General features: G+C 37.2%; 3 protein-coding genes across 7 annotated transcripts; all 3 read left to right on the top strand.

The window, feature by feature from the left end:
• Positions 1 to 1,706: 1,706 nt before the first annotated feature.
• LOC311096738 (galanin receptor 2a) lies at positions 1,707 to 3,455 on the top strand. Its single transcript, XM_084136064.1, has one exon. The coding sequence runs from the start codon at positions 1,722 to 1,724 to the stop codon at positions 3,012 to 3,014; it is 1,293 nt and encodes a 430-aa protein (XP_083992190.1). The 5' UTR covers positions 1,707 to 1,721; the 3' UTR covers positions 3,015 to 3,455.
• Positions 3,456 to 19,367: 15,912 nt separating this feature from the next.
• Positions 19,368 to 40,005, top strand: adam8b (ADAM metallopeptidase domain 8b). 2 transcript variants are annotated; one of them, XM_084135695.1, is made up of 23 exons: positions 19,368 to 19,511; positions 19,904 to 19,986; positions 20,133 to 20,239; positions 20,387 to 20,465; positions 20,893 to 20,969; positions 21,117 to 21,300; positions 21,388 to 21,450; positions 21,856 to 21,927; positions 22,521 to 22,690; positions 23,137 to 23,218; positions 23,355 to 23,488; positions 26,337 to 26,514; positions 26,667 to 26,756; positions 29,414 to 29,609; positions 30,876 to 30,978; positions 31,105 to 31,273; positions 31,366 to 31,446; positions 31,552 to 31,636; positions 31,752 to 31,863; positions 33,032 to 33,200; positions 33,931 to 33,966; positions 39,162 to 39,236; positions 39,617 to 40,005. In XM_084135695.1, the coding sequence occupies exons 1-23, from the start codon at positions 19,430 to 19,432 to the stop codon at positions 39,671 to 39,673; spliced, it is 2,484 nt and encodes an 827-aa protein (XP_083991821.1). In that variant the 5' UTR covers positions 19,368 to 19,429; the 3' UTR covers positions 39,674 to 40,005. The 2 variants fall into 2 exon arrangements, with proteins under 2 accessions (XP_083991821.1, XP_083991820.1); XM_084135694.1 differs by having other exon boundaries at positions 19,445 to 19,511; positions 19,916 to 19,986.
• A 3,334-nt stretch (positions 40,006 to 43,339) lies between these two features.
• On the top strand, positions 43,340 to 101,483 carry exoc6 (exocyst complex component 6). Of its 4 annotated transcripts, none has more exons than XM_084135958.1 (23): positions 43,340 to 43,525; positions 61,551 to 61,722; positions 63,788 to 63,835; positions 63,966 to 64,056; positions 64,520 to 64,565; positions 66,476 to 66,680; positions 67,628 to 67,768; positions 69,647 to 69,715; positions 72,041 to 72,124; positions 72,206 to 72,252; positions 72,359 to 72,479; positions 76,336 to 76,407; positions 76,557 to 76,654; positions 76,754 to 76,859; positions 77,018 to 77,127; positions 82,364 to 82,475; positions 82,559 to 82,693; positions 84,277 to 84,456; positions 85,074 to 85,103; positions 88,743 to 88,884; positions 91,937 to 92,010; positions 96,832 to 96,944; positions 99,971 to 101,483. In XM_084135958.1, the coding sequence occupies exons 1-23, from the start codon at positions 43,395 to 43,397 to the stop codon at positions 100,101 to 100,103; spliced, it is 2,460 nt and encodes an 819-aa protein (XP_083992084.1). In that variant the 5' UTR covers positions 43,340 to 43,394; the 3' UTR covers positions 100,104 to 101,483. The 4 variants fall into 4 exon arrangements, with proteins under 4 accessions (XP_083992084.1, XP_083992085.1, XP_083992086.1 ...); XM_084135960.1 differs by lacking the exon at positions 43,340 to 43,525 and adding an exon at positions 44,748 to 44,893; XM_084135959.1 differs by lacking the exon at positions 85,074 to 85,103.
• Positions 101,484 to 101,699: the final 216 nt, after the last annotated feature.

Consider the following 101,699-nt stretch of genomic DNA (forward strand, 5'->3'; position numbering starts at 1 on the left):
CATCAGTTAAATATGAAATTTGCATAATAATTAACATTTAACATGTCATTTAGGCAGTGGAAAGGAGAGATAAAAACATTATTTATGAAGGATGACACTTTAGCAGATAGCAAAAGATCATCACTGTCACCATTAAATGCAGTGAGTTTATTGAGTGGAGGACAAACTATACCACTGCAGTGCATTTAGCTCGGGCATTGCTTTATTATGCAGGGAAAGTAATAAAAGTGTGGGCGAAATCAATTTGTTCCATCATGTGTGATGTGATGGAAATCGTAAGATGAATCTGTTTGCCAGACAGTGACGCTCAAATCACATCATGTGCCTTCCCACCTTACTCAAGAAATGGTCTTTTAGTGTCTGATATAATGAACAAATCATTATTAGTTCTCAAATTAGTCATGTTGTAGGCTGAAGCTGACATGTCAGTGATGTGAATAAGTGAATAAAAACACTTTGACAGCAGGCCTGTTATGTAAGTCTGTTCATCACTGCTGCTTCGTAGATTGGAACACAATGTGTTAGTTTTGAGGTGTGTGAAGAAATAATGCTTTTTTGTTCATAAATATTAACATAGCAAAGGCAATTAAGGCAAATGTTCATTCATTTTATCATCCATTCAAAGTATCATATATAAAATGTAATAAGAGGCATAAAAACACAATAACAAATTTCTTTGAGAAAACATGTAAGGTGGCCTCGAGTGGCTTATTGCTTTTATAAATGGTGGCAACAGCAATAAGATAAGACACAAATGTTGAAAAGATAATTACATTAATTCATAATGAACGATTCTTCTGCCAAGTGAAATAGCTCATTAGCCTCTACATGTGGCTGTATATAGCAACAGCTTCGAACATGACTAATGCAATCAGATATTATAGACGGAAATAATAATTTTATAACGTTTTAACATTATAAATGTGCTGCAACTATCGTACCTGCAAAATCACTGTAAAAAAGTGACAAGCATTTGATTGAACTGATATATAATAAATAGAACTGTAAAGTAAATATAGTAAATAGAAATAGAACTGCTTTCAGTGAGTGAATCTGAAAACATTTCAGTCAGGATTGGTATGATGTCTGGAATATGTGTTCATGACTGAAAATACATCTTCATGATCTTGTTTATCATACATCTCTACATTTGGTTAGTAACTGTCAGATGTGAGAAAGAGAAAGCGAGAGAGATTTTTTGTGTGTGTTCCCATAATTCTTCCTGTATGGCGGCTATTTGCCTTTAAATGTGTGAAACAGCATCACACATAAAAACGTTTCATTTATTATTTATTAGCTAAATAAGGGCTTTTCATTTACTTGTATTGTTTTTATGTACTCTTATCCACAAATAATATTTTGGGCATATTTAGAATTATAAAAAACATTTTATTTCATATCTCATTGTATTTAGATAGAGAGACATGACACTGCTGACAGACCCAGTTAGTTGCACTTCTCTAATATTAATATGTAATTTATACTTTAAAATATGAATCTACATATCACATCTAGACAATAGCATGTGGCTTATTTAAGGTATGCATAAGGTAGCTATGGCCTACATTCAGTAGATAGATAGATAGATAGATAGATAGATAGATAGATAGATAGATAGATAGATAGATAGATATTTCCTTTGGTGAATCATTGCTCTTTTATCATATTCCTGAGGGGTGGGGGCGTTATGGAGATCCTCAATAAGCGGATGGTCAGATGAAATGGCACACAGAGGAAACATGAACTCCTCGAGCATTTACAGCACATTCGGACGCTTGTTCCCTAACAACTTTTCTCTTTGGGGGCATCTCCAGAAGAACTGGACTACCCATGATTTGACGCCTTTCTCCATCGACTTTCTGTTTGCGGGACACGAGCCGGACACTATAGTTTTAATGGTGATGTATGTGCTATCATTCGTGACCGGACTGGTGGGGAATATAATGGCTCTGTGGGTCCTGACGCGCCGGAGGAACCGCTTGTCTGGAGCGTCAGCCACCAGGAGACTCCTGGTCAACTTGGCGGTGTGCGACATGATGGTGGTGTGCGTCTGCATGCCGGTTAACTTAGGACTTCAGGTGTACAACGCCTGGGTGTTTGGAGAGTTTCTGTGTCGAGCTGTGCCGTTCGTTCAAGCGGTATCAGTCTCTGCCAGTGTTCTGAGTCTGGCCGCGATCAGTTTGAACAGATACTACAGCGTCCACAGTCCCCTGCACGCCAGATCTTTCTTTACGACCAGCAGAATGATATGCATGATAGCTGTGGTGTGGATCGTATCTTCTGCCCTGTGTTTGCCGTTGTTTTTCATGAACACGACTAAGACGCTTTCCCTACTAGACGGACTGCATACAGTGACTGTGTGCGTGGAGAGCTGGTCTAAAATCAAACTCCGCCAGGGTTACAACTTTTTGCTCTTCTGCGCGTTGTATGGATTCCCGGTGGTCTTTAACCTGGTCATTTGCTTTTTGACCGGTTGGAAATTGAGTAGAGGAGGCACATCATCAATATCAGATCCCAGCCAGCTCGCGCAAACCTCTTCGAGTTCGCGCCTGAAAACGCGCAAGAGGATCGCCAAAATGGTCTTTGCGCTCGTGTTGCTGTTCACTTTCTCCTGGCTGCCGCTTTATGCCGTGGACATCTGGATCGACTCCAACATTCCCAGCTCTCCTGATCGAAACGACGAGATGAGCAACGTTGAACATCATTGGATTCTCCAGAGCAGACCCTTTGCGCAATGGCTGGGTCTCACCAACTCATCCCTCAACCCTCTTTGCTACTGCTTCATCGGAAACTTGTACAGATCGGCCAAAAGGTTCAGAGAGAGCTACAGAGAGAAGATTTCATCGGTCATGAGTTTGACCAATAGGTCTTCAATAAGAAATTCTGCCTCTAAAATCCAGCAGCGCAACTCTGGCTCGTCTGGGAGATTTTCTTCAGAGACAAGGAGCTACACTGTTTTCAGACTGACCAGAAGTAAAAGCGTGTCTGCAACGACTGTGTGTGAGAGTATTTAACTAGCTTACTACAGACAGACTTGAAACAATCATGGAAATGTGAAAAGGGTGACGCTTTATAATAACTTTCATTGATACATCATTAACAAACATCATGCGCATAATAAAGTAGTTCACGTTGGCCTACATTTCAATATGTTTTAAGTTTCTTTGCTTTTCTTACTGTTTGAATAGCGAACAAAAGTCTGATACCTAATGAACATACTATTTATTATTTGCATTATTTAAATACTTTTTCAGCATTACAATTTGAGTAAAAAGTCTAGCTAAAAAAGGAGTAATAACAGTTATTAATCAAAGTTATTATAAAGTGTTACTGTGAATTATAGGCTTTATCTATCTTGGCTGTTTTGTCGTTTTCTTTTGTAATTATTTTGTGTTAAATAAACGAATACCAGATTTGTTCTGAATTTAGTCAATATGGAAAATTGCAAACCCAGAATGTGTGGCTCAAGCAGGATTAATGGTACCGCTGAGGGGCTTTAGCCCTGTCGTGTGGTTGTCTGTTATTCCACCAGCTCCTCCCCACCAGAAATCTAAAGATCACATAAATATTCCTACTGTTATACATTTTGATCACTGCACCACATTTCATCTTTCTGAAGCTCCTATATTTGGTGGGCAGAACAGTTCAACACACTTAAAAATAAAGGTTCTTTACTAGCATCTATTGTAGATCCATGGTGTCATTCCAGTTCACCATTGCGTTTTCCCCAGCTAACAGAGAGCATTCTCATTAGTTTGGCACTTTTTTTCAGTAACATTACTGGAACGTTCGTTCAAAGTTATCTGGTGTTTAATAATGTTCTCAAAACGTTAGCACAAAAATTCATTTTTTCAAAAGTAACATTCCCATAATGTCTGCAGAATGATAAAATGTAATGTTTCCTTAACATTTGTATAATTTTTCCCCCCAAACATTTAGAAAACGTTCAGAGTAATGTTCAAACGTAATGGGAACCTCAGCAAAACTTTCTTAGGACATTTTTTGTTAGCTGGGTTGCAGTTAAAAATGTTCTTTAAAATATTCTAAAATCTAATAAAAAATTATTCTTTTTATAGGAACTGCACTGAAAGGTTATTTGTGGAACCAAAAATGATTCTTCTATGGTATCACTGTGAAAAAACCTTTTGGAACCTTTATCAGTGACAAATTAGAAATCTAAAATGAACCATAATGATGTTGTTTCAGTGTTTGCCATCACATATGCAAAATCTGTCGGAGAGTAATGGATTTAGGTAATTACCCTCTTCTGTGTGACTAATATACAGTTAATGATAATTTGTTGCCACTAAGATGGAGCACAGACAGTGAATAATAACCCAGTAATTTTGACAAACAGATCTCTTTAATTTTCTGTGCAATGGAATTAATTTTGCATTAATCAGGACCAATGGCATTTTAAGATTATCCTCAAGCGCAACAGATTTTCTGTGCATGAAGATGTGATCTTCTGTGCAAGCATGCTGGCTATATTCAGAAATAATTATTAAGACAGCTTTGCATCATTAACTGAACACTGACTGTGCATGATTTGCTTAAATGAATCCAAGCACGATACATCAATAGATCAGAACATATGAGCGCTGATTGTTGTAAATGTGACATAAGCATCACTTTAGGTGTTTTAAATACCTGAATAAGCCTTGTCATTCAACCCATTTTGTTGTTTTCGAGACAAAACTTAGCATTTAATTTTCAATTAAACAGTAAAACGATGGTGTTGCCAGGATAATATTGGGTCTTTTAAGCTTAAAATACACATACATCAATAGGAGAAATATAATAGTCTCTCTCTTGATATCTCTGCCTTGCAAAATAGAAAAATTCAGTTTAAATGTAAAAACATTGCATTTGAATAATGTGTTGTTTCATGATTGATAAAGCAATTGAAATCTTTTCGTTTGAAGCACAGCAAGAAAAAAAAACGATCAGTTTTTGCAAATATATTACAGCTTTTTTCTCTTACACGAGTGCTGAATAGCCCTGAATCATTATCATTATTTACATTTTTCACCGTTTATAGGCGGTGGAAATAGAGGCACTAAGACCTCTACTTTGCTCTAAAAGATCTCAAAAGTGTCCTATGATTACATTGATTTAAACTGAATGTCTAGCACAAATGGGCTCCCATCAGTCATTCAAAATAAACGAGTGCTATAATGGATGTAGTGCCTCAAAGAGCTAGTGCTTTCAACAATCCAGACCTGTTTCAAAGAAAAAGGAACGTAGGTTACTGAAGCTTAATAATTCACACCTCATGAACCTATATAACAAAGCCCGGAAGACAATCGGTCCTCAAAGTAATCTATATGTTAAGTAGCAATCTTACCTTTTCATTTCAGGCACAGTTACTGTAAAAAAAATCGATTGATAAAAATGTGGATTGTGTTTAGGTTAATTAACCGCTTCCTTTAAAACCTACAATTATAGACTATCCTATAGATAGCAGTCACATTTGTATAAAATATCCAAGGAAGAAGAGCTGTAAAGTATTGGAGTAAATGTAATTAGTTACTGAACATAAGTATCTTTTTGGCTAGTTTGAGTATAAAAAATATTAGACACTTTTACTCTTTACTTAACTACATTTTTGAATAACTATATACTCTTTACTCCAATACAATTGTGATGAGTAGGCTAATGTAAGCTAAAAGTAGGCTGTAGGTAAAAGTAGGCTAATTGGTCATTACATTTTGCATGGCATCTAACTTTTTCTGCAGCAGTTTATTTCTGCTAAGAAAGAAGCGATATCGCCATCTACAGGGCATTGAAGGCAGGTACTATATCTTGTGCATTTTTGACCAAACTCACCCAAACTTGTCAACAAGTCTACTTTATATGAATGCAAGTGCATTAGGTAGTTGTGAATCGCAGGTGTTCACATATCTGAGATGAGGACATGGCTGCAGCCGAAACCAGCACATCCAGTGCAAGTAGGCTTTGACTATTTCATTTTACTTAAAGGAACACGCCAACTTTTTAGGACTTTAGCTTATTCACCATATCCCCCAGAGTTAGATAAGTTCATGCATACCCTTTTCATCTCCGAGTGTGCCATAACTCTGTCTGACACACCCATCGCTAGCCTAGCTTAGCACAAATACTGGAGGTAAACGGCTCCAGCTAGCATACTGCTCCCAATAAGAGACAAAATAACGCCAACATTTTCTTATTTGTATAGTCACAGCGTGTACAAATAACAAGGTCACATGAGACACAGCCATCTTCTAACCATATACATACTGGGAACTCTGTTCTCAGAAGGCGAAGCACTGCTACTTGGGCGGTGTGATTTACTCCAACTCTGAGCGAACTCTCTGCTCCTCACGGGGTTTCTCAGGTGCTGCGAGCAAATCACTCCCCCCAAGTAGCAGTGCTTCGCCTTCTGAGAATATAGTTACATGTATACGGTTAGAAGATGGCTGTGTCTCATGTGACCTTGTTATTTGTACACGCTGTGACTATACAAATCACAACATGTAAATAGGAAAATGTTGGTGTTATTTTGTCACTTATTGAGAGCAGTATGCTAGCTGGAGCCATTTACCTCCAGTCTTTGTGCTAAGCTAGGCTAGCGGTGGGTGTGTCAGACAGAGTTACGGCACGCACGGAGATGAAAAGGGTATGTATGGACTTATTTAACTCTGGGGGATACAGTGAATAAGCTAAAGTCCCAAAAAGTCGGCGTGTTCCTTTAAAGCTGCAGTCCGTATGTTTCCTCTTTGTCGCCATCTCTGTTCAAAATCTGCAACTGCAGTTATTCGCAGAATTATCAACTTTACGTGGGTTGTTCCTCGACACGGCACAGCGCGGTTGAATCCAATGTTTTGAGGAGAATGTACGGCTGTCAGTCGCCGCGCCGATGTGGATACTGTCATTCGGAGTCACAGATTCTACTTTTGGGAAATATGACCAACATAAGAATTTTCACCGGAAAATGTCATCTGAACAAGTAAGTTACATCCACTTTTGTTCTGACCAACTAAGGGAAAAACGGATTGCAGTAAATCGCGCTGATTAAATCTAACGATCACTTATCGCTTAATTATATTTTGTTCTTAAATTGTTAATGTTAACAACATCAGCACTGCGTGACTACATTTAATGCCCTTGTTTTCGCATGGGCCCGGCTCTTTTTTTCTGTAGCCACTCCGAAGTCGTTTGCATTTTACAACGGGTGAATCTCCAGTTGTCACTGGTGATTGTCGTTTGAACCTTTCTGGATCCGCCATCAAATTGATAAGTTTAATTATATCAAGTGCTGTGAGAAAAGGCTATAAATCTCCACCTCCAACATCCTCACACGCAACATAGCCTACTAGCCGAGACTCTTCTTTATGTGTACAGATGTGACGTAGTGATGTAATGACGCAAAGACATGCTTGAATTTCCCACAGAAATCCACCAGTCCCACTGGAATTAAAAACATTATTACAAGCTTACCGTTTTGAATTGAGATAAGGCAAGCAGATAGTTTTGTACACTGCCTGGTTATGTACTTGCTCAAAAATTTATTTTGGATAATTTTAACCCAAAAAAGTTACGGACTGCAGCTTTAACATTATTATAATTATTCGTTATATTGACACTTGAAGAGATGTTTTTGATGGATATTGGTTAGCTTTGCCCTTTTTGAGCCCTCGAACTTAACCGAGACTTGAGTGTTTGTTGACCTTTAAAAGGCTGTTGTTTTGACCTTTTTAATTTTAGAAAATAAACATGTGATTGCTCTCCTCACAAATCAACTGTTTCACTTTTCACTGGCATGTCTCTGTGTTCAGGACTAGTGCATCTTTGAGCCTATTCAGGATGAGTAGAATAGGCTACTTAAAGTCCCCATGAAATCAAAAACTGATTTTTTTGGCTTTTAGTATAAATATGTTATAGCTTGCTGTTATCTATAACCTAATGTGCTCCAAAACAATGAAAAAATTCTCATTTAGAAGATATAAACATTCAAAACATACAGTCTCTCACTTCCACCAATATGGATCACTCTGCACTTCAGCTTCTCATTAGATTTTCTGTCCAATCAAATGCTCTTTAGAATCTAAAGAGTCCCGCCCCCTACATTAGACGCTGAAGCTGCAGGTAAAATTGGTCACTTGTTCACACATTTACTGTTTTCTACATGATGAATGCCACATAGTGCACTATATAGGGGGTAGGGAACGATTCAGACAGTGTAAATATGCTTTCCACTGGGGTGAATGAAGTCTGGTTTCACACGAACCGCTGCAATGCCCAAACAGTCTGCTCCGGTCCAGAGACATGATAGCAGACCACATATCGGACCCATTTGACTTCTCCACAGAATGCTATATTTTAAAGGAGGAGGAGAAACGGTTATAGATTAGGAGTGTGCTGTGGCTTTATTGAGCTCAACGGCTCTGGCTGAGCTGTGAAACGAAACGCTATTGGCAATTTTCCTGTTTCAGTGGAAATGACCTCAACACATTGAATAATGCTGCCCGTTCCAAGGCACTTCAGTGGGCCTTTAAGTACTGTTTAATTCTGATATTCTAAGACTTTTACTGAAGTTCTTTTGGCATGAGTCATTTTCGCTGTAAGGTATCTGTAGTTTTTCTTAAGTATGGTTTTCAGGTAGGCTACTCTTTACACTCTTTACAGTCTTTAAATAATCTGAAATGTCCTGCATTATCCTGAGTCTTTTTGTTATTCAGTGCGGTTGTTCTTTACTGCCACATTCTGAGGATGGAAGAGACACTTGTGAGCACACTCAATAAATTATAGTTTGCTTCCTCATCAGACTTTTGCTGCAGTCACACACTCTCTCTCATCTTGACATCTAAAGCTATCCATCTGTGAAACCAGAAATGGGCTTCCTACCTCGTATCTCTTAAGACCGGCTGCTGAGTCTAATTTAATGTGTCAGTCCACACAATGGGTTCTTTTCAAAGGTCCTTTGAAACTACTGACCCTTATTATTTCTTCTGTCATTTAAGAATAATAGCAACTGACCAGCTGAAGGCCAACTTTTATAAATATGTAGTATGTTATTAATATGTAGTACCACAAACCTCTTTTTATAGTGTCTCAGTCCATATTACATACCACTAAGCTAAATTGCAATTATCGTGCAGCCCCAATTATGTATTTTAATTTTATGTTGGATATAATTGATTATAACCCTTTCTTCAACTCATGAACCCCCTGCAGTTCCTTCATGAACCCCAATTTAAGAAATCCTTAATTATAACAACTCTAAAGGAAACACCATTAGGAAAAGATACCTGAGGTCAATAATCAATCAAATGTATTTTTATTTTTTGAAATTTGTCTGACAAAAACAATTTTTGTGAAGAGAAATAAGCAGCCCTTTAACAGCCCAACAACAATGGGCTTTTTACTCTAAATAATATCCTTTCACATATTTAACAATTTCATGAATTGTTGATTTAATGACCTTAAACAAGTCTTGCATCTTCAAATATCCATGAAAATTTCTGGGATTCTCATTAGCTAAAAATCTGCCATTTGTAGCAGATTTTTAGCAAAAAACATGATTAATTGTTAAAATCCCCCTATGGAGAAAATCAAGCTTTTAATGTTGTTTTATGTCTATGTGGTGTTTTTAATATGCTTTAAGACAAACCATGTGCAAATTCAGTCAACACCATTGCTGAGTATTTTCTCTTCAAAAATGCGGTGAACTAAAGACAGTCTCAAAAACACGGTTTGAAATCGCTGGTGTTTCTGACATCACAAACTACCATGTAACCAATCACGTTACCGTGCTGGCGGGCTTTAACAGCGAACTAGCAGGGGAGTCACGAGAAGCCAAGTTATCCCGGTATATTTTTCAGTTGATATAAAAAATTGGGTAGATTTAGCAATATAGCGGGTGTATATTACGATGTTATAACTTACGATGAACTTTGGACCCTATCTTGCACCCAGCGCAATTGACTTTGTACACTGACGCATGTATCATTCCTATTTTGCACCCGCGCACAGAGGACTTTTCCCTCCACAGACGCACGTCGGTAAATTAGGAAATGAACTTGCGCTCCCGGGGGCGGTTCAGCGCAAAGAGGAGGCGTGTTCCGGCGCAAACGTTCCCTGGTGCTATTTTGCAGTTTCAGAAAACAATTCCGCCACTGACCAGGAAAAACCTAGTTTAAAGTCAGTGTCGCGTTGCGCATGTTATTCAGATGCTATTTTAAGGGCGCATGCTTGGCCGTAATCAGTGTAGCGTGTGCACAACGCACATTCACTTTGCTTCTCTCATCTACACACAGACGCAGCAGTTTTCATTTTTAGAAAACCATACATTATTACAAGGAAAAATATTAACACGAGGGAAATCATTGTTGTGTCCATGAAGATGTGAAAAAAATAGGCATAAATCTAGCTTACACATTTACCCAAATTATTATACGCCTGTTTAATGGAATCTAATTTGGGTGGGTTTCTCCCATCCCCATACAATGTCACTTCTCTGTGTTTTACGGCCCTGACGAGAACGTCGGTCTCCTCGGCTGTGAACCGTTCCTGGCGTGCGCCTGGCAAATCCGCGGTTATAATAGCAATCCGCCATGGAACAAGCGCGCCTGCTCTTAAAGGGAATGTGAGATGGCGCTCTGATTGGTTTATTTCATGTTACGCCCAAACCACACCTATGAATAATGAAGCTACTTCAGACCAACCCATTTTAGATTTGCGTCGGGCGCAAGAGTCATTTATCCCGCCAGTATAATAGCAACAGCGCCCAAGACCCGCCCACAAAGTTACTTGCGTTTCGCGCTTGATACTTGCGTTTCAGATCGTTAAAATAGGGCCCTATATGTCTTTCTCCACTGACATTCTGAATTGTTCAGAGCGTTTCTGATGATTGTTAGAAGCCAGCTGTCTGACTCTGAGATGCGAACGGGAACATGGTTTGTGTAACATTAGCAACACATTATTAGCTGTTTGATAACAGTCAAGCAAAAGGCTAATCATATTAATTACCATTATGAGTCTGACGTTGTAAAGCGCGATACTATTGTGCAGCGTTTACCTCAGTAAGTTGGCAGAGTGAATCTGTGACTTGGTGTGAGTGAGTGGAGGCGGGGCTAATTAGAATATTCATGGATCAGCTTATACTAAATGAAGCAAGGGTGTAGATTTACATTCAAGCTATTTTAAGGCATAAAAAAAAATCACAGGAAAAAAATGTTTACATATGTTTGTGATCAAGTATGAGTTTTAAGGGATACAATTATTGACTACATGGGAACTTTAACTTCTTATTTTGCATGCAGTGACTTCATGGATCTAGTTAGTTAATTGTTACAGACAGGTGTTTAGAAAAATGTGGTGGTGGTTTTTGTTTTCAAACAAATGCTTATTTGTTCCAATACCACAGTAATATTCACTAACAGAATGCAAATTGCTCTGTCCCTGAACAAACTTTTCCCAAAGTCACATTTTCTCTATTCTATCATCTATCTTCTCGATCGTTCCAGGATAATTGCATAGCTTTATTACAACAATCACAATTGGAAATGGTATCTAATCATGATAATTAAGAATTTAGTCAAATAAGAGGTGCATAGTTTAATAATTTAACCTGAGAGCTGTAATCAACCATAACAGAGTTGGAATCATTTGCAAAGAGCTGCACAGAAGCAGGAGAATGAGGTTTATGACACAAAGGAGTAGATTAGCATATAAATGTGAATTTAATTGTATAAATCAGGCACACTTACATAATTGCGCATCATTATTTTGTGCAATGTTTATTCAGTTTCAAAGTGATTATTATGCATTTGCCTGCTGAATATTACAAGTTAGATTTATCTTTGACCTGAATACTTCACTTCATTTTATACTTCACAAATTCACAAAGTTTACTGTATATTAGCCAAGAAATTAATTCCCAGAAAGATACTGAGCTCTATTCCCACTGAAACGCTTTTAAGTACAAATGAATGATTCTTTCATCAGTGCAATCATTTCTTCTGCGTACTAATTTTAGGACAGACATGAACAAATAGGATTCTTAATGTGTCAGGTCATTTAGAGAACCAGGACAATAAATGTTCATTGCCTCGTCTCAGAAGAGAGAAGCTGATATGAAAGCATATATATATTTCAAGTCTAAAAATGAATTACTCAGACTCCTCAATGAAGCAGAAAAAGATGAATGTTAAACAGCGCTGCAAATGCTGCAGTCTTGGTCCAGTGTCAGAGACATTTGAATTTGTAAAGTGGTTTCTCTGCAGCATATTGCTTATATTTGGCATTCTGGATTTACAATCAATGCAATAGAGGAGTAAAGATGAGTGGGTTATTGGGGGCACATTTTGGGGGCTTGCAGCTGAAAAAGTCTTAAGATGAAATTTTATGATTATTTTTTTAAACAGAGGGCAAACTTCTTGTTTTAAACTCTCATGAAGCATTTCTTAAGATACAGAAGCAATTTCAGCTGTCAATCTGTTTGCTTCTGCCTGAAAGGTATGCATACGCTTGTGAAAAATACCATACTTTTAAAAATAGTACTTATGGAAGTAACTTTGAAAGACTATACATTCAAACTGAATGTAATGTCCTTGGCCATTTGATTGCATGATTGCCATTAAATGCAAATGTATTGTTTAAATATAGATTCAATTTAGATTTTAGTTCTTTATATGTAATTTATAATCACTTCTATTGTTTTGGAAATATGATTAGTGTACTGCCAACTGACAAACATTTATTTATTTAACTCTACTTTGTAGAATGCAATCTTGTATGTCATGCATTTAAATGTTATTTAATTGCACATTTGTAATAATGAAATTGAAATGTAGTACATTTAAAATATATTAACATTAAATGTAATATCAAATAACATACAGTTACAATTATAATCTTCACATGTTTAGTTTAATAAAAACATCAAAATAAGTGTACTTTAAAGCATGATGAAAGATTATTAAAACATTGGAACTTTTTAACTTGACATTATCACTTTTAAAAGTCCACTTAAGTGTGTTAAACACACAATCAGCGCTTTTACTTTATTTTCTTTATTCAAAATATCTTCCCCTCCCTCATCTCTTCTCCGATTAAGTGATACTGGTGCAAGGGCAGGACAATCTGTCACTCACATCAGATTGACCAATAGCAAACCGCAACGATCCAACGACCCAATCAATTCCCGAAAGACAAAATCTTTTGTCCCGGACAAAAAAATGTTCTTGTCTGTGAAGCCGTTTCCGTTCAAGTATCCATATCACAATAGGGAAAAAAAGATTTCATGCCAACTTTAACATTATATTATCTGCAAGTACAGTCTTCTAAAACTAAACTTTCAAAATTTGAAATAGTAGTCACTTATAGCATAGTAAAGTATAATAGTATAATTGTCACAGTGTCTGGTTTGTGTTCCCTGGGTCACCACTAGATGTCCTCCTTCCCCATGGTGTCTGTCACATTCTGAACTACATTCCCCACAATCCTTATTTCTTCATTGCACTCAGCTGTCCCTTGTCACTAATAATTGCACTCAGCCTATTCCCCATTAGCATTGTCATTTCCCTGTGTATATAACCCTGTCTGTTTTAGTATGTGTCACGGAGTCTTTGTATTTATCACGCCACTTCAGTGTCTGTTGCTTGTCTTGTGTTTGGATTGCTATATTGGTATTTGACCCATGCCTGGACTTGACCACTGTTTTTGGATTTTCCCTTAATAAAATATACTTACTGCAAATTGGATCTTCCCTGCTTCCCGTGTGGGGATCGTGACAGAAATAGTATAATAGTATAGTAAGTATAGTAACCTTGCTATGTGTACTGCAAGACTGAGACTTGTTACAGCACTTATATACCGTTGCCCTCTTGTTGGTCTGATTGCTTCTATTGCTCTCCTCTCCTTATTTGTAAGTCGCTTTGGATAAAAGCGTCTGCTAAATGATTAAATGTAAATGTAGTCAAAAGTAGTCAGATTGAAATTTAAAAGTAATGCTAGCTGGTTACAGCAATTAAGATAGACTTCACTGAAATTTTACCTTAAAATCATGTGATTCCATATATGCGTTTAGAAGAGGCAATGGAAGGCTTCACTTTCTCTGGTTTATTTCCTAAATCCTCAAGGCTGCAGTTTCGAAAGTCTTTGCCCATCTGTGGACAATGTAATGACATTTTAATCCCGCTGTCAGGCACACAGGGCCTTGGCCAAGCTGGGAAAAGACTCCCAAAACTCTAGTCTCCATAACACATGTACATATTACACACTGTAATATATCGCCTCACTGGACTGTTTTTTGGATGTGCAATTGCCACTATCTGAGGAAGGTAAGTGATGTTGATAGGATAATTTATTTTAAACACCTGTAAGGGTTGCCTACCTGGAGTAGTAGATACAAACCCATACTTCTTTGTCAAATTGTTCTCACTTTTAAAATGACTTCAAGTTTTATAATGTTTTACATACATGTAATTGTAAAAAGGTGATTAGATAGGCCTAAGTGTAAAATATTAAAGTCCCCCTAATTTCATCCCTTAAAACTCATCTTTGATTACCAAAATTACATATTTAAACGTTTTTCCTTGAAAAAAAAAAATGTATTCATGCCTTAAAATAGCTTGAATGTAACTACACCCTTGCTTCATTTAATATACGAGGTTCTATTAATATGCAAATTAGCCCCAGCACACATTGACCTGATTGGTTACAAGGTTTTTTGTCACGTCAGAAAAACTTCTTTGGTTCACTGCAGTTTTAAAGAGAAAATACTCAGCAATGGTGTTGACTAGGGCTGGGTATTGACACAAATTTCACAATTCGATTCGATTTCGATTCACAAGCTTACAATTCGATTCGATTTCGATTCGATTCAATATCGATTATTTTGGATATCAGGTACAATACATTGCAAATTTTCTCAAGGAAAACAAATCTCTTAACTATTATTGTAAACTATGGGAGTCAGTTGTAGCCTATAGGCTTCATTAGCCTACTATAATATTGAAGGCAAAAATGAACTGATTTGTATACAAACACTTAAAATACACTTTTATTTATTTTTATAATAATAAAGTTATATATAATATGAAATTATATAAAAATTTAAATGGTGGCAAGAACATAAGAACATTTGAAGAACATAAAAAATTATAATGAATATGTAATATGGTGCATATATTTAACAAAATGCTGCTCTCTAGAGTTAATTTTTCTAGCTGACTAACGTTAACGAGTTTATGGTCACTGGATATTTTTTTCTGAGGTAAATGTGACGTTACATTTGTTTACTAACGTCTTTCCACGGTTGAAACACTGATTGAGCGATTCCATGTGACATGATACGGACTTCGATAAGTTGTACTCTATCTTTTAACACACTTTCAGATGCTCATTCATGTTTATTTCGCGCTGTAACTGATATTATTAAGGCGGAAGAGAAGGAATGTGCGCTCTGCGCTGCTGCTGCTCTAGAGCTGCGCCAGAGCGATCTCACGCCACAGCGACAAAACGGTAATTATGTTTTTGAATTTCGTAAGAACATGGACGTAATTTGAAATCTGAGACTTCGTTTTATATCAATAATAACAAAGCACAAAGATTATTGTGATTTATTGGATGGGATGCGCGCAACAATGTTCCATTCATTCATCAACTGAAAACAGGATGACTAATCGATTCTTGGGATTTAAGAATCGATATCGTTTCGTAAAAATGAGAATCGATTAAAATCGAGAAATCGATATTTTTTACCCAGCCCTAGTTGGACGTATGAATTTGCAGAAGCACTGCAAATTAAAAACACCCATTAATATACCCGTAAACACCCATTATTACCCATTAGTAGGGTAGACTGTGTACAGTTGAGACATAGGTATACAGTTGAGACACCTTAAATAACTTGCGCGCGCAGCATGCACAAGTTGTGATTTTTGCTGTGCACATGCGTATTAGTGTCCTCTTTTATCCTGCAAAATCTGAAGACTTGACGCGTCTCAGATCAGAAGATATCTGCAAAAGTTTTTTTTCTAAGGGAAGGCTTGCATCGTTTTTTGCGCACTCAACTATGAATAACTTATTATCCTTATGTGACTGTTAAACGTAACTGGTACCATTACAAACGTTATTCTGTGCCCTAAAAATTGGCATATTTCATGGTAATGAGTCATGCAAGCTCAATGCAAAATCTAGAGAAATGTGCGAAGTGGCCAGCGGGGGATAGTTGAGACACTAGTGTCTCAACCGCACCCCAATAGAGTTATATTACAAAACACGCTGTTTATTTGTTCAGTGTTATGATAACAGGTTAAACGTCATAATTGGCTAGCATAGGACGCAATTAAAAATACAATTTCATATTTATTATATTTAACTGTATGTTATTAATGAATATATTTTTCTAACATGCATGTTAGAAAGATAACCTAGCAAGTTGTCAAATAGACAAGGTGGTAAAACGGGTACAGTTGATACACCCTTTTAAGATGTGTGGTCACATAATTAATTTAAAGAACATTTAATTTTTAAAGAATTCATTTAATGTGTGTGTGAGTGTGTGTGTGTAAGCTATGCTGTTTATGTAGTGCATGTGGACTTTTTGTTTATGTTTATCTTATTCTTGTGCAGGATGCCCCGCATGAGAGCTAGGACAACAAATAGGGAATGCCAGGATACCATTTAGAGAGGGCCGCAAAAGTTGTAGATGAGGGCATATCAATTAGGAAGGTAGCTGAGAAGTTCAAGATTCCTGTTGCTTCACTGGCCCGATATGTGAAAAAAAAGAAAAGAGCTTCATCTCTTCATTAGTCTTTTTTTATTATATTTGCAATGAACATTTAGTTACATTTCCCTCATTAAAAATGGGTGTCTCAACTGTACCATAGTACTGTCTCAACTGTCCGTACATAGGTACAGTTGAGACAGAGTTGACACAAAAAGCACCTTATTTTTATTCGCTAATTGTGGAAAATGTAAACTACTTATGGGTATTATTGATTGATAATATATTAGTCTACATGCTAATGTAATGTCATGTGGCATTTCATGTGAAAATTCAATTCTTTTCCGTATGTATTTTTGTGTGAAAAATCAAAACTCAAAAAGTGTCTCAACTGTACACAGTCTACCCTACTCATCTTTAATAAAGTGCCCCATTATGCTATTTTAAAGGTTCCTAATTTTGTTTTGGAGGTCTCCTTCTACAGATTTGCATGCATCAAAGGTCAAAAAACACTTTCATTTTCTCATAATGTACATTGCACATCACCACATTTTTCAGTGATTATCAAACGACTTGTCAGTTCGGTCTCTCAATTAATCCCTCCTTTCCGCGATATATACTCTGCACTGATTGGCCAGATGGCCCCATTCAATACAGTCTGAAAATAATATAAAAGAACTTCTAAAACCTTAGTGACAGGATCTGAACCGCAGTGCCAAAGCTCACACAAATATTCCTCAGCTTGGGAAAATGCAGATTACTCACTGTGCTTTCTGAAAGGATAATTTCCATCTGCCGTAATATGATATATTATAATATATCTTTGACATCAGCAGGATTTGTGCATATGATGGACTTCTTCAAAAAGGACAATTTGTCTTTTACAGCTTGTTAAACAGCCTTGTCTCTGATTGCAAAACTTTGTGTGAACTATGATGACACATACATTTAATGAGTCAGTGAACGCCAGCTGCAATTTCATGATAATTATTGCAGTTTGGGAAAGTGGACAAAAATTCAAGCTTCTGGCAAAGAGACTATAGCTAAAAGGGCCATTTAATAAAAACATAAAAAGCATCTATTGACAGCATACTTAAATATTCATAGCTGAAGCAATGTAACATAGGCTACCTTTACATCAATTTCTATTAAAAAAATGCTGGTACAAAATGTACAACTCTTTACACACGGGCGTGACAGCCATTTTTACGCTAATATCTCCCTTGATATTCACTTTTCAAGTAAAGTGCCGCACCAGATTATAAAAACAAACATTTTTATTTTTCCATGACATTTAATTTAGTGGAACCATCTGTTTTGTTGTCGTTTGTCTTGATTTACTGTTGAATGATTCTCTGGCGTGGTGTATGGAGAGCAGGCTAAACAATATTCTTGCTTTTCACATCATTCACAGAGTATGCTTTTTGGCACTGGCCAACCACTGCCTCAAGTTATTATTATTCTAAATTTGGTCATCTTCAGAAGATAAGCATTCAAAGACTAAATGCCAAAATATAAATCTTTCAACAATCAACCAGCAAACAGAAAACAATTTCCTCTGTTTCATATAACAGAGCAATTTCTCAAGAAGAGACCAAATGAAATAAAAAAAGTGTCTAATCTAACAATAAATAAATAGGCCTAAATAAATGTAGTGAATTAGCGTGAGAGGTAAGAGGCTTGTTACTGTATGACTGACGGAGACACCAAAGATAGGCCTATACTTGTGTGATGTGTTGCAGAAATTTGTGTTTGTGATCTGTCCTCTAGTGGTTGTGTTTTGCAAGTGAATTTTTTTTTTTCATCAAGGAATATATATAGGCTTATACATATTTATTTATTCAAGTCACAACATTAAGCCTACATGCATTAATGTGTTTTCAGCCTATTTTGGGGGAGAAACAACATTAATATATTTTGGGTTTATTTGAACCTTATTTTCAGTAAATTCTGGCAATACTGAATATTGAAGGTGACTGTGTCCAGGTCTACATTAATACATAGGCCTATTAATAATATTACGTAGGAATTAAACAATCTCTAAAGGTAATTACATATTAAACATTTGCTATGACATTGTGTTTCCTGTAATATCATGAGTCACTGTCGTTACGGGATATGTTGCGGTTGCGGTCTGCCCCACTGGGTTGTATAAGTTAGAGGAAACACAACAACTGTGCTCGCTAGGAGCGAGGCCCAAATCACCGATTGCTTCATTGAGACGCATTCAAATCTCAGGTCTTGTTTTGCACACTAAAACCTACAATTATTTAATTATTTAATTTTCAAAGATTTTGATGTAAAAAATTAAAGCATTAAACATTAAAATTCACCCCATCGTTCGATATAGGACGATTTAAAAAATATATTTCTTGTAATCACAAACGGTTGTGATTGGTCCATCAAGATCAGCGCCGAGAAAAGTATTAGTTACCACGTGACAACGTTGTCAGGGATCTATTTCAGCAGCAGTATGGACAATATTTTACACCTCCATAATGACACTGAGAAATTGTGCATTGACATAGAATTAAAATAAGCATTTAAATTAGTCAAATTAAAATAATTATTATTTTGATCATTCAAGACGTATATTAGCCCCGCCCCTTTCAAAACTTCTCTGTCGTGCTAATGGCCATTCTACGTATTTATTCTGGTCTGTCCTGATGAAGTAAAAGTGCATCCCACTTGGGCGGATCTAAAGTTTATCTTTTAGCATGTATTTCGCCTGACATGTTCCATTTCCATAACGCGCAGTTAACCATGCAGTGTTTTACCTTCACAGCTCATGTACTTTGCTGTCTTTGTCTTTGGGGTACGTACGCGATATTCTTTTAATTAAGTAGAAATCTGTTTTACTTCTTAATTTATGTAATTATAAAGCATATTTGCGCTGAAAGATTTAACCGGTCGTTTTAGTCTATTTTAATAATTTATTCATGTAAAGGCAATTTACATTCATGCGAATGGGATACTTATAGTAATATAGTGTATAACGTTACATATTGTATAGTGATGGAGGAACTTTTCTGTCCTTTAAGTTGATTTTAAAGAGTTTATTATCTTTATTCTTGTTGTTAGCAACAGCAAGAATTTTTATTAGAAATTCTCAACTTATTATTTTTTTAACGTCATTAATCAAGGATGTTGTTAACTCTTGGACAGTGCATTTGTGAAACATTGAAATATATTTTGATTCTTCATCAGGATGTGTTGCAGAGAGTATCCATACTTTACCTCACGTAGAGCAGTTTGATGTGGTGAGACCTAAAAGACTGAGCCTCAGTAAGGTACATCCGTTTACCACTGGGATTGTACAGCAGTAGCAAGAAATGCCTAATAAAACAACAACAACCTGTTTAGTTCTTAGATTTTTGGAAAAGCAACAGTGGAGTTGTGCTGTTTATGTGTGGATTAACATATCAATCCTATGCAGGTACAGTCTGATAAAAGTCCACAAAGCCATGAAAAGTATCCTGATAGACTTACATATAAATTATTCTTTGGAGGGGAAAATCACATGATTCATTTGGAAAAGAACAGGTGAGTGTTGCATTTGGGTGTCGGCCTGTTATATTTCACTTGACGTTTCGCTTGAAGATGTCTGTACTTTTCATTTTGATGTTTAATAGTATGAAATACATCATTGTACTCTAAAGTCGGCCTAAATAAATGTTTACTGTGGTTTAGGCAACTGATTGGACATAATTATACTGAAATATACTATCAAGATGATGGATTGATTGTGAGCAGCAATCCAAATTTAAAGGTAACTTACTGTAATTATACAATACCAGAACAGAACAGAATACATTTATGCAGTATATACTGTAGTATTTTCTAGATCCTTACTGAAGATAAACTAAACTACTACCTTTACCAACATCTGCACTCAACTCCATTTCCCACATGCTAAAAGAATTGGAATTAATTATGTATAGGATTTTAAACATATTTGAATTTCTAAGATGATGATCAGAAATCACTTGAAGAACTAAACATGCGAGGTCATATTACAGCAATGTAGCAAACTGTTGTTCACATGCTATTTAAAATAGTATATACATTGCATAGTGCGTAGTTCCTGCTAGTATTCCATTATAAACATGTATTAAATCCACATAGGATTGGTTGAAGTGCCCTGATATAAGCTTTAGATATACATATAAATATAACTTTTGTATCATTTGTATCAGGAAAATTGCTATTATCATGGCCATATTCAGGATTTGGAAGATTCCTCAGTCAGTGTGACAATCTGTTCTGGAATCAGGTATCATGCACAACGCCATGCTCCTGTTACATCATGTTCATTACAAGACGCTTTTCATACATTTCCTAATGGATATGCAGTAGTACTACAGTGTAGATGCCATGTTTGTATGCTCTTGAACAGCAGCATTCTGTCCTCTGTCCATAGAGGTTTTGTTAGGGTGAAAAAGCAAGTATACCTGATTGAACCCCTGACCAACCACACTGATGGAGATCATGCGCTCTATAAGCACCAACATCTGAGGTGGAAGAGAAGCTCTTGTGGTGAACCAAACACCGCCATTTATGAGCATGAACCACCAGTGGCTGTCCCCTTAAAGTCCAGCAGACAGGTAATAACATCTAGCTCATTTCTAGCAAATGTTCTGTGTATGAAAGAAATTATATATAGATTCTAAAACATTGATATATCCTCTTAGAAAGTGAAGCGTTTTCACACTCCAAGATTTGTGGAATTGTTTCTTGTGGTCGATAACACTGAGGTAAGAATTTTACCTTAAATTTTTTATTTTTTAAGTATATATCAACCGTTATGAGTTTTTCAATGACTGATGGTGGTGCAAATATCCAGGCAATAAAATCTTGCTGATATTTAAAAAATGCTGAAATGAAATAAACACATTTTTTACAATTTACTCAAAAAAATAAATATAAAAAAAAGGCTGAAAAATGTATAGGCTAATGCCATTCATTTAAAAATGGTCAAATATTGTCTGTTTGATTGGCCTAGATAATATATTAGTGAATCACTAATATTTATGCCTTATAGATTTTGACATATTTCATTCTGAGGCCAGTAGTGCTAGTCACGATACTTCAAGCAAAAGCTGAAAGTAAATTTCCATAAAAAGGCAAACAAATGATTGCTATTTTTTTTACTCTTATAGTACACAACCTATGATTCTAACATGGACATTATCAGAGCCAGGATGCTGGAGGTTGCAAATCACGTTGACAAGGTATATATTCATATATTTTATTCTAATATATATTTAAACCTACAAATATTTACTTTTTTGATTTACAGTATTTCAAAATCAGCTCAAAGTGTTTTTTCAACTTTCTGTATTGTGTAATGCTGCTGTTACAAAGTCACTCCAAAGAGTTATTTATTCTCTATATCAGTAAGCACTGTTTCTGAATTTCCTGAAAAGCCTCAATTGTAATCTTGAGTTTATTTCTGGAAATGTACAAGTCACAATATTCCTTATTTAAATAATTCCCACCCAAGGCATTCGCAAAAAAAGAGCCTGGTTGAGTTTCGTTAGTAGTGTGTTGAAACTCGCTGTTTAGGTAAGGGGCGTGACATTTCCCAAACACACTCAAAGAGCTTGACCAATCACAACACACAGGTTCAGCCATCCAATCAGAGCACATTGAATGAGGGGCTTTACAAAGGAACTAAACAGAGCGTTACTGACAGCCTGGGAAGAGAGGAGCTGCAACAATATGAAAAATAATGTGTTTTTTTTATATTTTGAAAAAGGGCATAATTGGTCCCCTTTAATAAATGTCATAAAGAAATATAATAAGCACTTTATTCTTTTCTCAGTTGTATCGACCCCTTAATATCCGGGTTATGCTAGTGGGACTTGAGGTTTGGACAACACAGGACCAGTTTGTAGTCAGTGTGAGTTCTGATGACACTCTTAGTCGGTTTATTAAGTGGAGAAAGAGCAATCTGCTTAAAAGGGTCAGGCATGACAACGCTCAGTTTGTGACGTGAGTATATGATCTAATTAACCATTTACTCAGCCGGATGACTAAGAACTTCACTACACTATAGCATAGCAGAACCTATAGCGTACTTTAATATAACGCTTACAATAAGGTTTCATTTGTAATCATTAGTTGATGGCATTACATATCATGAATTAGCAATAAACAATCATTTAAAATCATTTATTAATCATACTGTATGTTAATATCAACATTTACAGATACATTTATATAATTATCTAACATTTGTATCTGTTAACATTAGTTAATACAATGTGAACTAACCTGAACAAACAATGAACAATTGTATTATTAACTAATATTATTAACAAAGTGCTGTAAAAAGTATATTGCTTAGCTCATGTTAGCTAATGCATTAACTAATGTTAAGAAACAAGATCATAATGTAAAGTGCTACTGTTTTAGTTGTTGGTTTTCTTTTCTTCCAGTGGAATTGATTTTTTGGGTGACACAGTTGGTCTGGCTAACAAATTTGCAATGTGTGCGGAAAGCTCAGCGGGAGTCAATCAGGTATTCATGATCTGAGTTAGTAATGATTTTCTGGTAGTGAATTACTTCCTATAATTTAACAAAAAAGATTATTTCTTTAAAGACACATTATAATTACATATTATTCCTCAAATGGCTATATGCTGATATTTTTCAGGATCATAATCCAAACTCACTGGGCTTGGCATCTACAATTGCCCATGAGATGGGTCATAACATGGGCATGTCCCACGATGTAGATCACTGCATGTGTGGTTCTTCAGAGTTCTGTATCATGACAGAGCGTGTGGGGTAAGCAGTATGTGTGTAACGTATTTTCAATGTACTGATTATTTTAATTATTTAGAAGTCAGATCTGTTTGTCTAGTAACTGCCTGCCATCTGTATACCTACCAAACACTCACTACATAAGCAACTACTGATCAATGCCTAAGACCAAGAATGCCCTGGCAACCACTTATAACATCTTAGCAACCACATAAAAGCAAACTAGCGACAACCTACAATGCCCAAGCAACCACCCGGCAAACCACTTTATAACACTTTTGAAAAAACGACTTAATATACTAATATATTTAGAATATACTTAAGTGTGAATTAAATGTAATATTTTACAATTTGAAGGTTATTTACAGTTAAATTAAAATCTATTATAGTTTAAATATAAAATGCAATTAGATGAACATAGGAGTGTTTTTTTTTACCCACATTTAAGTAGAACTTAAGTACATCTTTATATATAATTAGGGGCCAAGCATCGAAGGTGCGGAGGCACCTATTGTATCTGTTCCCGTTCTTATTATTCTTCTTCCGCCATGGGAGTCTATGGCAGCCCATAGAACTGATTGCGGAAAAGTTGTAATGGTTTGACATTCTGATAGAGGACAGTCCCAACATTAAATACACCAATTTTGGTGTGTCTAAGTCATTCCCTCTAGCGCCACTACCTGTCCAAAGTTTCACTAATATTTTACTAATAACTTTTGAACCGTAAGGCCAATCAACAAAATTCTTTTTTCCTCTGATTCCTGAGCTCATGACGATTCGATTGCACCCTATGCCGTCATTTTCCGTCATAAAAATATGGCCGCCATTTAGAATTTTCCAAAAAAGCTACTTTTTCTAACTCCTCCTAGTCCGTTGCTCCGATTTTCATGAAAATTGAACCAGATCATCTACAGACGATGCCGACAAAAAGTTATGGAATTCAAGTTGATTCGCTTAACAGTTTTCGAAAAAACCCACAAACAAATTTTACGTAGTGCTTGCGAAAACGGACGTAAGGCTGTATCTCGGCAACGGTTTATCGTATTCAGACCAAACTTGGCACATGTCATCACAAGCATGACCTGAGGCTACATGCTATGTGTCTCGGCACAGCGCCACCTACTGGTCCGGAGATATGAAAAATGGCTATTTTTGCTTTTAACTTCTGAACGGTTTGTCCAAAAATCATAAAATTGGTCTTGTTAGATTCAGGGCAACATGCCGATTCGACTGATATCCAATTTTACCATATCGGCCATTTTGGCTGTGGGCAATTCCACGCAAAAATGTCACATCCATAACGCCAACTAAATACCATTGCATTGTGTTGGTGTTATGGATGTGACAGTTTTGCGCGGAATTGCCCCTGTCGGCCATTTTGAATTATGTGCTAAAATGCTGTATTTTAAGAACGCATGAACGGATTGTTACGAAACTTGGTATGGGTCATCAGCACGATGTCCTAAAGGAGCCTGAGAAGTTTCGAAACAGCGCCACCTAGTGGTGAATTTTTTTTCTTCAAATGCTTATAACTTTGGATGTGGTCGACTTGTTTTCACGAAAGTCATCTCCTTATACTTGTTTTCACGAAAGTAATCTCCTTATACTCCTGAATCCTTGCCGAGTCCAACGATACCAAACATGCTAGGTTTCGCCTTATGGTTTGTGTAGCGTTGTGATTTAGCGCTTAAAAAAATTTGCTGATATCTTTGAAACCGCTAGTCCGATCGAGACGAAACCACCGTCAGAAGTTTGAAAACATAGGTCGATAGCTATATGCCAATGCCCAAATGCGAAAATATTGATAGTAAGGGGTAGTAAAATCCAATCAAAGTCATGTGTCAGTCATTTTTTACGTGTTTTTTCATATAAATGTCTATAACGCCGAAGCGAATTGAGATATTTTCACCAAAATTGGCACAAATATGTATGGGCTCACTCTGAGGACACATAAAAAAAAATGGTGGGACTGAGCCTCTTGGTGGCGCTATAATAGAACAAAACATGAAATTCCCATTGACTTCAATACAGTTTTGTGAAATAAAATGGTATACTTAACAAATACATTGGTGTAATATTACGAAACTCAGAATGTGCCATCAGCACCATCTCCTGAAGGTACCTAAAATATTTCGAGACAGCGCCACATTCCACATTTGTAATGGTGAAGTTTAGAACAGTTAAAGCGCCATATTAACTTTAAATGTAACAGCAAACAACAAATTACTGTTAAATTTATAATCAAGTATTTTATACTGTATGTGCTTTAGTGTGTTAGTCAACGCGTACAAAATAAGTGTACTTTTTTTTCTTTTTCTTGGGAGCTGCTGTAATAAGTGAATTTCCCTGGTGTGGGATTAATAAAGTCTACCTATCCTATCCTTAAAGCATGACAAAAGATTATTATTTAAAACACGATGATTTAAAATGTACTCTAAAGTAACATGTTTAATTTGACAATTACGAAGTGCGCCTTTTAAAAGTGTACTTAAGTGTGTTAAGAAACTTCATGAAAACGTGAAACGTCATGTACTTCCTTTAAATACACTTAACTGGCCTTTTATTTAATTAGTATTCTATTATATGCTAGTAAATAAATAAAAAAACTTTTACACTACAACACCGTACACTACAAGCGCACATTCAGTACAGTTAAGCATACTTTTTACAAGGGTAGTACATGTACAAGTACAAGTGCAAGAAACTCTTTAAACCTTTAAGTTTCACTATGCTGAAAACACAATGTGAGGCTTCTGTTGGAGATGGATCGTAGTAAAAAACAACAATGTATGTGTATGTGGACTGCTCTGCCTTGTAGCAGTTTAAAGTGTGCACTGTTTGAAAATGACATATTCTGAAATTGTCTATCTAGCACGCTGTTCCCGGAGATGTTTAGTGACTGTAGTCTAGAACAGCTGAGTGTGTTTCTAGACAACGCCAACCCCAGCTGCCTGCTGGACATCCCCAGCTCAGACAAACTCTACAGTGGGCCTGTCTGTGGTAATGCTTTCCTGGACCCTGGAGAGGAGTGTGACTGTGGAACAGTGGAGGTATTGCGCACACATCCTGTGTCTGTAGTGACTCAGTCAACCCTGGCCTTGAAATGATCCTTCTTAAATGACATCATTAATGCATTAATGTAGGTTCACGTTTTACCCACATCTGATATCTCATTGATGACTGTGATTTACTGTCTTCTAAGGAATGTGAAAATCCATGCTGTGATCCCAAGACCTGCCGACTCACTGAAGGCTCACATTGTGCTTACGGAGATTGCTGTGAGAATTGCCAGGTAATGTCCATAAGTGACTTTGTGTCTTTAACTTCACTGTAGAGCATTTTGGATAAAATGACTGGGATGAAGTAAGCTTGTGTGAGTAATGGAATAAAATTATTCTGCGCTACTACTAGAAAAGTTCTTCAAGCCATTTTTATTACAAAATATCACTATGAACTTACACTATAGAATGTCTTTATTAAAGGAATTATATGCACCTATGAAATTAGTCATGACTCTGATGAGACTCAAACCCACAACCTTTGAACTGCATCATTCTACACTCTAGAATTCCAATGTGCTATCCACTGAGTCTCAGCAGAACAAAAGCCAGGTTCAAAACTGGCCTTCTTTCCTAGAGTAAACCAAGAGAGAAAAGTATTTGGTAGAGAAGCACTGTTGGGATTTAAACCCAGCATCCATAAATCAGACTTGAGTGCTGTCTTTGACTTGTCATATAGTGTGTGGGAGGCATAATAGAGTTTGCAAATGTCACGCAGGGAGAAGGGGGCAAAATGCATTTACCAAATTGCCAGAAGTTTAACTCCATAACCTTTGAAAAGGGCCTCATTGAACATTCATAGAGCCCACCTAAAATCCCCTTCATAGGTAACACTGAACCTAGAATCTCATGTTTACAAGACACACACTCCAACCAACTGAGCAATGGCACCAACTGTTGCAAAAAAGGGTGATTCAGAAAAGCAAAGATCCAGTAAAGAGGTAAAAGTGTTGTTGAACAGTCGCTAGAGAGCTTAAAAGAGTTTGCAAATGTCAAACAGACTCTTTACTAGATGTACAGTGGTTTGAAAAAGTGTTTGCCCCCTTGGTAAATATGATCAAATATGGCTGTAAAAAATAAATCTGCATTTTTAATCCTTTTGATATTTTATTTAAAAAATGTTTCAATGTTTTCAAAAATCTAACCTTTCATTGAAGTAAAATAATTGAAAGTGGGGGGAAAATCACATTAAGAAATAAATCTTTTTCTCCAAAACACGTTGGGAATAATTGTTTGCCCCCTTTTATTAAATACTTTTTGCAACCTCTTTTTTCCAAGATAACAGCTCTGAGTCTTCTCCTATAATGCCTGATGAGTTTGGAGAACACCTGACAAGAGATCAGAGACCATTCCTCCATACAGAATCTCTCCATCCTGTTCTCCATTATAAGATTTCTAGCACAGGCTGTCAGGTTTAGATTTTTTATAGCCGAAGAGCCCCGGTAACACTGACAGTCCTGGAGACCAAGGCAGAGTCGTGGAGACAAGTGGCTGAGGCGAAGCCAGGCTGCCGGAGGACTGTGGCAGAGCCAGTGCACCTGAGGACTGAGGTGAAGCCAAAAGGAAAGTTGAGCCTGACGGAGCTGAAGGGGTGGAGGGACAAAGCACAGCTGAAGGCTCAAAAGTCCGTGACACAGGCAGAGCGACGAATGATCAAGGTGGAGTCATAGGGATGAGGAAGCCCTGGAGGAGCCGTAGGGACGACGATCCCAAGCGGAGCTGTAGAGGCGAGGAGCAACGGTGGAGCTGACTGGTTGACTGGCAGAGGTGGAGTGAAGGGGATGGAGGTTCTACAGTCGGGTCAACAGTCCAGGGCTGAGCTGGCGAACAACAGTACAAGGCGGATCCACGATGCTCACATCGGGCAAAGTAGGAGGAGACGAAGGGCTGGAGTAAGACAGTGAGGACATGGCTGAAGGACTGGGCAGTGCAGGCAGGGATTTAACAATCTGGACACACACATTTCTCAGGAATGGCATCCTTGGCCAAAGCGGAATGGACAGACTTTTCAGAGACGGCCTTCTTGGCCGATACAATACAGATAGACGTCTCAATGTGGAACAGGCAGACATTTCAGGAATGGCTCTCTTGGCCAACTAGGAACATAATAAAAGAGCTGGATATAATCACATGCAGTGATTGTTTAAAGCAAACAAACTCATAATACACTTCTCAGGAAAACTAGATGCAAAAACACGGGAACAGAACAACCAAACTAATATTGACGAGATCACACAAAGAACAGAAGAAACACACAGCCTAAATAGACAGACAAACCAGTCAATGAAATCCACAGGTGTAACTGATAATCAAACAATGAATAATCACCAAGTTAACCAACTGAAAAGGAAACAGATCTAAACACATAGCAAACCCACCCTAAAAGAAACAAACCCAGAGTATTGATTCTTCGATTGCTGAATTTAATGCAAAATCAAGCAAACTCAAAGCAATATTAGGTAACAAAAATCCATAAATCAGAGTTCAAGCAAATTAATCAATACGTGTAAAGTGTCTTGCAGTAAATTTGGAATACAGCGCATCGGGACATCTGGTTAAATACAAGTATTTTAAAAGGAAAGGCGAATTCTGGCCCACTTGAGTGAGGTACAGGGTAATATTTCATATTTTCGATTATCTTTTATTGTAACTGTTATTGTATTATTCTAATTTGTGCACTTTCAAAATGAGTGAGAGAGACACGGCTGCGCAAGTAATCCAATGCCTTTTTTATGTTTATTGTCAAGCGTGTGGGATGAAATGAAAATTTCCAGAAGTTAATGATATGTGTTGTGTTAACATTAACTCTAGACAATGTGATAGTAGGCTGTGGTTCAAAATTATTGTTACTTACAATTATTGTTATTTCTTTTCTCTCTTTTCATGCTAGATAAAAGATGCTGAAAGCTTGTGTCGAGCAGCTGTAAATGAGTGTGACGTTCCAGAGTATTGCACAGGGCTCTCAGAGCAGTGCCCAGAGAATGATTTTAAGATGAATGGCATACCTTGCAGCTCTGGCCAGGGTTACTGCTACAATGGCCAATGCCCCACTCACCTCCAGCACTGCCAAAAACTTTGGGGAACAAGTAAGCATGAGTCCTAAACTTCTCCAACATCTATGTCATCTTTTAATATACATTCCCTAGCACGGGGTTAGTGAACTAGGGAAATGCTGCTTACAGTTCACAGTAAATGCAGTAAATGCTGCTTCTCACAAACTCATGTGCATTGTGAGTTTAACATGCATTTGTGCACTAGGTTCATTTTATTTACTGTCACATTTGCATAATTGCCAACATTTTTGTGGACAGAAGTTTACAGCATTTCATCAATATTCTGCCAAAATAAAAGCTTGATGATTTGACGTTAAAAGCTCAAGGCTTTGAACTTTTAAAATTGAAGAATTTGAGAAATAAGTATTTGTATTGTAACTTGTAGTGTTTGTTGGTTCTTGTAAAGCGTAAACCCAAGTATGAACAGAAATTTCAAGAAAATGTCACAATTAATTACAAATAAACGGCAAGTAACACATTGAATTAAACATTAAATTTTTAAGGACAAAGACTGAAATAGTATTTTCTTGTAAAATGCACTTCATCAATCTTTATTTTTTTCAGTACTTTAAAGAATAATTTTTAACACTGCAATTATGACATGTGTGATATGATACAAATGTCATGTATGATACGTACTGTATTAAATGTCATATCGCAGCTCAAATCGCAATATATGACAAAATATTTACAATATTAATTTGTGGCCAAGTCGTGCAGCCCTATATATAATAAAAAATAAAAATAATAAAAATAAAAAACACTTGCTAAAAAGATTATATATTTTGTCTCCATGTCATATGACCATTCATCGACATCAGAAAACCGTGAACATGCAAATGTCTTGTTAAATTATTGAAGTAATAAGTTCAAGTAATTTTAATAACCTGCCCTAAAGTAACCTAGGCCTAGTAAGTACTTTGTTCAGAAGCACAATCAGACTTCAAATCTGGGTTGTAGGGTTGGGAGCTTACTAAAGTAAGGAGGAGAGATTCCCTGATATGATTGTAAAGCACTTTGGGTGTACAGTAGTACATATGAAAGCGCTATATAAATGCCTCATTCATTCATTCATTCATTCATTCATTCATTCATTCAAAGTACTGTGCGCTGCACCACTGCCTCTAATTACCATAGCAAAATAAATGCTTTTACAGTCTGAATTGAATGTGACAAAAGAAAGATTGACTATAATAAGCTGATTCTTTTACCAAATCTCCAAAAAGGACCAGTTATTCATTCTTCAAAACGAAAAAAAATTGATATTTGCTTCAATGTTTTGTCTGATTTTTTCACTAGGTTCCAAAGTGGCTTCTGATGCATGCTTTTTTATAAACACACTTGGAAAAAATGATTCTCACTGTGGAAAAAACAAAGATGGCTACAGAGCCTGTACAAAAGAGTATGTGATCTTTTCTAATTTTCTATGTAAAATAGCTCACAAAATGACTTTTACAGCATCAGTATTTGTATCACCCGGTGTAGTCCAAACTGTAGATTGACATGATTTACTTTTTTCCTTATATAGAAGCATGCATTGTGGAAAGATATTTTGTTATGGAGGAAACGAATACCCTGTTACTGGTCAGAAAGCTGTCATAAAAACATTAATGGGCATGTGCAACATAGCTGGGGACCAATCAGAGGAGGACGCCCTCAGCATGGTTCCTACTGGCACAAAATGTAAACATAATAAGGTAAGCTTGTACATTTTTTATTTGAACTATCACAGGTATTTCTGTCTTGTAGGAACAAATTCTATGAAATCACTCGGTTATGTTTCCAACAGGTTTGCTATGATTATATGTGCCAAGACCTGAATGTTTACGGCAGTAATGAACACTGCTCACTGAAATGCAGTGGTAGAGGGGTGAGATCAAATCTCCATTTCATTGAAACCAACAGGAAAATGCCATATTTATAATTCATAATATAAAAAGCCATGCTTAGAGTGTTATTGTCTCTTATTTTACAGATATGTAATCACAAAAATCAATGCCACTGTGAGCCTGGTTGGGCACCTCCTTTCTGTAAAGTCAAATATTCTGAATTGCCACCTGGTAATCAAACTCAAACTCACTCTTTTTTCTGAAAAATTCATACAGTAAGTGCGTTTAAATGACCTGCAGTAATGTACCATTTTTACAAATTTTACTCTTGTTTGCAATTTCTTAGAACAAGGAAAGATCATTGGCATCTCAGTAGCAGTTGCAATCGCTCTGCTTCTACTAGTATGTGGAGTAGTGCTTTATCGTAAAAAAAGAAAAGGGATCATCAGCCACAAAACGTGAGTTGTTTAATTTGACTTCCTTTGCTAAATGTATCATGCTCATGGTCTTGAATGAACCCAAATTAACTTTTTTCCCCAACCATTCGTATTTTTTAGTGGTCATAAAACCGTTCTGCAAAGTGTTTCTTTTTTTTTTTGACCCACTGACATCCATCCAGGGTGTTTCCCTGCCTTTGGCCTAAAACTCTGGGATACGCTCCAGCATCCCCATGACCATGATAAGTCAAGTCACATTTATTTATATAGCGCTTTATACAATACAGAAAAGCAGCTTCAAATTAATAAATAGAACAATAACAGTGTTAATGTTGTACAATTCATTAATTATGAAACAAATTCATTTCACCTGTAAAGCAGCTCTACAGAATAAGATAATAGTGTCATTATTCGACTCATTTTATCGTTTTAATTTAGTTCAGTGACTGCGTTAGTATTGCAAAGTTCATCAATTATGAAACAATTTCAATTCAGCTATAGCAGCTCTAGAGCCCACAATAGTGTCATTATTCATTACTAAGTCAGTTCAATATGTTGGTTCAATAACTGTCAATGTTGCAAAGTTAGTGTTATTATCAAATGAGAACTAAATCTGAACCATACTGAGATTGATAATGTCATTAGTTAAATCAAAAATATTACAGAACATTAATAGTCTTTTAAACCCCAACTGAGCAAGCCAAAGGCGACAGTGACAAGGAGCCAAAAATGCCATCAGGTGACCGTAGTGGAGAAAAAAACCTTGAGAGAAACTAGGCTCAGTCAAGGAGCCATTACTCTTCAAGCCTAAATGACAAGCGGTTTTGATAATAAATGGTTGGATGGATTTTTTTGGACCCTATGGCAGTGGGTATCATTTAGCTGTTTTTCTCTGAATATTTTAGATATCATCAAATGTGTGATAAAGTATTGACTCATCATGATTTTGTTCCTCAAAATGTGTTGAGCCAGAGTTCTCTGACAACTCTGAAAGTAACTGCTGTCCGATAACATGCAAGTTGCTGATTACAAGATTACTGAGTGTATCTTTAAAACATGTTTTGTTAGTGTTACATCCAGCTGATTTCCTGGAAGTGCCTTGGAAATTCATTGGTCAGAATGTGTGGCTAGCTGTGAGTTTATGTAATTATAATCTGTCTGTTTATTGTACGTCTCTGTTTGTTTACAGAAAAGCTCCATCTTCAGGGCAGTTGAGCCTTCTTATTGAGAACAACAGTGCCAAGAAGGACCACCCTCAGATCAGCCAGCCCATATTCATGGGGACCACCGTAACTCAGCCCTGCACCCCTCTAACTGCTAGAGTGGGTCCGGCCCGTCCGGCCCGTCCTGCCCCCCTAGTTAGTACAACCTTCATTATTATGCTGCCCATTCATTATCATCTTAAAGTCAAAAAATCTATTCTCACTGCATGAAATGTAGAAGTTTTTCCCCCATTTAAGACATCTTAATCTAAATAAATCTAAATAAATTTAGAACTAGAGTTAGGAGGTAGGGTCAAATTAGTATTGCTACCATACTTATGGCTATTTGCATAATGTCTTGCATAAAGTGAGCCACATTGCAGCTTATTCTGGTCAGGAACCACCCATCTAGATGAAAATAGACCTTCTTGGCCAACATGTAATGCACCCAGTCACCGTTTTTACATGCCATTTAGGGCTGGGTAAATCTAAAATTATTCATACAAGAATAATAGCCTGCTGAAAAAAACTCTCCCAAAATCAAAAATTGTGTAAATTGTGAATGGACTTGGGATTTCTGTCTGTCCAAAAGTTTTAACTAGTAGGCTACTGATTAAATCTTTAACAAGTTTAATATAAGTTCTGCTCATGGATATCTAGTTAATCACTACTTAATCAAACATAACTCAAGTATTGTTCAAAGATTTGAGTCCACAATTTTTACAGCAATGCTTTCCAGTTTTATACAACAGGCATATGGACAGACTAAAGGGTTACATTTTTGTAGTTTCACATATCATGCCTTTCCGGGACAGGAAAGAGTCAAGCAGTCTTTTTGCTTTTCTCTAGAAAGATAAAAATAAATTTGTTCTCATTCTGTTTGCAGCCTCCAGAAAAACCGCAGCAGACTGCAGTTAAACAGGTAAGATGAACTGTTGATAGCAGAAATTTACCCAAAAATAAAAATCCTGTCAACTGTAAGACTTTCTGTCTTCTGTTGAACATGAAAGGAAATGGAATATTCCCATTTAAATCTACTGTAAAAAAGAAAAAAAAGAATTTACCCAAATTGTATTTTATTATTATAACAATGCATTTTCTTGCACATTTTTTAAATTATTTGAGCATTTTCCTGTTTACAGCATATATTTAGCATATATTTTAAATATAGAAATCTCCAAAATCATCACATGCACTATAAATGTATCATGAAAGTATTACAGTGCAGTTACAGTAGATTAGTACTTATTAAACACATTGTTAACATAGCAACATGTTATTTCCAAACTGTTGTAATCGGGGTGTAAAATACTTGAGTGATTTTACTTCATTACTTAAGTATTATTGCAGGGAATTTGTACTTTACTCAATTAAAATTGAAACTTGCACAATTACTTTTCAGAAGAATAATGGATACTACTTTTTACTCCTTTCATTTAGTCCTTTCATTTAGTCAAGTAAAGACTGTCCATTCAGCCCTGTCTGTAGCTTTGTTTCCATCACCCTGTAATGCGCATTTTGAATGGAAACGCCAAATTTTGGGGGGGAAAATCCCTTAATACGCTCACTTGAGGTGGCTTTTGACTTGAGTTAACGCGGATAATGGGAGATGACTTATTGGCTGTGTCCGCTGTTGGTGTTTTATTGACCACCTGAACAACTTGATGGAAACACACCTAATTTGCATTTGTTTTTGTTTTTTTGCAAACTTTGAAAAGATTCACTTCACGTTTGGATGGAAACCCAGCTAATGTTACACCTGTTTTGGGTTTGAGTTAGTTTTTTTTTGCACTCTTCCCAGTTCAGTTTCCTTTGTCTTTGTTCATCAGTTGCCATGGTTTTTGATTTGCCCTCATGTGTCACACCTGTGTCTAGTTAATTATCTTGTTTAGTCCCTAGTATGTCCCTGTTTATTTATAGCCTTTCGTGTTTTTCCGCTTTTGTCAGATCTCGTCAGTTTTAAGTGGTTGTTCTGTTCATCGTGTTTTGTTTCTTGAGCTCCTAAAAACGGTTAACCTGAATTTGTGTTCAGTAAAGATACTGCTTGCAAATTGACCCAGCTCTTTTATTTTCCACCTTTTTGCAACCCCTTGCTGATAGAAGATCTGACCTAACAAATGGATGTAGTTGCAGTTCAGAGCCTATTCTCAAAGAGGGATCAGTCCCTCAAGGTGTACACACAGAGGTTTCTAGATCTGAGGGTTGTTCCATAAAACAAGATTAGAATACAAGCCAGGCTTATTTTGGTAAGTCAGACTTATTGTCGGTGGATTCTGTTTCATAAAGCAAACTTAAAATAGTTCAAACTCAGTTACCCTGGCAACTTATGCTGGGAAACTAGCCTGGTCCAGGGCAGGCTAACTGTCAGGCTAAGCCTCAGCTGTTACACAGATCCTCTAACACTGACCAATAGGAACACAATGATATTACCACTGACACTCTCTCATACCATTATTGGACTTTATTAACCACTATTAGTCCAAAAATAAATACACAGTATACAGAAAATAAACTTAAATAAGGCTACAATGATAAATTAGACAATATATATATATATATATATATATATATATATATATATATATATATATATATATATATATATATATATATATATACACAATCTAAAAAAAGTTAAAATTAAAAATAAATAATTACAAAACCACAGTATAAATTTTAACTGGTAAGATGAATCTGAGCTTAGTAATTGACAGTATATTAGCCTACATTTGATTTACCCCATTACAATAGTCCCTTTACAGTTATTGCTACAGTTATTACAGTTAATGTCCAAATAACAAATATTTTAGCATATATATATATATATATATATATTATGTACTTTATTGTGGCTTTCAATTCAAACACATTTAACACAATTATACAAATGGACAGTTCCTTTAAAGACATCATATTTTCCCCCAATAAATATTCATTTATTATTTATTTATATATTTATATATTATATATTTTTCTTTTGTGATAATACCCACCAACACATAGCCTAAAAAACACATGATTAGAACAATAACCAAAAAGTACATAGTTAGACACTTTTACATATGATTTAAGGGGGAAAAGACAAAAAACAATAAATAAATATTAATAAAAATGTAACATTCACATATTTATATCAAACTCTTATAATGACACATAATTCCTAATAGTTATTCAAGTAATATTATTTGAATATCAAATATTCAATATTAAATAAGTCAATAAATAAAATAACAAATAACTAGAAATAAAAGGAAGGGAGGGTTATATAAAAATGTAGTTAATGTAGGCTAATATATATTCCTTTATTTTATGGAATATTCTTTGATTTTAGAGTTGCACATATCTTTTCAAAATGTATACATTTGCTCTTAATTTCATGTTATCCTCTCCATAGTGTACTTTAGAAATTACATCTACTCATTTAAAACTGGGGATTCTTGCTTTCTCCAAAAAATTATTGCATTAAAAGCTGTAATTCTCAGCATTCTAAATAAGTATACATCATCTTTATTAAGTAGCATAGGTCATATACCCAAAACTATATTTTGTATCTTTATATATTTAGTTTCTTAAAATAAACTTCCCTGAATTAGGCTACTTCTGTTCACTGAAGTAGCCTACTTCTGTTCGCTAGAAGTTCACTGCAACTTATCCAACATCCTAAAGATAAATTATTATAATTAGAAGATATTTCTAGTGTTATAAAATATCGCGTATTAATTTTCCAAGCAAAATGTATATTTCAGTCAGAATTATTGCGCTCCTATTTGGCGCGCATGCGCGCAGCAGCGCTCGTTCAATATGAAGATTAGCAGCGAAATGGATACATTTGCATGACTTTCTAACATTTACAGATGGAGGATATAACTGTAAAATGTAAGTTTTGCACTGAGGGGGAAAAAACACATGTCACAAACGCATAAAACAGCACAAAATATACGCTGTTTGATGGTGGATCGATTTGATCCACGATCGACCTCTAGGGCTGCTTCAAAAACGCGTGCACACGCAATTATCTAGACTTGATAAACCTGGATCAAATTAGTGAGATTGCGTGAACTTCAATTACCTTTTATGGAACCACTTTAGCCCCAACTTATTTGTTAGGCTCATTCAAGTCCGGTTTTGGAGTTTAATCCCCGCTTTTCTAAGCGTCTTTTATGGAACAACCCTCTGGTCCCCTTTGTGCAGCACAACAACATCAGCCTTTGCGTGTTTTTGGGAGATGGCCATAGAGGGACATTCACCAATTGAGTGGGTGTTAAATCAGTGTGGATTCCCCTACACAGAAGAGAGTGAGGAAGACCCAGCCCCACTTGTGCCCACCGCACACGCCACATCGGCAGTCACGCCCCCAGCGGACCACACAACTGAGACCACTGCAGACTCCGAGCCCGAGCTTGCCATGGATAAGTGAACGTCGCCTTGTGGTGCCATCTCAAAGAGGCACAATCTCTTTCTTGGACCTTTACCTTGACTGTTCCCTGCTGGTAGAATGATCTGCCTAACTCAACCAGAGCTGCTGAGTCCGTAGCCATTTTCAATAAACGGCTGAGGACGCATATTTTTCGGCAACACTTGATCCATTAATACTAACACTTTCTCTTCTATTCTATATCTATTTAATAAAAAATGAAAAAAGTACATGTACTGCGTTAGATTAAACTGGGAAGAGTCATTGCACTTGCATATTGTTGTCCTATTGTTAGTTTAACTGCTTCTATTGTTCTCATTTGTAAGTAGCTTTGGATAAAAGCATCTGCTTAATGAATAAATGTAAGTGTAAATGGATAAAGAGCCGAAACCCCGTGAGGAGGTCAAGTCAGAGCCCACCGTAAACCAAGAGCTTAAAGCCTAGTCTGACAAGGTTTGTGAGCTGTGGTCATTTCCATAAAGGAGCATACTAGAGGCCATGTTCGTCCCAGAGCCCAAGTCGGATATGGAGTCTTGACTAGGTGTTCGAGCCAGTCCCTGTGTCCCTTCCTGTGGGAGTTCTCATTGAATACAAGGGAATGGAATGGAGCCCCGCCCAAAGTATTAAGGACGATGTGGAACTTGAACTCTTAAGAATGAGGAGTGTGAAAGGATTAGCACCAAGTGTGTTTCGTCACCCAGCACAATTCTGTGTTGTTGTGGATTCTCCCACCTCTTCTGCCTGTCCCGTATCAGCCAAGGAGGCAGTTTTTGAACTCACTGCCTGCTCTGTCATGGCCAAGGAGGCCGTCTCGTAACCCTCTGCCTGTGCTATTCAGTTCTTCAGCCCTGTCTCAGCTGGCTTCCTTTAGCCCTTTGACAACTCCTTCACTGGCTCCTATCAGCAGCTTGGATCCACCTTAGGTTTCCTGTTCGCCAGCTCCACCCTGGCGTGTCGTCCCTCTGGCTCCACCTCGAAACTCCAAGCCTGTCACTCCACCTCAGCCCGTCGACCAGTCGGCTCCACCTGGGACCGCTCCTTACGGGCTCCTCGGGGCTTCCTCGTTGCTCCGGCTTTGCCCAGTCGTCACTCTGTCTTTGCCATGAACTTCTGGGCCTTTGTCTACGCCTCAGCCCTTCAGCTCTTCGGTTTCGTCGGGCTCCACCTCAGTCCTCAGTCACACCGACTCTGCCTCAGTCCTCTGGCACCCTGGCTCCACTTCAGCCTCTCGTCACCCCGACTCTGCTTTTGTCTCCAGGTGTCACCCGGTCTCTTCTGCTTTGCCGCTGTATTTATAGCCCTGTGTTTTGTTCAGTCTTTGTCAGATCTTTTTGTTTAATGTGGTTCTTCTGTTCATCGTGTTCTGTTTCTTGAGATCCCGAGAGAAGCGTTATCCTGAGTTTGTGTTCATTAAAGATATTGCTTGCAAATAAATCAAGCTCTTTTATTTTCCACCTTTTTGCAACCCCTTTCCTGCATTCTGACATTGTTCAGACAAACGCATAGTCTTCTCAATTACCACTGAAAAGAATTGACTCCTTCCCCAGTTTGTATAAGCTTGTATTTTCAGTTTGATAATGTGACTTTCATTATCCACCTTATGTAAAATTTCAGTTAGGATATTTGTAACGTGTATAATGTTTGTGTTATACAATAGTTGTTCATACATTTTCTCAGCTCGAAATTCCTCTGTGTAATTGTAGGGAATCAAGCCGACTGCACCTCCTGTTCCACCATTTAAACCATCTTTAGCAACAGGATCCTGGAGAAAAGATCAAGTTAGTTACTTGCATTTACTCTGAAAGTGATTGTATTGTACGCTCAATTTGTCCTGTAATGTTAATATAAGCTACACTAAAAATAAAGGTTCTTTACTGGCATCTATGGTTCCATTAAAGAACCTTTAACACCCTGAATCTTTCCATTCCACAAAAGGTTCTTTGTAGTGGAAAAAGGTTCTTTAGATTATTAAAATGTTCTTCATACTAAGAAAAAAAAAATCTTTTAAGAACTCTTCAATGATAGGTTCTTCGGGGAACCAAAATTGGTTATTCTATGGTATCACTGTGAAAACTCCCTTTTGGGAACTTCATTTTTAAGAGTGTAAAAGAATTCTTGCATTCACCTATTAGTAAACTGTAGACTTTTTACATTGCAGGTCACAGGTGATACAGTGAAGGTTGTGTTGAGACCACCCACTATTCCAAGAAGATGACCAGACGTGAAATCATCATGTGACTCATTTAAACAAATTACAGTCCTTCTTGTTAACTTTTATAGTGTGGGGGTGGCTGAATCACAAAGTGCTTTTTTAAACCATGCTTTAAAAAACACACATACACTGTTGTGCCTTGAGTAAGAGCTGTTTTTTGTCTGTTAAAGTAGTATTTATGATGGTATATTTATGTAATACATCTTAATGTGTGGTTGGAGAAATGATCAACAGGCCAAAATGTTTTATACAGTAATTAATTTAATTGAGCATTTACAGACTGTTTTCACGTGTATGTTTTTAATTCTGAATAAAAGTTATTTAACAAATCCTGATCTGCCTTAAACTCAACTAAAGTATGAAACCAAAACAAGAAATATGTTCTACTGGTTTGGTCACTTGGGAACCTATAAGGTTAATCAGACAAAACTTTGAACTAATATGGTGATCTGTTTCTGGTGTGCCACATGTTATAACTAGAGGCTACATTCCCTCAAGTTTTAATTGATTTTGTAAAAAAAAAAAAAAACTCTTAATATAACGTCTATTTTTTGGCATCTTATATTTTTTCTTAGCAAAATTGCAACCAAAAAAAGCGTAATTATCATTGTTAAAAAGTTAGAAACACACACACAGACACACAATGAGCACCCATAATGCCCTCACAACCTTCTCTACAACTCCTGACCAGCCCAGATAATATTGTATGACTGATCCTGTAATTAGTGCAAAAATGTTTCCCTAACCTTTGAGATATGGGCTGTACACTGAATCACATGTGCCTTTTTGATTCTTTGTGAAGTGTGATTCATTGTGATTCATAGGCGCAGATGTTTAATTTTCCTGTGGGTGAAAATGGAAATACTGTACATCCCGGGCTCCTTTGGAAAGGATAAGTGATACACTTGTCTGTGCTTGTCTTGATGTTGTGCTTAGATGCTTGTTATCTGAGTAAAAGCAAGCATTTTTAAAGTTCATAAAACAGAAGTGTACAATACTTAAAGAAAAACTGGTATTATTTGTGGTTGTAAACTGTGCTGTTATCACAACTCTATCCTCATGTGATGTGATTCAGCTATTCTCTAATGTACATTAACAAAGTCACTTGTATGTCAGCACTCAGCACTGAATTACAATTATCAATACAAACACAGAAGATTTCATTATGACCAGTGACTCAAAAAAAAAAAAGTTATTCTGAACTTCTATTCATCAAAGAATCCTGTAAATGTTTTTTGTAAATTGTGTTTCCACAAAAATATGAAGCAGCAAAACTGTTTTCAACATTTGATAATAATAAGAAATGTTTCTTGAGCAGAAAATCAGCATATTGGAAATATTTCTGAAGGATTATGTGTCACTGAAGACACTGAAGTAATAATGATTTTGCATCACAGGCTGAATCCGAAATCGGCCCCTATACCCTCAAATAGGGCATTATTTGAGGGGACAATTAACCGTAGTGGACATTATCGAGTGCACTCATTCAATCCCACATTGCACCACAATAACGAGTGTACAGCCGATTTACGCTCAACAGCTGTCCGAATTCGCTCACTTGTTTCCAGATCGGATGGAGGACCTGTGCCTAGACACGACCACAACACATGATGTAGTCAGCCGAATCTGGGCCGTATCCAGATCAGATGGACCTGCGCCTAGACACAACCACAACACATGATTTAGTCAGCTGAATCTGGGCCGTATCCAGATCAGATGGGGGACCTGCGCCTAGACACGACCACAACACATCCCTGAAGTGTCAGCAGAGGTTGTGTCAACTAGACTCTCCCCTGTGAAAGCCTCATCGACACGACAGCCATCGGCACTGATCCTCAACAAACCCGTCTCCATACCCGCGTGATGACTCCGATCTTTAACCAGATGGAACTGGATAATATTCGGAATGTTCCTGTAATGCTGCCTGAATCATAATCATAGTCAGAGGAGAACTTGCCCCCCGACTGGTTTTGTCCCAAGGTTTTTTTTTAATCCATTCTGTCATCTGATGGAGTTTTGGCTCCTTGCCACTGTTGCCTTTTTTTCCTTTGGCTTTTGGCTTGCTTAGTTGGGGACATTTAACTTAATATTCAACAATATTATTGATCTGCCTGCATTGACACCTTAATATGAGAACTGAACTGAGCTGGACGATAACATCACGGTTTTCTCCAGAGCAGCTATAAATGAACTAAAATTACAACAAAAATGAACCATCACTGAAATTACTTAAGCTGGACTGTGACGCTATTTTCTTCTAGAAACAAACTTTGTTGCATTATTTTCCTATTATCTATGTAAAGCTGCTTTGAAACAATCTGTATTGTAAAAAGCGCTAAATAAAAATAGGTGTTCTCTGGCAAGTGTTACTCTCCTTCGATCTCTAGTGTCTCCCTCGTGTTCTCCAGCGTCTCCTTGGATCCTTCGCCATGTTGTAGTTGTTATTTAGCATTGGGGTAGGATTAAGGGATGTAGAATATGGCCATGTAGAAGAAGGCATTAATATCTGCTTTATACACAGCCAATATGCTAGTAATATGCAAGCTAATGAGCAAAGTTAATAGTGAGAATTGGTCCCAAAACTAAAGTGTTACCCATTTAAAAATGTTATATATTAAATGTTAAATACTAACCAGAACCAGATAAGCCCATGTTAAGAAACAATGTGCCTATTATTTAGGACAGGGTGACGAACAGATTGCTTTTAGGCAGTGTGACCCTCCCCAGCCCAGTCGCAAACTGACAAGAAAAACAAGAGAAAAAAAAACCAGGTTAATTAGGTGTGTTGCTTTTAAAGAGAAGTTAAAGAAAAGAGCATGGAATTTTTTTTTTTTTTTTTTTTTTTTTTAAAAGGTTCATCTAGTTGTTTCCTGTAAGTTAGGTCACAAGCTTTTCTTGTTGTTGTGAAGCAGTGAGGAAACATTTGTTGAGACATCATCAGCAAACAGAACAGTGTTTTGTAATCTGTGTAATTTGTAAGATGATGTAAAATTAACAACCGTACATTTAATCAAACACTGCTGTAATACCGTAAATTATTCTCTGCTTAGTTCTTTCTTTGTTCACGTTTCAGTTTCAAGAGCAGAATCTGTGCTACTGGTCAAAAGTTTGGAATCATTACGATTTTTAAATGTTTTTTTTTTTTAAAGTCTCTAATGCTCACCAAGGCTGCATTTATTTGATCAAAAATACAATAAAAACAGTAATATTGTGAAATATTATTACAATTTAAAAAATAACAGTTTTCTATGTGAATATATTTTAAATGTTATTTATTCCTCTAATTTGCTGAATAATGCAGTAAAAGAAATGCAGTCTTAGTGAGCATAAGACACTTTTTTTCATAAAAAAAAAAAAATCCAAACTTTTGAATGGTAAAGTAAATATATATAAGACATATGCTGTACGATTTGAGTTTATTCTTACAAATAGTTTTAAATGAACTTGTCATAAACATTTGTACAGCATTTTTACAATATTCCATTCCTTTTCTGTGTCTTTTATGACTTTAAAATAGAGATCCCAGTCCAGCAGTGTGAAAAACTCTTGAAGCACAATTGGGAAATATTTAACAGCACAGCACTTAAGCCTGTTTTGTTGGATTCAAAGTACTAGGGATCACAAGGTCTGTCCCTTTTCCTTAGTTGCAGTTTTCTGCTGACTGTAGTATGTGTATGTCCTGCCGGAGCACGGCTCTCCCTACACAACACACAGACTAACAGACATGTACGGCAGCAGTAGCAGTCTCAAGACTCCCACAAGTCCCCAAGAAGAGGACAAAGGAGAAGGAAAGGTCTATGGGAATGTCTTTGCGGAACTGGAATCAGTAGACCTGCCCCTAGGAACGAGTTTAAGGTAAAGACTGTTTTTTATGGATGCATTGCGTTACCATATGGAACGTTTATGATTTAACATTAATAGTGTTTTTTTATGGATGCATTTTCAAATTGGGGAAACCAAATTGTGAAGGTTTAAAGGGATAGTTCACCCAAAAATGAAAATTAGCCCATGATTTACTCACCCTCAAGCCATCCTAGGTGTATATGAAAAAAAATGTCCAGGCTCTCCCAAGCTTTATAATGGCAGTGAATGGCCATATATTTTTTTTAAGTTCATCAAAGTGCATCCATTCATGATAAAAGTGCTCCACACACTCTGGGGAGTTAATAAAGGCCTTCTGAAGCGAAGCGATGTATTTGTGTAAGAAAAATATCCATATTTAAAACTTTATCGACTAAAATAACTAGCTTCCGGCAGATGGCCGTACGCATCGATTTCCATAAAAAGTAACAAAGTAATGCAGTTAGTTACTTTTTCTAAAGGGAATAACTCTTTAAAAGTCAGTGTGCTGATAAGGGAAATAAACAGAACCATTTGCTAATAGAGTCATAGCACAAAATGTAAAATTATTCAAAGAGGCAATGGTGTTATGACAATTTAGTTGAATAACTGAATAAAGAATAACAGACAAAGCAGAATCCCAGTAAAAGCGATTAATCTGAAAGGTACATTTATTCTACAGACCATTACTCCCGTCTTCAATGTCACATGATCCTTCAGATATCATTCTAATATGCTGATTTGCTGCTCAAGAAATTTCTTTTTATTATCATTGTTGATTTATTTATTTATTTTTTTGCTTCAAATGTTTGGGGGGGTTAGTGTTTTAAATAATGATATTTTCATCAAGCAAGGATGAGGTCTAATTTTATCTTTTCATTTCAAAATATTGTTTTTCCCCCACAAATCTAAAACCATCAATGTTTCCACAAATCCCACATTAACAAATAGACAAAAAAAACATTAGAATTTTGATTTGATACTTTAATGCCATAGAACATTTTCCAGAGACACTACATGCCTACCAATTAACCTCAATCTTTTTGACTAACTAAATCTTACAAAAGTTGTTTTAATATTCAGATGAAATGACAAAATTAATCCATTCATTCATTCCATTGTTGAGATTAGACTTTGTGACATCTACGGTCAAGAGAAAAGATGCACACATTTTTATAAGGTTCCAGCCAGACTGGCGCAGACTGGCTCCCCCTGTCGGCGGACTCGTGTTACTGCATCTCTCTCGGCATTGTCACAAATGAACACTGTGACGATTAGAGCCAACATGGCGGAGAGCGAGAGCTTGGAGACTATCACCGAACATGAACGAATATTACAGGAGATCGAGAGCACGGACACGGCGTGTGTGGGGCCGACGCTACGGTGAGAGATGTGCATCATCTGCTCTTATTTAAGCTTCAGATGGTGATGTGATGTTTTCTCATGTCTAATGGATGGAAAGCAGGCCTTTGTTTGCTAAAGATGCAGCTCAGCAGGACTTTGCCATTGCTGATAAAGCTATAAAATAAAGTGATGACCGATTCGATATGATTTTGTGTTTTTCCACATGAATGATTTGAATGGTCGCTGTATGCTGTCCTGACACTAATTCAAACACACACACGTTCAATGACACAGGCTGTTGACCGCCGTCATTCAGCTAGTAATGAAGATGTTATGTGTGCAATATTTGTCATAATGTGCCATGACATGTCTGTCTGCCTATCTATCTGTCTATCTATCTGTCTGGTGTTGTTGTGATTTAATAATATAAGATGTAAACATCTGAGGTGAAGCAGCACAGGCCCAGTGACGGTCTCACTGCATTATGGATATGATGGAGCTGTTGACAGGTGGAAAGCTCGGAGCAAAATAGCTTTAGTTTTTCCAAATGGACAGCTGTCAGATTAAATACTCCAGTATACACTCTATTTCCTTTTTCCAAACACATTTCAAGTACGGAAGAATGAAAGCTGACGAAATATGGGTGGGTGTGGCGTTAGCAAATGAGTCTGGGTTGAGCTGGATATTAATATTCTGCTCTTAGCTCAGCTGTAACGTTAGCTGGATCATTTCAGTAGAAATCATTATGTCACTCACAATTTGATGATTTCAGCACATTTGGATGTCATCATGACATATTCGGCTTGACTATTTCAGTAGAAATCATGATTTCATGATGATGCTTTTATATTCCAGTAGACATTTGCTACATGCTGCCATGACATCTTTGGTTTCATGATTTCTTATAAAGTATTGATTTCAGAAGCATTCAGCTACATCCCATATCGAGTTAAAATTATTTCTGATAAAATTGATTTTGTTAGCACCCAGATGTATTCTATTATGACGTCTTTGGCTTTATGATTAAAAAAAATTAAATAATAATAATTATGTTGGTAGCATTCAGCTATTTCCCATCATGACATCTTTGGCTTATGATTTCTAAAATAAATAAATAATCATGATTGTGGAAGTGCTTAAATGTATCCTGTCATGACATTTTTGGCTTCATAATTTTTGAAAATATTATGATTTCGGTAGCGCTCAGCTGGATCCCATCATGTCATCTTTGGCTTTATGATTTAAAAAACAACAACAACATGATGTCAGTAGTGCTCAGCTGCGTTTCGTCATGACGTCTTTGGCTTTATGATTTCTTATGAAATCATGATTTCTGTAGTGTTCAGCTGGATTCCATCATGACATAATGCTTTATGAATTCTTAAAAAAAGTATTTCTTTTATCGCTCAGCTGTTACCATTCATGAGATTTTTTGGCTTTATGATTTTTGATAAAATCATGATTTCGGTATAGCACTTCAGTTGCTAAATCATGAATGATGACATCTTTGACTTGATTTTTATTTCATTAGCCTAATATTTGTGATGTTGTGAATCATGATCTTGACATGACTTTTTGTTAATTTTTTTTATTCCAGTGGAGCATGGCTGTATCCCATCATGAGACTGTTAGCTTTAGTCGTTATGATTTTTGTAGCACTCTGCTGCATCTCATTGTGAGGCCTTTGGCTTGATCATTACAGTAGAAATTTTCAGCTGACTGGATGCTCTTATCTGAATATTGTCAGAAAACTCAGTAACCCTTTTGGCCATAACTTAAGCTTCTGGAAGCCATAATTCACTTTGCAATTTGTTGTGGCAACAGAAGGTCTAGATGGCTCATATTACACAGTTGTGACGATAGTGAGAGATTCATTCATTTGAATGTTAACCAAAGCAGCTGTTGAAAAAGGCCTCCAGAATGCAGATCTTCAGGACATGCAAATTTGTCGACATTCCAGCTTGTTTATCATGTCCTGAGGCCACACGTTCTTTACTGACATTCACACTGATCATTACCAGTACGACAGCTGTATTTTCTCATTCCACAGATATTATCAAGTCTTTGAAGGAAAGCTTCACCTGCTGTTAATAATTTCACCTTGCAAGCTCAAAGGTGTGCAGGGAAAGTGCTTTATCGTGATGTGCCTCAGCTTTTCCACTTGGTTGCAATTGTTTGGCAGTCAGTTTGATTAAAAAAAGGGGATTCTGGAGCAACTGATTTTTCCCACTGAATCAGTCATATTAGATTAAAATGAATTCTTCATATTTTTTATTTATTTCATGACTAAAAAGGTCAAATGCCGACCATAACTATCAAGTAAAAAGTTATGTAAAGACATGTCATGTAAGTGATAATGTACATCCGTCCTGATCACCCTGTCAGGGTTTATTCTGAAATAACAACCGACTGGATGTACATTATCCCGCTTATTACACGGCTACTTGCCACATAAGTAAATAAAAACATGTCTCGAGATTTTTTTTTTTTTTTTTCACTGTATGTCATGTTTTTAAATGCAAAAGAAGTACTCTGTGATCGGTGCTTCGGCTCTTTGTGTTAAACTATGCATAAATACATCATGGTGCTGTTATGTTCATAATAATTGTTTGTAAATTATATTTGATTTATGAACATAAGTTTATACGTTATGCACTTTTTTACAGACAGTTATTTCATTGAATAAACAAACAATTCAATGCAGTGCATTGATATTTTGCTCATTGCGCTCTCTTGTGGCCTCAGGAGACAAACCAAAAGCTTTTTTTCCGCAAACTGAAATTATTCCATTTAAATTTGAATATAATCCGAAAAACCTTGACAAACCTTTTTGAATATTTTCAGGTTTGGTTACATTGATGGATGGATAGAAACCTAGGTTTCATTTAAAATATCATAATTTGTGTTTTGAAGATTAATCTGTGGATTTGAAATTTGGATTGACGTGAGGGTGAATAAATGTAGACAGAGTAAAAATATTTGGGTGAACTTTAACCCAAATATTTGTTTGCTGCCATCATCAAGCAGCTTTCTCCATACTTTTCCATTACTTCAGCCATTTAATTTAGAGATTAGCCTATCTATAGAAACCTGTAATAAATGTCACTTGGTATGTGTTTTTATGACCACAACCACATGTGCTGTGTTCTCTGTCAGAAACCTGGGTGTGGTAAACCATCTAGTCTTAAAGCAACACCAAAGATTATTTTGTACCTTAAAATAATGTTTCCAAAATCGTTTCAGTTGTTCATCAACTCGTAACAGGGTGAACGGCACTTCTGCATTCGCTTTGCGACCCTCTATCGCAGGGAACGACAACAAAACTGGCCCGCCAGCAATATTTTCTGGCCCGCCGGATTATTTTGGAAGTCCTAAATGCTGCACAAAACTCTTCCAATACTTGAGAAAAGCCGTAGTCGCGCGGCGATTTCACCGCCGCATACTGTGTGAAACGCACATAGGGAATCATGCGGCACGGGATTACATTTTAAAGTATAACTGTGCGTTCACACCGGACGCGAACAGCGCCTCAAATTCGCGCCTGCCACGTCTAGTTATACGCTTGACCACTTTGTGTGAATTCGCGCGTCAAAAGACGGTAGCGGTCAGAACTCTGGTGTACTTTGGACTGAGCGGGCGGTCTGACTGACAATAGCCCACTCCCGACATCTTTTGACAGCGTATCCGCACTTAATTCTGACCAGAGCTACACTAGCTCTGAGGAGCTGTTTGGTACTGAAACCATTGTCAGTCAACAACATTCTTTTTTTGCAAGGATGTTTGAAATAGTTCGGTAGAAAATAGCCTACTTCATTTGTCAGTAGGGCAATATGATTTTCGTTTATGTTGCTTTGAAATTTGAGTGATAGGCTTTGTCCTATTCAATTTATGTTATTTATATTTCATAAATTTTTCCTGTGGCATTTTTTTTCTCTGCTGACAGTACAATGTTAAAATAGCCTAATATTTATATTGTCACGAACCCAATTTTTGTATAGCATTTATAATTATTATAGGCTACATAATCTCCTCCTTTCCGTTAGAGACATTTGAATGTGAGATTATGGAAACGAGATCTACATTTTGCGGACCCCTCAGGTCGGGAAATAAAGCGGGTGAACACAGAGTGTAGCCTATTTTAAGCGGTTGCTGAATAGAACCTTGTGGGAGCGGGACGGAAAAAAACAGTCCCGCGCAGACCTTCTTAAACCTTAGGTGTGTATGTGTGTGTCCCGAATAAAAAATAATAATAAAAAAAGGAATAAAGTTCAAAAGTCGGACTGTAAGCGAATGAGGCATGATTGCTATTCACACCTTTATTAAAATGGCTATAATCTGTTACCACAATAGTAGGCTACTTGATCTGTTTAAAATGATTTCCTTGATATATCATGCCTAAGGTGTTAAATTCAAAATCAAAATTAAAATTTGTCTAATCCAGTAATTATTTTTTTCTATTTTTGATCTGAGCACAATCAGAAAATCAGAAATTCGTTTTTTTCATTTTAGTTCAGGAAATAAATAATGGAAAAACAAGTCGTTTTTCATCTTTTTATTTTGGGTTTTAATTTGAAAAAAACGATTGAACGAATGATCCGGACCCATTGAACGGACCCATTATATTCCGCAATTATAGGCCTACAGTATAGAGTATTTAATTTGTATCCATAGGCCTACTCTGTGTAGCTGGCCCGCCATCTACTGGTTAAAAAAAATAATTGGCCCGTGGCCAAAGTTACTTGCCGACCCCTGCTCTATCGGCTATAACCGCACTATGCAAGTTTGCCAGATCGGGTAGCGGATCTGTAGTTCGAATGAGACATAAGAAACTACAAATTTGACTTGCTTTACGGCAAGCATTACAATAGCAAAAGCAAGCAATGTCATTATTTTGTTTTTCTTCGTTTCTGATGTCGCAATACATCATACTTTCATAAAATCATGCAACATACTCTACCTTGTCTGTGGACATCGTTATTTCCAAAGCCGGTGCTGGATAAACAAATAGCGTGCATGCGACGGTAGGCTAAATTATTTACGACAGCAGTAATGGACAATTCCGCTTCCAACCTGTAGGGGGACCGAAGAGGGAAAGAGCTTTGATGTTGCTTTAAACGAGAACACTGTTCACGTTTACATGATGTTTCAGAATGATGCTTTTTGCAAGAACCCTGGAATAACCTTATTTCCTAAGCTTATATTGGTAAATGTAAACACAGTGAATGACACTCATTCAAGCTTGTGTTACAATAGGGTTTAGTTTGGTTTCATTAACTACCCTGTGGCAGATGTATAATGTTCTATGTTTTGTGTTTGAGCCGTAAGTGAAGAGGCTTGACTTTTACTCGCTCTGTGTTTGTGTTTCCTTCAGTACCTCCTGGCAGTTGTCCGGAACTTGCTGCTCTTTGGTCTGTTGAATTCAATAACAGGAAGGAGGAAACTCATTGTGACCATGGTCCTGCTAATAGTAGTTCTGTGTGCGTGTGTGCAGATTCGTAGAAAGGATATCCCATTACGGGGTGTAATATGACCTTCTGAAAGGCAGTGGAAGTGGGTACCGATTTTAGAAAGCTTTGCGTGTTTTCAGTAGAAAATCGCCCTCAGCATTTTCCATCTGGGTGGCAGGAAAAGGCAGACAAGGTAACCGCACAGGGGATGCATATAAAAAAAAAAATAGGGCAAACTGTTTTGTAAAGCTGAATACATCTTTACAATACAAGCAGAGTTTTCATTTCAGCGTTTGGGCCAGTAATTCCACCTAGCTAGGGTTGTCAAATGTTTGCTTGCTATGCTGTCGAAATACTTACATTTGATACAGTGGGTACGGAAAGTATTCAGACCCCCTTCAATTTTTCACTCTTTGTTATATTGCAGCCATTTGCTAAAATCATTTAAGTTCATTTTTTTTCCTCATTATTGTACACACAGCACCTCATATTGACAGAAAAACACAGAATTGTTGACACTTTTACACATTTATTAAAAAAGAAAAACTGAAATATCACATGGTCCTAAGTATTCAGACCCTTTGCTGTGACACTCATATATTTAACTCAGGTGCTGTCCATTTCTTCTGATCATCCTTGAGATGGTTCTACACCTTCATTTGAGTCCAGCTGTGTTTGATTATACTGATTGGACTTGATTAGGAAAGCCACACACCCGTCTATATAAGACCTTACAGCTCACAGTGCATGTCAGAGTAAATGAGAATCATGAGGTCAAAGGAACTGCCTGAAGAGCTCAGAGACAGAATTGTGGCAAGGCACAGATCTGGCCAAGGTTACAAAAAAATTTCTGCTGCACTTAAGGTTCCTAAGAGCACAGTGGCCTCCATAATCCTTTAATGGAAGACGTTTGGGACGACCAGAATCCTTCCTAGAGCTGGCCGTCCGGCCAAACTGAGCTATCGGGGGAGAAGAGCCTTGGTGAGAGAGGTAAAGAAGAACCCAAAGATCACTGTGGCTGAGCTCCAGAGATGCAGTCGGGAGATGGGAGAAAGTTGTAGTAAGTCAACCATCACTGCAGCCATCCACCAGTCGGGGCTTTATGGCAGAGTGGCCCGACAGAAGCCTCTCCTCAGTGCAAGACACTTGAAAGCCTGCATGGAGTTTGCTAACAAGACTCCAAGATGGTGATAAATAAGATTCTCTGGTCTGATGAGACCAAGATAGAACTTTTTGGCCTTAATTCTAAGTGGTATGTGTGGAGAAAACCAGGCACTGCTCATCACCTGTCCAATACAGTCTCAACAGTGAAGCATGGTGGTGGCAGCATCATGCTGTGGGGGTGTTTTTCAGCTGCAGGGACAGGACGACTGGTTGCAATCAAGGGAAAGATGAATGCGGCCAAGTACAGGGATATCCTGGACGAAAACCTTCTCCAGAGTGCTCTGGACCTCAGACTGGGCCGAAGGTTCACCTTCCAACAAGACAATGACCCTAAGCACACAGCTAAAATAACGAAGGAGTGGCTTCACAACAACTCCGTGACTGTTCTTGAATGGCCCAGCCAGAGCCCTGACTTAAACCCAATTGACCCTTCGCAAAGACCCGCCCCCCTTAGTTACTGTCGCTATGCCCGACAAGCTACGCTGCTCTCACGCCACACCATGTTCTCACGCAGTGAAAAATACATCGCGGAGCAGAGAGGAGACTGACAACACGCTGACAGACAGGACGGACCAGGTTACTTTTCGGTTACTTTTGATATTAAACATATTAAACAAAGTCTCACCTTTCAAATTTGGTCATTTTTTAAAAGAAATTGAAACGATACATACCGTTTTGTGGCTCTTAAATGTGTCTGACAGATCGCTGTAGAGCATCAGTTAAAGCTGCTCGTGAACCGATCATCTCTTCCTTCTAGTTAATTTATAGCATCAAATAAACATGAATGAACATAAGAAGGAATGTTGTTTTAACCGCGGAAAGGCGTCAGTACAGTTCAGATTCTCCCATGTTAATCTGCTATCTCTCCTGACTGCTTTGTCGGACAAAATGGCGGATGGTGGATTATGATTGGTTAGATCGCCTGTCAATCAAGCTCCCTGCGAAGGGTCAATTGAGCATCTCTGGAGAGACCTGAAAATGGCTGTCCACCAACGTTTACCATCCAACCTGACAGAACTGGAGAGGATCTGCAAGGAGGAATGGCAGAGGATACCCAAATCCAGGTGTGAAAAACTTGTTGCATCTTTCCCAAAAAGACTCATGGCTGTATTAGATCAAAAGGGTGCTTCTACTAAATACTGAGCAAAGGGTCTGAATACTTAGGACCATGTGATATTTCATTTTTCTTTTTTAATAAATGTGCAAAAATGTCAACAATTCTGTGTTTTTCTGTCAATATGGGGTGCTGTGTGTACAATAATGAGGAAAAAAAATGAACTTAAATGATTTTAGCAAATGGCTGCAATATAACAAAGAGTGAAAAATTTAAGGGGGTCTGAATACTTTCCGTACCCACTGTATATGTTGAGCGTGTCGACACAATGGCCAATCAGAGGTGTTTAAGAATCCGTTCAACAGAGCTCAAAAATGCTAGAGGGAAATGCTGGGTTTGTCACGTTTTTTTAAATTTCAGTACTGACTCTACAGTCAGACAACGAATACAGTCAGTCAGGCGATCCACACTCCAATCCAGAAGAAGCGCACACGGTATATAACGCTGTTTGCTAACCGCCACAACAGGAAAAAGAGCAGAAGACAAAGTGATGTGCTGTGTTCGAAATCGCCCCCTATACCCTCATTCACTATTCCCTACCTACATTACTCCACTAATATAGTCCACTTGAAGGAGTGAATGAAAATGAGTGAGTGAATTCGGACACTGAGTGCGCCGGAAGGGCTGTCGCTTTTGCATAGTTTGTGCTTGATGTTTAATAATGAATTGAAACGTAGCAAACTTGCAGCTCCAGTAGTAATGAAAAGATTGATCAATTAAAAAGGAATTTATACCTGTATGATATTACGCTGGACCAGCGCAGTTTGTTTGGTCAGTTTGGAAAATGGATGGATGATTGATTCCGCTGCGGCGCCATATCCTGACGAGACGCGGGAATTCATTCAGCGCTCGACTCTCACAGTTCATTATGGGTATTCTATAGCCGTTGGACGTACATCAGTTGTACAGTTGTTATAGGCTCTTGGCACGATCGCTTCCGCGTTTTGTCTCAGCCCGCCCAGTTACATCGCGTGCAGCGTCGGAAGCCGTTTTTGCATTCGGTGGAGATAATGGTGAATTACACTCGCTGTTTACAAGAACTTCCAGAGGTTAACGTGAATGATGTTAACAATATTGTGAGGCAGTTAGCTGTCACACCTAAGAGTAAGAAAGAGAAGGGCTTTAAATTATATACTTCGAGCTACATCGACAACTTTGAGGGTGAGTAATCTCTCATATCATGCGAAATCTGACTAGCGAATCGGTTTCTAAAATCGCGGTCTCCGTTTCTGAGAAAATTAATAGTTTTGCTGCTAGTACACTTCTCTACTGGAAATACGTCAGCAGCGTTCGTGCATAGAGCGTATTGCGGTGCATTGGGATTGAACGAGTACACTCAGTATCCACTATGGTTTCGGACACCACTACAAATGGCTGTCCCCTCAAATAGTGCCCTATTTAAGGGTATATGGGGTGATTTCGGACACAGCCATGATCTATGCACCAACCCAAAACAAGAGTTCAGATGGCATGCAAGAACTTGCTAGTAGCCTATATGCTGAGTTTCGATTCATTTTTGTGACGTGCTCCACAAACTTAATCGAAAGGAAACCGGAACGGCAGAAAGCGGCATCCTGTTTGTTTTCTTTATTTTTACAAAAGCACAATGTTTTTTTTTTTTTTTTTTTTTTTTTTCAGTTTCGAATGACGACTTAATCTTATCTGTATAACCATAAATGGAGTATTTTAAGTTTTACAATGAGACAAAATCATTTGAGATTGTGCCGATTTGTGTCGTGGAAGTCAGTGATTAAATATGTGATTTTCTCTGCTTGCAGTGCGTCAGTCACGCTTGCCAGGAGAGTGAATGAGAACAAACACACAGCTTTATCGAATCATGTCATCAATTAGTTAATCGAACACGGGTGCGCACCAAAAGTGCTAGTGTGAAAGCACCCTATGTCATTCCCAATACTTCATGGGATTGTTGTTCTTTCCCTCATTAATCCATGAAGTACACAGTCTTTTATCTTTTTTGTCTGTTCCAATTTCAAATACTTTTTGCCTAAAATTAAAGTTTATGTTAAAAGTCACCTCGTATCTGGTTGGTTTGGTTCATGACTTATGACGCTTTAACAAAGACTATTTTTAAATCTCAATGGGAAAAATGAAAGGAAAAAGTTCTTAGTGGACGGGCTCTAATGCACTCCATTGACCAGTTTGAGCTGCATGAGCAGAAGCCGAAACAGTGAATGAACACCCGGTAAACTAAAAGTAGGCCTACTTTACAGAAGGTTCATTGAGAACCAAACACATCTTATATGAGATATATTGGATATATACACAACCTAAACTTAATCTTAAAGAATTCACATTGTTGAATATATTGTTTTCAAAACAAAGATAGTTTTCATATTTTTGTTGGCACATGTAAATGTGTGTTTGTACAGTATATGGAGTACAGCTGACTAAAAATGAATGAATTTGACAACTTAATTTAAAAGGCTAATTTCGTTAAACAACAAACATTGACAAAAACTAGAAATAAACATAATCTGTTTGGTTTAAATTCTTTGCCCCCTTGTGGACCATTGGAAAAAAAATCTGGTGTTCACTCATCATATCCTCTATTCAAATAGAAAATAGATTTATGGAAAAATTTTGTGAACATGAAACTGGTTTCTCATCCCTGCTAGTAGCCACTCAAAACATCCAAGCAATTGCATCACATTGTGGTAAAATTCACTCAGAACTAGCAACATTGTGTAGTTGTGCCATTTTAAAGGGATACTCCACTTTAAAATGAAAATTCTGTCATCATATACTCACCCTCATGCTGTTTCAAAACTGTATGAATTTCTTTCTTCTGCTGAACAGAAAGGAAGATATTTAGAAGAAATGGAAATGGTTAGAAGTCTCATTGACTTCCATAGTAGGAAAAAAATATACTATGGAAGTCAATGAGACCAGAAACTGTCTGGTTACTGATATTCTTCTAAATATTTCTGTTCAGCAGAAGAAATAAATTCATAAAGGATTGAAACAACATGAGGGTGAGTATATGATGACAGAATTTTCATTTTAAAGTGGAGTATCCCTTTAAAGGTTGTTTAAACAGTCCATTCACAGTCTAGACGTTGAGGCTGTGTTGCCAATGGCAACCTGGATTTCATCCGAACCTTCTTCTTGGCATCAGATAGATAGAGCCAGCTGGCGGTTCTACTAGCCGTGAGCCGTCCAATTCTTAGCTAATGTGTTATTATGAATATCTTTATTTTTGTCTGTAGTTTTGGTTGAGATCATTTGATGCAGTTTGTTTCATATGACCCCATGCTAATTGCTGCCACTGTTCAGATGCTTCATTTCCCATGTCATTTCCTCATGAAATAGTTTCAAAGCAAGTTCTACCTCTGACACAAACAAACCTGTGAACAGAGGAAGCACCTGCTTCTACAGGCTGAGACTCACATCAGAGTCATAGAGAGACAAACCATTTACCTTGTCTGAATGGGTCTTTGAACAAATGTTCAGTTTATTATTCTCATCATGATTCATAATGTTTTGTAATGAGTTCCTTTGTATTTTCAGTTACGGCAGTCACCGCTATAAAAGGAAGCAAATGAATAGCAGAACTTTGTTAGCCTCACACCATGTCACCACACTTTGTTCTTCTTATTTATCTTGTATTTTAAAGTGCCCCCATTTAGCTTTTTCGGATATGCCTGCCATGTCATTTGTACTATAGCTCTTTATGAATGTAAAAGGTCTGCAAAGTATAAAAAATCAGAGAACTGCCTAATTCCAGTCTCACTTCCTGCAAAACCTACGTAGGTTTGCAACAAGTTTGCACAATGCCAGCTAGGGCTGCTCGATAATGGGAAATTATTTTTGGTATTAAAATATTGAAATCACAATTATTTAACACGATTATTGGTAGGCTATATGATAGTGCTGCACGATTAATCGTATCGCAATCGCGATGTCAAGCCTACGCGATTATATGACGCAAAATGCTGCGATTTTATATTAAATAAACAAATTGGCGCTGTTAACGCAATTAACGCAGCATCTGTTAATTTTTGGCATCCTTTGGCTAGTATTATATGATCCCGCTCTAATTCATGCAAATGCTTTTAAACCATTCATGCGCGATAAGACAAAAAAGAACGCTCTGTCAGTGAATGTCCTCCTGACACACACACACACACATACACACGACCCACAGATAGACGCGCGCCAGTATCATACAGACAGCGCACCAGTATCAAGTTCTCTTTAGCTGTAGAACGAACAACACACATGTATGCCAAAATGAACGCGCTGCCTGTGAATGTCCTGACTGTGACACACAGAAAGACTCGCGCTAATATCGTGCGTGCGCACAAAACAGCATGCCAGAATACAGTTCTCTTTCGAGCTTGAATGAACAATAACACACACAATTATGCCAAAATGTCTTTTTGTCGAGTATCTTCATAACATAAGAGTAGTCTTATGATGAACGTGAAGAGTTGTGACTCGTGAGAGAATGAGGCGCGTGTGAGATCCGCGTCTCTGACAGCAGCAGCTGTGCCCGGTTGCATAAAGCACCTTAAGTGTAATTTTCCCTTAAGTTCGCCCTTATGTTTCCCTTAAACCTAAGGGTGTTGCAGAAAAAACCCTTAAGTGTTACTTAAGGGTTTCTTTAAGTGAAACGTCATAAACACTTAGAATTTCCCTATGCTGTTTTTTCACTTAAGTAATCCCTTAAAAAGCGTTAAGTGTTGCATAATACAACAGAATGAAATTACATTAACATAACGTTAAAGGGATACTTCAGGATTTAGCATTAAGCTTTGTATTAGTAGAAAACCTGTAGTATTTTCGAATTACCGTGCTTTCCACCCTCATATCCCCCTGAGAGGAGAGATTTATGTATTTTTTGTCTGGAAAAAATCCTCAGATGACACAAAAATCGTCATTTTGCGTCATCGGATGATTTTTTGGCCAAAGGCTAAAGACTACAGCCAGTAGTAGGGGCTGTTCTGCATGTTTTCAACCCGCCCATAGAGGGTGGGATCTAGCCTAACTCACAGAATGTACACATAGTGTCAGCCGTCTTTCTTTGGAAGCTAAGCTAGCAGGCTCTTGTTCTGTGGAGAAAGCTGAGTAGTAGGGGTTACCATCCTCTTTTTCCCGGACATGTCCGGCCGTCGAGATCGTCCAAAATGTCCGGGATTCGGCTTTCTGCAGTCGCCATTAATTGTTTACATGCACACCTTTTGTTTGTCTAACTGAATTCATTCCGATTGGTGAATCTGAATGTAGTGTTTACATGAACGCTAAACAAGTGATCGGTTGATGTGCGTTTTAACATTGCTAAGAAAATTCCCGCTCCTCCGTGAGAGATACGAGACCGGTGGTGCGTCTCACAGGTGTCGCTCATCAATAATCACGACACCGATCTCGTCCTGCTCGCCACAGTAAACATAATAAATGCCGACTGTAGAACGCAAAAGCCGAATCCCGGACATTTTGGGCGATCTCGAAATCCCGGGCAGACTTGTCACGGAGACTCATTAGTAGCCTAGACTTTGTGTTTAACTACTGCGCTCTCTTACCGGTAGGTGTGGCTTGGGAGTGGCTTCCTAGGGCAGTGAAGCAAGTGCATTCTGGGAGTTGTTGTCTTTCATCCACATAAGCCAAAAATACATTTTCTGGCTTTTCTCAGTCTAGAAAGCTCCAAATTTAAAAATAATTTCACATTTCTTCTACATAAATGACCCATTTTAAATACACATTCATCTTTCCAGAGGTGTAGTATCCCTTTAATGACAGAGTGCATCAGGTATTAGGCTGCTGTCACTTTAAGAGCGAATGCACAGATTCAATATAATGTTACACACAACTGTGTACGCTTATTTAAGATATAACCCACAGTGTTATATCTCTACTCGCTTATACAAAGCCCATTTGCTTATCCGCATTCGGCTCCGTCTCAGAGCGTTCACACAGAAAGCCGCCTGGGGAACAGTAGCAGTTTCCATCACAGATTTGTGCTAAACTTTTGCGATATTTTTTAAATGTCGATAAAAAACTATTGTGAAATGAACTATTGCGTTTCCATTAAGCGTTGTTATGCGACTAAAGCATAATTTTATTCTCTCTCGTGATAAGTCATACTAAAAATCATGGCAACGGATGTTAGTAGGTTTAAGTATATCACAGCCACTGCTCTAGCCATTATTTTTAATCGAAGGAGACGTAGGTGTGTTATCCAAGTATTAATGACAAGGAAAGCTTGGGAGCGGCAACGTATGAGGTGTTTCTCCCTCCTATCTGTTCGAGGTCTTGATAAATTGTGGCATTTCTTTGTTTTTTAGAATCCAGTAGAAAGAAAGATCGACTTTTACGTAGGCCAGGTGACCTGTAAATGCGGGGGAATTTTTTTTCTATTGTAGTTTTGCGAAATATTGTTTTTTCGAATTGCCTGGAAAACCACCTCATGTGAGCGTAAAAACTTTTTTGCGATATATATAATAGTTTTTACAAAATTGACGTGTTTCCATTGGGCCTATTTTCAATTCGCAATTTCAATTTGCGCAATTTGAAGGGTAATGGAAAATCAGCTAGTGTCTCTTTTGTGGCTTAATGCGCTTTTAATACCACTGTTTAATATCAAACACGTTCCATAGTTTAGCAGCAGGAGACTGCATTTTACAACACTCACTTATTTGGCTGGGCTTTTAGGGAGGAAAGAAAGGTGTGCTGGACGGAATGTGGCAGTGACACCGTAATCTTAAACATTTGTTCACAAAATGTATTCTTTACCTCCATGAGCTCATTGTTTCTGCCCTTAATTAATACGCTGTTAAATTAATACATTGTTAGCTAACTGTGTGATATATATGTACATTTCTGAAATGTATAACTTGGACACAATCATCTCTGATAACAGATCACTCTAAAATGTAATGTAGACCCATGCACTTTCTGTAAAGTTTCTTTGAAACGATGTGTATTGTGAAAAGCGCTATACAAATAAATGTGAATTGAAAATTTAATTGAATGGGCGTTTGATAAAGACAAGAAAACTAATGTATTTTATTTTATGCACACATGATAGGGATATCATTTTAATTGCTTAATTCAATTATTCATTGAAATTGTCAAAAATTGACCGCAATGAGTTTGTGGTGTATTATATACTTCTCCGAAGTATAAAAACACGTTCCCCTTCTGAATGTTGTTGGGACTGTCATATTGTTGGGTCTATTTAATGCATGGCAGTATATTAATGAATTTTAGTGTTTTAAGGTCATCTTTATTACTTATTACATGTGTACATCACTTCTGTCACTTGTGATGAGTAACAGTGTCATGTTCAGTGCTGGTTTGTTTATGCATCGTTCCCTTGTTGCACACTGGGTGGCGCACTTGGAGAACTATTCATGCATCCACCATCCAGCCCCATCTCTAAAGGCAGCTACATTTTCTCATGTATAAAATATATGTCAAAATAAAAAAAAAACATTTAAATGAATGTGTTATTTTAGGATCATTTAAATACTATTATAGTTTATATGTATGTATATTTAAAATTATTTTTTCATTTTATATTTTGCATTTTTAATTTTAGTTCAAGTTTTAGTAATTTCGTTGTCTTTTTTATTAGTTTTTTTTTAGGTCTATAACTTTTATTGTTTTCGTCTATTTTAGTACATCGAGTTTAACTAAAAGAGAATGAGATGTTGCATTGGCAATTATCTAAAATAAAGTAATTGTTGTTTTATTTTATATAACATTTATTTTATTTCAGGTAACAAATGTTTTTTTTATAGTTTGTGTTGTTGTTTTAGTTAACTGTAATAAACCTGCAGTGTACCAAAGGACTTTGTTAAAATATTGTCTTTAACATATTTAATTAATATCTTATATAGATAGAAGGTCTGATATACATTTATAGAAGAAATCATTTTTTCTCTCTCTCAGATTTTTCATGGATCCTCTAATAATGTGTTACAGCCCCCTTTGGGTTATGAATCATGGTAATACCATGGCATTTTATACCACTTTTGTCACACAATCAATTATATTGTGTGATATAATTATACACGCAAATTATACCACACAATCAATCACTAATGGGTAATAAGTCCCAAAAAAAGAGAGTACATTTTGAATGTGCGTTTTGAACATTCTGTTTTGCTTTGAAACAAATAAAATGGTCTGTTCACTGTCTCACATTAATTGTAAATGAGAATTCATGCAGCACTTGTGCAATGTCAGATCCCTTCACACTTCCCGTCTGTGTCAGGAAGTGAGAAGACCCTGAATCATCTTGGAATATTCTGTTCTTCTTCTTCACTGAGAGAGATGGCTCTCTTGGCCATCTGGAGCAGTGAGGAGGGCAAAACACTCTGTGATCTCACAGCACACTGAAGAAGCGGCCCATCTGTTGGCCTCACTTCGCCAGCTCTCCCTGCTGTACACACACTACCACAGCTACTGATACACACATGCTCTGAGACTGAGAACACCACCTGCAGAGTACTGAAGGAGAAGTGTGTGTTATCTGAAGGGGAAACACAAGATATGGACATCAGCGCCAAGTGTGTTTCTCACCCTTTAATCACATTAAAATAATAGGCGTTTTACATTTTCTGAAATGTTTTCTGAAATGTGTGTTGCCATTATCTTTAAAATCCTCATCAAGCATGGATATTTTTACCGTTTGATTAGGTCTGAGAACTGTGAGTGATTGGTTGTATGATTTTCTTGGTGTCATGTTTTGATGTTATTTTATGTTTCTATGTATTTTAGAGTTATTTACTATTTATGCACAGCACTTTGGTCCATTCAAATGGTTTTGAAAGTGCTTTATAAATAAAAGTTGAGTGCTTCTCCATGAAAAACTGTGAAAGTGTATTAATGTTGATGACACATCTCTCTTCATTCATGTAGAATTCTGGGACACTTCGGTGTATCTTTAATGAAGATTTCTTTGTTGTTTGAAACAGTTTAATGTATTAATTTGATGTTTGTTTTATAGATCCGTTTACGATGATCAGCCCAACGCACACAAGAGGTTTATGGAGAAACTTGATGCCAGAATACGCAACCATGACCGAGAGATTGAGAAAATGTGCAACTTCCATCATCAGGGATTCGTGGACGCCATCACAGAACTGCTGAAAGTCCGAGCGGATGCTGAGAAACTGATGGTAGGTGGAAATCATGATCAAATTTATATCAGGGATTAGAAAATATAAGCTATTCATTATTATTGAGAAATAATACATTTTTCCCTGCTATATATTGTGACAATACCATGGTATTATAATAGTTTCAGATGGTAAAATCATGGTACTGGAAAATATACCATTATACTAAACAGAGCTGGTGATAGCTAGAATAACCACAACTATTTAAACTGATTTTTTCTGATGTTGCTCTGATTTTAAATCCTGTTGAAAAGCTTTTTATTAAGTTCCATAGAATCAGCTCAAAATGCTTTGTTAGTTCTTGTGGCATTTTTTACACACTAAAAATGTTGTAATAAGAAATATATGTAGATAATATTACTTATTATTAATTTGTATTTTTAAAATGGTACAAATACACCACTGTTCAAAAGTTTGGGGTCGGTAAGAATTTTTAAATGTTTTTGAAATAAGTCTCTTATGCTTGACAAGAATGCATTTTCTTTCATGAAAAATACAGTAAAACCTGGAATATTTTGAAATAATACAATTTTAAATAAATGTATTTGAGGATATTTAGTATCATTACTCCAATGTCACATGATCCTTCAGAAATCATTCTAATATGTTAATTCACTGCGATTCTTTGATGAATATAGAGTTCAAAAGAATAGCTTTTATTTGAAATAGAAATCTTTTGTAAAATTATAAATGTCTTTACTGTCACTTTTTGATCAATTTAACGTGTCTTTGCTGAATAAGACTAAAAATATTTTTAAAACGTCTTACTGACCCCAAACTGTTGAACGGTAGTGTACTAAAGAAAATAATAGGCTAAGAAATGAAATATTATTCCTTATGTTCATTTAGTGGAAAAACAATGTAAAAAAAAAAACATAATGATTTTTACTGACGTAAGGCAATTATTTTGCAATATTGTTTGTGCATAATGTTGTTATAAAGTACTTTGGGGTATTTTGCCCATAGAGAGGGGTATTTCATTTCAAATCCATGTTTAGACAGCATTAGCCTTTAAAATGGAGAACATAAATGGAGAACATAAATTCTTCTACAGTAGAGCATACAGTAGACAATTATGTTGCCTTGAAATTGTATTAAGAAAGGTTAAGCACCATTCTCCAGAACAAAGTTTGTTGCACAATTGAATTTTTATATTTATTGTGCTGTTTTTTGTTGGTTTCCACAATCTCCCATTGGATGCAGAGACGCCCATAGTGTCTAGCTTTCATCCACGACGGATCGGTCATTGCGCGTTCATTAGGTTCAGCAGCGCGCTCCAGACCTCGCACTGGAATCGCACGCCAATTCTCTTTAGCTCCCTTTCCACTTCCCAGAGTGAAATATGGTGACCAAACGGCACAGGAGTGGCTCACCAATCCTCGTAATTAGACCCAAATTATATAAAGCATATTCAGATAACAAGAGAGCACATACGGCATCAATGCGGTCGTTGGCCCCCTTTGTTCGCGAATAAAAGAGATTTTAAATAAACTCAAAAAGCGGTTCCTTATTACGATGACCTAATGAGACTTAATATGTGGGAAAGTCTGCGGCCGTGCGGTCCCTGCACCTGGGGCACTATACTGGCGCAGTGGTGTGGAGGTCTTCACATTTGATGTTAATCAGCCACCCAGCGTTTGTGTTCAGCCGAAAAAAAGAAGAAGAAAAAAATGAATGTTTAATTACCAGAAAATGCTATCCGCATTTTGTCCCAGACAATGAATGGCACATAGAGCTCATTGAAGTTACCAACAAGGGACCAATGGTCAATTGGGTCATTGATTTGAATTGTTTGACAGAGCCAGAGGAACAACCAAAGTTCAAAAATCCCAAGTAAAATTGAGAAGTTTGTCACAGAATCTGTTAGAAAGGGCTGTCAGAAGTGATTACCGGCCATAAAAGCTCCCTACCGACCAAAAGTTCAAGTTCCCGCTGCACATTTAATTTGAATTTGCATGGCTTTGTTCTTGACTCCTCATGAAGTATGATCTGATTACAAGGGTGAGCAGTTACAACAGGGAATTGTGGGCTTATTTGTCTAACAAAAGTGATATTATGTTTTAAGGGCCAAGTGAGTGACACCAATCGAAGACTTCAAGACGCCGGACGGGAGGTATGGCACAGTCTGGCTTTGTTAGCATGTCTGCCGTTAGAAAAGAATGTCGATTATCAGACAATAGAGCAGAGAGAACTGTCTCGTTAATTGAGAGGGCTTCACACTCTTTGACCTTCCCTTATGTAAGGTGACGGCCCAAACGGAGGAGGTCATCCGCTGCCGGGTTCAGCAGAGGAACATGGCCACCACGGTGGAAAAACTGCAGCTCTGCATTCCCGGTGAGACGGCTCGTTCGCGTAACCGAAAGGCGTTCGTTAAGATCTCGCCGTATGGCTTGCAAACACTCTAGAGATTTCATCAAAAGACGAGTAAAAACAATCAAGAATGTTCCCAGGTTTCTTATTACAGTAACGAGTCCAGGTCCTCATTAAACAGTGCTCTGTGTTTATGTCTTACTGTCTCTCTGACTTAAAAATTTATAGAATAAACTGTTAGGACCGACAGAAAGAGAATTTGATGCTCTGTTGTTACAGTGGTTTTATCAAACTAACCTGTTGGATGATGCTGTAGATAAATTAAGTTAGGTTGTGGTTTCTTTAGTCCGTGTCTTTCGAAAAGCAATGAAAGAAACTTAGGAAGTGGTTTCAATTCACCGAATGAACAAAATGTTTCAGTTTGATTTCTTCTAATACAGTGTTTTTTTCCCCTCTATATTATCCTCTTTTATTTACATTTCTACAGTCCTGGAAATGTACAGCAAATTGAAGGAGCAGCTTGAATCAAAAAGGTAACATTACTAATTAATTTTTATCTTTATTGCTAATCAGTCATAGTCATTAATGTGATGAAATAGGTTTGAAACTCTTCAAAATGGAGTTCAGCAAAAGGTGCTGAACCTTCAGACAGTGTTTTTCATCCACCTCATGATGTCCAACTAAATATTATATGAGCTTTTAAGTTTGAGGTTTGCAGTTTAAAACTATTATTTGAATGATTTGATGTTCTAGCATTAATATTTATACTATATAATTATACTCATGACCATGTAATATCTGTCATAATAACTGAATGAATGAGCTTGATGAATGTAGTCAAAACTACAATTAGTGTAAAATTTTAGAAAAATACATAATTAGAAAGGGTGAAAGTCATGTGATGGTAGCACCTAAAGCAATGAAATAATATGTGATTTGGCTATTAAAATAACAAAAAAATGATTTCTATAATGAATTGAGCAGACATTTAAACTTCATTCATTGTTTAAAGTGATCTACTTTTCATGTTGTGTATGTAATATAAAAGTTATAATTTTATGTAAAATAGTAATTGATCTAAGATATCTAATAGTTTTCATTTCATAGAACATGATATTTGTGCCTTTGGCTAATAGAAGGAGTGTGTGGAAAGTGCCAGTGTTCTCATGAAAAAAAATAAATCAATTGAACTATTATTATTCTGCTAAGAATGCATTCAAACCCCTTTCATGAAGAAGTGTTCGATCTTTTCTCCTGGAAAGAAGGGATGAATGTAAGGTCACATTGAACTTGAAAATAATGACCCTTTTTGTCCATTAATGTGTACCTAGTCAGTCATAACACATCATGAATAAATAAACTATTCAAACGCAAAGACAATTGACCTTGTGTGTGCCCTTCTTCACAGCACTGTCCTGTACCGGCAGGCCCATGACAGGCATCCTCCAAATTGAGGCAATTAGCGCAATGTTTTTTTCCATTAATCTGTGTCGCCACTGCGCGCTAATGACTAGGCTGGGACATGGTCTAATCAGGCAGGGATTCTTTCGCAGTTCACATGTAACACTCGCTGGGAAGGGCGCCACTTTGGCCTTCCACACGGACGCACGCGCACTTCAGAGCGGTGAGGTCAGGGAGCATTCAGAGGCACTGGCTGTACAAGTTAATAAACGTATTAATACGTTGAATATGGACAGGCATATTCATACATTGTGCAAAACTGTTATATTTGAGTCCATGTTGCATATACTCTGAAAACATAAATAGTTTGGTGTAGATATATTTGGAAAAAGACCTCCTAGATGGAATATTTGGCCTCCACGCTTAATTAATACAAGTAAAAAAGAAAGAAAGAAATGCATGTGGAGAGCACAGGCTAGTAAGAACACAAGCTTTTAATAAACTTCTTTAGCATTTATACACTTTTTTTCTGCAGCTATTTGATGCGATAGCTTCAGTTATTGGTCTAGTCTTCCCAAAGTTTGTTGTGGTAGTGTTGTTGTGCAATGCTGATAAACGCCCACCTGTGATACCCAGACACTTTATATTAATACAGCAAAGTTGCAAAATGGTTTAATAGCCATTAATGGTCTTTAGTTAACTATAAAAACTCTTGACAAATAATATTAAAGATTTTCTGGATTATGGGTGTTTCATCATGATATGATCTGACATCGATTCTCTCTTAGCCAGTGATACAGTATTTACCAATACCTCAAACATTTCAGTTTGATTAGATTCAGGGCCCTATTTTATATTCGTATTTTATATGAAGTTATGTGCTTATTTTACACAACCAGTTATGTGTGTGCAATGTGTATATATATATATATATATATATATATATATATAAATTAGCTGTTATCATATAGAAATATCATTGATTTTAAGGGGTTTTATGGACTAGTAAAGTGGTGACTGACATGACTTTTTTTCATTTCAGATACTACTCTGCATTGAAAACCATGGAGCAGCTAGAAAACATTTATATTCCCAGAGTGAGCAAGTACAGGTTCTGCCAAATTATGGCTGAGACACTTCCTAAACTCCGAGAAGAGATTAAGGACATCTCCATGTCCGACCTGAAAGACTTCTTGGAAAGTATCCGAAAACACTCGGACAAGATTGGTGAAACCGCAATGAGACAGGTGGGATTTTTTAAAAAGTTTTTAAATTTAAAATTTTATTTTATTTGCCTACTTTATAAAAGCCGTACTATGTAACTTTTTCCTCCCAAAATTAACAAAATTTAAATGACGAGTTAATACACCATCAACTTTTCTTCCGAAATGTGACTTGATTTCCCCTGATTCACTATGGTAAGCCTGTTATAAGTGTTTATATTATAGACCTGGCGGAATGCTTTTTGTGCGAAATTGCATACTTGCGTCACTCGTCTGTGCTTGTCTCGTCATATCCGTAAATAGAGAAAAGTTGCTCCGACTACTTTAAAGCGTTTATGGTGTGGGAGTGGCAGAGGTTAGTTGTCACAATGAGTGAGAAAAGTTGACATGGAGCATGCTAAATCTCAAACCTCCGGGGAATCACTTGTTTAAAAAAAGAAGAAGCCAATCGGAGCTTCTGCTTGCAAAAAGAGAACGCGACAGATCATAATAAAGCGTACAAAATAAGTCTGCTTTTTGGTCATGTCCGACAAAAAGGAACAGATTGATCTGGTTCTGACTGAAGTTTTTCAAGGTTATCCTCTGGATCTTTCGGTTCATTTCGAACTGGTTCTCGACTGGTTACCGACTTAAGATTCTTTCAAGAATCTAACGTAACTGTACATCTACATATGTGCGTCTACATATCACGCAAAGTGCATAGGAGATTAGACTTGATTGATTTCAGTAGAGCTTGACTTTAGCATGTTGATTCTGCCTACCTCAGAAACAGCCTGAGCAAAACCGTGATGCTTTAAAATGCTGTCTATGTAGACACCTAACTAGGTTTTGAAAGGTGTACTAAATTTGTCGCACATGTAGCTAATAGAAATCTAAAGTTGTGAGTCGCTAGTTCAATACATATGACGTGACTGGCATTGTAGGCTGTTGAAGTTACTGTTGGTCTTCTCTCCGTCACCCTGTTCTCACAGGCTCAGCAGCACCGTACGTTTAATAGTACGGTGCAGAAGCAGGACACTCTGAGCTGTGCCAAACCTCTGAACGGCCGAGCACCCCTCCATCACAACGGCCTGAGCCCAGAGGCAGCGGAGGAAGAGGAGATGGATGAGGAGGTATGATGTACAGTCACTTTTTGAGGAAGAGTAGCATCATTGTGTCCCAAATGAATGTTCTTTTTTTTAAAGGTCCCGTTCTTCGTGATCCCATGTTTCAAACTTTAGTTAGTGTGTAATGTTGTTGTTAGAGTATAAATAATATCTGTAAAATTATAAAGCTCAAAGTTCAATGCCAAGCGAGATATTTTATTTAACAGAAGTCGCCTACATCGAACGGCCCGTTTGGACTACATCCCTCTACTTCCTTCTTTAATGACGTCACTAGAACAGTTTTTTGACTAACCTCCGCCCACAGGAATGCTCCCTCAACTCTACCGAAATTCGTTTATGTACTTGCGCACTTCTTATAACTTACTGTGTTTACTCAGCTCTTATGGTGATTTTCTGAAGTAAAACTGACGCTTCATCTTTTGTGTGATGTACAATAAACTTTATTAAACTCATCAGTATATGTTTGATCATCATTCGGACCTGGTCCGAAACAGCAGACTTATAGGCTATTAATAAATAATGGATACATACAAGCAGATGACAAATACGTTATAATAACCGTAATTAACCGTACTAAACTATACCGGTTCCATCTCTATACAGCACTCTGACTCTGTAGGCATTATTGTCCGACTCGAAATGAACACCGCTACTGAGAGTTTCTGATCATCATTCCGTGAGATGAAATTGTCCTGAGAGACTGAGCGTGAGCTCATGAAGCTCCGCCCCCTGGGTCGTCCAGCAGCAGCTTATTTGCATTTAAAGGGCACACACTAAAACAGCGCGTTTTTCTGTGCCCCAAAAAATGACAATTTAAACATGCTGTAAAAAATGATCTGTTGGGTATTTTGAGCTGAAACTTCACATACACACTCTGGGGACATCAGAGACTTATTTTACATCTTGTGAAAAGGGGCATAATACGGGACCTTTAAAGCACTATACCTGGCTCTGTTTAATATCTGGCATCAGCATCCAGATTTCAGGGGAAAATGTCCAAATTTCATCACAAAAATGATACACTGCACGGCCAAAAAAGAGAAAATCGCTGTTTGGATTTAAATAGGCAAATGCTTAAGAGTCTATGGTTGGATCATTATTGCAGTGATTATTATGTTTCTAGCATGTTAATTGTTTTGCAACAGTTCTTTTAAACCCTTATTGATGCTTTTCATTTCTTAAACAACCATGTAGGAAGAAACATCATGGCCATATTCCAGGATGGCAATGTCAAGATTCATCATGTTCAAACTGTGAAAGAATGGTTCAGAGGGAGCATGAAAAATCATTTTCACACATGAATTGGCACCTCTGAGTCCAGACCTTAAATTCATTGACAGTCTTTGGGATGTGCTGGATTAGACTTTACAGAGTGCTTGACCCTTGCATTGTCAATACATGATCTTGACTAAAAATTGATGAACCTCTTGATGGAAACAATTGCTGTGATGTTTTTCCATCATGGGGTGCATACATTTTTGGTCAATATGTTGTATTGACAATGCAAGAGTCAATATATATTTGACTCTGCCTACATTTCCTACATGGTTGTTTAAGAAATGAAAAGCTACACATCTTTTTTGGGCCGGACAGTGTATTCGACATAAATAGTCTATGTGCGAGTATCAAAATTTGAATGAAAATATATAATCTTTCACTGGAGACACATTTATTTCAAGTTCGAGGTGTAAACTGCAATCTGTTTCATAAATGAACTGCTATGCCTTTAACAGGACCTGTTATTAAAGGAATATTTTGTTTTTGTATATGTTGTTTGATCAATTTAAGACGTACTTGAAGCTTCATTGTTTAGTGGTATCTATTGCCAGCAAAGCCACTCAGGTCAAGAAATGTTCCTTGAACCTTGTTCGTTTTCTTTTTAAGGTCTTGACGGCGCAGGATCTGGTGGATTTTTCACCAGTCTACCGATGTCTTCACATCTACACTGTTTTGGTAATTCCCAGAGTCTCCTTCACTACAGACACACAGTGCACACAGTGAACAACCAATAAAACAACAGCCCATCTCATAACATGTTATGAAATTTGTTTTATTGAGAAACATTCCTGTTGATCTTTTTCTAATAGGCGCACAGCCTTTGAGTTGACAGTGCGTTTTCACTGAAATGCTTTCTCCCAAGTGGCTCCTCAAACATTAATGGCTTAAATAAGCAAAGGGATTTCCAGAGTTTTGACAGTCATGCCATCAATATTATTTTTGCCTTAAACCAAACGCAAACTATAGAGAGGTGAAATCGAGTTTGTTAGCGCTTGGTGCCATCGCTCATCTGGTCAGAACTAATCCAGAGTCCATCAGCACACCAACAAAAGGGGTCAGACTGCAGCATCTAATGGGATTGACCGGGCAGTAACCCCCTTTTCGCCATAAAAACAAAGCAGTGAAAAAGTTCTTCGCTTTGGCATTCAGATTGTGCACAAACTGTGGTGCATTCACTGGGCGTAGGATGAGTCGAGCGCTTTCCCCTCAATGGTTCAGTTAATGAGAACACGAGCGCTTTTGACCGCTGTGCTACCCGAGAGCTCACAAGCGCTGGCAGGGGCTGAGGGCCACTCTTCAGCCACACAGAGAGAGAAAGGGGGCACAGGTGCTTAACATTCAGAGGGATTGTATGTTTAAACCAACCTATGCTCGTTGGATATATATTTGACTCTGCCTGATAAACCACAAAAACTTAACTATACATACAATTCAATCCAGTTTCCAGATAAAATGACCACTAGAGGCAGCAAAACAACTATTCCTTTTTGCACAAGTGACCTATTGGTAAGCCCCTCCCCTGGAACGCAGATGAGCCAATGGCAGTTGAATATCAGTTGCACGGGGACCGGAAATTGGACATCTTTAGGTTTCAGCACATAGAGAAACATTGGAAGATCCGAAGCTCTCATCGGTTTTATGGTGTTTTTGCAACAAAAATTGTAAAACAATATGCCTGGGGTACTTGCAACACTGATTCCAGGTATCCTGAGAGGATGGGCATGGGTTGTACTGAATCACTGTACTGGGTCCGCGTTCACCAGCGATTTTTAAAAGTGTGATAAGATTTGCACGAACGGACCAATTATCTGCGCAATACGACTGAACCCCGGTTTATTTATAATATCAATGATGTGAGCGCAGTAACCTGGTTCCCTAAGGATTCAATCCCAATCCCAATGAAGATGAAAACGTTTAATTTTCTGGTTGTCATACTCTCATTAAGTTATAATTAAAGTTAGTGAGTCAATGCTAACGTACAAACCTTAATAGCTTACTGTTCTCACGTCATGTACAGTAGGTCAAAAACACCTGATGGCTCAAAAACAGCCATCTGCGACCGTGACATGAGGCTTCTCCCGCTTGCGTTGTGATCTGTAAACGCTCGCTTCCAAATTAATCTTGTTACCTACCATATTTATTTAAAAATATTTTATATATCCCTCCATGGCATATTTAAGTCCCACTTGAATGCTCCTCAAAGAGAGATGGTCCTTCCGTGTCCAAAATTTGGGACAAGGTTTTCACACTGACAGCTGTCATTGTAAGACAGTTAGAAACTCCGTTTGTTTGTCCGAGATAGCAACAGTAACTAAGGGGGGCGGGGCTTACCGATAAATCAATTATGATTACTGGACAAATAATCGATAAATAAAGACTGATTTCAATGCAGTTCCTGTGTAATACTCTGTTATGACCTCAAATAACTTAACCACAGTGCATCATTTGTACATTGATACAGTTTGATATTTGCATCACATAACCAATTCCGTATGTATGGCTTTTCTTGCCCGTTAACTCACTTGCGATGCAGAGCGCTCAGGTACGAGTCCCATGAAACATGAGTCACAACACTCGAGAAAGAGCTCAAAGCATTGTAGAAGCAAGCTAAAGTGGCATGATTGGTTCAGCAAATGTGTTTTCCCCCCTCACGTTTGCTTTTGTTAACACTATCGGTTAGGTTTAGGGTAGGAATTAGCGTACAGGGTATGTTCATTTCAAATATGATAAAGCACAATACATTTTTTTGCACCACTCACTGGACATGATATGTATAACAAACCAATGTTGCCGCAGTCACGTTTTAACTGTTTCTGAGAAAACTGAACACGGTATTTAGCGCCAGTCACTGGACATTTCACTTAGAAAGTGCCGTGAAACGTGCTACAAGTAACGGGTAAAATGCACAATTACATGCCGTGCAAGTGCTCTTGTATAAATGAAGTAGATGGATAATAATTTGTTATTTAAACCCACTCTAATGCCATATTCTTTTTTTAGGGAGACAGAGAAACGTTTGAAAATTACTATAGGAAGCAAAGAAAAAAACAAGCAAGACTAGTACTGCAGCCTCAATCTAACATGGTTAGTATTCTTTGCTCTTTAAACAATCCCGTCAATTTTATTTGTTTTTATATGTTGTAATTGTATGTTTTTCTCCTCCAGCATGAAACAGTGGAGGGCTACAGAAAGTACTTTAATCAGATTGTTGGGTAAGTAAAATCTGGATTTATTTGTTAAGTGCAGGGCAGTGTGTTCATTTTTTATGTACAAAGTTGATTTACACCATGTAATGCCCACTCCCATCATGCTCTGCAGGTTCTTTGTGGTGGAAGATCACATTTTACACGCCACACAAGGTCTGGTGACCAGAGCCTTCACAGATGAGCTGTGGAACATGGCCCTGTCCAAAATCATCGCAGTGCTCCGCACACACTCTGTGAGTCCTGCACACACACTCGTCTTGACTATTGTCACGATACCAACATTTCAGTAGTCGGTACCAATACCAGTAAGTTATTGGTATCAATTTCGGTACCGTAAATCATGCATTATTGTAGCCTTCAAATATCGTTCAACTAAGACATCAAATGAAAAATTAATAAAATGAAAAACAAAGAGAAACACATTACAGGTAACAGAACACATGGCTGGTCTACTGCATTTACACTGCAAGACTTAAAGGGATAGTTCACCCAAAAATGAAAATTCAGTCACCCGTGAGACTTTCGTTCAACTTTAGAACACAAATGAAGATCTTTTTGATGAAATCTGACAGCTTTCTGTCCCTCCATTGACAGTCTGTGCAACTACCACTTTGATGCTTCAAAAAGTTCATAAAGACATTTGAATTTTCTGAAGAGATTGAATTTAGGCTTTTATTCCAAACATTGATCAGCGAACATAAACAGAAGCTCACCCGAAATGGTTTGACACACAAGAACAAACTTCATTAGTTCTTGCAGAAGCTTAAACGTTGTGTGAGTTGATGAATGTTTATATGTGAATAAAAGCCTAAATTCAACCTATTAATCATATAAAGCAATTGATTCTCTTCAGAAAATTTGGACTAATCCGCTCAATTCATATGGATTAGTTTTACGTTCTCTTTATTAATTGTTTTAGATGTCAAAGTAGTTGTTTCGTGGACTGTCAACGGAGGGACAAAAATCTCTCAGATTTCATTAAAATAACTTCATTTGTGTTCAGAAGATGAACAAAAGTCTAATGGGTTTGGAACAACATAAGTGTAAGTAATTGATTAATTAAAATTTTGGGGTAAACTATCCCTTTAAGTATCAACTTGGTACCGAAGTACTGGTACTTCTGACAACACTAGTCTCGAATGAGTCTGAGTATGCGGGGGATGCACTAAGGAGTCTCATGTAAGGATTTGACACCCCCCACCCTCTCTCAATCTCTCTCTTTCTGCCGTACTCTGGCCCGAGTCTCTTTTTTTGTGATTGAAAGTTAGCTAGCAGTGGGAGAGAGCAGGCTTGACCCCTTTGTTCGGGCCACAGGACTCAGGCTGTGAGCTCCAGCCGCAGGGTATTTGCATAATCCCTCACTGATTTACAACTGACTGGCCCTCCAAACACACTCTCAGCCCCAGCAGTTTAGAATATTCACAGTTAATCTGCTGTTATTGTTGCAATCTGTCCTCATTAGGCCCAACTGACCTCTCCATTAGATCAGATTGAATGGATGGCCACTGAAAGGGCTCACCAGGAAATGCTTCCAATTATCATTCCAAATGCCTTGTTTTGAAAATAAACTTCACTGAAAGACACGACTAAAGCCCTCTTAGCTCCTGAGCTGCCTAAAAGAAAAAATAGATCGTTTTTGGAGATGCTTGTACAGTCATTTAAATCTATTAATTCCAAGAATTGATTCCTGCCGTGCAAAATTAAAGCCCCAGAAACCTCTATAAAAATGTTTTAAAGTCATAATTAATGACTGCAAAGGTCTTAGAGTCACTGGTCCAAATGTGTGGGAACCTAGAGTGTGTAACTCACTGGTCAGGCTGCATTTATACAATCAAAAAGGCATTTTCTTTTTTTAAATTACAACAAAATTTGTAAGTTTAGAAAATATGGTTTCATGTTTAAAATGTGTATGTCATGAGGAAATGCCTGAATATGGTTGTTTTCTTGAAGCAACATTGTGTGACAATTGATGAGATATAACTCTCTATAAAAACATTTGCTTGACTTTGTCCATTTCTAAGGTCTTTGTTTAGTTCCTCTTTCAGGGACATATTTGCATGTGTGTGTTTTTGTGTTCATGTTCACATGCTTTGTCAATGAAGTACATCATGTCCTGAAGTGTGGAGTGACGCCGTGTGTTGCAGCTTGACCAGTGCTTATTTAACCGTGTGATTTACGCACTCACTCCCCACGTCTGAGAGGCAGGCCACTGCGCCCTATCTAAATGTTTAACAAGAGAATCACACTAGTGCAAGGGGCTGTAAATCAAACCTGCAGCTCCTGTACAACCACCCTCATTATCAAACCCCACCAACCTGGAAGAGGCTCGTCTGGCTCATGGTTAAAAGCTCTGGAGATCTTTGCGAATGCTGAAGATGCCAGGCGTATGGTGTATCTCATAGCGTTAGGACAAACTCACATCTGCAGTTTACTGTGAATCATTAACTACTTAAAAACACTCATCAGTAATTGATTGTATGGAGGCTTTTTTTCCGCCATGGGATTTAAACTTCTGAGAAGAAATCTCAGAATTGCAACATAAACTTGCAACTGCGAGAAAAAAAGCCAGAACTTTTTTTTTTTTTATGGTGAAAAAAAAAAACTGAGACCTAAACTTAGACTTCTGAGGAAAAAAAGTGAGAATTGCGAAATGTAAACTTAGAATTCCAAGACAAAAAGTAAAAATTGTGAGATGTAAACTTAGAAGTCTGAGGGGGAATAAAAGTGAAAAATTGCAAGTATAAACTCAGAATTCTGAGGGAAATAAAGTAAGAATTGCAAGATGTAAATCAGAATTCCAAGACAAAAAGTGAAAATTGCGAGACCTAAACTCCGAATTCTTAGGGGCAAAAAGCCAAAATTGTGAGATGTAAACTAAGACTTCTGAGGAAAAAAAGTGAGAATTGCCAGATGTAAACTCAAAATTCCAAGACAAAAAGTCAAAATTGTGAGACGTAAACTCAGAATTCCAAGACAAAATTGCGAGACAAACTCAGAAATCTGAGGGAAAAATGTCAGAATTGCAAGATGTAAACATAGAATTCCAAAACAAAAAGTCAGAGATGCAAACTTCAGATTTCTGAGTCAAATGTCACAATTGCTACAAGTAACTTGCAGTTGTAACGTATAAACTTGCAGTTGTGAGAAAAAAAAAGTCTGAATTGTGAGATATAAACTCATATTCATTTTTTATTGTGTGGTGGAATCAAACTTCCATGGACTGAGAACTGCGTTAGATCGCCAAAAACTGGGGCAGCAACACGTTTCTATGGTTATAGCTTGAATAGTTTTTTTTAATGATAATGAAATGTGTTTCATGAGTGTGAACACATGGAAAAATCCAAAAGCAGATTCTCAAGGATTTTTCCAGATCATCTGTGCTGCTGTTTTGGGGAATGGTGCTGCCCGGTGCCGTGTGGTTTCACACAGCAGTGGGTGGGAAGGTCTGTGTGCTCAGACATTCACTAACCCTGTCAGTCATCACTCCCCTGCCTGGGTCAAGTACTGCTCTCTCCTATTTAACCTATCTAACCATGGACAGGCCTCCATCAGCGAGGGGGGGGGAGGGTCGGACGGCCTCATTTAGATGCTAATGTAACCTAAAAACTCATTAAGACACAAGTGTATTTGATCAATAAGTGACTGGCTGTGAGTTACCCATTTAGAGTGAAATGCTGAACCTAAACTAATCTGGTCCACAGAAATGTGGTTCAGTGAGTATTGGTTCCTCTGTGTGACTCAATGGATAACACAAGTTTTTATTGTGCAGTTGCAGTGAATCAAATGAAAGAAATGGCTCATATTTAATCCCAAAATTAAAAAAGAAAGAAAGAAATTTAAGCTTGAATCTAAGACCATTAAGAAATTGGCCTTAAAAAAAGACAATTTTTATGATTAATTGATAATTAATTAAATATATATATATTAGTGCTTTCAACTTGATTAATCGCGATTCTAATGACCTGCACATTTCTTTGAGAGATTCAGCCAGAGATGCTTTATGTTCTAAACATATTTGTGAAGAATGTTAATGTGAAGTTGCACCATTTTGTTGTCATTCCTATCATTATTACTTTTTTAACCCAACAGTCCTACTGCAGTGATCCCGACCTGGTCCTAGAACTGAAGAACCTGATAGTTATATTTGCAGACACTTTACAGGTACATGTATTGGTTAAAGCATATCCATGTTGCTTTCCAATTACATTTAATTTTATTGATATATTAATCTTAAATGTAACTATAAATTCTGGTCAATTTTTTTCTAGATTTGGGCTGCTTACTCATTATTATTATTTTTGCTTTTGTAGGGTTATGGCTTCCCTGTGAACAGACTTTTTGACCTTTTGTTTGAGGTCCGAGATCAGTACAATGAAACATTGCTCAAGAAATGGGCCTTGGTGTTCAGGTGAGCTGAACCGAACTACAACTGCATTGTTTTTGATGTTTTGATGAATCAATGTGGTTGTGTTATGCAATGACATCTGTGTTTCCTGTGCTGAAACAGGGATATTTTTGAGCAGGACAACTACAGTCCCATTCCAGTGGAGAATGAAGAAGAGTATAAGGCTGTGGTCAGTCGCTTCCCCTTCCATGATGCAGAGATAGAAAAGGTATGTCAAACACTCAAAAAGGCCATTTTGGCTAATTAATTTAAGTACTTAGTGCCTTGTTTAGTGTCAGAATAGTCTCAGAATGAATATATTTACCAAAAGTGATGAGTTTTGATTCATAAAAGCACAAATGTTTTTTTTTTTTCTTCATTAAACAGCAACAATTTCCAAAGAAGCTGCCCATGTCCCAGTCAGTGCCTCAAATCTACTCTCAAGTAAAGGAGTTTATTTACGCCAGCTTGAAGTTCTCAGAGTCACTCCATCGCAGGTGAGCAGACTCCACAATCTTCATCAGCAGACATTCAACACTTTTCAGTCTCATTCCATCCCAGCATGCTTGAAATGAAGATACTAATGGAAATTCTGTTGCTCTTGTTAGCTAAACATCCCAATAGAAAACACTTAGCAGCAGAGTTTCAGTCATTCAGTCCTTCACTCATCTCTTGTCAGTATGGGCTTGCAGAGTTGTTATCATGACATGACTGTCTTCATGGGAAGCCCTTATTTACGGGTCTGGACTGTCTTTAAAACCACCACCCTCCCTTCCACCTCCAGCCATCACTTCTGACAATATTTGTTCTCTTTAAGCTCTGTGGCATTCGGCTGGCTGTTGTGAGGGGTCTGTGTTGTGCTTGTCACTGGCACCTCAAATTCTTTCCCAGAGAGTTAGAAGTGCACATAGCCGGTGGATTTTACCTCCCACCATCCCTTCCATGCGAGTAGCCCTGTTGCTCAGCAGCAGAGATTAAAGGAATAGTTCGCTTAAAAATTTAAATATTGTCATTTACTCACCCTCAAATTGTTTCAAACCTGTATTAATTTGTTTCTTCTGCTGAACACAAAGGAAGATATTTTGAAGAATGTTGGTAACCAAACAGTTGATGGACCCCATTGACTTCCATAGTAGGAAAAATAAAAACTATGGAAGTCAATGGGGTCTATCAACTGTTTGGTTACCAACATTCTTCAAAATATCTTCCTTTGTGTTCAGCAGAAGAAAGAAATTCATACAGGTTTGAAACAACTTGAGGGTGAGTAAATGATGACACAATTTTCATTTTGAAGTGAACTATTTCTTTAAGGCCCACTCGCGGCGCAGTTCTTTTCTTTCTTTGCTTAAGGGGTAAAAGGACGTTTGAAATACGTTTGCAGTGGTGTACTGTTAGCGAACATCCCGACTCCGACGTCTTCCCTCTCAATATCAAAATAAACACAACAAAATGACAGTGGTGAGAAAACAGCAGTTCAGAAAGCATCTGATCATATCGACATGGATATGTTTTTACAAGCTCTGCAATTTCGCAATCCAGTCAAGTCACTTTTATTAATGTAGCACTTTATGCAATAGATTGCTTTAAAGCAAGCAGCTTTACGGTATTAAACATGATAAAACTGTCAGTAGCGATGTTTCCATCCAAAGTTGCAAATTTAACTTTAACAAAAACAAAGCACCTTTTCCATCCAGTGAGCCGAAGAGAACAAAATCGTCCCTTCCTGAAAACTGCCGCTAAATATCACTAAGAAAAACAAAGTTGGTGCAGTAGGAGAAGCCATTGTATATAATCATTTCGTATATGTATTAAAATTGCTTGTGTTTCAGAGCACTCAGACGAGAAGTAATGAAGTTATCTTGTTTTCGGGGGCGGATGCTGCTGTTTGGTAACAGTCTTGTAAGACAGTTCTGGAAGTGAGTTATACCGAACTACTTTGACGACAGACTTTGCACAGGCATTTCAGAACAACCAAAAGAGCATTTCAGATTCTGTGCAACGAGATCGCTCCACTGGTTAGTCCAGTTAAGCCGTCACATCGTAAAGTCGCATGACTTTTTTTGATGCGCATCAAGGAATTTATTCGGTAATTGTGTTTCAGTCGTAGTTTATGAGCATGTTTTCTTATCGGATAAAAAGTTTATCTGACTCAACTTGAACGCGTAAGTTTTTTTATGTGCATTTTTAGAATTTATGTGCATTTTGCCATTTCCATCCAGCAGTTTTTTATGCAATATCCCAAAATGCACATACAAATAGGTGGATGGAAACATAGCTAGTGTCTCTTTCAATTAGAATTACAACTTCATTTTATAAAGCAGCTCTCCGGTGTGTTCATGTTTTTACTCTCATCTGACCTCGACGGACTGAACAGAAGAAATTAACCCGAGAAGGTTTTCGCCTGAAGAAAGGCGTGACTCAGAGCCACACCTACCTATTACATAATCGCCACAGACCAATGGTAGTTAGAAAGTGTTTACTTGCTGGAGTAACTTCTGGAATGTGTGCTTTGGCAAGCTGTTCTGTTTCGAACTCCAGAAACAAACTTAGTTTGGCCTGATTTTGTTCATAATTACTTAACACCAGTTTGTTCTTCAATTTCATGCAAAGTACTAAATATTGGGGTCTTTAGTGGTTAACCAGTGCTTCACCATGGCCAATATTTTGACCAATATTTGCACTTGGCATTTCCACAGACTATGAGCCAACGGATGAAACTTCTTTTGCTTTGAGCAGTGAGAAGAGTGTGAGGAGACCCACACGAGGCTGTCAGAACACTTATGGATTGATCTAACACAGTCTTTTTCCCTCCGCTAATCAATGCAAACGACTGCCTATTTCACACTCCTCTCTAATGGTTTCTTTGTTATTTAAGCAAGCGATAATGAGCGACCTCTGCACCTCTTCATGGAGCGTTTGCCACCTGATCACTCCTCCTAATCAACACCTCACACTGAGACACAGTCCCCAACTGTAAAATCAACACCAACCAGCAGTGTCCTGTAAACACTCACACCTTACAAGCGTTCTGGGCAGCAGTAGGGCTAGTTGTGGACCCGGTCAACACTGATGGGTGCAGACAGCAAGCATACTCTTGGTTAAAGAGATTTCTTCTGTAGAACAAAAAAAAAAAGAACAAACCTTATTTGTCAATGCAATGAAAGTGAAAGGGGTCCAATGTTCAAAAATAAATAAAATTTTTGCTTTCCAGTCAAGTCAAGTCAAGTCAAGTCAAGTCAAGTCAAGTCAAGTCAAGTCAAGTCAAGTCAAGTCAAGTCAAGTCAAGTCAAGTCAAGTCAAGTCAAGTTTATTTATATAGCGCTTTTCACAATACAGATTGTATCAAAGCAGCTTCACAGTATTAAATTAAAATAATACATCAATGCTTGTTTCTAGTGGAAAATGTCCACGTTTGGTAATGCTGATCAATAGTATTGTTGATTGATTAATTAAATTAAATATCCCCAACTGAGCAAGCCAAAGGCAACAGTGGCAAGGAACCGAAAAACTCCATCAGGTGACCTAATGGAGAAAAAAAAAAAAAACCTTGGGAGAACCCAGGCTCAGTCGGGGGCCAGTTCTCCTCTGGCGTTTATGAACTAGAGAAGAAAGTAATAGAAGAAAGTAATTTTGGGGAGTAACTGACTCAAAGTAGCCATGCGAATAATTTTTTATTACATTTCTCAGTTGTTTTTAAAACAATATAGCTTTCAGTTAGCAAGATAATTTTTCTGGCAAGTGCAGCACAACAAAACACTACATTGCTACTCAGTTTTTTTATTTTACTCCCTCTTGCAGAAGTACCATTGCAAAGCCATATTCCTTGTCTACTTACCAAATAAATAAATAAATGGACATGAAATGTTGTTTTGAATATAAATGATTTCATTATGTTGGAAGAAAGAGTGTAAGTGTTGTGGTTGATTTAAAAACTAGCACAGTTATGTAGGAAATCAGTGGCCTGCTTTGGATACATTCAATTTATTGTCATTTATACAAAATTATTCGACAACAGAATGCAGCAACTGAACAATCTGAATAATTTATTCTAGAGAGCTGTAATAAATTTAAATAATAGTCATTCTACAATTTATGGTACATTTTCATGTCCATTGATGATAATTTGATAATATTTTTAACAATTGTCTTCATAAAAATCTAATTTATCATTTAAGGGAAAGCATAATATCTCCCACAAATATTAATATCAGTTTGCTTGAAATTGCCTTGATGTACCCTAAATTACAGTTTTTGCAGTGTCTCAAATTTAAAATAGTGAATAAAAAAAGTTAGTCTACATTATCTATATTACATTTATTTCTAAAATCAATTTTTTTTATTAAGTTTAAATTTAACATTAAGAAAATATTTTGCTCATTTTTTTTCAAATTTTTATTGTTGTTTATATGTCTATGCGGTGTTTTTAATATGCTTTAAGAAAAAACCATGTGCAAATTCATAAGTCAAGGGGGTGGAAAGGTGTAGCGCCAAACATTAGTCCCAAACTGATGAGTAATATCTTCTTGCGGTGCGTAGATCCAAAAGGAACTCAAAAATCAGAAAAAAGATCTGCACACGAATATAGGCCAATATTCCCCTGAAGGGGAAGAAAAAGTGGACACTCGACCCATGAGAAGGAAAAGGATGTACAAGACCAAAGTCTAGTGTTTAACTTAGCCACCATCCCTTTAGGCACTGATGAGGAGCAATTGCTGAACAAAGGTCTTATGTATATGTATATATATAGAGAGAGAGAGAAAATTACCCCCATTTATAGAACAAGACATCATTTAAAAAAGTATCCTGTATCCACCTTATTCCTACGCCCCATGACGTTTTGCGCGAATTATGGGTGTAACTTCCGTTAAGCAGCAAACAATCCGTGAAAAGGCTCGCTCTATGAACGCAACAATACTTTTTTTTAAATCTTGGTACAATGATGACATTATTCTACTCCCCCTTAAACCATCGAACATTAAAAGGACATTTAAAAGTGTAAAAGCATTAACAAGGTACTTTCAACAGACCATAAATAACCCCAAAAGCGTGATTCTTTCCAATGAAATAATGGACAGGTTAAACATCTCTTTAGTAATAAATACTGTATTATGTAACATATGTTGCTTACTTAATCAAAAATGTTCATTAACTTCAGCATTGCGTGATACTATTTCAAAGTGATTTTTGTCATTTTGACAGATAATAAATTGTATTTACCTGTGAAAACAAAACTGGAAAGAGACGCAAGGATTTGAGGAGAATAACGAGAGATTCTTTGTGCATTCCAGTGAATTATTAATGGGGGATATATATATTGTATATTAAATCGGGAGAACAGACCACAAATGTGCAGTATGTTGTCCTTTTTCATACTATTACAACGGAATGCAAAGGGAAAAAAGAAAATAATCATGATGAAAAGAATACAGCGACTTGCCAAAGATATTCTTGTTATAACATGTCACGTTAAAATACCAAGTGTTACGTTACTCTGAATAATAAAAGACTGAAAATAAAACATGGAGAATTGACAGCTCATTCAGTCAAACTGACGGATCAGCTTCATTTGTAGAATGGATCAGCTTTATGAATGGAAGTTCCCCAAAACGAAAGTGCCACCCATAATTCAAACCACTGTAGGCTCGTCAGGAATAAGGTGGATGGAAAGCTTGCCAAAACTATGGACTAAGAGTGCAATGATTGAACATATTTCTTGGATAACTTGTGTTTCAGCTCAACCGAGATTGACGACATGCTCCGTAAATCCACCAACCTGCTGCTGACGAGGACGTTGAGCAGCTGCTTACAAAACCTCATCAAAAAGCCGCACATAGGATTAACGGAGGTAGTGTTGATGCAATGGCTTAATCTCTCTGCAAAGCCCAGTTCGAAAATAACATACGCCTTCCTTTCTGTTGTGTTTTGCAGCTAGTTCAAATTATCATCAACACCACCCACTTAGAGCACGCGTGTAAATACCTGGAGGATTTTATCACAAACATCACCAATGTTTCCCCGGAAACAGTTCACACCACAAGACTCTACGGGCTTTCCACCTTCAAGGTAAAGTCATTCACAGACATGTTCTTTAATTACACATTTCACTCACTCGTATTACCGCCATGGGCACACTCTGATCAGAGATCAGCCGTCTGGAGCAGTGCGCTCAAAGTAAAGCTGTCATCGACAGCATGGGACAGGAGCCGCCTCGGGCTTCATGAACTTCATAAAGAGCTTGTTTTGATGCCAGTGTGTTAAATGTATTTAAACGGAGGTGTTATCAGGTGACCTCTTTTTCAGTCATTGAGCACGCAGCAGCATGTTGACATTGCTTAAGTTAATGTGTTGCATAAGTATTCACCCCCCTTTTCCACATCTTTTTGTTGTACATTTTGGAGTTGCATTTGAATTTTTTTTTACCATTAAAGATCCACAAAATGTGTACCATTTGATATGCGTGCAAAATATGTTGGTAACACTTTATTTTGATGGTCCCTTTTGAACATTCTGTTGACTATAAGTAACTTTGTAACTGTCATGTCAACTAACTCTCATTAGAGTGTTAGTAGATTGTCTGCTTAATATCTGCAAAATCTTTATTGTGATGCTCCCCAACAGCCATTCCACTGACTATATGTAACTTTGCATCTACATTTCATCTTATTCTAACCCTAACCCTACCAGTCTACTAATACTCTACTAACACTCCAATGAGAGTTAGTAGACATGTAGGTGCAACGGTACTTATAGTCAACAGAATGTGTTAAAGGGACCATCCAAATAAAGTGAAACCAATATGTTTGATTGTAGCATGACAAATTAAAGGGGTGGTTGATTATGATTTCACTTTTCTAACTTTAGTTAGTGTGTAATGTTGCTGTTTGAGCATAAACAACATCTGCAAAGTTACAACGCTCAAAGTTCAAAGCAAAGGGAGATATTTGCTTTTAAAGAAATTGGTTTTTAAGGACTACAACAAACGGCTGGTAGGGACTACACAAGCTTCTTCCCAGGTTAGTGACATCACAAACCCTAAAATTTACATAAACCCCACCCCCGAAGCACGATTTATAGATGATCAAGACAGAATAAGCTAATCAATGACTAGAAGATAACTACACGTAAGCTACATAAATTCATCAACTAACCATTCAGAAATGTTGTCTACATGTTGTCACTTCTTAAGTCTCTCCATCTTTGTCTGACTCCGGTTTGAACATAAAAAGCTAAAAGTTTTTGAGATTTTCAGTGCATGTCTGTGTGAGGTAATCAAAGCTGCTAAGAAGGAGCTGTTGTAGCTCCACCCTCTGTGCTGGGAGCAGCAGCTCATTTGCATTTAAAGGGACAGACACATAAATGGTGCATTTTTGCTCACCCTCAAAAAGTGACAATTTTAACATGCTATATAAAAATATCTGGGGGGTATTTTGAGCTAAAACTTCACATACACACTCTGGGGACATCAAAGAGTTATTTTACATCTTGTGAAAAGGGCATTATACCACCCCTTTAAACAAAAAAGCAGACATGTATTGGTTGCAAAATGAATCTTTCAATACTGTTTAAAAGCATTCCAGAATTCAATTGGTTGTGCCAGTGTTTGTTCACATCTGGATGAAGTTAAATGCATGGTTTCTTATTTTTAGGACGCCAGACACGCAGCTGAAGGAGAGATATACACTAAACTCAATCAGAAGATCGATGAGTTCATTCAGCTTGCTGATTACGAATGGGGCATGTCGGAGTCGGACGGCAGGGCCAGCGGATACCTCATGGACCTCATCAACTTCCTGCGCAGCACCTTCCAGGTCTTCACACACCTTCCGGTGAGTTCCATGTCATCCTATTCACACGCAGTCTCATCATTGTTCTGTGATCATTCTCCACCTGTGGGTTCATGTAATGTGTGTTATTGCATGTGTGGTGTCAAACAATGTTGCATTTTTAGCTTTTTAGATGGTCATAACTGGGCAGATGTTCTAGTAGCCCTCCAGAATGACACATTTTCTAGTTTCCACTGTTTGATTAGGTGTAAATCTTAACATAAGCGCACAGGAATGTCGTGTTTGGTGTTGTAGGTGTCATTACACAAATATAATATTCAAAAAGACATCCATTCCCAAAACCAGTCTAATCTCTGTATATTCCTTCACATAATCAGCACAGATAACTCCCAACTCATCCATTAAAACAGAATGATACAGCTTGCTTGCGTTTCTCTTCAGCTGCACTGTCCTCTTGAACAATTGCTTTAACCTCCAGTTTCAGTTGGTTATGCTTTGGTTTCTCAACAATGTAACATATTTCCTGTAAGTGAATGTATCCTTTGATTTATTTTCTGCCAGGCATGCTTGGTATTTCTGATTTTCCTTTGTCTGTCCATTTATTATCGCTATACTTTCTTTCCCTGTCCGTGTTTTATTTTCTTGGGGTTTCCGCTCAGAATAACAACAATGATCATGCTGCAATGTCGGTAAGTAGACCCTCTTCGAACTGTAGAGGAGGAACAGAAAAATTACAATTATTCAAAAGCACAAAAAATAAAAAGACATTAAAACTGCATGTTCATGTCAGCTCTGTGGACTTGCTGCCAACCTTGTTTTGCTTCCCTTTTCACGTGTAATGCAGAATGTAAACCAGATCATTTGGCATGCTACCCCTGATCTGCTGCCCATGATTGTCTGAAGCTGATACCAGTATCTGCAGAACACACATGACATTCTTACTTGAGATTCACTAGTACCAGTATTTAAAGAGACAGTTCACCCAAAAATTCTGTCACCATTTTCTCAGCCTCATGCTGTTCCAAACCTGACTTGGTGACTTGACTTTCTTTCTTCGGAACGCAAAGGAAAATATTCTGAATAACATTTTTCCCATAAAATGAATGTGAATGGGGTCCCGAACCACACTGTACCTCATTGACTTTCATTGTATGGACAAAAGCACAATTTTCTAAATATCTTCTATTGTGTTTTCGCACTCTATTTTACTTTTGTCTGATCTGTCCCTTTAAGATGATACTCTCAACAATGAGTGTGTCTCAAATCAGAATGCTGCTTTATTAATGCTGCATAATGAAACATTATAACCTACTACACTATCAGGACAGCTGTATGTCATTACCTTTAACAAGTATACTTAGATGTTACATAATCTGTATGTTAGCGCAGCTAACTTAATTCAGTCTAATTCACTAATATAAGCAATCTTAGTATAAATATAGGCCATTAACGATTGCATTTGTGGTTGAAAGAGATATGAGCACAGCATTAAGGGCTTTTAAAACAAGATAGCTGTTCAGCTCATGCTTAAATAAAACCATTCGCCTTTTTCTAACACAATGGCATGCGACAAATTACAAGATGTTTTGTTGATCACTTGGTTTTTATATCTTGTGTTGTGATTGGTCCCAACCACAGTTAAATCTCATTGGTCTAAAGGTCCACTTCACATTCAGTGTTCTAGTATTATTGAGATACGTTTATAGTGTTTTTTATATATATATATAGAAATCATGGTATGGCTTTTAATTATCTATATTAACCCTGCTTCACAAAACTATATTAAACATAAAGTATGTTCTGGCATTATGTCATTCTGGTTAGGACACAATGTTTTTTTGTTTGTCAAAAATGATCTTTTCAAGGGTGAAATGTTATGTTTTATAGGGCCTGCTTTTATAGCCTCGATTTTCATTGTTTATTTAAATCTCTAGAAATAAAGAGGAATGTACATGGATTTTTGAGGCTCAGAGCATTCTGAAGTTTTGAGCTTTTTGTTTTTTAATCATGCATATGTTTGTTAATGGGATTGGTTGTTCAATGTGGTGCTAAATTTTTGTATGTTGCTTTCACACAAAATAATACATATTTAGTCTTGTTTATAGCGAGCTGTGATGTGTCTAATGGATATTAACATGTGATAACATGATATTGACAGGCTTGTTTTTTGTGGAGAGCTTTGTTTGCATTTTTTGCTTTGGGTAGAATAACCAAATGGAATTGTTTATTCATTTCTTTGCTAGTTGTCAGCATGTACTGGTGGAGCAGTTGTTGCATGAGTTTTACGTGTGTTTGAGTGTTTGACGTCTGTTATTGCCGAGTTTGACTGGTCTTTCACCTCTTTCCTCTTTTCAACCCTGCTGATTATGAGCCGCGTCGGCTTGCATGAGCGACTGCTTCAGATATGAGACTTGTTACTGTGTGTTTTTGTGTGCGTTTCTGAATTGAAAATTGAGATTTTCAAGAGTTGGAAGGCCTGCGTCATCTCCATGTTGTGCCATTACGTCCACTGATTTTAGGTTGTTTAAGGATATTATGGTATATATTTGGAAATGAATCAACATACACTTATCGCTATGCTTACTTTCATACATTCACCCAAAAATAGTTCACCTTTTCTGTCAGTATTTACTCACCAAAATGTTGTTCCAAACCCAGATGATTGTCTGTCCTTAGTGGAACACAAAAGGTGAAATTTTTCACAATATCCAGGCCGATCTTTTAAAAATTCAATGAGTTAAGGTTAAAGGGTTAGTTCACCCAAAAATAAAAATTCTGTCAGTAATTACTCACCCTCATTTTGTTCCAACCCCGTAAGACCTTCTTTCATCTTCGGAACACAAATTAAGATATTTTTGATTAAATCTGAGAGCTGGATCACTCCTCCATAGGCTTCTAAGGGATTGAAACTTGCTGGCCCAGAAAAGTTATTAAAGAGATCGTTAATATAGTCCAAGTGACTACAGTGGCTCAATCTTAAGTTTATAAAGCGACGAGAATACTTTTTGTGCGCAAAAAACAAACAAAAATAATGACTTTATTCAACTATTCATTTCCTTCTCTCTGGGCCTCGAGTTTTTTCACGTAGTGTTTTAGTGCAGCGCGTCTGTGTTGTATGTCACACGCATCACACACATGACCAGCGTCGGCCAATAGTGAGCCTACGTGGTGACGTGCAACACAGACGCGCTGCGCTAAAACACTACGTGAAAAAACTCGAGGCCCAGAGAGAAGGAAATGAATAGTGGAATAAAGTTGTTATTTTGGGGGGTTTTTGCGCACAAAAAGTATTCTCGTCGCTTTATAAACTTAAGATTGAGCCACTGGAGTCACTTGGACTATATTAACGATGTCTTTAATGCATTTTCTGGGCCAGCAAGTTATAACATCTTTAGAAGCCTGTGGAGGAGTGATCCAGCTCTCAGATTTAATCAAAAATATCTTAATTTGTGTTCCGAAGATGAACGAAGGTCTTACGGGGTTGGAACAACATGAGGGTGAGTAATTACTGACAGAATTTTCATTTTTGGGTGAACTAACCCTTTAAGGGCTTAAATCTGTTCTTCATACAAAGGTATATTTTGACATAAGACTTGGAACTTACAATATGAATCATATGGACAACTTTTATGTTCTTTTTTGTCTTTTTAGATCTTGACAGACCCATTCCCCATTCACTTTCATTATATGGAAATGAGCAGTCTATATATATACTACAAATCTAGAATAATAATTTATTAATGTTTTTTGTAAGAAGTCTTATGATCAGCAAGGTGGCATTTATTTATCATTAATTTATTTATTTATTAATACAGTTAAAACAGCAATATTGTAAAATATTTTTAACAATTCAAAATGACTATTTTCTATCTGAATTTATTTTAAAATGTAATTTATTCCTGTGATGGCAAAGCTGAATTTTTATTCATGTAATGGCAAAGACTAAACTAAAAAAACTATTCTGAAGCTGATCATTCAAACATTTCTTCTTATTATCAATGTTGAAAAACAGCTGTGCTGCTTAGATGTATTCAAACAGAAAACAGTTATTTGACAACATTACTCTTTTTAGTGTATTTTTGATAAAAATCCAGCCGTGGTCAGCATAAGAGACTATTTTCAAAAACATAAAAAATCTTACCGACCACAAACTTCTGAACAGTGGTCTAAGAAAAAGAAGAATACTTAAGAAAAAGGGTGTCTATTCAGAGACAGTTTCAAGTTCATACTATGAATTCATTAAGACGTTGATCCCAACACTGTTGCCATGTGTAGAAGAGGACACCTGTAGTAACGGTTTGTTGGTGTGTTTGTGTGCGGCTCCTCAGGGTAAGGTGGCGCAGACGGCGTGTATGTCTGCCTGTAAACACCTGGCCACATCGCTGATGCAGATGCTGCTGGATACTGAGCTCAAACAGATCAGCATGGGAGCCATTCAGCAGTTCAACCTGGACGTCATACAGTGTGAACGTGAGTAGTTAATAATTGCATATTTACAATGCCAGCGCCACGTCATTTCAACAGTTAGCCCAATAATGAAGTTATTTACCCTCTTGTCATTCCCAGCCCTTGTACACTATAAAAGAACCATAAAATATCTCCATATTAAATTTTCAGTCGTCTGAAGCCGTTTTGAATATATCTTCCCCTCTACTGTAATTCATTAATTAATTATACAGCCCCCCTACAAAATGTGTCCATTCTGAAATTGAAAGTTTGTGCGTCACCAGAACCCATTTTCAAAGCAGAGTTATGAGTTATTAATGGCTTATACATTAACAGGCAGGCATGTCGGTTTCTTGCTCTGTGAAGCGCAGCATGGCAGTAGATGCACTCATGCAGCAGCTATTATTGATATTATCAGCTGTTCTCAGAAGTAGTTATCTTAGTTATAAACTTTCAAGAGACATTCCTGATTACCCACACTCCATCTGCTCTTAGAAATCCACACCTGTTCTGATACGAACTGATTAGGAACCGTTTAGTGCAACATTAGTCATTTAGTCAACATTCATTCTTTTGCTGCATTTTCATGCAATACCCACCCATATTAGGAATAGTTCACCCAAAAAGAAAAATAATTTACATCTTAATGCTGTTTCAAAGCCATATGACAAAACTGTAGTCTGTGGAACACAAAACGAGATGTTTTCTGAAAGAAATTAATACTTTAAAGTTTAATTCAGCTAGGATGCATTAAATGTTTAAAAAAAAAATAAAAAAATTTTAAGTGACATTTAAGATGTTACATTTCAATACTGATAATAAGAAATTTCTTGTTTTTCAAGAAGTTTCTTGAGCAGCAAATCATATTAGAATGATTTCTGAAGGATCATGTGACACTGAAGACTGGAGTAATGATGCTGAAAATTCAGCTTTGCATCACAGGAATAAATTACATTGTAAAATATTATGTAAAAATATATAATACCTTGCACACCCAAACCTGTAGCGGGTGTGTTGATTAAATGTACAACGTAAACCAAAAAATGTATAAAATCTCGCACACCACTTGAACTTGCTGAATCACTAACACACGACGTTTCGCTACTGTTGATGGAAACCAGTTGATGATTCTGCAAGTTCGAGTGGTGTGCGAGATTTTATACATTTATTGTAAAATGTAATAAAATAGAAAACGTTTATTTTAAATATTGAAAATATTTCTCAATATTTCCGTTTTTTGATCCAGTAAATGCAGCCTTGGTGAGAATAAGACCATAGGCTATTCTGTAACGTAAATTCAGATATATATTACAGATATTTACATTTTTGAATCCATTTTGAGTACACTCAACCACTAGTGGGGTTGACCTTAAAATGACACTGTCCCAAGTCCAAAGTCTCTATGGTATTCTCAATTTTTTTGTGAAATGCAGAACCTGATCTTGTTGAGGTTTCATCTCTTAAATATCTCCCTGGGGAAGCACATAAGCCTTTAGTTCTAAACGGCACAATAGAGATGTCAGAGCAAAGTGTTCATCAATAATGTTAATATGTAGACAGCTCTTTGGTTCTAGCATCGCATCTTCTGCTCTTCGACCATTTAAGGTTTCAGTCACGCTACATCACTGTCAGCTGAAGTGAAAAGGCGGTGTGTGCGTGCTCGTACCTGTGGCCTCGGGTCACAGATGTCTCAGGGTGAAGTAGAGTTTGTGAGGGTTCAACTGCACAGGTACGCCAGGGATCGCCTGACCCTTCTCTAAGGTCTGAATGGTGTTCATCCCATTAGCGGCAATTCATCTTACACTAGTCACAGCACAAGAGTTAAGATGCACCTACAGAAATACTTTTCCCATGTTGTGAGTGTACAGTCTGATTTGTTAGATTTTTTTATTATACTATATAGTGACTCAGTGGATAGTTGACAGGAAAGTAGAGGAACAGAGAGGTGACTTGAGTTTTGAGATATGACCTAAATCAGACTCAAACCTGGGTCCTCTTGAGCATGATTTTGCACAGTTTTGCATCATGTATACTTGGATAGACAGGTGAAGACTGCAGCTCAACTATGCAAAAACTTACTGAAGCTCAAGTGCATATGAACATATAATGATTGACTATTGATTAATCTCAGTGCTCATAATGGGTCTGTTTATATGTTACCATAAAAACCTCTGAGGAAATTATTATTGCTAGATGTGTACCTGTGTCGATCACTGTCTGAACTGTTCATCTCATAATTTGAGTGTTGATCCAGCATCCAGATCCAGAGATTCTTGCAGAAGTTCTCGCCTAATCTGAATAATTGACAGATCTTCAACATAGTTGTGCTAGTTTTGCTCGGTTGTCTTTTTTCTCATATAATCTTAATTACATAAAAAAAACTAGATAGTAAAGCATTTAAACAAACTTTGATGTTGGTTCAAAAAGATAGTTAGTCAGTCAGTTAGTTTTGATCAATTGGTAAACCATATTTGTATATGTAATATTAGTTAGTTCGTTCGTTAGTTAGTTTGTTATCTTTGATCATCTGTTTTTGATCATCCATGGTTTTCCAAAAACAGATTATCAAAGATAACAAACAAACCAACTAACTAACTAATATTGAAGAATTATGGTTTTCCAAAACCAGTTGATCAAATCTAACTGACTGACTAACTATCTTTTTGAACCAACATCAAAGTTTCCATCCATCTGTCCGTCCATCCATCCATCCATCCATGGTTTTCCAAAAATTGATCATCATTCAATCGATCGTCTGGTTTTGGAAAACCTGAAGTCTGTTCAGTTACAAATAGATACAGCAACACAAGTCTAAAAACAAGCTCAGTCTGAAGGTTTTACCTGAGTTTGTTGGATATTTGGATGCTTTACGATGAGTTAATGTTAGAAAATGTAGTCTCACAAATAATAACTAGAAGACGTTTAAATAGTAGATAGCCATATGGTTAACATTTTAGAGAAATAATAATGCTTTGTAAACATTGTTCAAGAGTTTGATTTGCTGTATTTACATGATGCGCTCCAACTGTTTAAATAACCCATATTAATATGAACTATTTTCGTATTCCATTTGCAGTGTTTGCCAGTTCAGAGCCCGTGCCAGGATTCCAGGGCGACACGCTGCAGTTGGCCTTCATTGACCTCCGACAGGTACAGACCTCTCTGCAGACATGACTATTCTTGATCAACAGTCCTTTTGAGTGGAGCTGAGGGGAAGGGTGGAGAATGTACAGCATTAACAGGCACTAATGGATTATCCCAACCTGAACACTCTTACCTTCAGGAGGGGAAATCACTTAGTCGCAGTGGGGTTCATTATGCTTTTTCAACATTTGCTCCTGTTTTTGTGTGCTGCTTGGAGTTTGAACTTTTAATCTGGGCCTGAGGTGCTTAAGGTGTAAACCGAGGTCATGTCAAGGTTTCTTCTACAAAGCTATGTCATAGAAGGAAGCATTATTAGGGTGTGGCTTTACTAATTGGAAAATCCCCTCTGATTTCTAATACCTCTTTTGAGGTTATACGGCTTCTGAAAGCTAAAGGCCAGTGTCTTCAAATCACACGCACAGTAGTCAAGAACATCTTGACCTACTCCATGTAGGACTGGGCGATATGGGCCAAAAATCTTTTCTCTGTATATTTTGGCTGTATGGTGATATACAATATAACTTGGTATTTTTCTATTTGGATTTTATCTTCTGTTAGGGGTGTAACGATATACTCATGTCACGATTCGATACATATCACAATACTGAACTCGCGATACAATGTTATTGTGAGACTCCAAGACATATGGTAAAATGTTAACAAAAAATGTACTGTTGATTTAATGTTAAATTTGGTATTACATTGGGTGTGGAAATGAATAGGCTTGGACTTGGTGCTGGTAACCCAATGCACAGGACAATAGTGACACCAGAATAAAAGAATTCATGATTCTGAAGCTGAAAATACAGAATTATTTCAGACGAATATGCTTGCACTGTCACTGACTGGATATTTTTTAAATAATGTAGGCCACTTTTTACTGGTAACATAAGACATTTGGCATTATCAGGACCCACAAATATTCCCCCATTGCAATATTATACATTATATTGAACATTATATATTGTAGTTTAAAGGTATGGTTCGGAGTAATTTCAACCTAGGGTGCTTTGCACCATGACCCAAACACCCCCCCCCAGAAGCCTTTTTTCCCTTGGTTGAACATTTATTAAAGTTAGAGCTTATTTAGAGATATCAGCCGAATGGCTTAGTGCAGGCGCTAATGGATCCTGTGATGTATCTCGTAAATTACCCCACTAATAATGCCCAGAATGGTACCAAACTTATACAGTAGAACAAATAGGTTCTGTGGGGTAATTTAGTGGGGTAATTTACAAGATACATCATAGGATCCATTAGCGCCTGCACTAAGCCATCCGGCTGATTTCCCTAAATAAGCTCTAACTTTAATAATGTTCAATGTTCAATAATGGGGGTGTTTGGCTCGAGGTCATGGTGCAAAGGACCCTAGGTTGATTTTACTCCGAACCATCCCATTAATGTAGTACTGACTCTGAAACTCTGTAAACTTGAATTTTTTTCTCACAGTATTTTTCATTTTGAGTGAACACACCCAACACAGATTGTCACTATCCACAATATATATTGTTGCATTTTTGTATTGTGATATATTGTGACATGACATATTGTTACACCCTTATCTTCTGTATTTATTTAACAAAATGCATTTCATATCCTGCCCACCATTGTCCTACAAACAATGTGCAAATTGAAGGCTATGAAAACAATCATATTGAATATGATGTTTCATATAACGGTCCGAAAAACAGACCTCCTTTCAGAATGCCCTTCAGTTTCAAACCTCACTGTGACTCACATATACCACCTGTTCATGGGAAATGAAGAAACACGCAGCTCTGGTTTTATCTGCATCCCACGCTCTGGTCGGAGTGGCGTCTTTCAGCGTGTCACGACTGCGGCCACTCGCCAAGACCTCTCGATTGCCATTAGCATGACGCCGCTTTGATCCTCGCCTGGTTTCTTGGAGGATTTGCTGACAGCTTCTCTCAAGTGCACTCAGTGAGCTCTGGCTCCAATTCGGACGGAGCGGAGCTCAAACGGGGTCAGAGATAAGGAGAGCAGAGCGCTGGCGATTTACCTATTCACCCCAACCCCCAGCGTAGATAACCTTCCCATCACACAATATGACGCAGATCTGCCCTAGAGCTCTTATCGCAAGCTGGCGTGGCGTAGCTAACGTTTTTTTTTCCTTTGAGCATGTGCCGACACCGAATAGAGAGGTCACAGTGTCCCTGCCAATCACGCAGCGGCTAATGGAGACTCGTGTTTACTCTGTCATGTTTTAAACATTTCCTTAAGTCCTTGTTGTCTGTAAGGTGATACTGTGCAGGGCTGCAGATGCTTATGCTAATACTGGTAAAAAATTCACTTGTTCACATCACTTAACAGAGACTGAAATGTCTTAAGGCACATTTTTGAACATGCCTAGTGTTCTTCACTTTCACCGGCGTCACGAATAAGTAACTAAAAGTAGCGACGCTGCTCTTTTTTAGTAGTGTAACAATAGAGCAGTTGTTCTATTAGTCCAGCTTTCCCAGTAACTAGGTACTTTTTGCAACAATTGGCAATCAAAACACAACATTGAATCATTACAAAATCGCTGTAATAATAAATGCCCCCTTAATTATCTTCAACTAAAACATCCAGAAGTGAACTTTTCTCACACTCAATGTGAACTGTGTCAGATCATGTTGGGCTTGTGAATCTGTAGCGGTGAGATCATTTGAAGAAATAGACTTTACTGGGATTATAATGGTGCTAAATAAGGACACAGAAGCAATGTATAGAATATTTGATAGAATATTATATTTTGCTTTTGATTCTTTGGTTTTATTTTTTTTATATCCATTTTTAAATCCTAAAGCTTTAAATTCGATTTTGCATCCCAGATTTTGAGTGTGGTCCCGGACTTTGGGATTCCACTGTTTATCGGAAACTCTCAAAAGGCTGAAAAACATCAAGATCTAATTCATAACAGTCCAAGCTCGGTTTGATATCCAGGGAATGCATGAACTCGTATCACGTATACCTTGATTGACGTACAAGTCTCCTTGGACAAAAGCGTCTACAAAAAAGTTTAAGTTCAATTGATTTAGCTATATCACCCAGCCCAGGGTCTGCATATATTGACACTTACTCGCAGATAGTCTTGTTGCCCGTGATGCTCCACAGGGTCTTAGTGTGTTTAGCAGCAATATTGTCACAGCCCAGCAGGAGCAGCAAACAGCACTAAATAACGGTCCGAAAAACAGACCTCCTCAATACGGACCACATAGTAGGTGTGAAGTGCTATTAGCCCCCTGAACCCTCCTCTCCCAGCCCTCCATAATGAACGAGCCATCCAGGAATTGTCCCCCATTGATTGATATTGATTTGCATACATAGAGGTGAGTGATCTGGCCCTTCTCCAGCAAATTAAGTTCAACGTGTCCAGAGCCTTGCTTTGAATCCGAGTTGCAAAGTGGCAGGGAGCCCACTGACCAGAGCACCGTGGAGCCAGGATTAACTCCTCTGTGGGTTATCTAGAGGTCACGGAGGGATTTCTCTTCCTTTTGCATTTAAAGTGCTCCCAGCTCCCCAATAAGTTCCCTAGTACTAACCCCCACCATTAGTGTATGACCTCACACACTTCTCTTTGGACAACTTCTGGCTCTTTTTTTAAGCACTGTATTAAAAGATGACTCAACTAAAAACAATTTAGGAAACTTCACAACTGAAAACGTAAAACTTTTTAGCAAGCAAAAGTCCTAGTATAATAATAAAAAATAAAAAAACCTTCAGGTTGGCGTACATTTGTATTTTTTGCTGTAAAATAAAAAATAAAAATAAATGTAACAATAACTATATATTGTTAGTAATATTTCAAGGATGAACACTTATTGGACTGAAGCAACTTATCAACTTGATTATCCATACAATTTTTTTTTAGAAAAAACATGTTAAAATGTAAGTATCAAGTATGATTAATACTTTATACTTTATAAAAATAAGGAATGTTTATTTGTTCATTTCTCAATCATCACTATATTGCATTGCTTTATATGTTTTGCCCCCACGATTAAAACTTAATCATAAATCTAGACATTTGAATATCATCTTAATAAGACATTATTGGGAGAGTGACAGCTTATATTTTATGTAAATAGTTGCTTTACTGTTAGAAAGTTTTCATTGATTTATATTACAAGCTATCAGAATAGCTATCTTTTTTTGCCATTTAAATATCAGCAACTGCACCAAATTGCATATTTTTGCTCAGTTTGAGCCTCTGAATAAAGTTGAGAGGTGATCTTTTCTTCCTTAAATATGAACTCAATATTCTCATCCTGTTATACTATATGATCCTAAACCTGATGCATCAAATATGTAATACTTAACAAAACAAAAACACATTTAGAAAACCCAAAATAATAGACTCAGTTCAAGCTACTTTTTTATACATTTGTTAGTTGTTTTTGCAAGTTGTTTTTTTTATAGTGAAATTCTTATATTGTTAGTTTCTTGTGATCAGGGTTTTGGAAAAAGTCAGAAATATCTGGACTGGAAAAGTAATGCAAATAAATAAAATATTGAAAAAAACACATTTGAATCTAGATTTTTTTTCTCCACTTTTTTAGTACTCTGAGCTCTGATATATTTCATTGGCTTGAATTCTGTATGCGATCTCTATAAAATAATTCATAATTTTATAAATTCATTGATCATAATGTGTGACAGCCATGATTATTAATATGCTTAATGAAAACAAATGCAAATGACATTTATTCATCTTCAGTATTGTTTTACAACTTATTCTATTGGTTCACACAAAGTTCTGTTCTTGACTCTGTTGTTGATTTTTTTTAAATCATTGCTAATATGGAACATCTGTTTCCTGTGTTGAAGCTTCTAGATCTGTTTATGGTGTGGGATTGGTCCACGTACCTGGCAGACTACGGACAACCCACCTCAAAGTACCTGCGGGTTAACCCCTCCACTGCACTTGCACTTTTGGAGAAGTACGTATTGTTTTCTACTCTTTCCTTCAGCTCAGTGAAGAAATGCTAAAATCAAACTCCACTGATCTTCACAGAGTACTTAACCATTATGGTTATCATGCTGCCATAGGGTGTGTTCACACTTGTAGTTCACTTCTCTTGGTTCTTTTGATCCAAACCAAAAAAATATCAGGAGCGTTTATGCTGGGATGTGTGGGTTGTGCGGTGACATGTAACTTTCATGGAAATCTGTTATTTGTGTTTTTAAAGGAAAAGCACATCTCCTTAGCTTTATCCTGGATTTGGTTCACCCTCCACCTAAATTATACATTTAGTTCTGGTTCGAAAAAATGGCTTTTATGGCATATTTTGCTACGGGACTGCTGGACTAAATGCGCTCGTCCTTTTTGGGTCGCATCTTGTGACATCACGTCCTGTCTTTGGTCCATGTTGCGTTCATATTTCAGTCAAACCGCATCGTTTGGAACTGAAAAGATGGGTCTTGGTCCACTTATTTGTTGCACACCAGGGTTCGGATTCACATTTATTCAAATGAACCGCACTAACAGAGCAATAACACCAGAGTTTGTTTTAAAAGAACCAAACATGCCAAGTGTGAACACACCCTTAGAAGGCAGCTGGCAGCTCACTAGTTTTGGAACAGAACCTCATACATCAGTGAACAAAAGATGGAGTGATCTGAACAATGGAGCGCTGCTTTGTCCTTTCAATCTAAAATATAATCTTCGTCCTCTTTCTTTCTATCTTTCTTTTTTACTAACCAATGCCAGAGTCAACAGGGGGTACGTAGATCCAACATGGATTTCTCTCTCTCTCCATAGTAATGTGATATGCTGCATGAATATCATTCTTAGAATAAAAATCATTTATTTCACCATCATTTATTCATCCCACACCCATTTCAGCATACATACTGTACAGAGTGGCTGAATAATAATATAATATGAATAAATCACATATCATGATACTTAAGTCATGCATCACTATATCTTAACTAAATCATTACTAATGATTCTAACCACTCTGAATATTCAGCATTTGATGTAGCATATATATCACAAAACATGCATTTACTCAGGATTTTTTTTATCATTTACATATACTTGTATGTGTGTATATATATATATATATATATATATATATATATATATATATATATATATATACACACACACACACACACACACACACACACACACACACACACACACACACACACACACACACACACACACACACAGTATCTCACGGAAGTGAGTACTCCCCTCACATTTCAGCAAACATTTTAGTATATCTTCACAAGGGACAACAATATAGAAATGAAACTTGGATATATTTTAGAGTAGTCAGTGTGCTGCTTGTATAGTATATATTTACTGTCCTCTGAAAATAACTCAACATACAGCCATTATTGTCAAAATAGCTGGCAACAAAAGTGAGTACAGCCTAAGTGATAATAACTGTACGTTGTTTAACCATGCAGAGCCACATGTCCTATTCATCATGTTCATGTTTTGTCAGCTTGACAGGACCATACAAATTTGTGCATCTTGTATTAGAGCAGTTAAAATTTATGCTTTGAGTAAAATTCTCTCATACTGACCACTGGATGTTCAACATTGCACCTCATGGCAAAGAACTCTCTAAGGATTTGAGAATTAGAATTGTTGCTCTCCACAAAGTTGACCTAGGCTATAAGAAGATTGGTAACACCCTGAAACTGAGTTACAGTGCAGGCCAGGGTTATACAGAGGTTTTCCAAGACGGGTTCCACTCGGACAGGCCTCGCAAGGGTCAATCAAAGAAGTCGGGTCCTCGTGCTGTGCGTCAGGTGCAGACGCTGGCTTAAAAAAAAACAAACAGACACATGAGTCCTGCCAGCATTGCTCTAGAGGTTGCAGAAGTGGAAGGTCAACAAGTCGGTTTGCATGGCCATCGTCCCAGAAGGAAGCCTCTTCTGAAGCTGGCTCACAAGAAAGCTTGCAAACAGTTTGCTGAAGACAACCTGTCCATGAATTACTGGAACCATGTCCTGTGGTCTGATGAGACTAAGATAAACTTGTTTGGCTCAGATGGTGTCCAGCATGTGTGGCGACGCGCTGGTGAGGAGTACCAAGAAAATTGTGTATTGCCTACAGTCAAGCATGGTGGTGGTAGCATCATGGTCTGGGGCTGCATGAGTGCTGCTGGTACTGGGGAGCTGCGCTTCATAGAGGGAAACATGGATTCCAACATGTACTGTGACATTTTGAAGCAGAACATGATGCCCTCCCTTCAGAAACTGGGCCAATCGGCATGATAACGACCCCAAACACACAGCCAAGATGACAACTGCCTTGCTGAGGAAGCTGAAGGTGAAGGTGATGGAGTGGCCAAGTATTTCTCCAGACCTGAACCCTATTGAGCACATGTGGGGCGTCCTCAAGCAGAAGGTGGAGAAGCACCATGTGTCTAACATCCAGCAGCTCCGTGATGTCATTATGGAGGAGTGGAAGAGGGTCCCAGCAACAACCTGTGCAGCTCTGGTGAACTCCATGCCCAGGAGGATTAAGGCAGTGGTGCTCACTCAACATATTGCCACTTTGGACACAGTTTTGACATGTTCACTTAGGGTGTACTCACTTTTGTTGCCAGCTATTTTGACAATAATGGCTGTTTGTTGAGTTATTTTCAGAGGACAGTAAATATATACTACTATACAAGCAGCACATTGACTACCCTAAAATATATCCAAGTTTCATGTCTATAGTATTGTCCCTTCAGAAGACGTACTAAAATGTTTGCTGAAATATGAGGGGTGTGTACTCCCTTTTGTGAGATACTCTGTGTATATATATATATATATATATATATATATATATATATACACACACACACAGTAGTCAACATTTGAACATGAACTTTTTTATCCACTACAAATGTTAACTACTTATATAAAGAGCTATTTTCTGAACTGTTCACGTCTTCATCATAAGCTCGAATGCTGTTATAAACTGTTATATTTTCGTCTCATATTGCTTTTCTAGGATGAAAGACACAAGTAAAAAGAACAACATCTTCTCCCAGTTCAGAAAGAACGACCGTGACAAGCAGAAATTGATCGAGACGGTGGTGAAGCAGCTGAGAAGCCTGGTGAATGGAATGTCCCAGCATTCCTAGAGTCGTTCACATGAACTCCAAACATTGGGCTGGTTTTGACAACGTAACTTATAAACTATATTCTTCTTCTTGCTTTGGCCCTTTTTTTAAGTCGCTGTAAGGTAACAACTCTCAAAGTACTGTGGTATATTTTGACTGCATCCTCCATGTCTTCTGCCAAAATATTCACCACTGTAGGCTAATAATGTAAATTGATGAAGAGAAAAAAACAGAAGTTATGCAGTAATTTTTTTGTAATGTATTTTTAAAGGTTGAGAATTATGTTTTGTACGTTGTGAAAGTGCAATGACTGTAACACTACACTTGAGAGAGCGGAGGTGTGTGTGACTGCTGATGCTGATGGTCATATTGCAACCTGTATGAAATTCTCCCTAGTGTAACAAGGATGAAGTTTTTATTGTAAATATTTTTAAATGTATTTAACACTGCAATGGAATCATGCTTCCCATCTGTTTGCCTTGAGTTGAATTTGACTCAGATTAGGTGACTTATAAATGATAAAAAAAAAAAACGTTTGCATGAGAATGCTTCATTTTTTTCTTTTTAAATTGGCAAACTTTGTTCAAACTTGTGTGCACAAAAAGCATTTCATGTAAAAGAATCTAAAATCGTGAGCTACATTTCACTGAATGATGATGTACAGATGCGCCATAGAATTATATTTAATTTTTATTTTCTCAGGGTGAATAGAAAGCTTTGGGTTCAAATGCTTTACAATCTCATTTTAAGGTGGAAATAAATAAGCAATAATTGGTCCAGCTACAGACTCTGTGCAAAGTTGCATTGGAAAAAAAAATCACAATATTTCGTTATCCACTTATGGTTTTATTTTGTTTCTTAAAATTTATTTTTAACATGCATTTTGCACTGAAAATTATTTAAGTTTTAAAAAGCGACTGTATGCTTATGTATTTAGAGTACCATTGTATATACCACAATATTTTGTTAAAATTGGGGGATGGAATGTAAAGATAAAACATTTGTCATTAGCTCTGAGAGTGTTTCCATATTTCCATTTCATGGCTGTAACAACACTAATATTGGTTTCGCTTTAAAATAACTCTCATAATTTAAAAGACTTCCTTAACAAATCAGTAGTTCCATAATATTTAAATATCAAAACAGATGAATCATGGTTTCAAGACTTTGAATGTACATTAACCAATGATCCGTTAAGCATTATATAATGTTTGTTAATGAAAGTTATTATAAAGTGTCACCCTGATATTCAACATTTCAATAAGGCAGACAGAATCACAATATCCATAAATCTCTCTCTGGCATTACCTGGAGTCACACAAACCCAAGTGACTTCAGTTGTTTTCAAAGCCCACTCATTTTTATTTGTGTGCTTTAATAAAATATTATCACAAAAATACATTTGATCAGTTTTTTTTTTTTTTTTGCTTCTTAATATCTTAACCACAGTCTTGTCGCTCTGTACAGCGAAATGTAAACCTACAGATTTCACGTCAAATAAATGTGTGTGTGTGTGTGTATATATATATATATATATAAATAAGTGTATTTTAACTTACTGTGAATTATTATATTACAAGAATAGTTTTATTTTATTTATTTTATTCATTTATTTGT

This window comes from Abramis brama, assembly GCF_963993115.1.
Source record: "Abramis brama genome assembly, chromosome: 14".
NCBI lineage: Eukaryota > Metazoa > Chordata > Actinopteri > Cypriniformes > Leuciscidae > Abramis > Abramis brama.

What these genes read in the sequence shown, in the direction of transcription:
- LOC311096738 (XM_084136064.1), top strand. Translation starts at nt 1,722, where the DNA reads ATGGCACACAGAGGAAACATGAACTCCTCGAGCATTTACAGCACATTC.
- adam8b (XM_084135695.1), top strand. Translation starts at nt 19,430, where the DNA reads ATGTTCCATTTCCATAACGCGCAGTTAACCATGCAGTGTTTTACCTTC. An exon ending in TTGCTGTCTTTGTCTTTGGG is followed by an intron (nt 19,512 to 19,903) that starts GTACGTACGCGA and finishes ATTCTTCATCAG; the next exon opens with GATGTGTTGCAGAGAGTATC. An exon ending in ATCATGACAGAGCGTGTGGG is followed by an intron (nt 23,489 to 26,336) that starts GTAAGCAGTATG and finishes TTGTCTATCTAG; the next exon opens with CACGCTGTTCCCGGAGATGT.
- exoc6 (XM_084135958.1), top strand. Translation starts at nt 43,395, where the DNA reads ATGTACGGCAGCAGTAGCAGTCTCAAGACTCCCACAAGTCCCCAAGAA. An exon ending in AAGAGGAGATGGATGAGGAG is followed by an intron (nt 67,769 to 69,646) that starts GTATGATGTACA and finishes TTTCTTTTTAAG; the next exon opens with GTCTTGACGGCGCAGGATCT. An exon ending in TTCACATCTACACTGTTTTG is followed by an intron (nt 69,716 to 72,040) that starts GTAATTCCCAGA and finishes TTCTTTTTTTAG; the next exon opens with GGAGACAGAGAAACGTTTGA.